The following is a 144,179-nucleotide window of genomic DNA, read 5'->3' as shown; positions in this document are numbered from 1 at the left end:
AGTGGACAGATTCTCTAAATCATGCCATTTCATCCCTCTCTCAGGTCTCCCTACCGCTCTCCAGTTTGCTGAGGCCCTGTTTCAGCAGGTCTTCCAGCACTATGGCCTTCCGGAGGATATCGCCTCCGACCGTGGCCCCCAATTCACATCACGTGTATAGAAGGCTTTCATGGAAAAGCTGGTGGTCACGGTCAGCCTCACTTCCGGGTATCAGCCCCAGTCTAAAGGGCAGGTAGAGATGATGAACCAGGAGCTGGGGAGGTTCCTGAGGAGCCACTGCCAGGACCGGCAGGGGGAGTGGGCCAGATTCCTCCCTTGGGCTGAATGCGACACTCCTCCACCGGGCTGACTCCCTTCCAGTGTGTTATGGGTTATCAGCCAGCCCTGGCTCCTTGGAGCGCGCCATCCTCCGTCAGAAAGAGCAGGCGGATCGCCACCGCAGTGAGGCTCCTGGTGATCACGTCTGGCTCTCCACCAGGAACCTCCCCCTACAGAGGAAGATTGGGATTTTCTAAGCTAAACTGACCAAGACACCTCCAACAACACATAAAACCTCACATAATTCTGCCCAAAACCTATGATACTTTCTCTCACCCAGTGGCATATGGGCTATTCAGGTGAGCACAGATGTCACCTGTGATAAGCAGTGGCCACTTTGTCAAAAGCAAGGGTGCAAAATATATTGCTTGTCCATGCCGGGCACGCCTCTACAGGGTACTGTTAGAGAGTTGAATTTGCTGCCGCAATCCACCAACATTCCGCCCCAAAATAATCTAACATAGCCTATGGTAGAATGAGAATATGGCCTTTTCTGTAGCCTACAGGCTGGAGTCCCTACCGCTGAAAAAAACGTAAATTCTTCAATTATTTTCGTACCCTTCTCCAGATCTGTGCCTCGACACAATCCTGGCTCAGAGCTCTACGGACAATTCCTTCGACCTCATGGCTTGGTTTTTGCTCTGACATGCACTGTCAACTGTGGGACCTTATAAAGACAGGTGAGTGCCATTCCAAATCGTGTCCAATCAATTGAATTTACCACAGGTGGACTCCAATCAAGTTGTAGAAACATCTCAAGGATGATCTTTGGAAACAGGATGCACCTGAGCTCAACTCGAGTCTCATGGCCAAATTCTGACTCTGTGAAGGAGTGTAGCAGAGACGAGCAGCAGGCATTCATGAAACTACAATTATGGACATACTGACAGCCTGAACAGGAAAGTCTGAGCTACATGAACTCAACTAATATTAACATGCATGTGTGTATGGGACACAGGAACTCAGTTAGAGTCAAAACATATTGTTCACAGTTAGAATAGTAAAATAAACTAGGTACAATGTCAAATCTGGTTGTGCGTCAGCAGTTTGACTCTTGCTATGTTAGTCACTGACAGTCACTCAATTATCCCATGACGGTTAATATGTTTTTAGATTGGTAAATTAGTCTGGAGGCCAGCTACATAAACTTGTATTAATCATGGTTGAACCGACTGGGGGGCCTCCACTGATTTTGTTAGTCACTGTCACCCAGATATTATATTAAAAACTGCAGACATTCCTTTCCACCCTATGGCAAAATGTGTAGAATTGCAGAAAATTTGCTGTAATATTGAAAAATCTTCTCTGCCACTGCGGCCCCTCATGATGAGTTCAGATTTTTTTGTGGCTGACATCCCCATCAAAGTTGCCCATCCACCATCCCTGCTATAGGGTATCACCATTAAGCTGATCCATGACATACAGTACTTACTGTTATAGTCAACAGCTATTAACTTCACATACATGGTCATACAGCAGACCTTAAAACACCACTTTCACGAATCTCACAACTATTCCAGCGAGAACAAGATCAAACTCTTGCTTGTATACACAGGAGATACAAGCACTATCCATATTCTCCCTGCTAGTTTACCCTATTATCATTAGTCTGTCAGACGAATGCTGTAAATGATACACAATTGTAAATTCAGCTAGAGCAGGTATGTCCATATTAATTCAATTTTCTTTAGATCTAATGGGGTGGGAAACTGGAAAACACTTAAATAAATACTTAAATTCTTAAAAATGTATAAGTTTTTCTCTCCATATCCCCGGATTCCTACCGCAAACTCTGAACATGTTCATCTGGATCTTCGCAACTAGCTAACCGCAATCCCGGGTGACTCTTCCTGGCTAGCGTTTCCATCCCGGAGCAAGCACCAATTAGCCTGAAGCTAGCCTGGCTAGTGCTCCTGTGCTACCACCGAAGCCCACTCCTGGGCTACAATATCCGGACCCCTTCTACTGCCGGTACGGGGCACGGAACCCCGCCGATCCTCTACGACTGGAATAGCGACATAATCTGCCCGAAGATTCCAACAGGCTCCTGAGGCACGACGTCCGCTGAAGGTCCATTCTGCTGATCGCGGCCTGCTAGCTACCTAGAGCTACTTGGAACCCTACTAATCCTTGACTGGTCTATCGACGTCACCGCACGAAGAGGCAAAAACAGACTTACCTCCATCGCGACGTCCCGCAAAGGCCCTTCCGCTAACTTTCTAGCACCGGTCTGCTAACTGCTAGCTTGCTAGCCCCGGTCTGCTAACTGCTAGCTTGTTTATCCCCGGCCTACTAACTGCTAGCTTGTTAGCACCGGCCTGCTAACTGTCTGAATCGCCGTGTCCCCAGCCAGGCCAACCACTCACTGGACCCATATGTTCACTTGGCTATGCATGCCTCTCTCTAATATTAATATGCCTCGTACATTACTGTCCTGGTTAGTGATTACTGTCTTATTTCACTGTAGAGCCTCTAGCCCTGCTCAATATGCCTCAACCAACCATGTTGTTCCACCTCCTACATATGCGATGACATCACCTGGTTTAAACGTCTCTAGAGACTATATCTCTCTCATCATTACTCAATGCCTAGGTTTACCTCCAATGTACTCTCATCCTACCTTACCTTTGTCTGTACACTATGCCTTGAATCTATGCTATCGTGCCCAGAAACCTGCTCCTTTAACTCTCTGTTCCGAACGTGCTAGACGGCCAGTTCGTATAGCCTTTAGCCGTACCCTTATCCTACTTCTCCTCTGTTCTTCTGGTGATGTAGAGGTTAATCCAGGTCCTGCAGTGCCTAGCTCCACTCCCACTCCCCAGGTGCTCTCATTTGTTGACTTCTGTAACCGTAAAAGCCTTGGTTTCATGCATGTTAACATTAGAAGCCTACTCCCTTAAGTTTGTTTTACTCACTGCTTTAGCACACTCTGCCAACCCGGATGTCTTAGCTGTGTCTGAATCCTGGCTTAGGAAAACCACCAAAAACCCTGAAATCTCCATCCCTAACTATATAACATTTTCCGCCAAGATAGAACTGCCAAAGGGGGCGGTGTTGCAATCTACTGCAAAGATAGCCTGTAGAGTTCTGTATTACTATCCAAGTCTGTATCCAAACAATTCGAGCTTCTACTTCTAAAAATTCACCTTTCCGGAAACAAGTCTCTCACTGTTGCCGCTTGCTATAGACCACCCTCTGCCCCCAGCTGTGCCCTCAACACCATATGTGAATTGATTGCCCCCCATCTATCTTCTGAGCTAGTGCTACTAGGTGACCTAAACTGGGACATGCTTAACACCCCGGCCATCCTACAATCTAAATTTGATGCCCTCAATCTCACACAAATTATCAATGAACCTACCAGGTACAACCCCAAATCCGAAAACATGGGCACCCTCATAGATATCATCCTAACTAACTCGCCCTCCAAATACACCTCTGCTGTTTTCAATCAAGATCTCAGCGATCACTGCCTCATTGCCTGCATCCGTAATGGGTCTGCGACCAAACGACCACCCCTACCCCTCATCACTGTCAAACGCTCCCTAAAACCCTTCTGCGAGCAGGCCTTTCTAATCGACCTGGTTGGGGTATCGTGGAATGACATTGACCTCATCCCGTCAGTAGATGATGTCTGGTTATTCTTTAAAAGTGCCTTCCTGAGGGCCTCCCGGGTGGCGCATCGCAGCGCTAGCTGTGCCACCAGAGACTCTGGGTTCGCGCCCAGGCTCTGTCGCAGCCGGCCGCGACCGGGAGGTCCGTGGGGCGTCGCACAATTGGCCTAGCGTCGTCCGGGTTAGGGAGGGTTTGGCCGGTAGGGATATCCTTGTCTCATCGCGCACCAGCGACTCCTGTGGCGGGCCGGGCGCAGTGCACGCTAACCAAGGTAGCCAGGTGCACGGTGTTTCCTCCGACACATTGGTGCGGCTGGCTTCCGGGTTGGAGGCCCGTACGGGAGTTGTAGCGATGAGACAAGATAGTGATTACTAACAATTGGATACCACGAAATTGGGGAGAAAAGGGTGTAAAAAAATAAAAAATAAATAAAAATGCCTTCCTCACCATCTTAAATAAGCATGCCCCGTTCAAAGAATTTAGAACTAGGAATAGATATAGTGCTTGGTTCACTCCAGACCTGTCTGCCCTTGACCAGCACAAAAACATCCTGTGGCGTTCTGCATTGGCATCGAATAGCCCCCGTGATATGCAACTTTTCAGGGAAGTTTGGAACAAATATACACAGGCAGTTAGGAAAGCTAAGGCTAGCTTTTTCAAACAGATATTTGCATCCTGTAGTACAAACTCAAAAAAGTTCTGGGACATTGTAAAGTCCATGGAGACTTAGCCCACTGCTCTGAGGCTAGGAAACACTGTTACCACCGATAAATCCACTATAATTGAGAATTTCAATAAGCATTTCTCTACGGCTGGCCATGCTTTCCACCTGGCTACCCCTACCCCTGTCAACTGCCCGGCACCCTCCACAGCAACCCGCCAAAGCCCCCACCATTTCTCCTTCACCCAAATCCAGATAGCTGATGTTCTGGAAGAGCTGCAAAATCTGGACCTCTACAAATCAGCCGGGCTAGACAATCTGGACCCTCTCTTTCTTAAAGTGTCTGCCGAAATTGTTGCAACCCCTATTACAAGCCTGTTCAACCTCTCTTTTGTATCGTCTGAGATTCCCAAAGATTGGAAAGCTGCCGTGGTCATCCCCTCTTCAAAGGGGGTGACACTCTAGACCCAAACTGCTACAGACCTATATCTATCCTACCCTGCCTTTCTAAGTTCTTCGAAAGCCAAGTTAACAAACAGATTACCGACCATTTCGAATCCCACCGTACCTTCTCCGCTATGCAATCTGGTTTCAGAGCTGGTCATGGGTGCACTTCAGCCACGCTCAAGGTCCTAAATGATATCATAACCGCCATTGATAAGAGACATTACTGTGCAGCCGTATTCATCGACCTGGCCAAGGCTTTCGACTCTGTCAATCATCACATTCTTATTGGCAGACTCGACAGCCTTGGTTTCCTCAAATGATTGCCTCGCCTGGTTTACCAACTACTTCTCTGATATTCAGTGTGTCAAATCGGAGGGCCTGTTGTCCGGACCTCTGGCAGTCTCTATGGGGGTGCCACAGGGTTCAATTCTAGGGCCGACTCTCTTGTCTGTATACATCAATGATGTCGCTCTTGCTGCTGGTGATTCTCTGATCCACCTCTACGCAGACGACACCATTCTGTATACTTCTGGCCCCTCTTTGGACACTGTGTTAACTAACCTCCAGACGAGCTTCAATGACATACAACTCTCCTTCCGTGGCCTCCAACTGCTCTTAAATGCAAGTAAAACTAAATGCATGCTATTCAACCGATCACTGCTCGCACCTGCCCGCCCGTCCAGTATCACTACTCTGAACGGATCTGATTTAGAATACGTGGACAACTAAAAATACCTAGGTGTCTGGTTAGACTGTAAACTCTCCTTCCAGACTCACATTAAGCATCTCCAATCCAAAATTAAATATAGCATCGGCTTCCTATATCGCAACAAAGCATCCTTCACTCATGCTGCCAAACATACCCTCGTAAAACTGACCATCCTACCGATCCTCGACTTCAGCGATGTCATCTATAAAATAGCCTCCAACACTCTACTCAACAAATTGGATCACAGTGCTATCCGTTTTGTCACCAAAGTCCCATACACTACCCACCACTGCGACCTGTACGCTCTCGTTAGTTGGCCCTCGCTTCATACTCGTCGTCAAACCCACTGGCTACAGGTTATCTACAAGTCTCTGCTAGGTAAAGCCCCGCCTTATCTCAGCTCACTGGTCACCATAGCAGCACCCACTCGTAGCACGCGCTCCAGCAGGTATATCTCACTGGTCACACCCAAAGCCAATTCCTTCTTTGGTTGCCTTTCCTTCCAGTTCTCTGCTGCCAATGACTGGAACGAACTGCAAAAATCACTGAAGCTGGAGACTCATATCTCCCTCACTAGCTTTAAGCACCAGCTGTCAGAGCAGCTCACAGATCACTGCACCTGTACATAGCCCATCTGTAAACAGCCCATCTATCTACCTCATCCCTATACTGTATTTATTTATTTATCTTGCTCCTTTGCACCCCGGTATCTCTACTTGCACATTCATCTTCTGCACATCTACCATTCCAGTGTTTAATTGCTATATTGTAATTACTTCGCCACCATGGCCTATTTATTGCCTTAACTCCCTTATCTTACCTCATTTGCACTCACTGTATATAGACTTTTTGTTTTCTTTTTTCAACTGTATTATTGACTGTATGTTTTGTTTATTCCATGTGTAACTCTGTGTTGTATGTGTCGAATTGCTATGTTTTATCTTGGCCAGGTCGCAGTTGCAAATGAGAACTTGTTCTCAACTAGCTTACCTGGTTAAATAAAGGTGAAATAAAAAATAATAATAATTAAATGTAACTATGTAGCCCTCAGTAAACAACAAGCATAAGATTATATACATAATGTGCCTGAACCCAGCCATTATATATTTCATAAAGACCGATCACTCTTTTCCACATAACAAGGGAAAACCCCTGGCTGTGCTGGCAGGCTGGCACTCAGTAGCCTACTTAGTTTAACAGATTGTCTTCCATGTAATGCAGCATTAACGTTTGCATCCTGACTGACATCTCGTTTACTCTTAAACACCGCCACTCTCTTGTGAGAACCTGGACAAATGTAAAAAAAAATCTTACAGGTTGACAAATGCTTTTAGTAACCATGGAAACGGTGAGAGGAATGGTACATGTGTCCCATAAAAGACATGTAAACCAACGTTCCTAGAATCTAGGCCAAGTGGGTGTAATACCGTGATGAGAGTAGGCTACACGTAAATTATGTTCTAAGGAAACATACAGTATGTCGGAAGAACCATTAGGCCATGTAAGAGCACTTATCCGTGTGATTGGCTGATGGCTGTGGGTTTGTCAGTAGCTCTGTAGGTGGTTATGAATGTGCCAAGGACTAAAACCACACAGCCAGCCTGAAGACATGTTTATTTAACTATGCAAGTCAGTTAAGAACAAATTCTTATTTACAATGATGGCCTACCGGGGAACAGTGGACTAACTGGCTTGTTCAGGAGCAGAACAACAGATTTGTACCTCATCAGCTCAGGGATTCAATCCAGGAACCTTTCGGTTAATGTCCCAACACTCTAAACACTAGGCTACCTGCCGCCCCATAAACACATAAACACAGTAATGAGCTACAGTAGCAAACCTAATCACAACAAGGTCAGTGCAGTGGTCTCACATAGAAAGGAGACTACAAAAAACAAGAGCACTGGAGAAAACGATTCATGAAATAAATGAGATGCAGTCCAATGTTAGCCTGCTGACTCTCACTAAATTATTCTGCTGCTCTGTCATTCGCTACATACTTTAGTCTGAGACTGCCATCATTGAAGTTGTTTGTGGTGACAAAGGGCACCAAGGGCATTGTACAAAACAAACTCCTCAGCAATTGGATCGTCTCTTACCAATCAGAGAATCAAAGCCAAAGACTCATTTTCAAGGTGCTGCTTTACCCACGTGTGTTCTGGCTCTGGCCCAACCCCTCGGTTTCTGGACCAATTAGACGGCCCCTAATGTGTTCACATTCAGTAAAGTGTTGGGGAGGTACTCAGATCTAGACTCATTACGGAGAAGAAAACGAATGTCCGTGTGCGTGGCGTTTGGCCGGAGCAAGGAGTGTGGGTAGCCAGGCAAGTCCATTGTGCCCTGAGATGTAAAGAGCTAAAGCTAGAAAACCCCTAGTGGTGGAAGATGGATCCTGCCCAAAAGCAGTCTCTCAAGGCTTGGAGCAGACTACATACATTTACTAACAGCCAGGATAAGCTTCGCTCAGTTAATGATCACTGTAAATCAGTGAGCCATGAGGGCATAACAGAGAACACCTCCAAATGACCCTTAAAGCACCACAGACAGCACCCACATTGGACTATACACTCAATGGACAGTTTATTATGTGCACCACCCCGTTCACAAAAATGGATCACTTCTACAGACAGTGAGTCACATGGCCGTGGCTTTCTATATAAAGCAGGCAGAGAGGCATTTGAGGTATTGAGGCATTCAGTTACTGTTCGATTTAACTTTAGAATGGGCAAAACGAGTGACCTAAGTGACTTTGAGCGTGGTATGATCATCAGTGCAAGGCACGCCGGATCCAGTATCTCAGAAACAGCCGCCCCCCTGGGCTTTTCACGCATGACAGTGTTTAGGGTTTACTGATAATAGTGCGACAAACAAAAAACATCCAGTCAGCGGCAGCCCTGTGGGCGAAAAAACAGCTTGTTGATGAGGGAGGTCGAAGGAGAATAGCAACAACGTTGCAGTACAACAGTGGTGTGCAGAACGGCATCTTCGAATGCACAACTTGTTGATCCTTATCCCGGATCGGTTATTGCAGCAGACAACCGCAGCGGGTCCACTCCTATCAGCTAGAAAATAAGAAGTGTCTCCAATGGACACACGATCTCACCGGACAATTGAGGAGTGAAATAACATTGCCTGGAACATGACATAAAGTTCAGTATACTTGAGTGAACAGTGCAGTCCCCAGACCTCAACCCAATAGAGCATGTTTGGGATGAGAGAACCGGCTGTTCACAGCATGAATGTACCGCCATCCAATCTACAGCAACTGAGTGATGCCATTGCGTCAGCATGGACCAACATCCCTTTGGAACGTTTCCGACACTTTGTAGAATTCCCTGAAGAATTCAGGCTGTTCTGGTGGCAAAGGGGTGTTTGACCCAGTACTAGATGGTTGTACATCTCTCAGTATGGTACGTTCATATAACAACCTGTGGTATCTTTACTCATAGATCTTGGGCTGCAAGGAGAGAGAAAAATCAGTATTCATCGACAGACAGGCACACAGATTAATTAAGATGGTCAATGAACAAAAAGGTTGATTATGATGATGCAAGAGGGAGGTTTGACACCTTATTAACAAATGCTATATGAATGTCTCATCAGCAGGACAGAATACAGATTGTTACTGTGAGTAATGAGTAAAGAATAAAGCACTCCATAAAACAATCCCAAACATTGTTATCTAACGGAGTCACAGTACAACAAGAACATTGACCCATTGTGTCAATTGATCTACCTTTCTTTGTAAATATAGAGGGAAGAGAGCATAAAACACTGAAAATGTATAGATTTATTTTAATCTGGGACTGAAACTGGCATATACCTGGTAATACCACAGAGACTTTCTATCGATCCAAAAGTGCAGTCCAGGGAAGGATTCAGAGGCTCATGTGTATTTTGTGTTGAGCTAGATGATATTTCTTAACGTTGGGAGATGACAGGGGGGAACAGATTATTCCTTTATCTTGTCTGGAAAGATTCAGCAGATGGCCTGTTTCTGAAAGACAGAGATATATCATTGTTAAAGGTAATGAGATGGCATAACTGCCACTCCTAGCTCAAGTTTGGATGACTACCACAAACTACCCCAAAACACCCCCGAAATACCGTTAAACACCACAGAATACCACAAACTATCATAAATGCCCCTAACGACCACAAGCTACCTGAAAATCTCCCCCCAAAATACACCATGAATAAGTTTGAGTGATTGACAGTGTGTGAGTGACTGAAAAATACAAAGTGATGTCAGTGTCAAAGGCTGTCTGTGTCCTGATCAGGAACAGGAAACTAATTTTCCCTGAGACGAGTAAGCAACAGGAGAATGATGACATATCTCTTCCCCTGTGGTGTAATTGTTGAAGCTTTAGTGAGCTCTGTTGAGTTTGAAGAGCTGCCAGAGCTGCCAGACTGCAATGGCTACCATGGACAGTTATCACTGATAATTCCTCTGGGTCTGATTGCGCTGCTTCATTGTGTAACACCCACAGGTCTTACCATTACACTGCCTGATAATTAGGCTGTCATCACAACTGACAGATCCTATCACTGATCTGAGACTGACAACCATAACACCTGTATCTACACAAACACACACACACACACACACACACACAGACAAATATGCAAGCACACACACACACACACACACACACACACACACACACACACACACACACACACACACACACGCACACACTCTCCCTGGTCGTCTGTGTGTTTGTTGTGGTGCAGTTGACTGACGTGAAGGGAAGTCACATCCACTCTCACATGAATGGAGATTGATTTTCCTTTCCCATGACCCTTCTCCCCTCAGGTACCAGGTCTGACACACACACACACACACGCTTCCATCTTATCCTCTTCCTCCTCTTCCTCCACCAAAGAGATACTGTGGAAAACACCTCTGTCCTTAGATTAAACTGAGACTAAACTCTTACCCCCTGGCTGTCCATCTCGCTGACCTGCCACATGCCAGTCATCATCATCATCAAAAACCGAAATGTTCCTACCATAAGAAATGTTTAGACATCTGAAGCAAGTTCATTCTAGTTCTAGTTCTCGTTCTCATTACTTTTATCTACAGATATGCTATAACAGAATGCAGGAGCAAAGCAGTTTCAGTTTGAATATAAACCCAGGTAAATGCTAATTTAAGAGATGAGAGTCGGGCAGCTCACCCACACACCGCCCAGCATGATAGCGGCAATCAGGAGAAGGAGGAAAAGGACACTGAAGAGGCTGATCATTGTGTCTGACATGGCCTTTTACTGCTCGCCAACACTGACTGAGTCTGGCTACTTGGAAGGTACTGTAATGATAGTCTTCTGAAATAATGTGTGTGTGTGTCTGCGTGTGCACGAGATAGAGAGAGGGGAGTGTGTAGACTGTTAACACAATTCCCCACAGTTTCTTCATTGAGCAAATGCACATAACATCAATACACAAAAGTAACAAACCTACAATCTGTTCTCTCAATTAAATCAATGTGTGAAACTTAATGCTCCATTTTCACCTAAGACACTCTCATCTCTGTGACAGTGAGAGACAGAGAGATTGAGAGAGACAGGGAAGCTTGCACTTATTGTTCTATTTTAGAAAGGTGCTGCAGAGTTAAGGAAATATTCTCTTTGACTGCTGACAATGTGGATCATGGTGTACACAAGTTCTGACTTGCGTTTGGCAGCAGAGCAGATTAGAAACCTCTCTGGCGTCAGGAGCTGTCAATGGAGAAAATCAGAAGCACATGAGCACACTGCTAGCAGTCTAACTTAAGGGAAAGTTAAACATTTAATATGAATTAGACAGAAGTAGAGGTTTGTTTGGCATTTTATTCCTATCATTAGCGGAGTGCTGAAGACTTAAAGAAATTGCTTTTGGCTTGCCTGAGCAGCATCCAAGAACAACATGCTAGGGGAGATCATTTCTTGATTTTAGCCTGCTTATCATCAAAGGAAGTTATCAGTACATATACACATGCATAAACAGTGCATAAACTATTCATAGGGAATTCCTTTCCCAGTGGATGGGTGGTGAGCGGGTAGAAATGGGTTTGAGTCACATTCAATATGTCAGCAATCAATAAGGACCATGCGGATAGAAATACAGTACAGACAATCACGACTCAGAAAATGAAAATACACACAAAGAAAGATATTGTAACAGGCTTAAGGCAGAGTGAATGGATACATTGTGAACTGTACAGCTGAGGCTCAACCAACCCAAGATCAGTGGTCGACAGACAACAGTAGGATGAGGGACAATGGGAAGATTTCTTGGAGAGGAGTACTTTTTACGTTCAGCATTTCAAATTCAGTTTTTTTGGTCCTCCAGGGAAATTTTCTCTTCACTTTACTCTATGATGTGCTTCCATCACCAAAAAACCTACATCAATGGTATGGCGAGGACCCGACCTGCCCCCTCTGCCCAGCTCCAGCGACTCTCAGGCATATAATGACAGGTTGCAAGACCAGCCTCTCACAAGGCCGCTACACCTGGAGGCACAATCAGGTCCTCAAGAGCCTGGCTGCAGCACTTGAGACCAAGAGGAGTGCAACCAATTCATTACCTCCAAAAACAAGCAATCCCGTCAAAACAACAACATTCATCCGGGAGGGACAGAAAAGGCCCAAGCATCCTCCTACAAAGCCAGAAACTGGACACCTAGGCATGGCCCGGGACTGGAAGATGCTTGTCGATATTGGCCAGCAACTCATTTTTCCACCTGAGATTGCTTCTACCAACCTTAGGCCAGACATGGTACTCTGGTCCCCTTCACGAAAGGCTGTGTACATCATAGAGCTCACAGTCCCGTGGGAAAACTCTGTTGAAGAGGCCTACGAGCGTAAGAAACTGCGTTACACAGAGTTGGCAGCAGACGCAACTCAGCGTGGCTGGAATGCAAAAGTCTGGCCAGTTGAAGTGGGATGCAGAGGATTCGTGGCTTCTTCCACCATCAGGTTGCTGAAAGAACTTGGAATCCATGGACAGGCTCTGCGGCAGACCGTCAAAGCAGTTTCTCAAGCAGCTGAAAGAGGCAGCCAGTGGATCTGGATCAAACGGAAGGACCCTTGCTGGGCTATAATTTCATGACCCCCCACCCCCACCTGAGAACCCAATTCAGATCCCTCCAACTTGAGGAGGGCATATGAGGTATGCGGTCAGCTGTAGGGCTGGCTCAGGGAAGAGGACGCCCCTGCCTTGCATAGTCCCGTGGGAAATCTTAATTGGGCATGGGACACAAGCTAAGGCTTGATCACCCTTTAGCTGGCCACCTTTGATGAGGGTGTTTAGTGATTAAAGGCCGAAACACCCACTGATTCGAAGGCACACTACTGAGGATGTGTCCCAAAATTGACATCTTAACCCAGTCTAAGAAATAAACCTCCCATGCCACTCTGTCAACATCACGGCAAATCTCATGTGAGTGCATACCATCTATTGGCACAATGGACAGTTTTAACATCTCGTCCCGTGTTTTATGATTCTTCTCAAAGTTGCCCAAGTCACTTGAAATTTCTCCTCTGCTCAGGATATGGAAATGAGGGGGTGTTTGAATATTTTATAGACTCACTAGTAATCCTAAAGAGTTTTACAGGTCTGTGGAAATGATAATGCATTTCAAACACTGGTAATATTTGAGGTCTAGGCCTACATCTCTACAGTATTTGTCTTTTTCTAACTGCATAAGTCATTATTATCAGGCATGCTGTGAATGATATCAAAAGCCCATGAGATGACACAAAAATAGTATTATATCGTTACTTTACTCTACTGGAAATGTCTTACGATGTGCTGCCCCAGTGGCTGGTCATTTTATTGAGGGACAAAGCTCTGTGGCGATCTCTGTCGAACACACTTGCACGCACGTACGCACACACACATACAGTACACACACAGACACCCACACAAACTGAAAATTCATGTGGATATATAGTACTTGATGATCACCACAAAGGGTAGGCTGTAGATACCTAAACAAATAACAGATAAAGTTTGCTGAAGGGGACATTTTTTTCATAAGGAAGCTCCTCTATTTGGGTTGGATAGAGTGTTTGAATGAAATACAAATCTTTTGGTTTTGAAAATAGGCTGGGTCCTTTCATCTTTAGAAGCTCAGAGGAGGTTAGAACTCTAGATTACTAGTATATGGGGTGGCAGATAGCCTAGTGGTTAGAGCATTGGGCCAGTAACCTAAAGGTTGTTGGATCAAATCCCCAAGCTGACTGTTATGCCCCTGAACAAGGTAGTTAACCTGCTGGTCATTGTAAAATAAGAATTTGTTCTTAACTGGCTTGCCTAGTTAAAAAAAATATTTGCTCCGTTTACACTTTAAATGGCACTCTTCAGATACAAAGCTTTTACAAACAGGTGGGAAGTGATGATTCATCTGAACAAAGGACAAACTACAAACAATACACCTGGCACTCTAGATTTGTTAATGTTTTATTTACCCAGGTAAGATCCAATGAGGTTAAAAACCTTTTTGAGAGGGCGACCTGGCAAGAAGGCAAAACAGGGAAATAGCAGCGTGTACATAAAATATTGTAAAAAAATACAAAATACACACAAAAGACAAAGTGTCACAAGTTACACATACTGAGAGGTTTCTCCAGAGGTTCCACTAGATGTTCCACCTATCCCTTTCACTAAAGAGAGTCCATTTTTCTAGTAGTGTACTGTACTTAAGGTAAGGCTAGTCTTATCTATGATATACTTCATGACCAAAAGTACTCGTCCAACATCTCATTCCAAAATCATGGGCATTATTCTGCGTTTTATTCTTTTGGCCAAGCGCCTTTTGATTTGGCGCCATCCAGTGGCTGTTTTGTGTAGCTGCAGCTAACATGTACTATGCCAAGGGGGGCAAAGTACGGCCCGCTGAGTACTTCAATCCGGCCCACGAGACATCATTTCATGGTATCCAACTGGTAGTTACAGTCTTGTCCCATCGCTGCAACTCCCGTACAGACGAAGGTCGAGAGCCGCGCGTCCCCTGAAACATCCAAGCAGCCCTGCTTCTTGACACAATGCCTGCTTAAACCAAAGTGTCGGAGGAAACACTGTACACCTGGCGACCGCATCAGCGTGCATACGCCCGGCCCGCCACAGGAGTCGCTAGAGCGTGATGGGACAAAGATATTTCAGCCTGCCAAATCCTCTCCTAACTTGGACGATGCTGGGCCAATTGTGCACCGCCTCATGGGTCTCCCAGTCACGGCCAGCTGTGACACAGCCTGGGATCGAACCCGGGTCTGTAATGACACCTCAAGCACTGTGATACAGTGCCTTAGACTGCTGCGCCACTCGGGAGGCCACCGCAAATTGATTTTAACAAACAATTGCACCCCCAAAAATGCGTCCCTCTGTTGAATTTCAAAATCCCGATGTGGCCCTCGAGCCAAAACGTTTGCCCACCCCTGTCACTATGCTGTGCTACTTCTTTGTTGGTGGTAAAACAGGAAATAGGAAATTATGCAGTTCAAACTCATTGTTAGAAAAGAGTGATGTACAGTGCTTTCGGAAAGTATTCAGACCCTTGACTTCTTCCACATTTTTGTTAGGTTACTGCCTTATTCTAAAATTGATTAAATGTTGTTGTTTTTTCATCAATTTACACACAATACTCAATAATGACAAAGCAAAAAATGGCTTTTGGAAATGTTTGCTAATTTATTAAATATAAAAAACTGAAATATTACATTCACATAAGTATTCAGACCCTTTACTCAGTACTTTGTTGAAGCACCTTTGGCAGTGATTGTAACCTCAAGTCTTGGGTATGATGCTACAAGCTTGGCACACCTGTATTTGTGGAGTTTCTCCCATTCTTCTCTGCAGATCCTCTCAAGCTCTGTCAGGTTGGATGGGGAGCGTTGTTGCATAGCTATTTTCACATCTCTCCAGAGATGTTCTATCAGGTTTAAGTCCGGGTTCTGGCTGGGCCACTGAAGGACATTCAGAGACCTGTCCCGAAGCCACTCCTGCGTTGTCTTGGCTGTGTGCTTAGGGTCGTTGTCCTGTTGGACGGTGAACCTTCGCCCCAGTCTGAGGTCCTGAGAGCTCTGGAGCAGGTTTTCATCAAGGATCTCTCTGTACTTTGCTCCATTATCTTTGTCTCAATCCTGACTAGTCTCCCAGTCCCTGCAGCTGAAAAACATCCCCACAGCATGATTTTGCTACCACCATGCTTCACCGTAGGGATGGTGCCAGGTTTCCTCCAGATGTGACGCTTGGCATTCAGGTCTGAGAGTTTAATCTTGGTTTCTTCAGACCAGAGAATCTTGTTTCCCATGGTCTGAGAGTCTTTAGGTGCCTTTTGGCAAACTCCAAGCGGGTTGTCATGTGTTTCTTACTGAGGAGTGGCTTCCGTCTGGACACTACCATAAAGACCTGATTAGTGGAGTGCTGCAGAGATGTTTGTCCTTCTGGAAGGTTCTCCCATCTCCACAGAGGAACTCTGGAGCTCTGTCAGAGTTACGATCAGGTTCTTGGTCATCTCTCTGACCGAGGCCCTTCTCCCCCGATTGCTCAGTTTGGCCGGACGGCCAGCTCTAGGAAGAGTCTTCGTGGTTCCAAGCATACGTTTTTTTGTACCCTTCCCCAGATCTGTGCTTTGACATGACCCTGTCTCGGCGCTCTATGGACAATTCCTTCGACCTCATGGCTTGGTTTTTGCTCTGACATGCACTATCAACTGGGACCTTATATAGACAGCCGTGTGCCTTTCCAAATCATGTCCAATCAAATGAATTTACTACACCCCTAAGCAAAACACAGCTATAGGAGACCAGACTCAAGCTCCGAACATGATAAATATCTAGCACGTCGTGAGTTGGTAAACACAGGATTCACACAGTTTGACGACCAGCTACCAAGGGCCTGGACCTCACCGCTAGTGAGGAGCTGGATCTGCTAACAAAATGGCTGGGTAAGGAGTCGTCACAACATGTAAAGAGGGTCCGCTCAGTGCACGTCAACGTGCAGCCCTGAAAAAGGCCTGGGACAGACTGAAGCAGTGTTACGGCTCATCAGTAGTCATAGAAACTGAACTCTTTAAGAAGTTAGACAGCTTCCCCAGAATCTCTAGCAAAGACTATTCCAAGCTAATAGAACTTAGAACTTCCATCAGGTGATATCCGTCTGCAAAAGAAGATGGAGCTGCGCTAACTGACCTGGACACCGCCCGTGGTATCAGCCCCATAGTGGAACAACTGCCACACAGCCTTCAGGAAAGATGGATTTCCCATGGTTCAAAGTACAAAAACGAAAACAACCAGTGCTTTCCTCCATTCTCCTTCTTTTCAAAGTTCATATGCAATGAAGCAAGAACTAGAAACGACCTGAGCCTTGCCCTTTCTAATAGTGGCGGCAGTGGACCTGCGAGAAGCGAGTACCCAGCCATGAGGAACACGAGAACACCTATATCTGTAAACAAAACGGACGTTGCCACCGCTGCTGACCCCAACACAGTAACCACAGAAAATAAAGAAGATTGCTCCATCCACAATAAACCACATCTGCTCAGAAAATGTAGATGATTCATCGATGAGTGCAAGGCCTTTCTCAAAGAGAAGGAAATATGCTTCAATTGCTGTACTTCATCCTCCCACCTGGCAAAAGACTGCACCATAGCATTGAAATGCAAAGAGTGTGAAAGCGAATGGCACAGCACAGCAATGCATCCAGGCCCTGCCCCCTGGACCAGTCTGAGAACGGCAGGGAGGGGGAAGGAAACCCAACCAATGCACCGGCAATCAGCTCCCAATGTACTGAGGTATGTGGTAAGGGTCCGTTCATGGTCAAATATTTGCCTAGTGAGAGTATAACCCAAGGGGCAGCGTGAAAGCACTTTCAAGCTGTACTTTATACTAGATGACCAGAGCAACTCCTCATTGGAAAGATCAGACAATTTTATACACCAGTCAGCAAATGTGTGTGACTGAAATAGCTGAATTGACTAATTTGAAGGGGTGTCCACATACTTTTGTATATATAGTGTATATTTTGTGTTTCGAAAAATACACCATGCATTTGTCTACACTATAAATGCACTGAAATTGGGTACCTTGCCTAACCTCAAAATAATGTGCAACTGACCTCTCTTGAGACATAACCCAGATTGACATACACAGAAAAACTTTCAACAACACTTCTAGACATACGCATCATGGACCCCTTTTCAACTGACAGCAAACAATCTTTTTCAACCTTGGCTTGTGAAGTTCTTAGCTCGGAGGTCACAAATCTTTTTTTGAGCGACTGAAAAATAGATGAGTAGAAGAGGTGAGATCCTCTATCCTCATCAACGTAAATGTCATAGCGCTGACATTTTTATTCATGTTCATCTGTCTCCCTTGGCGATGTCTTGAAAATGCATGTATCACTGTCAGCCACCAGTTCTCTCTGTTACATGAACCTAACACAGTCTCACGGAGCTCTTCATCATAGATTCAACAGGAAAGACACCTTAACAGACAGTGCATCTCCCCAAACAAATAGTAGGAGATCAGCTAAATTCTCAAAGGTGTGGATAAATAGGAAATAAAGTAAATGAAGATCTTCCAAATCAAATCACTAATATTTTCTGGTCCATACGACACAGTGCAGCGCATAGCGACCCATTGGCAAACATCTCTAGTGATTCAAGGGTCAATGAGAGTTATCTACAGAGAGAGAAAGCATTATCAAGTGGATGTTGAGCTAAACCATAATGGGTGTGTGGTTGTCCGGGGTCAGCTGGCCTGATGCAGTCATGTTAGCTGTTTTGCTGAAAGTGTGTGTGTTTAGGGACGTCCATCACTTTGACAAGCAGAGAGAGTAGAGGAGGGCCCAGGGGTGTTGTAGTGGTGCTGGAGGGGTGGGCAGCTGTGGTCAGATCAGGGTTCAGTGTGAGAGATTAAAATCTACTGGAGTGAGACCTTAACACACATACAGTTGAAGTCTGAAGTTTACATACACAATAGCCAAATACATTAAAACTCAGTTTTTCACAATTCCTGACATTTAATCCTAGTAAAAATTCCCTGTCTTAGGTCAGTTAGGATCACCACTTTATTTTAAGAATATGAAATGTTAGAATAATAGTAGAGATAATGACTTATTTCAGGTTTTATTTCTTTCATCATATTCCCGGTGGGTCGGAAGTTTACATACACTCAATTAGTATTTGGTAGCATTGCCTTAAATTTGTTTAACTTGGGTGTAATTGAGTCAGGTTTGTAGGCCTCCTTGCTCGCACATGCTTTTTCAGTTCTGCCCACAAATTTTCTATAGGATTGAGGTCAGGGCTTTGTGATGGCCACTCCAATACCTTGACTTTGTTGTCCTGAAGCCATTTTGCCACAACTTTGGAAGTTTGCTTGGGGTCATTGTCCATTTGGAAAACCCATTTGCGACCAAGCGTTAACTTCCTGACTGATGTCTTGAGATGTTGCTTCAATATATCCACATCACTTTCCTACCTCATGATGCCATCTATTTTGTGAAGTGCACCAGTCCCTCCTGCAGCAAAGCACCCCCACAACATGATGCTTCCACCCCCGTGCTTCACGGTTGGGATGGTGTTCTTCGGCTTGCAAGCCTCCCCCTTTTCCCTCCAAACATAACGATGGTTATTATGGCCAAACAGTTCTATTTTTGTTTCATCAGACCAGAGGACATTTCTACGATCTTTGTCCCCATGTGCAGTTGCAAACCGTAGTCTTGCTTTTTTTAATGGCAGTTTTGGAGCAACAGCTTCTTCCTTGCTGAGCGGCCTTTCAGGTTATGTCAGTATAGGACTTGTTTTACTGTAGATATAGATAATTTTGTACCTGTTTCCTCCAGCATCTTCACAAGGTCCTTTGCGATTGTTCTGGGATTGATTTGCACTTTTCGCACCAAAGTACGTTCATCTCTAGCAGACAGAACGCGTTTCCTTCCTGAGTGGTATGATGGCTGCGTGGTCCCATGGTGTTTATACTTGCGTACCATTGTTTATACAGATGAACATGGTACCTTCAGGCGTTTGTAAATTGCTCCCAAGGATTAACCAGACTTGTGGAGGTCTACAATTTGTTTTGTGAGGTCTTGGCTGATTTCTTTTGATTTTCCCATGATGTCAAGCAAAGAGGCACTGAGTTTGAAGGTAGGCGTTTAAAAACATCCACAGGTACACCTCCAATTGACTCAAATGATGTCAATTAGCCTATCAGAAGCTTCTAAAGCCATGACATATTTTCTGAAATTTTCAAAGCTGTTTAAAGGCACAGTCAACTTAGTGTATGTAAACTTCTGACCTACTGGAATTGTGATACAGTGAATTATAAATGAAATAATCTGTCTGTAACAATTTTTGGTAAAATTACTTGTGTCATGCAGAAAGTAGATGTCCTAACCGATTTGCCAAAACTATAGTTTGTTAACAAGAAATTTGTGGATTGGTTGAAAAACGAGTTTTAATGACTCCAACCTAAGTGTATGTAAACTTCCGACTTCAACTGTACATACGGTTGGGTTCTACTTTTCAGAGTAAATTACTTATGGACACTAGAGAAGCTTGAACAAGTTTAATTCTTCCCAAAGGGTCGATACAGCTGGATTCAGACAAAATACATTTCACACAAGCACTGATATTTAACCCTTTCTCCTAGGCTGAGTCTCCTCCTACCCATCTGTACAAACATTGTTCTTTACTGCAGGACACTAGTGATACAGGCCATAAACTTCTATTTCTCCATTAAAGTGACCTGACCTGACCTCAACCCCCCTCCATCAGTAATCCATGGCTCTCTCCCCTTATCAATGCCTGCCACATGTAATCACTTCCCTGCACTCAACACATTCCAAGCTAAGTTGCACAGTTTATATACCTTCCTCCTATAACCCTTAACTTCTGGTGTAGACCCTCTAAACCTTAGCACTCCATCAATGACATGAATAAGTATATTTTCATATTCTCAGAACCCAACAATACGAGCTAATGTGCACCTGACCACATTCTTGCACATACAAGTCCAAAAAGATGCACAAACACACACACACACACCGTATCAAATTTCCTCAAATCATACAATCCTCAAAATCCCTCTCATAAACAACCATTCCAACAGTCACCTGTCCCCTCAGATGGCTGCCTGAGAGCCCCAGGGTGTGAGAGAGGACCCTCTCATGGTCGCAGTGACAGGCAATATCAGAGGCAGCTATCTCTCAGGCCAGTCCTTCCCAGCAGCAAATTCATCAGGAGTTGACAGGTCTTGAGGTGCCCCTGCTCCGCTTGGCTATATCACTGGAACCTGTGGCTCCAGATCAGAACATTGTTTAATGCAGGTATTAATGATCCATGTGATGACCTTGACTGAGCTGATACAGACAGTGCCAGGGAGACTAGTACTTCTCTGCACAGATATGACTGCTTTACCATAGATCCACTATGGATCAACTTCTAACCAGCAGTAGTTTGGAGAGCAGCATGATATACAAAGACATGACTAATTTTCATCTGTTTTGTATTTGAAATATATATTTAAAAAGAATACAAAGAAATTATACAGGTCCCTTACAATACCATTTGTCAAATACTTGTTTTTACCAATACGGATGGTCCCTATGATTCAGGATGTACTGAAAGAGAAAACACCTATTTCCAGTGAAATAGTGTTTCTAACACATATCCTTTCCCTGCAATTTCCTCCTTGAGATTTACACAGTCCTGCTGTGTTGTCTCTGAACTGTCTCTGTTCTCTAGGTCCAACCCACCTGGACAATTACAATAGACCCCTCATCTATTATTGGGAACCTTTCCTATAAATACACAGCCAATATAAATGATCACCAAGCAGGGTTGGTTGGGATAATTTATTTGAACTTACTCACTTTGAAAAAAATACAAATTAAATGAATGAGACGAGATGGTATTGACAACAACTCTGTCTTGTGAAAAACAAAGTCTGTGATGTCACAGATATGCGGACATACCATCATATAATTTAATATCTGGGGGCCTGGATATGACTAAGTTAAGCATAAACGAGATTGGCATAACATGACTCATGTCAGACTAGTTTGTTCAGAACATTGTTAGCCCGTCTAGAAAGAGATACACTAAGCACACGGCTGAGCGTGGTTGCTCTAATGGCCATGAGATTCTCATCAAAAGCCCTCCAAATAGATCAACAAGTGAGAAAAACATGTTTTGATTCCGACCAGTGTCCCCAAGAAGCTCCAAGACACTCCAAACACCACTTATCAGACTTTGGTCAGACTGCAGACACTATCAGCTATGCTACTGCTACAATCATCATATTCCTCGCATCGATAAAAATGCAAATTGTACGGCCTGGGGGCTGTGGATTATGGGTTATAGATTGTGTGTGACACTGTAAAAGGTTGTTGACTCATTAAAAGTAAAGGCAATTGGCAGGACTAACAAGACTGGAATAGGTCAGAAAACTTTCAGAAACATTGCTGGGAGTCTCGCAAAGCTTGCAGAACTCTGCTTGCAAACTACATACAGAGAAATCTTATAACTTTTCTGAGGCAAAGAAAGATACTTCCCACTGGGCACAAACTGGTTAAATCAATGTAGTTTCAATGTAATTTGTCAATGTATTGTGACATGCAAAATATATTGGATTTGATAAAAGTCTTCAACGTAAACTGTTGTTTTGATGGTGAAATTTCAACCACAGGATTATGTCACCATGGTAAGCAATTTTCAACATTGTTGAACCTTGTATAAAATATGTTGAATTTGTACTTTTGAAACAAAACGTCAGATCTTCAATGTAATATCCACTATAAGAAAAAAACAACAGGCAGGGCAGCACCTCCGACTGGAGAGTTGAACTTTCTACAAGCCCAGTCCTGCTTAGCTTTAGATATTTGTCAGCAACTGCTACCAATGTGGCGCAGTGGTCTAAGGCACTGCAGCTCAGTGCTAGAGGCGTCACTACAGACCTTGGTTCGATCCCGGATGGTAACACAACCGGCCGTGGTTGGGAGTCCCTTAGGGCGGCGTACAATTGCTCAGCATAGTCCGGGTTATGGGAGGGTTTGGCCGGAGTAAGCCGTCATTGTAAATAAGAATTTGTTCTTAACTGACTTGGCTAGTTAATTAAAGGTTAAATAAAATAAAAAATGTGCTATCGTGAGAATGAGTGTTGAGTAATCTACACTTAATAGATTCACTGTTGCTATAGATGTCATTCCAAAGGGTAGGTTTAACAGAGCACATGAAATGTGACCACTTTATCACTCATATATCATCAATGATGCTATTTAAGCCTGTATAGCATGTGGGAAGTCATCAACAGCTATTGTTAAAATTCATCCCAGGGTTCAACAAAAATAGACAATACATATAGGCCTAGGGTTTCAAGCTTTGGTTGATTTCAAATGGAATCTACAAGTTGGTAAATAAATATGTTGGGCTCACATCTCCATCTCAACCAAAAATCGAAGTGAAAGAATATGACTCAATCAAATCAAACTGTATTTAAAGTGCATTTAAGTTTGATTTGATTTAGTCCTATTAATTAACTATGACGTGAATCCAACATATCAATTATTAACTTGTAGACAAACTGGAAATAAAGCCAGCCTTAGTGGCACAGACGGAATTATCCAAGCACACATCTTCTTCAAATGTTGATATTTGGTTGCGTTGACAACCAAACTCAATATCACTTCTGCAATACAGTAAATAGACATTAACGTGTCATTAATTTAACAAATTATATGTTGGATTCAGCTCTCCAACTCAACCGAAAATAAAAGTTAAAGAATAGGATTAAGCCAGTGGCTCAGATGAAACTATACAAGCAGTAGATACATCTCCTTTAAATGTTGATCTTTGGTTTCATTGTCAACCAAACAGAATTCAATATTACTTTTTTAATACAGTAAATAGCCTAAAGTTACAGCTATCTGACAAACTAATGTAACAGTATTTACTCAACTTTCAAATGAATAACACATCCCTGGCCACATTGAGGTTACTGTAACAATAAATGTCTTCTTATGTAATCATTGAAAGCGTGCATTTTCAACGTAGCGTGCAAATGTCGCAGGTCTGTGGAGATCTTCACAAATGCTATAATAATCTTTGCAGAATCTCAAACGGCATTGACCACTTGTACCTAAATTATCTCAATTGCAATCCAGGTAATTTGGTTGTGCTATTAGATGAACCACAGTGATAACACATTAAATTGTATAAATAAACTAAATATCTTACATTGTATTCAGATTTGGACTTTGTTGTGTTTTTAAATTGTTGAAAGCGCAGTGATATCACATTTAGGTGACAACTAAACCAAAAATCAGACATAGATTTTTCATTGGAATTTGTTTTTGCTTTTTAGATAGTTGAAAGCATAGTGATAACACATTGGGAATTCATCTAACTTTTGAATGTATTTTTGAGTGTGTGAAAATAGGTTGTAATCTCATTCAACGTACCAACCAAATATTATCCAATTCTCCATGTTGAAATGAAGTGGTGTGCCCAGTGGGTTTGTTCTCTGGGGTTGAGGACGTACATGTAGTGAACATTTCTCAGCTCTGTAATCTCAGCTCACTACAGAATCGTGACAGTGGGGCACCTAGTGATAATAGCTCATTTACTCACTAGAGGAACAATTAATGATAGTAATGAATATGATACACTGAGTGTACAAAACATTAGGAACACCTGCTCTTTCCACGACATAGACTGACCAGGTGAATCCAGGTTAAAGCCATGATCCCTTATTGATGTCACTTGTTAAATCCACTTCAATCAGGGTAAATAAATGGGAGGAGACAGGTTAAAGAAGGATTTGTAAGCCTTGAGACAATTGAGACATGAATTGTGTATGCGGTGCCATTCAGAGGGTGAATGGGTAAGACAAAAGATTTTAAGTGCCTTTGAACGGGGTATGGTAGTAGGTGCCATGCGCACCGGTTTGTGTCAAGAACTGCAACACCGCTGGGTTTTCATGCTCAACAGTTTCCTGTGTGTATCAAGAATGGTCAACTAACAAAAGGACATCCAGCCAACTTGACACAACTGTGGGAAGCATTAGAGTCAAAATGGGCCAGCATCCCTGTGGAACTCTTGACACCTTGTAGAGGCCATGCCCCGACGAATTGAGGCTCTTCTGATGGCAAAAGAGGGTGGTGCAACTCAATATTAGGAAGGTGTTCCTAATGTTTTGTATAGTCAGTTTACATACTCTTTTTTTATTTTTTATCTAGACACACACACAACAAACACACACCACTCCCTCCCAACTGAATCTTAATCAAACAGCGGTCTAACTGAATTGAAGTTCCTATCAAAGGGCCCAGTTTCAATTGGCTGCTCCTCTCCGCTCAGTAGATAATTATCCCTATTATTCTGTTGAAGCAGGGGCCACAGGAAAGCCCTTTAATATTTTATAGCCTAGCCCCCACCCACCACCACCATAACTGGTTCTGTCGATGGAAATGTAACACATTTTAAATAAGTGTTGGTCAGTTCACCAGCGCATTTATAGCACTGTAGCCCTACAGTGCTATAATCCCCCTGGGCCCCTCACTCCTTCCAATGAAAACACACATACACTCTCTTTCTCTCTCTAAATTACTCATCAGAGAGGATTAGTAATGCTTCATGAAAATGTATCAAGATTTAAATGTATTTATAAAGCCCTTTTTACATCAGCAGATGACACAAAGTGTAATACAGAAACCCAGCCTAAAACCTCAAACAGCAAGCAATGCAGATGTAGAAGCACGGTGGCTAGGAAAAACTCCCTAGAAAGGTAGGAACCTCGGAAGAAACCTAGAGAGGAACCAGGCTCTGAGGGGTGGCCAGTCCTCTGCTGGCTGTGCCGGGAGGAGATTATAACAGTACATAGCCAAGATGACCAGCAGGGTCAAATAATAATAATCACAGTGGTTGTAGGGTGCAACAGGTCAGCACCTCAGGAGTAGTCAGTTGGCTTTTCATAGCCAAGCATTCAGGTTTCGAGAAAGCAGTTGTGGTAGAGAATGTGAGTAGAAATCAGCACGCCTGGGTCAAGGTAGCACGTCCGGTGAACAGGTCAGGGTTCCATAGCCGCAGGCAGAACAGTTGAAACTGGAACAGTAGCACGACCAGGTGGACTGGGGACAGCAAGGAGTCATCAGGCCAGGTAGTCCTGAGGCGTGGTCCTAGGGCTCAGGTCCTCCAGGAGAGGGAGAGAGAATTAGAGGGAGCATACTTAAATTCACACAGGACACCAGATAAGACAGGAGAATTACACCAGATATAACAGACTGGCCCTAGCCCCCCGACACACTATTGCAGCATAGATACTGGAGGCTGAGACAGAAGGGGTCGGGAGACACTGTGGCCCCGTCCGATGACACCCTCGGACAGGGCCAACCAGGCAGGATATAACCCCACCCACTTTGCCAAAGCACATCCCCCACAACACTAGAGGGATATGCACAAACCACCAACCTACTACCCTGAGACAAGGTTGAGTGTAGTCAACAAAGATCTTCTCCACCACATGAGCCCGATTCCAATATGAACTGAACTGTGATTTCAGTTTATGGAGAAAAGAGTGCAAAATTACAGAACATCACACACAGGCTGCAGTAATACACACACAGGCTGTGGCTGACTGCTCATTAGATTGTTGTTGACTCATAGCCACACATTGCCCCCTGCTGGATAGATCCGATAATAGATGGATCAGATGCCACATCCTTTCAGATCAAGGTGTAGCTTACATGTATGCCTGTGTGTGAGGTGGGCCAATGGGTGAAACAATAGCCTCTCACCATACTACTCACAAAACTGATTTAACATGATTTATTGAGCTCATATTAAGTATCCTTGGCTCGGTCTATACCTGTATCACAATTAGGCCTACAATTTGCACATATTGCAGATTGTTGATTTGATCATTGATTAAATATAGTCCAACACAAGACAAGCTATAAAAATATGTTTGTAATTTTAATGAATTTTTTATCAGGACTATATGCCAAACGTTAAGGATAAAACGTAATTTCAAAGGTGACATTATATCCATTAAATGCATACATTTTGAAAAACTAAGTACAAATAAAATGTAGCCTAACCAGCTATTGAATTAATTGTTGTTTTTTTCCCCAATCAGCGCTGCTCAATTAGCATATACCATAGTGTTGTTGCAATTACGTTCTAATTAAAGCGAGTTCAAACATCTTTTGAAGATATTTTGAAAGCACACAAAATTGCAAGCCCGGCCAAATATCGTGCAACGTCATCATAAACCTTTTGATTACATTTCTTACACACCTTTTTTCATAAAATAGTTCGCATACTTTGTTGTGTCGTTCTTCAGATTAATCTAAGAAATAAGTAGGCTAGATAGGGTCTATGAAGATTTCTGTACAGTCAATGTAGAATCCCTATAGCCTAGTTGCCTAGCTACCCAGACTCCTTGCTCCGGCCTAACGAATCCCCAAACAAGTGGTAAAGCTAGTAGTACCTCTTCAGAGAGAATCAATCATATAGCCAAATCACATCTAGGCCTATAAAGATAAGCGCCAAGAGATACCTAACACAATGAGACTAAATAGACCTAGCCTACTAAAATAAATAGGCCAATTACATTTTGTCACTCGCATTTCATTGTAACGTGCAAGAACAACTGAAAGCTACAGTAAATGTGAGATTATAATGTTGATAACACTGATCAGTTTTATTGTCATGCGAGGACCATACCATTTTATCTGTGATGGGATAAAATAGGTTATAAATACTGTGGTTATAATTAGCCTATCATATTGTACGCCCAGTGTAGGCCATAACTCTGCGCCCTGACATTTTATTTTCGTAAAGAAAAGTTGGGTAAATTGTTGTCAGTTTTCTCCATTTCCTAACTAGGTGAAAAAGAGATGACTTTCTTTTATGGCGCGTCATCTAATAAAAGTGGCATGGAGTGATTAACTCGCGTGTTGTTTAGTCCCCATTAATCAAAGTGCAACGTTCAACTACTAATCTGTTTAACTAATTGTCGCGGTTCCTTATCAAAGAGATCTCTAATTTACAACACGCAACGCAGAAGTATTACAGTTTTCACGTTTCCCACTCCAAAGAGCAGTTGGTTCTGATACACAACCACATGGACAGATTTAACCCTTTGAGCTCTCTGTTCTCCCGCTGATCACACCGTCACTTCAAAAACCCGTGGCATGACAGAATTTGCAAAGAAAGACACAGGGTTGTGATAAGAGTTCTTACTCCAGCAGACAGCATATCTCACCTGAGGTGTTCTCAACTGGACAAGCTGGGAGAATGAGCTCTATCCTACCTGTCTGTCTCTCAGCACAAGAGTTTTACTGATTTGGATTTACAGGAAAATACTACCTTGGATTAACTAATTTCGAATTATGGAAGGACTCACCCTGTCTATCTTTTCTGTGCTTCTGGTGGATTTGTGCTCTGTGGTTGGAGCGGAAAATATCCCTGGGAACCGTGAGGCTTTCTTCCACAGAAGTAGTGGAGGTCACAGGGACCATGTTCATCACTCCAGCAGGTTCCCACTCTACATGATGCAGCTCTACCGGACTCTGCTGGAGGGAGACACATCCAGGGCGCCGCCATCTGTCAGCGCCGCCCCGGCCAAGAGTGAGGACATCTCCCGTCTTCACGATTCTGACTCTGTACTCAGTCTGGTAGCCAAAAGTGAGTATCTTTATTTTGCAACACTTTTTAAGCACCAATTCAATTGGGCACATTATTTAAACGCAATGTAAGGATTTAATTATTAGTTAATTATAATAACAAGCGAATTCCCTCTCAGTTACATTTATTCAATAAGCAGTGATTTGAGTTTAGGCTACTAGAGCGCGTTTTGATTACTTTGCGCCTATGTGCTTCGCAATTATTTTAGCATGGGAACCTTATACAATGCGTATTGTGAAGAGCCTCTAGGCTATGGCACTTTAGCGCGTACTAGACCCAGGCTGTCTGTTAGAAGTGTGTCAGGAAGGGAGCAATACACAATGCGACAGTAACAACATTCTACTTTATTAACTGCTCATTGCATGTCAAAAGATGGCGTGTGAAAGCTGTCTGTGGGCAACAATAAAATAATTGACACTATCTGTGATTGATTTAATGAATGGGACAGTCTGATAGTCACAGAGGTGAGAGACATGCTTGCACACTTTCATAATCCGTGTCTGCTGTCTGCTTTGCGCAAATATTTTCTGTTATGTTTGTTCCTTATATAATGACAAACCGGGGCGTAGGTTTAACTACTTTTAATGAACATATACTTCAGCTAGAAAACTCCATGTTTAGCCATGCAAGGCATTCTTTAACCATCTCCCGCGCCCGCATAGCCTGCTGGGTAACGTAGTCAAAATGTTATTAACACATAACAACACATCTTCTTTCCTTTAAAAGAAAACTACTTTTCTATGTAACTACACATGTCACATCACATTTGTTTACTCAACCTGCAAAACATGCAATTTTCAATAACACACATTTCTTTCCCCCAATTTTTTCCCCTTAAAAATAAAATAGTTTTTCAACTAAATATAGTCTGCCCAACAATACTCTATTGTGGCTCTATTTCTATTCACATTAACAAAACATTCAGTCCAGGTGCCCCTTTTTTGTATTTTTTTGATTTTTTCTTAGCAATTCTTAATAATCCTTTCAGGGGCTTTGACAGTCCTTTTTGGTCATTCTGCTGAAGTGCTTCCTGAAACAGTTGGACGGCGTTCATTGTCAGTCAGGGTGTTCTGACTGAATTGTCCATTTCTAAAGGCATTTGACGCTTCAGCAGTATCCTCCCGATGATCCTCAGTCCCTTGAGTGAATGGCTGAAGCCTTAGATTCACTCTGTTTCGTCTCAGTTGTGATCCATGCTCTGTTTGGATCTCATAGGATCGCGGTGCAACTTCTCTCTGCACACACCCTTGCTGCATCCAGTTCCTGTAGTGATGTCTCGGAGTCGTACATGATCTCCAGGTTTCAGTTCAAGTAAGTGTCTTGCACTTTTGTCGTGTCGCTGTTTTTGTTTGTCTTTCTGTTTTTCCTTTGCGAGTTTGACTTTGTGAGCACCTCTGGGTGTTAGCAAGTCCTCATGGATGGGTAGGTTGGTTCTGATGCGACGTCCCATCAACATTTGTGCAGGTGAAAGTCCGTTCTGCAGCGGTGCGGTGCGGTAGATCATCAGATTTTTTCGGAAATCCTCCTTTCCATCATGTGCCTTTTTCATCAGACCTTTGACAATTTTGACTGAACTCTCTGCTAAGCCGTTGGATCTTGGGTAGTTGGGGCTGGAGGTGTTGTGTCGGAATCCCCAGTCGTCAGCGAACGATCGGAATTCAGAACTTGAAAACTGCGGGCCATTGTCCGAGTACAGTTCAGACGCAACCCCATGTCTTGCAAAGACTGATATCAGGTAGGTGATTACAGCTTTGCTGGAGGTAGTTGGCAGTGTTGCTACTTCAGGGTAGTTTGAGTAGTAGTCGGTAACAACAATGTGACTTTTGCCATTGCAGTCAAAAAGGTCAACTCCAACTTTGTAGTAGGGTCTGTTGGGTACTGGATGAGGCATTAGCGGCTCTGCTTGCTGCTTTGGCCTGTAGGTCAAACACAGTTCACATGAAGCAGTGGTCTGGCTGATTTCCTGGTTCATTCTTGGCCGGTACATTACTTCTCGTGCTCGTCGTTTGCATTTTTCCTCACCCAAGTGGCCCTCGTGTATTTTCTGTAGCATTTCTTTGCGTAGTGTCATGGGAATGACAATCTTGTTGCCTTTGAACACTATGCCATCCACAACGGTGAGCTCTGCTCTGCACATCCAGTAGTCCTGTATTCTCCTTGGACAGTTGTTTTTCTGTGCAGGCCATCCTATCAGTGTTGTTTCTTTCAACTCTGTCATTGTTTAGTCAACTGCGGTCTCTCTTTTGATCTGCTCCATTCTCTCAGAAGACACAGGAAGTGATGCTACGATCATGTCGACGTAGGCCTGAATCTCAGTGTTTTTCTGTGTGTCGAAGCTCTCCTTCTTGTCGACTGCTCGGGAAAGAGTGTCAGCGGCGAACATGAACTTTCCCGGGGTATAGATCATCTTGTCACGATCGTCATAATAAGCGGACCAAGGCGCAGCGGGATATGAGGACATCTTCTTTTATTTGAGATGACGAAACACGAAACGAACACTTTTACAAAACAAAACAACAAACGACCGTGAAGCTACAAACGTTAGTGCATACACAAGCTACAAACGTTCAACATAGACAATTACCCACAAACACCTAAAGCCTATGGCTGCCTTAAATATGGCTCCCAATCAGAGACAACAATAAACAGCTGTCTCTGATTGAGAACCAAATCAGGCAACCATAGACTTTCCTAAACACCTACACTGAACACAAACCCATACATACTACAAAACCCCCTAAACAATATACACACCCTAAACTAGACAAAACACACAAACATCCCCCATGTCACACCCTGACCTAACTAAACTAATAAAGAAAATCAATATAACAAAGGCCAGGGTGTGACACATCTTCACATCATACTTTTGCAGTCTGATCAACATTCTCTGGATACTCATTGGACAATCATTCAGTGGCTTAGACATGATTGACACCAATTGTTTGTGGTCGGTTTCTACTTCGACGTCTCGTCCGTAGACGTATTGGTGAAACCTTTCGCAAGCGTATGTGCTTGCCAGTAGTTCTTTCTCTATTTGTGCATACCTTGTCTCTGCGCCTGTCAAGGCTCTGGACGTATAAGCGACGGGTTGCCATGTGTCGTCATGCTGTTGCAGAAGAGCTGCTCTCAGGCCAAACTGTGACGCGTTTGCAGAAATCCTTGTGCTTTTCTCTGGATCATAGAACCTGAGCACTGGCTCTTCTGTGATTGTCTTCTTTAGGTTTTTGAAGCAGTTTTCCTGTTCATGGGACCATTCCCATTCATTTTTCTGTTCCAGAAGACATCTGAGTGGAGCGGACTGTGCTGACAGTTGAGGTATGAACTTTGCAAGGTAGGTGATCATGCCCATGAAGCGTCTCACATCGTCCTTGTTCTTCGGGCGCTCCATGTTGTTGATGGCTGATGTTTTCCTCGGGTCTGGTTTGACTCCGTCCTCTGAAAGTACATCTTCCACGAAGGTAAGTGTTTTCACACCAAACTCGTATTTGTCCTTGTTTAGTTTTAGGTTGACTTTCCGTGTCAGGTCCAGCACTTGTCTCACTCTCGCATCGTGTTCTTCTTTTGTGGACCCCCAGATGATGATGTCATCCATAATAGTCTCCACTCCTGGAATGTGCTCGAAGATCATGTGGATTGTCTTGTGGTAGACCTCTGGCGCTGAGAGAATCCCATATAGTAGACGAAGAAATCTGTACCTGCCCTCAGGTGTGTTGAATGTGCATAGCCTTGAGCTTGCATGATCTAGCTTCATTTGCCAGAATCCTGATGAGGCATCAAGCTTACTGAACCACTTTGCTCCAGCAAACTGCCACATTATCTCTTCTCTGGTTGGCAACTTGAAATGCTCTATCTTGATTGCTTTGTTGACATCTCTCGGGTCTAGACATATCCTGAGATCGCCGTTCTTTTTCACCACAATAACCAGTGAGCTTACCCAGTCTGTAGGTTCATCCATTTTTGTGATGACATCCATCTTTTCCATGCGTCCGAGTTCCTCTTTGAGCTTTTTCCTCAGCGAAAATGGAACTTTTCTGCATGCATGCACAACTGGAGTAATTTTGTCATCAGTACATATTTTGTGTTCTCCTGGTAAACATCCAAGACCCTCAAACACATCCTCATACTCAGCCAATAGTGATTCTTGGTCATTTTCAGTCTGTGATGTCACTACATACACTCTTTTCAACAAATTGAGCTTTTCACATGCATTGATTCCTAGAATAGGCTGTACACTCTTTTCCACAATCAGCAGCTGTGCTCTGAACTGTTTTCCTTTATGTTGTAAAGTTACTATGCAGCTACCTTTGACTGGCATGTTCTCCCCAGTATAACCAGTAACCTTAATTTTCACCGGGTGTATTTTGCTCTTCACCTTCAGTGTGTTGTAGTCATCCAGCGACAACAGGTTTACCTGTGCTCCAGTATCAAGCTTGAATGGTATTATAGTTTCATTCACAGTCAATGGCACAATCCATTCAGCATTTACTGCATTGCATATTTCCACAGAATCAACAAAGAATTCTTCCATATCCTCGACTGTGTGAACCTTTTTCTTTGTAGCCTCAGCTTTGCAGCATTTTGAGAAATTATTATTTTTCCCCACAGTTGTTACATGATTTGCCATATGCAGGGCATTTTTTTTGGCTTGTGGATAAATCCACATTTTCCACATGTAGTGTTTTGATTTCTCTCTTTTGCTTGTTTTTGTTTTGTAAGGCGTTGTGTGTATTGCTCCTCTCTTTTTATTGCATACACTGACGTCTCATCCCTGCACAGCTCTTTAGCTTGTGCTCTGGTGGTTTCAGCTGCTCGACACATATTCACTGCTTTATCCAAAGTTAAATCTTGCTCATGCAGCAATCTCTCCTTGAGTCCATTATCAAGTATGCCACAGACTATCCTGTCCTTCACTAGTGAGTCTTTCAGATGTTCAAATTCACACGTTTTGCTCAGTGTGTTTAGCTCAGCCAAATACTGGTCAAAACTGACTCCCTGTTTCTGATCATGAGAGAAAAACTTGTATCTCTCAAACGTGACGTACTGGCTTGGTACAAAGTACTCCTCAAATTTAGCCATTAGCACAGTCAATGTCAAGTTTGCCTCGTCTTGCCGAAAGCTATTGTAAATGTCCAATGCATCCTCTCCAATAACATGCAGAAAAATGGAAGCTTTCAATTTGTCATCATCTCCCCCTGCACCACTGGCTGCTAGGTAGATTTTAAATCTCTGCTTGAAACGTTTCCAATTGTCAGCTAGATTCCCTGTTAACTGCATAGGAGTAGGAGGACTAAGCCTATCCATGACGGAGATCAGGAACAGTGTCAATTTCTCTTACTTCAGTATGTTGCTCATCAACTTGCTCGTCAACAGAGTCCAATGCAGCCTCGCTCTCGCTGCTGTCACTCTCGCTGCTGCGGCTCGTAGTCCTCGCTCTTGCAAGCTAGCATCTTCGACTACTCACGTCACTTGACTTGTGGTAGAATGTTCAATTTTCGTCGCGGAAATTTGCAGAGTTACTCCTTTCTTTTCTCTGTCTCTTCATAGCAACTACCAATCTGACACCATGTTATGTTTGTTCCTTATATAATGACAAACCGGGGCGTAGGTTTAACTACTTTTAATGAACATATACTTCAGCTAGAAAACTCCATGTTTAGCCATGCAAGGCATTCTTTATCCATCTCCCGCGCCCGCATAGCCTGCTGGGTAACGTAGTCTAAATGTTATTAACACATAACAACACATTTTCTATGTTTTCTCTCCAGGTTGTCACCAGAGCGGTGGGAGGTGGTCTGTCACCTTTGATGCGTCCTCCATCTCTGCAAGTGACAACATCAAGCGCTCTGAGCTGCGGATCCGCCTGCCTACCTTCTCTGCCTCTGAGCATGTTACTGTGGACTTGTACCACTCCCAGAGTGGCCGCTGCTCCAGCCCGCCATGCCCAGAGAGCCTCTTCCTGGGATGCCTGAGGGCAGAACCCAGCTCCCTGACCGCCACATCCAACTGGAGGGTGTTCAACGTCACCACCCTGTTCCGCTACTACTGGCTGCACCAGGGAGGCTCCGCACCTGGCCATGAAGAGGGAAGGGCAGAGAGAGAGAAGGGTCTGGAGAGCGTCCTGCACCCCACAGCCGACCGGGTCATGATGGTGGTCTTCTCCAAGCACCAGACAAAGAAGAGGGCCCCCACCCTCATCCGCACCGCTGAACATTCCAAGTACGTCACTCTGGACCGGGAGCGAGCTGGAGCTGGCCCTGCTGTCAGCGTAGAGGGAGGAAAGGGAGCCCGGCGCAGGAAGAGGCACGGGCTTCACCAGAGAGCAGGAGTGGCTGGGGTGGCCCCTGGCGTGCCCCACACCGAGGAGAGGAAGGGCCCGCTGTGCAAGAAGGTAGACATGTGGGTGGACTTTGACCAGATAGGCTGGAGTGAGTGGATTCTTTACCCCAAGCGCTATAACGCCTACCGCTGTGAGGGCAGCTGCCCTACCCCAGTGGACGAGACCTTCACCCCCACCAACCATGCTTACATGCAGGTAAGACTACCAACATTACATTATCACTGCTGAAAATGTACATGTTTGAAATAGATTTAAAATAGAGCCATTGATTTGTTTCCTATTACAATATTGTATGATTTCCTGTTTGTTTGTGAGTTCACTTGTACTAACATGTCTTTTTCTTCTCTTTCCAGAGTCTACTGAAGCTTCACCGCTCAGACCGGGTCCCGTGCCCATCCTGTGTGCCCACCCACCTGGCCCCTCTGTCCATGTTGTATTACGAAAACAGCGAGGTGCTGATGCAGCACTTTGAGGGCATGGTGGTGGACGAGTGTGGCTGCCACTGATCAGCATGTCTGCCAACATGAACACCCCATAGGCACTTTCCTTCCCAGAGAACATCACTCTGTACCAGTTTCTGCTCGACCTGCAGACCTCACAAAGACAGTTGAGGTGCAAATGTGTGGGCTCACTGTGAGTGTAGCCTCAAAGTTCAGGGTTATTCTAGTAGGGCAGCTGCTGCCTTCAGCCATGCTAAACTATATGGATGTACTGGACACTGAAGCAGACTCTGAACACAAGCACTGAAAAGGATCAAGAGAATCACTCGAAAGGATTTTAAACTGAGATCTCCTGACTGCATACATGTATTATGCATAAGGACTCATGATTGAGACAATAGCAGATACAAGGACACATTTAAGTTGCCATTGTCAATGCTGACCCCTAAAGCACTTTAATTCCACTGTGTGACCTGGTAATCATATGGTTTAAAAAAAGAGTACATATTCATGCGAGAAGTATTATTTCATAAAGGACGAAATATCTGTAAAATGTCACATGAACCTTTTGTTTAATAAATCCTCAATTTATTTCCGTCTCCATCTATGGTTTTCACAGGACTTGTATTTTTTAACAACATGGGATATTTTAGAAAGTTGCATACTCTTATCTTATTTAATAGTAACACAAAAGGATAGTAGAAAGTATGTTTGTCTTTTATTAGTTCTTCTGTAGAAAAATTATTCTGCAAAATGTAGCCCTAGTTTTACAATCAACAACTTATTACCCGAATACAAATTAACAAAGAACAAGCCTGAGAATGGTATGCTTACAAAATGCTACTGGAGAAGACTCAAACATATCATTCAAATGCTTCATCTTTAAGACAGGATAATGACTAACAATTAGTAAATAATATTAAATCAATAGAGAGATTGTATGTACATGTTTTCTCTTCCTGAGCGATTAGAATTATGACTGCACATAATAATGCATCACTTCAATAATGAAGTCTTCATTCATTTCAGTATGCTGTGCTGTTTCCAAAAAGACCGTTTAAACATGAGTCACTCTTTCATTGTCATCCTCAAGGCTGCAGATCCAGCAGATCCATCAAATGGCTAAATGTCCATTTCAAATTGAGCATCCTCCCCTGCAAAGACAAGTTGAAAGCAAAAACATGATGAAAATACTCATCACAAATGACACAATATGTCATACACCTGTGAGCACACACACACTCACACCTACCCTTAGACTCTTATCTGCACTCTTGTCTACTGGGGGATTGTGGTTGTTGGGGGTCTGTTTGGGGTGGGCTGTGTCAGTCGTAGTGTTGTTTGAGAGGGGGTTGGTTACCCCTGGAATATCAGGAAGACAGGGAGGGGTGCATGTCAGAGGGGAGGTTTGACACTCCAGGAGGAACTTCTGGTCGTAGATGTAAATGGAACTGGGTGGGTTTGGTGGAGGTCGATCGACAGTGAGAGAGATCACAAACAGGGTTCTGTGTTTCACGTCATGGCAGCAGTGTACCTGTGAATGTGTTACTGACCCACATTGGATTTCTGTCAGGCTACAACAACCAGTCACCATTTATCTGTTCAGCTTGTGGCCAGATGAGTTAAGTGCCAACATTCCCACAACCTGCTAATGAAATGGGATTGGTTAGAGACCATGCTCTGAGCTATATTCTTTATATATGTTGTCTTTCACCTTGAAATAGTACCTTAAACAGGATATAGACACTTGTAATGGTTCACAGAGAAAGGTTTTAGCACTTTGAGTGTTTGTTTGGTAGCCAAGTGCTTGACAGTAAGCCAACATATTTCCATAGTGTGTCAATGGCAGTGGAAGGAAATATATAAATAGGATAGAAGTTTAGAGTGATAAACAAGGTGCTAATTTAGCATACATAACATTGCATTACATTTTTTAAAGAAAATGTCTGAAAGGATACATGTTGACACAGATTATAGGCCTACATTATCATTGGCATATGCCTACTCATGAGGATGGTGATGAAGAAGATCCTAACATACTGTTAAATTAGGCCTATTAATATAATAATGATTATTCTTATAATAACAATAGTGTATTTACTTTTATTATGATTGAGTTTCACATACCTCAGATCAAATCAAATTGTGTTTGTCACATGCGCCGAATACAACAGGTGACCTTACCGTGAAATGCTTACTTACAAGCACTTAACTAACACTGCAGTTTTGAGAAAATAGAGTTAAGAAAATATTTCATCAAGTAAAAAGAACTTAAAAAATAAGTAACACAATAAAAGAACAATAATGACACTACAGGGGGTACCGGTAAAGTAACCATGCATAGATAATAAACAGCGAGTAGCAGCAGTGTAAAAACAAATTGGGGGAGGGGGTGTCAATGCAAATAATCCGGGTGGCCATTTGATGAATTCTTTAGCAGTATTATGACTTGGGGGGAAAAGGCGTTGTCGTGCCCTCTTCATGACTTTCGTGGTGTGTTTGGACCATGATAGTTTGTTGGTGGTGGACACCAAGGAAATTGAAACTCTCGACCTGCTCCACTACAGCCCCGTTGATGTGAATGTGTTCGGCCCTCTTTTTCCTGTAGTCCACGATCATCTCCTTTGTCTTGCTCACGTTGAGGGAGAGGTTGTTGTCCTGGCACCACACTGCCAGGTCTCTGACCTCCTCCCTATAGGCTGTCTCATCGTTGTCGGTGATCAAGCCTACCACCGCTGTGTTGTCAGCAAACTTATTGATGGTGTTGGAGTCATGCTTGGCCCTGCAGTTGTGGGTGACCAGGGAATACAATAGAGGACTAAGCACGCACCCCTGAGGGGCCCCCGTGTTGAGGATTAGCGTGGCAGATGTGTTGTTGCTTACCCTTACCATGTCCAGGATCGAGTTGCAGAGGAAGGTGTTTAGTCCCAGGGTTCTTAGCTTAGTGATGAGCTTTGTGGGCACTATGGTGTTGAACGCTGAACTGTAGTCAATGAACAGCAATCTCACATAGGTGTTCCTTTTGTCCACGTGGAAAAGGGCAGTGTGGAGTACGATTGCTTCATATGTGGATCTGTTGGGTCAGTATGCAAATTGGAGTGGGTCTAGGGGTCATACTAAAGAGTGTTCCTCCTGGTGTTGTAGAATACTCTTGATGTATTATTGATGGTGACACTGTGGGTGATAGGGATTCCCCAACTAGTAGTCTGACTCCCAGTACCTGAAGACATCCTTCGAACTATGAAGACAAACTACTAAACAGCTATAAACCATGCACTTCGTAAACAAGATCAAGCGTAGGCCTATAGCTGCTGACAGACGGCGAGAAAAATGTGCATCTAAATGTCACCGTTTTTCTTGACATTCAATCGTTTATGATCTGTCGTAACTGCTTGCCCTCCACGTGCCTCCAATACACAAACAGCAAGTGGCACTCCTCAAAAAAACACTGCCAGGAGTGCCAGCTTTGATTGGCTGAAATACTGGAGACGTCATTCATGTGTCAACCAAAGAAGGGAGAGGTTACATACAGCAAGTTGTAGTTTTATTGAATCCTCTAACTGTCACACCCTGATCTGTTTTACCTGTCCTTGTTATTGTCTCCACCCCCTCCTGGTGTCACTTGTTTTCCCCAGTGTATTTATTCCTGTGTTTCCTGTCTCTCTGTGCCAGTTCGTCCAAGTCAACCAGCGTTTTTTCCCATTCTCCTGCCTTTGCTATTCTCCTTTTTCTAGTCCTCCCAGGTTTGACCTTGCCTGTTTCTGGACTCTGTACCCGCCTGCCTGACCATTCTGCCTGCCTTGACCTCGAGCCTGTCTGCCACTCTGTACCTCTTGGACTCTGAACTGGTTTTGACCTTTTGCCTGTCCATGACCATTCTCTTGCCTACTCCTTTTTTGGATTATTAAACATCTTAGACTCCAACCATCTGTCTCCTGTATTTGCATCTGGGTCTTGTCATGTGTCATGATACTAACACCCATGTAGAGGAATACACCCATGTAGAGGAATATAAAATAGCCTAAATAACTATGTAAACTGGAAAAATGAAGATATCAATATCCCTGTGAGAGTATATGTATAGCCTATGTAGGGCTATACATACCGTAATTTCTGGACTATTAAGCGCACCTGAATATAAGCCGCACCCACTGAATTTAAAAAATATATGTATTTTGTACATAAATAAGCTGCACATGTCTATAAGCCGCAGGTGCCTACCGGTACATTGAAACAAATTAACTTTACACAGCCTTTAAACGAAACACGGCTTGTAACAAAAATAAATAGGCTTTTAAACGAAACACGGCTTGTAACAAAAATAAATAGGCTTTAACGAAACACGGCTTGTAACAAAAATTTAAAAAATAGCAGTAAACAGTAGCCTACCAAGAAAGTCATTGGTCACTATCTTCCTCCTGTGCACTGAAACCACTGAAGTCATCTCCTTCGGTGTCGGAGTTGAATAGCCTCAGAATTGCTTCATCCGATGTTGGGTCGTTTTCATTGTCGCTCTCGTCACTTTCATCCGGAGGCAAATTCCCCGCTGAGCTCATGCTGCCCTCTTCAACACGCAGCAGTCCAGCCTTTCGAAACCCGTTGATGATAGTGGATTTTTTGACAATGCTCCACGCTGTCAGGACCCACTGGCAGACTTGACCATAAGTTGCTCTTCGCATGCGGCCCGTTTTAGTGAAGGATTTCTCCCCACTTGTCATCCAAGCCTCCCACTGAACACGGAGCGCCACCTTAAATGCACGATTTACACTGATGTCGAGTGGCTGCAAATACTTTGTTGTGCTCCCAGGAATCACAGCTGGAATTGAGTTTGTCCTCTTGATGGCTTCTTTCACAGAATCTGTTATGTGGGCCCTCATGCTGTCCAACACGAGCAATGCCTTGTTCTTGTGAAAGAATCCTCCCGGTCGCTTGCCGTAACACTCCGTATGCCATTCATGCATTAGGCCTTCCGTCATCCATCCTTTCTTGTTGACTTTCACAACAATTCCTCTCGGGAATTTTTCTTTTGGCATCGTCATGCGTTTGAAAATCAACATCGGTGGAAGCTTTTCTCCCGATGCCGTGCAGCTCAGAACACAGGTGAAGTGCGTTTTTTCATGCCCAGTTGTTTTCAGCGTGACGGATGATTCGCCTTTCCTGTTGACAGTCCGAGTGAGAGGCAGGTCAAACGTCAGAGGAACCTCATCCATATTTATGATGTCGTGCGGGCCGATGGAATGCTCCGCTATCTTTGCATCAGTGAATTTGCGGAAGTTTTACATTTTTTCCTCGTAGTCGGGAGGGAGCTGCTGACACAGACTCATCCGTACCCTGATGGACAGGCCTTTACGTCTCATAAATCTAAATGGAATAAGATCCACTCTCTGCCTGATAAATGTTTTGCACCAATGTAATTACCTTTATACCAGTGGAGGCCATCCTTCTCAGTGAATTTCATTTTTTTTTATTTTTTATTGTACAACATTTAAAAAGTTAGCCTTTTTAGATAAAACTATCCTAAATATAATCATTTCACCCAATAATTGATTTAGACACACTGTTTTGCAATGAAGGTCTACAGTAGCCTCAACAGCACTCTGTAAGGTAGCACCTGGTGTAGCCGGAGGACAGCTAGCTTCCGTCCTCCTCTGGGAACATTGACTTCAATACAAAACCTAGGAGGCTCATGGTTCTCACCCACTTCCGTAGACTTAATTAACACAGTAATTATGACAACTTCCGGAGGACATCTCCAACCTATTAGAGCTCTTGCAGCACGAACTGACATGTTGTCCACCCAATCAATGGATCAGAGAATGAATCTAGTACTGAAAGCATAAGCTACCGCTAGCTAGCACTGCAGTGCATAACATCTGGTGAGTAGTTAACTGAAAGAGAGAGAAAGACAATAGTTAAGCAGTTCTGGACAATTGAATTTCTTCCATAATGAAGGAGAAGAAAGAGAGAGATGAGAGAGATTCCATCATGTTTTTCACTTACTTAGCTAGCAAATGCGGCTAGCTAGTTTAGCCTACTCAAACACCCTGCTCAAATAGAGGGATACTATGTTAGCTAGCTGGCTATGACTATCCAACACGACAATGGAACTCTTCTAAGTCAAGGTAAGCTTTTGGTTTGACCAATTTATTGCCACCGGGGCCCGCCGGTGTAAGTGCTAAACTGCTTACTGACTGTACACTGTAAAGTTACTGCATGATTGTAGCGGATTTACTAACTCGTTAGTTCTATTAGCTATGTTGACTATGACTTTACTTTAGCTAATATGGTGACAACAATGTAGGCTGTGTGTACCGGTTATAATATGGTTTGGCTTGGAAAGTTTGTTTTCGCCTGGTCACATACAGCTGATGTGTTGTGCATTGAAGTCCACAAGCGAAAGGAAAAGGTGAGAGGAGGAGAGCGCATAGATGTGAGAAGAAATACAACGTGCCTGCTATGAAAGTGTACTGTGTTTACACAGGATCAGGGGTGTATTCATTCCGCCGATTCTGATGATAAACGTTTCTTAAACGGAAGTAAATGGAACAAAACGTGGATAAACATACCTGAAATTGTCTAATAAAAACTCTTGTTTGCAACTGTTGGACTAATGATTACACCCTATATCAGCTAGATGCAGGCAAGAGTGTGCAAGGCGGTATTGAATGTGTCACTGTCTGTGCATGTGTCACTGCTTGTCACCTCAAATCTTTCTCTCGACCGGTGTGTACCTACGTTGTAAACTTTCATTCATAGGCTAGGTTGTAGCAACCTCATGATGGGTATAAAGAAAATTAGAGTATCATGTAGTAGCCTAAACCTATTGTTGTTACATTGAACTGGGTGAATGGAATATGAATGACAGTCATCCAGTATGCAGTAATAGAAATAAGGCCATGCTCATGAAAAAAAAAATGGTCCTCCCTCATCTTAAACGGCACTGACTGCCACTGCTTTATACTGTACACATGCCCATAGAGTTACATTTCCAAACGTACATCAATTTACATTTGATTCTCAAACACATCAAAGTGTGTAAGACAACACATCAGTTATGTTCACATCTTTCTTTATTAATTTCTGTAAATGGTTGGAGCTGGTGTACATGGTAGATGATCTACACCAGGGATCATCAACTAGGATTCAGCCGCGGGTCAATTTTTTCTTGAGCGGATGGTCAAGGGGCCAGAACATATTAAAAAATAATTTGTAGACTGCAAATTGACCGCAAGAAGCCCAAACAGCTATAACATTTGATTAAAACATAATAATTTCAAACCTTGCTTACATTTGTATATGATCACATATACAGTACCAGTACAACGTTTGGACACAGCTACTCATTCCAGGGTTTTTCTTTATTTTTACTATTATTCTACAATGTAGAAAATAGTACAAATAAAGAAAAACCCTTGAATGAGTAGCTGTGTCCAAACGTTGTACTGGTACTGTCTCTATTATGTGTGGGAATACTTTGGAACATATTTGCAAAATGAAAATCACTTGGAGCTGATTTGCTGGTGTTTTCACACTTTTATGTCCAACAAAAAAATGAAACGTGTTCGGGCTCAGAAAACTGTGTGTGTGTGTGTGTGGGGGGGCAAATAAAATCACCCGCAGGCCACAAGTTGGGGAACCCTGATCTATACATATCTTCGTGTCAGAATGAATCTGATTGAAACAAAGGTTTGTATACATATTCATGTTTGTTTTTCCCTCTCTCCATGACAATAAAAAAGAAAAGTAAACAAGTTGAAATACCCACAAAGCCTCTACAGTCCCCATGATGTGGGCGTTTGCCTATAGTCTAGTTAATATGCTTAAAGAACATCTATAACAACTCTATAAGGGTGCATAGCATTCTAATTCAATATATTTTGTCATATATTTCCATAAAAACATTTTCTGTGCATGTGCACAGTTGCATTCCTTAGTAGAGAGTAATATGATATTGCGTTAATATTGTCATGTATCCATTCTAAAGGAGTATAGGTGATCTCTATTCTTTGCAACAGTTAACAGTTAACCCTCCCATCAACCTCTTGAACACAGCAAGCACACGCAGACACACACACACACACGCACACACACAGGTGGAGTCTACAGTTCTCACAGTGCAAAGGGTTGTGGACCGGCTCAGTTTGATCTCGGAAATTAAAAAATCTAAAACCTCTAAGCCAACACACAGTTACCCTTAATCTGAGACTCATCAAACATGCTGAACATCAATTTTAAATACATTTCAGACTGTGGTCTCTATATTTCATCCATATCCGATCTCAGTGTCTTGTTGTTGTGGAAAATCTGATTGATACATTGATTGACTTATCCATTGCTGATTGAGAGTTTCATCATCAGCCTATTCAGACCCAAAGCAGCAACATAAGTCAATCATCTCCACTGCTGTTTAAATAGAAAAATGACCTGGAGAGTGGAGGCTCACCTGTAACCCATTACATCTCTCTCACACACACACACACACACACACACACACACACACACACACACACACACACACACACACACACACACACACACACACACACACACACACACACACACACACACACACACACACACACACACACACACACACACACACACACACACACCTGGGATTCTGCTAGAACTGAAACCTGAGTTGAATAAGAGTGAACGATAAGTTATATGTGATAAATGTGGCATAACAGATGAGGTTTTAATGTGCACTGATTGGCAGGTAATATGTGTCTGTGATGTGTTACTAATCTATTCACTCAGTCATTCATGTGACAAAAAAAAGAACTGTACTATGAAGCAAAGATCAATTATATAAATAATGATAGAAAAATGCTTTGGAGCACCTTAAATGAAATTTTGGGCAAAATTGCGAACTCGACAACATAATTCATTGAGTCAGATGGCTCATGCATCACAAAAGCCACTGATATCGCCAACTACTTTAATGATTTTTTCATTGGCAAGATTAGCAAACTTAAGCCTGACATGCCAACAACAAATTCTGAACCTACACATCCATGCATAACTGACCAAATTATGAAAGACAAGCGTTGTAATTTTGAATTCCGTAAAGTGAATGTGGAAGAGGTGAAAACATTATTGTTGTCTATCAACAATGACAAGCCACCTGGGTCTGACAAAATTGGATGGACAATTACTGAGGATGATAGTGGACAACATTGCTACTCCTATTTGCCATCTCTTCAATCTAAGCCAACAAGAAAGTGAAGAAAAAGTAATCCGCTACCCAAGAATAGCAAAGCACCCTTTAATGGCTCAAATAGCCGACCAATCAGCCTGTTACCAACCCTTAGTAAACTTTTGAAAAAAATAGTGTTTGACCAGATACAATGCTATTTCACAGTAACAACAGATTTTCAGCATGCTTATAGAGAAGGGCATAAGGGCATTGAACATGTACGACACTTACACAAATGTCGCTATCAACAAGGCAGGTCCTACAGGCTCCAGTTTTGTCGCACCTGGACCACTGTTCAGTCGTGTGGTCAGGTGTCACAAAGAGGGACATGCCACCAGAGGCAGAACAGACTATGGGAGGTGCACAGTACTACATAGAGTCAGTCCTACATGGAACTCTATTCTACAAGTAACTCGTGCATGCAGTAAAATCTGATTAAAAAACTGAAAACTGGAACAGCAGGGACTGTGAAGAGACACACACACACACACAGGCACACGCACACACATAACATATGCACTATACACACATGTACACATTGATTTTGTGTTGTAGATATGTGGTAGTACAGTAGTGGCCTGAGGGCACACACTTAATGTGTTGAGAAATATGTTGTGAAATGTAATGTAATAATTTTAATTGTATATAACTGCCTTCATTTTGCTGGACCCCAGGAAGAGTAGCTGCTACCTTGGCAGCAGCTAATGGGGATCCATAATAAATACAAATACCAAATTCAGTGTATTTTTTTACTCCAGCTACAGTGGTTATGATACATATTCTATTTTTCTCAGTAAATGAGTGCTACAACGAGAGATTCATTCCCAAGATGCAATGGATGAAGTTAGCATATCCTGGATAATATCTGCTACGTTAAGTGCTGGACCAAACCATTTTCTGATTCAGAGGGGTTGGGTTAAATGCGGAAGACACATTTCTGTTGAATGCATTCAGTTGTACAACTGACTTGGTATCCCCCTTTCACTTTTCCTGAAGTATCCCCCTTTCCCCCCATACAACCGTTATGTAGTCTGTGATACCTCTTTACGACACCAGGTGGGAGTGCCACCACACTAATACATCAATGCAACTAAGGAGATGCCGTTGTTGAATGACATTGGTGAATACATTGAAAGGATCACATTTGCATACAGCCTTGGATTGTACCCTTTGTATACATGCAAGAGAGAGAAATGCTTTTAATGCTACCATAATGTGCAGATACAGAACACCCACCCAACCACCATACACATACTGTATATACAGTACCAGTCAAAAATTTGGACACACCTACTCATTCAATGGTTTTTCTTTATTTTTAAATTTCTCTTTATTGTAGAATAATAGTGAAGACATCAAAACTATGAAATAACACATATGGAATCATGTAGTAACCCAAAAATAAAAGTAGCCACCCTTTGACTCCAAGAAGGAGAGGGATGGAGTGCTGCATCAGATTACCTGGCCTCCACAATCAGCTGAACTCAACCCAATTGAGATGGTTTGGGTTGAGTTGGACTGCAGTATGTAGGAAAACCAGTCAACAAGTGCTCAGCATATGTGGGAACTCCTTCAAGACTGTTGGAAAAGCATTCCAGGTGAAGCAGGTTGAGAGAATGCCAAGAGTGTGCAAAGCTTTCATCAAGGCAAAGGGTGGCTACTTTGAAGAATGTAAAATCAAAAATATATTTTTATTTGTTGAACACTTTTGGTTTGTACATGATTCCATATGTGTTATTTCATAGTTTTGATGTCTTCATTATTATTCTACAATGTAAAAACTAGTACAAATAAAGAAAAACCCTTGAATGAGTAGGTGTGTTCAAAATTGTGACTGGTACACACACACACACACACACACACACACACACACACACACACACACACACACACACACACACACACACACACACACACACACACACACACACACACACAGTATACTGTGTGAAGTTGGAAGTTTACAAACACCTTAACCAAATACAATTAAACTCAGTTTTTCACAATTCCTGACATTTAATCCTATCAAAATACCCTGTCTTAGATCAGTTAGGATCACCACTTTATTTTAAGAATGTGAAATGTCAGAATATTAGTAGAGAGAATGATTTATTTCAGCTTTTATTTCTATCATGACATTCCCAGTGGGTCAGAAGTTTACATACACGCAATTAGTATTTGGTAGCATTGCCTTTACAATTTTTTACTTGGGTCAAACGTTTCGGGTAGCCTTCCACAAGCTTCCCACAATAAGTTGGGTGAATTTTGGACCATTCCTCCTGACAGAGCGGGTGTAACTGAGTCAGGTGTGTAGGCCTCCTTGCTCGCACATGCTTTTTTAGTTCTGCCCACAAATGTTCTATAAGATTGAGGTCAGGGCTTTGTGATGGCCACTCCAATACCTTGACTTTGTTGTCCTTAAGCCCTTTTGCCACAACTTTGGAAGTATGCTTGGGGTCAATGTCGATTTGGAAGACCCATTTGCGGCCAAGCTTTAACTTCCTGACTGATGTCTTGAGATGTTGCTTCAATGTATCCACATTTTTTTCCTCCCTCCTGATGCCATCTATTTTGTGAAGTGCAACAGTCCCTCCTGCAGCAAAGCACCCCCACAACACGATGCTGCCACCCCCGTGCTTCACGGTTGGGATGGTGTTCTTCGGCTTGCAAGCCTCCCCATTTTTCCTCCAAACATAACGATGGTCTGTTCTATTTTTGTCTCATCAGACCAGAGAACATTTCTCCAAAAAGTACGATCTTTGTCCCCATGTGCAGTTGCAAACCGTAGTCTGGCTTTTTAATGGCGGTTTTGGAGCAGTGGCTTCTTCCTTGCTGAGCGGACTTTCAGGTTATGTTGATATAGGACTCGTTTTACTGTGGATATAGATACTTTTGTACCTGTTTCCTCCAGCATCTTCACAAGGTCCTTTGCTGTTGTTCTGGGATTGATTTGCACTTTTTGCACCAAAGGACGTTCATCTCTAGGAGACAGAACGCGTCTCCTTCCTGAGCGGTATGACGGCTGCGTGGTTCCATGGTGTTTATACTTGCGTATTATTGTTTGTACAAATGAACATGGTACCTTCAGATGTTTGGAAATTGCTCCCAAGGATGAACCAGACTTGTGGAGGTCTACAATTATTTTCTGAGGTTTTGGCTGATTTCTTTTGATTTTCCCATGATGTCAAGCAAAGAGGCACTGAGTTTGAAGGTAGGCCTTGAAATACATCCACAGGTACACCTCCAATCGACTCAAATTATGTCAATTAGCCTATCAGAAGCTTCTAAAGCCATGACATATTTTCTGAAATTTTCAAAGCTGTTTAAAGGCACAGTCAACTTAATGTATGTAAACTTCTGGCCCACTGGAATTGTGATACAGTGAATTATAAGTGAAATAATCTACAATAAATTTGTGGAGTAGTTGAAAAACAAGTTTTAATGACTCCAACCTAAGTGTATGTAAACTTCCGACTTCAACTCTATATATCCCTCTGTGTTTTCCTTGTTGGATATTATTGCTGTGGCAGACACCAAAGTACATAATCTGAGCCTGACCTGGCTTCTCATAACAACTAGGGCACAATAGATCAATTACTGTATGTGCATGTGTGTATTAGTGATATGTGCGAGTGTGTATAATGGTTATGTGTGTGTTTGTATGTATGCATGTATGAGGTGTGTGTATGTGTAAGTTCACAGTACAAGGTACATGGGCTCAGGGGTCAGTGTTAAGTTGGGCGGTCACAGTGCTATCTGTCAGTATGTCCTTACTTGATTAGCTACGCTAGTCTCTAAAATCTAAACTTCCACATATACCTCCATCTCGTTCCCATAAATATGATTATCCACACTGTTTATTATGCCCCTATCTTCTTCACCCCCTAAAACCGAAAGCACAATCTAATGTGAACCATAAAAGAACGAAGCCATGAGGTGCTACAGCCAAAGCAAACAGAGAGGAGAGAAAAAGAGAGAGAGAGAGAGAGCAAAGGGGGAAGCTGATAGGCTAGAGACATAAGTTGGAGCTACAGGAGTTGATGGAGAGGAGTATGGTGTCAACATATCGGAGGGGAGGGTGGTATGAGGGAAAGGGCACATCATGCTACTGTAAATCAGGGATGTGTTGGGTAAGAATCTTAGAGTCCACTGGCTGCCACACAATGCTATCAAACCTTTGTCTGAGTAAAACAGGGGGAGAAAGTGATTCCCTATCAAAGTTAGACAAAATGGAACTGGGGTTGACAACGCTAAAGAAACACAAGAAACACAAGAAGCGCATTCACAAAGGAAAGACGGCACACGCAGACAGACGCTCACGAGCAGGGGAGAACAGTGGCTTTCTCATTCCCACACTGAGCACGCCGTGACATCACAGGAGCACCGACCAACCAGGACAAGGCTCAGTGCCAAGCCTGAAGCGAGAGAACACGTGCAGTAAAGGTACACACACAGACACAAAGCATAGAGAATATATCACATAGAATAACAGGGAAATAGGGTCCAAGTGAATGAAGCATTGGTAGGCTCAGCATTGGCTTCGCTGTATCGTACCAATCAGTTGTGGGGAAAAAATACTTGCTTTTTTGGCTTTAGTGTTGCCAGAATCAACTTGCTTACACAAACCACTCCCTTTTGGGGGAAAAAGTATCCTTAAACTCACCCCTGACCCAGTCCTGGGTCGGCCGTGTACCTTGTACCCCTTCAGTTTGTAGATAATGACAGTTCAAAGGTCATGCACCATCAGTCAATCATGCGGTTACAGTTGACAGGAAGCACTTTTTTGTTGCATTTTTTGGGGGTTGGATTTTCTCATGTTTTTCATAGAAAAAAAATCATGCTCTACTCTAGTTTAGTATCTTTTTCTTTAAAAAAATGTTACAAAACTACAAGTAGATCTCTGTCTCTTTTCCTCTTGCTGTGGAACTCCAGGGTCGTTCTGCAGATGATTTTGTGTTTGTATTTGTTGTTTGCAGATCTTAGTCTTTCTATCAGTCTTCGTTCCCTCTTCTCTCCTCTCAATCTTTTCCTAATTTCCCTCTGTCACCTGGCTTTGTGTTTGTGGAGGATAGTTTGGCAGTGGATGTCCGGTCCTAGGGGACAGAAAAAAAACAGAATTCAGTAAAAAGGGAATTGTTTTTAACTACTACAATCTCGTCACATATAAAGAGATGGACAGAGGTATCCAGACAAGACGATGAAGTAACAAGTAACTGATGAAAAAAAAAGAACAACACCTAAAGATAACAAGTGATGTATTCTCATTCAGAAGTGGTGGAATATTATGTACACATACATGCTCTAATGAGAGCTGTCGGACAAAGATTCTTTAATCTTTCACTTTGTAACATTATTTCAAAAGAGTAGTGTGCAGGGGTTGTCATTTACATTAGCCAGTCTAACTTCAACCTACTCTGGTTGACCAGGGTCTGATAGACACTTCTAAAAGCATCTATCCAAGCACTGGAATATATACACGAGAGCTTATGTGTTCCGTACCTTGAGGACTGGGTATGTGTGTTTCAGTGTTATACTCTACGCAGACTGGTGCGCTTCACTGACTGAGCACCCTTCCTCATATCCACCCCCACCTACAGTACAGCAGGGAGGGAGGTTGCAGGGTAGGAGAAAATACACAGAGGAGTTAACACTGATCTATGTGATGTGTATTTGCAAGCATGTGTGTTTCTGTATGTATGTTTGTATGTGTCTATTTGTGAGTGTGTGAGTCTACTTGTTGGAAATAGTTGTGCAGAAGAAGACAAACCAACATTTCTAGTGACGACTTTTCCATGTTCGTCCACAAACTGCTCCTCAGCCAGAAACTCAACAGCATAGTCCTCTTTATCAACATTAATCTGTGTCAAAACATCAGGATATAACACATTAAATTACCATATGACATTAGGACACAGGTTTACAAACCACGCAACACAACTTTATCCTATTAACCCAATTTCAGGTCATGATGTAGCATAACATCATAAAAATGTTGATGGTTGGAATTTTGATGATTGAAACCAAATTAAAAGATTGTCCTATCTATCGCAGGCATGGACAGGAAGTCCCTCCTCCAGGCACAGGAAGCAGCAGGTGGTCAGTCGGCGTGACAACCTGACCTGGCCCCGCCTCCGCTCCTGCTCCCAGGCCCCGCCTCCTGATGAAAGAAGCCCAGCCCCTTGTCAAAGGGCTGCGTGCCAAACAGTTGCCTGCACAGCATGCCCCATGTCACACACCGGCGTCAAGATAGCCTCCTGGGCTTCGCGTGACCCTGGTAACATCATCAGCGTCTCCACACTCTGCCGGGGCAGCCTGGGTGTCTGCAACCCCGCCCAGCCATGCAGGGAGTCCTTGTCGGGTAGGTATGGCTGGAATGCACTGCCTCCCAACACCCTGAGAGAGAGGGGGAGACAGGGACAGAGAGACGGAGTGGACAGAGGAGTAGAAAGTCAGAGTGACAGAGACAGAGGTGCGAGTAGGAAAGAGAACAAGACAGACAGACAAAATACACGAAAAAAGAATGCCATAATGTATTCATGGAATTGAGTATTGAGTATGGACTCAGTACACACATAGAGCATAAGGTTGAGAGCAGGACTGTCTGACTAGACCAGTCTGAACCCCTGACTGAGTCTCACCTGTTGTCTCCGTTGTGCTCCATGGTTCGGCTCAGTCCTGACATCTCACACAGCTGGGCATAGACCTGCTGTCCTGAAACAACAGAAAGCCCTTCCTCTGAACTCTGCCCTACTCCTCCTCCTCCTCCTCCGGTCACACTGCTGCCCGCCACTGATGCTGCTACCTCCACCCTCCTGCCCTCCGACCTCTGACCTCCCAGCTGGCCATTCAGGTTGACCTTTGGCACCGCACCGCTGGCCCTCACCCTGTCCCTGTCTGCCGGCTCCTGCCGCACCTCCTTTACCTCCCCTTCCTCTTCCTCCTCCAGCCCCATGATGGAGCCACTGGCCCCGCTTGCCCCACTGCTGGGGCGCCCCAGGCTGAAGGGAAGGGACAGGGTGGCCCCCTCTGAGTCGTCAGCCCGGCTGCTGCCATCCAGGGATGAGTCCTCCACTGTGACCAGAGAGGGGCTGACCCCCGAGGGCCACACCTGCACTTCAGACATTTCCATCAGGATGTCTTCTTCGGTGGTGGCGATTGGGGCACACTCCAGACTGGACACCTCCTGCCAGTAGGGCTCAGCACCCAGTGGAGAGGGCAGGCTGTACTGCAAGGAGGCCGGGGAGAGCAGCTCCTCCTGCACCAGCCCGTAACCTGGGAGGGAGGCGAGATAAAGAGAGAGGGAGACTAACACCACGCAGGCACAGGGATGGGGGAGTTAGAGGAGGGGAGGGGAGAGGAGGATTAGACAGGGATGTGGGAGTAGTGGGTCTGTTTCTTTGCCCTATAGGAAACAGTGGGGCTCAGTCCTGTGTCACAATATGCTGGGTAAGAGAAAGTGACTAGATTTGTTTTCACTACTTCCAGTTCTAAGAAAGCACACACACTCACTGGCACCTTCTTGGAGTCAGTAGTAGTGAAAAAAGTGTCTCACGTTCCATGAAAAACAGTGATTTTGCAGACCACTGATCTGGTGATATGTCAGTGGTTCAAATGGAGGCTGCATGGAAGGAAGCAGTTTTACAGTATTGTGACATGTGACAGGATTTTCACCCTGAGAGCAGCAGGTGTTATATAGGGAATACAGGCTTAGACATGGAGTCTTATTTATTGTCTGTCCATTGTCTGTGGGAAAGGGGTGAAGTGGTAGGTTTTCTTAATAAGTAAGAATGTGGAGTGGCAGTTGACACTGTCATCCAAGATATTAAGAGAGAGCAGGTGAGTGGGGTGTTTGGGGTAAGTTGGGTTGGCACGATAATCAATACTACCAAATTATCACGATACGCATGTTCAATGATACCTGTGATATTGAATTGAATTGTGTCCATGTTTATCGCAATATCATTTTCATTGTTCTCAATTAGTTATTGGCAACAACATTTAGATTGAAACTGATAGGCTCCAATGTCTATTATCGTGATAAAAACATTTTATTGTGATACTATAATCATTGAGATACAAATTCCATTATCGTTCCAAACCTAATCACAAGTGAGAGGGTCAGGAAGCTGCTGGGAAAATGACAAGTTACTTGCACTTGCACTCACCCTCACACACACATATGCACAAGTGCACACACACACAGGCACACATACAAATATATCTGTCTTTCTGTCTGTCTCCTATCATCATGGTTGTCTTTCTCTGTTCTGTCCATCTTAAAAGGCTTTCAGTGTGACTTCTTTGTATATTTACATCTTGACAGTCTGTGTTCTAGGTGGTAATGAGTATGATGTAATGTGATAGTAAGGTGGAGAAGGAACTGAAGTGTTCATGGACACTGGACTAATGAATGAAGTCTGGCTTTATTTCTTTCAGAGTGGTGATGCCTATGGAGAATAGTTTAACTGTAAAAGTGTGTTAGTGTATGTGAGCGTGCATGTTTGTTTTTGGGATGCTATGGTGAAGATGCAGTACAGAGACAGTAGAGGTGAGGATGAAGAGGGGTAGAGATGTTCTGAATTAAACGGATGTTGAAGAAATGAGTTGGAATAACGATGGTTTATCTGGATTAATCCTTACTGTACCTCCCAATTTAAAGACAAAAGTGTAAAAATAACATTACAACACATAGTGAAGCACAACAACTCCACATAGATTGTCAATCTACAAACACACAAATACAATGCACAGCACTGTCCACCTATGAACAGCACACACAAACATACAGAGACACATGAAAACACACACACACACAGTTCACAGGTCACTGTACTCAGGAACACACACACCCACACACTCCTCCACACCATCGAACACATTAGCTGGCACATAACATTCTAACAATGTATCTGTAACATTACGACAACATTGTCTTAATGACAAAGCTGTCATGTCACAGCTACATTATTTTTAGAACATTATGTGCTGTTCGGTCAACTTTGTGTTACAGCCTAGCATTAAACCAACACCATAGAATTCACAGAAACCCCACTGAGATTTAAGGAGTTAATACAGCATTTAAAACAAGTTCGACAAAAAGCAGAGAAACAAGAAAAAGTAAAATACACATAAGGAAATAGTCATACAGAAAGCATGCCATGCAAATACACAGTTCTTATTCCAAAACAGCAAATGTTTATTTTGATAGCAAGACCTGTATTTTGACACCCCTCCACCCCACAACACATCAACACTGACCCTCCCAGACCTATAGAAACACACCTTTCCCTGATGCGAGACACAGAGAGAGGTACAGTGAGTCAGGCAGCATGCACATGTATAGACACAGAGCTACACCGAGAGAGGAGGTTAGCTGATTTGAGGTTAGCTTGACTGAACACGTGAGCACGAGAAAATAAGATGACAGGAGAGAGGAGAGGCCCAGAGGTCAATATGAGGTCAGAGGTCGGAGAGGAAGAGCTTTGAGGAGGAGGAAGAGGAGGGCGGCAGATATGACATGTCACAGACACATAGAGAACGAGGGACAGACTTAGGAGAGACAGAGGGGAGTAACAAAGGAACAAGGTATGGAGGCCCAGAGCACACAAACTGTGTGCAAACTGTGTACTAGTGCCACTTAGTGTTCACCCCCCCACACACACACACGCACGCATATCCGACTCATCCATATACTTGACTAAAACATAAACACACAGTGGTAAAATGTATATTTTAGTCTTTCCTAATTACTAACTCAATGTGTAGAACTGTCATTTCAAATGTCATATGTCTTCAAGTTGTGTTTATTTGAGGTTTTATCCTCACATCTCCTATGATGTCATGTGAGAACCATCATGTTCAGGCCTAAAGCATGAGGTGTCAGAACAGTGAAACTGGAATGACGGCTGTCACCAAAATGCAATAAGGAAATGCTCACATTACATGCTCACATATCACTGGGTTATGGTGGAAATCGCACCCTTCCTCAGACGTGACTCAAAATCCTTTGAGAATCATCAGAAGAAATCAACCATGCACCCCACTTACCCCTTCTGAAAAATGGGTGCCTAATAACTCGTGGCTTGAAGACTACAGGTGGCCGACCTGTGTCCGTGATCTCTTGTGGAGCAACAGAGATAAGGTTCAATCTGTGTTACCCATACAGTTGGGAAGAGTATTGGGCTTCTCATTGATCTTGTTTTCACCATTGACATTACTAGGGGCAAGTATGGTCTATTCATACTACTGATCACATTGGTGGAATGTGTGTGTGTGTGAGCGCAACTGTATGTATGTGTGTGTGTGTGTGTGTGTGTGTGTGTGTGTGTGTGTGTGTGTGTGTGTGTGTGTGTGTGTGTGTGTGTGTGTGTGTGTGTGTGTGTGCACATCTCTGTGCATGTGTCTCTTACCATTGATAACACTGGGGGAGAGCAGGGTGGAGTCGCGGTCGGCCAGTCTGCAGGCACCCTCCTCTGAGGCCCCGGCCTCTGCCTGTGGCTGGCCCTCCACTGAACTCACAATGTCTGAACGGTCAATGTTTTTGAGAGCCCCATACACACTCTCCACTGACAGAGGGAAAGAGAAAGTAAAGGAGAGAGAGAGGGCAGAAAATAGGGAAAGGAATGAAGAGAGTTGTGTTGGGGGACTGTAGTAAGACACAGACTGAGAGACAGACAGCCAGACAGACAGATAGAGACTCACTCTTGGCCCTCTTGCCCTCCCGGCCGGCCCACAGATTGAGCAGGGCTGAACTCTGGTCCAGGAGGGAGTTAGGATTCTCCACCCTGATTCTGTTAATGTCATCTACACCAAAATGCAGCTCCCGCGCCAACTCTGAGAGGGAGAATAAATAATTAGGTCAATCAAATACGTATGTAAGTTTATCTTACCACATATAGTAGACTGTATACAGTATCACCCATGTAGAGGAGCACTGACCTGCCCAGCTCAAGCCCAGCTGTTCAGATATGAGAGAGATCTTGAGCTCGGTCCTCTCCATGGCATTCACTGGAAAAAAAGACAACTTCAGAAACAGAACAGTCTCAGAGCTAAATATACTTTACAAGCACAACTGTGTCTGACTCAGAACATCTACTGCAAATGAATTACTCAATCCCGACTTTACAACTGAACACTGTAAACTGTATAAACAGTATAGAACAACAACTGTAACATTTTTACACCATTTTCCATGTTACTCATTAAAGGAGACCAAACTAACCACCAAAATACCCAACAAATCAAACCCATTAAAATCAGTTGCTTTTAAAAAAGATAATAGCAAACTTACCTTGACACATTACCCACAGAGTATAGTGTTTTTGCCCATACAATCCATGTGTGTTAGCAGACTATAGGCAGGGTAGGTTAGAGGTAGGTAGAGTATTGGAGGCAATCATTCAGACACCAGTCCATTCTGTTAGCGTAACATAACCATGAGGAACTGAGGTGCAAGGTACCAGTGCTGTGCTTCACCATGTAACCAATTAGCACTCCTTCCTTTCTCTGCTCATCTACCATGGGCCAAACAGAGGGCTCCTCTGTCTGGCTCCACTGTGAGGACCCGCCCATTCCCAGCGCTAAGCTAAATGCTAAATATCCGCCATGCTAACAGGACTCGCAGTGGAGCAACCAGCACCAGCGGCATGCAAACCATAACAGGTCATTCAGTACTAATGTTACCAGAACTCTGGAAGGGTTCTAGTTTTCAATGGAGCTGTTTGGATGTGTAGGTATTAGCTAATCTTTGGCACATAATCAATATAGCGCCATCATCACACTGCTGTGTATTATGGGGCGTAGTAGTGCAGTGCATCCAAGGCTCATGCATGCATAAAATAGAGAGAGTAGTAGACTGGGAAGCAGGGAAGAAGGGGTGCAACATTCAGGCCCTGTCTCCTCCTGTATAGTGGGGAGAGGGCTTCTGGACAGGCATGGTATGACTTACCGAGACCGGGCTCGTTCAGCATGCTGTAGCGCTCCCTCAGGGCCAGTGGGGTCAGAGTTCGCCTGCGCTCCTCACTCCCCACAACCTGGATCACACACAAGGGACACAGTCACAAAGCACACACACATCAGTGACTAGATATGGCTGCTTCCTCTGAAATACCAGCTACTTCTCCCAAGGTTGTCTAATGATATGTTTGAATGTGGTTTATTGTATCTATGCTGCTTTTGTGACTATTACTTTGTACTGTACTATCTTAGTGTAAATAAAACTGATTTTGAGATTTTTAAAAATGCTTAAAATAGCACTGGGATGATAGCAGGACATCTAAATATTTGGTGAATCTTTGCTTTTAAAACCACCAATCAACAGACTGACTAGTCTCTTTAGATACGGTATCTCTTAAAGTCTGTATTTCAGGTCTTTTTTAAGCCTTCAAAGCTCAACTGATCATTCATCAGCCGAGGAAGGTGCAGACAGAGCTCCCTAAGAGAGATCTTTTGTTACGACTGAGAACCAATCAATCAACAGCAACATTAAAGAACCAATCAATCAACAGCAACAATAAAGCAAAAAAACACCCCATTCAAAATGTCAATTCAATTAATGACTGTAATGATATCTGCTAATGTAGAACGGAAATAATATATTTTTGTATTGGCAAGGTTAAGAGGGGTTGTGAGTGTGTAATGTTGGTCGTGGAGTGTGGTTTAGAAGGGTTAAAAGGGTTTGCATGTGAGTAGTTTAGTGGGTGTATGAGAGACTGTGTGTACCTTGACACAGGGTGGCATGGTGATGTTGAGGTTACACAGCACATGCTGGGAGTCCTCATACTTGGTAGACTTTCGTAGGAAAGAAAGGAACCCAGAGGCCTCCTTATTGCTGTCTCTAACCTGATAGATACACAGAGAGAGAGAGAGAGAGAGAGAGAGAGAGAGAGAGAGAGAGAGAGAGAGAGAGAGAGAGAGAGAGAGAGAGAGAGAGAGAGAGAGAGAGAGAGAGAGAGAGAGAGAGAGACACACAGACAGAGAGACAGAGAGAGAGAGAGAGAAGCAGGAAAACCAGAAGAGGTAGATTCGAGGAGGAGAGACAAGAGAGAGTGACAGAGGTAAGAGGAGCAGATATGAAGGATAAAGAAGAGGATGGACAAGAGGATAGGGTGAAAAAGAATGAAAAAAAAGAGAGGGGGAAGAAGAACAGAGCAAAGGTGGGAATTAGACAACCTGCAGTGTAGTGGGTCTGTCGAGCAGAAACACAGCAGGGAAGGGATGGAAGCAGTCCATAGGCAGGCGAGAGAGAGAGAGATTTACCTGCACATTTACCTGGGCGTCTGTCAGATCAGACAGTAACAGAGACCGTGAGAGAGAGAAAGAGAGACAGTGAGACAGACATACAGACAGGCAGGCCACAAGATTGGCAGGCAGGCAAGAAGGTGAAAGAGCTAAAGGATGTGCACACAGTTACAGCTAGGGAGAGAGTCGGTAGGTACACCACAGTGGAGAATACATCACAACACACTCGTCTGAGACTGGCTGAGACGGAAGCGCACTTCACACTCAAAGCCACACAGAAAGACATACAGATGACACAGACAGATTTATTGGTAGACAAAGATATGGCCGCACACGCAGACACATACCATAGACACACAAACAGAGAGGAACACAGACAGCCACACAGATAGAGGGACAGGGTGTATGTGATAGAAAAGTGTTGGTTGGAACTCAACACAGTTAAACAAGGAGAGAAAGATAGAATTGAAACAGTTGGAGAGATGGAGTGATAGAGATGGGAGAAGGTACACAATGATTGTAAAAATATAAAGAGATAGATGGATGGGACAGATGTACACACAGACATGTAGATTGGATAAAAAGACCGACTGACTGTCGACCAACCAACTGTTGATTCAACACAAAACCTGTCTGACTAACATGTTAAATGCATAAACAGACAGTTTGACAGACTGACATGTCCTGGAAGGAATAAAACAGACTGACTGACAGAAGGACATTTCAATTAAATTGACTGGATCACAATACCTATGGGAAAACATAGAGAATGAGTGGGAGACGGACCTTGACCGAGACAGGCAGTCTGTTGTCTCTGAAGGCTTGGAAGCTGAAGCTACGTGGCTGCTGAGTGGCCTTCCTCACAGGCACCAGGTTCCCAGAACACTCCAGGTGCAGCGGCATGCCCTCCATCACCTTAGGGGGCGACAGAGAGTCAGGGGAGAAAAATCCTCCATTGCCTTCAATGGATTATTTACACAAATGTCTGAGTTATGTGAACATATTTAAATATAGTAGAACCTACTGACACACACTAAAACCCTTTCCCCTGACCCTTGCCCCTTGCTGACCTCTATATCCCTGCTCCGTGCCACCTCGCTGAAGTTCTCGTGCAGCTCCAGGGTTTTGTCCATCTTGTCGTCGGTCATGCAGTAGCAGCGTAGGCGGCCCTCGCGCGCCTCATTCATTTTTGCGAATATCACAAACTTGGCCATGTAGGGCACTGCCATCAGCTCCCGGTACAGCAGGTTGGCGAAGGTCACCGCCTCGGCCGTGCGAGGGCAGTCTGCCAGCCAGAACCTGGGCAGAGGATGAGAGGAGAGATGACGCACAGAGAAGGGTGATGGATAGTCGTTAGAGAGAGTGGGTGTTGTGTTAAAGAGTAAAAGTAATGGAAAGTCAGGTGTTCCATATCGTCAGGGGGTGGAACTCAATGTGGTTTGGCACAGGATGAGGTTACATCTGGCTATATGCATTGGGTAAATAGTATCAGGGTGTTCTGCTTCATACATTTTGTATAACCTCTAAAGGAGAGTGCATGGCTGACTGTTGTGAGTGTGAATTAGGACACACCTTGCGGAGACGTTGGTGGTGAAGTTGGCGCAGTTGTTGGCGTACATCAGCTTGGTGGTGCCAGTGATATCCTCCCATTGGGCAGGTGCTGTTCCACCTGGGAGACAAAGGACTGTTTCATCTCTCTTTTTATACACCTCCACTTCCTCTTTCCCTCTCTTTCCCCTCAGAGACCTGCTATTGTCCCTGTACCGCTTTCATAAAACAGACTGGCTTGGGTCGTGATGCTTTTTGTTGGTCAGCACTAGTTCTCTCGCCTTCACCCCTGTCCTAACACTTTTGTTGGCAATGAACGCTATTGGCCATGAATCAGTTGTTAAGGGTATAATTAAACTCCACGCCGGACCGTACCAATGACACTGCAGAGGAGGCGCAGGCTGGTGGTGTCCCCATCCCCAGCGTCACGTGGACTCTCCCTCCAAGAAGGGGGCAGTGGGATTCGTAATCCGATTGGCCGGTGGAACTTGCGTCGTCGTGGCTCTACCGTGACCACTGGACTGAAGGTCGCTTGGTTACCAAGCTGTCGAGTCAGCAGCTCGTCTGGGATTGGCTGAGCCTGAAGAGGGAGAGGAAAGAAGGGAGAGGAGAAAGAGTGAGAGAAAAGAGAAAGGGATAAAGGAGAAAGGACAGGTGATGCATTAAAATGGGAGACAAAAATAGGAATAAATATAACATAATTAGTTTCTAACTTTCTGTCTCACATTACTCGCCCTCCGGAGCACAGTCAACAAACTATTATTAAGACAAACTCACACATATTCAGACAACATAATACATAGTCCTACCTGAACATACTGTACATCTAACCAATGGACAAAAAGTGCACACAATCATACTCACACATAAAACCAAGTAACATGCACATTTGAATATCAGTTCATCATCTTTGTCAGCGTAGCAGGATTTAGCTCAGGGAACTGAAGTGTGAAGAAAAAAAGAAAAAGACAACATTCATACATGCAAAAATGCTATATGACAACTACAGTGTACAAAAAATTAAGCAATATGGGACACAGATTCAGCAAGAAATAAAACAACAAACTGTGGTCATGGAAAAATAAAACGAATCCAGCTTCAGTATTTGGAGGTAGTCAGCATTCCTGAGTGCCAGTTTCTATGTGTATATTCCATAGTCAGTTTGATGCATTAGCCAGCTCCATTGTTGCTGTGGTGCCAACCTTGCTTGTTTGGCAGGGCAGACAGCACTGATTGAGTAAGCTAAACAGAGCAGCTACCTGCCAAGATGTCCCATTCAATCAAACTTGATTGAATACAGTCCTGGGACAGCTCTTTGTAAGAGCAGTGCAGAAAGCATTATTCACTCCTGCATGAAAACCTGCATTTCCATAAAGTCCTCTTTAAAAAGACAGAATCCAGAGGAGGGATGTTCGGTGTCTGAAACTGCTGAACATATCTCTGCTGCTCTCTCCCCTCCTCTTTATCTTCCTCATCCTCTTCCTCACCTGCAGCCCCAGCCGAACTCTCTTGGTGACCGCTGTCTCAGGGAAGATGGCCTGGACATGAGGGACCAGGTTACTGGTCAGCTGACCTCCCTCTGGGCCAATCAGGTCGCTCTCCTGCTGGACGCGGGACACCACAGCGAAGTAGAGGGGGAAGTCAGTGGAGATAATTCGGCGGATTCTCTTCTTCTCCAACTCCTCGTGACTCTCCAGGTCTGAGGGAGGGGCGGCAGAGAGAAAGGCATATGGATTAGGTTTGTGTATAAGTATGTTTTTGTGTGTATAACATTGTTGTTCAAATGATATACTGTAGACTACTTAAATGTGTGGTACATGTGAATAGTCTGTCCTTAGATAGACAGGATAGTGCATGAAGATGCAGCTGGCTCTGCTTTAGGGGGATGACATTTATCATTGTTACACTGACCTTCATCCATGCCATTCAAAATGGTCTCCAGCACCTCGTCGCCATAGCGATTGCGATGCTCCTTCCAGACAGAGCCGTTCTCACTGCGCAGAACCACCAGCTCCCGGTCCCCTCGACCCAGAGCAGCAAAGTGGGGAATCTCCACTATCACTGGCCTATAGAGACATTACCACTCTACATTAACATACTATTATTATACTATTCAGGGCTTGATATTAACTTTTTTAGCCACTTGTAGGACTGATTTTGTACTTGTCCAAAAGCTCAAGCCACTTGGTCTGTAACACCATTTTTACATCATTGTATGATGCAAGGAACCACTTTACAAAATAAAATACATTACTACCTTTTTTACCATAGAGAATCAGACAAAAATGTAGGCTGCCTATTGGCTTCTTTGCATATTCAAGCCTGTCTCAAAATACAACACTGCCCCTTTAAGGCTCCCCTGGAGGATGGTTGGCCACCCTTGATAGCCTATAAAATTACAATTACAATCAAATGCGACCCGTTTCAGGAAGCTAGTCATATGTCGCACGTCACTACTTCACAGGAAAGGCATTTGAACGTTTTTTGTCAGAAATCCCTTCTGGAACATGTGAATGTTCATGTGCCTTAATAACAAACGTGTATGTCATCTGTAAATACAAATAAAATGGTTAAATTACGAGTTTTAGCCACGGATTGGCTGAGAAAATGGATGGGCTGGACATGCCGAGAAATGAGATCGGATTGGTCTGTCATGTAACATGCTTCTGTCTATAACATGAGCTGCTTAGTATGTGTAAATAATCCTTGCTACCACGGCTTTTCTGAAAGATAAACGTTAGCCATGGAGAACTGCAAAAGTGTTGCCACTGCTCTCAACAACATTGCTGCCCTGAATTTAGCAGGCGCTACCGACATCAGTGGGAAAAAGTTGTGATGGACTACTTTCTGCAAACAATCACTTTGAACCAGAGTGACTTGACACAACTCGGACCAAACAAGCTGTACAAACAAAACTGAGTTAAAGGGGTTACAGTCTGCCGTGAAGCGTTCATCCATGTACACGTGTAAGAGTCTAGCTACATTTTCAGATATTATACGTTTCTAATTTTGTCAGAAAGTGTCACGCCCTGGCCTTAGTTATCTTTGTTTTCTTTATTATTTTAGTTAGGTCAGGGTGTGACATGGGGGATGTATGTGTTTTGTATTGTCTAGGGGTTTTGTATGTTTATGGGGCAGTGTCTAGTCTAGGTGTATGTATGTCTATGGTTGCCTAGATTGGTTCTCAATTAGAGACAGCTGTCTATCGTTGTCTCTGATTGGGAACCATATTTAGGCAGCCATATTCATTAGGTAGTTCGTGGGTGATTGTCTATGTCTATGTGTAAGTTGCCTGTGTCTGCACTTGTTTAAATTATAGCTTCACGTTCGTTTGTTGTTTTGTAAGTGTGTTAAGTATTCTTCGTTACGTTATAATAAATTAGAAGAATGTATTTATATCACGCTGCGCCTTGGTCCTCTCTTCAATGTTACGACGAACGTGACAGAAAGTAGTTTTCATTATAGGTTAAAATGTACTAACTTGCAGGCTTGCTAGCTAACGTTACATGTATGATATGTGCTACATGTCTAAACGAAAGACTCCAGATGATTATATGACCCATCAAGTTAGCCAGGTGTATCTGGGGGTGATTATGGCCATCTATTTAAATTCATGGACTTGTGTATATGTCTAGACTATAGTGACACATCCACTTAGCTAGATATGGCTGGAGGGTGGTTATAGACTTTCTATTACATGACCTATCAATTTAGACAAGTGTGCCTGGGTAAGCATCATCTAATAATGATAAAATATTCTTATCTGGACACTTTCTATTTTTTATATTGCTACTATGCAAGTAACCATTTCACTGTACCATTTACACCTTCTGTATACTGTGCATATGACAATTACACTTAGATTTTATTTGATATAGTGTGTGTTTACCAGAGACTATCATGTGAAGAACAACATGACCTGCACCAAAGTCAGATTAGGATATAGGCCAAGGACCAGATCAAGTGTATTTTTACCTGGAGTTTTTCCATATTGTTAGCTACTACTTTCACCAATTTTAGTCTTGACATCTTTGGTTGTTTGCTGCACTACCTTACCCACTCTGTTTACCACATGGCCTCACATGTGGATACTTAAAGAGATGGGTGGGGCTAAGGCTTAACAGGGTTTGAACGATGCTGAATAGGTGTAGACAAAGAAGAGGTCTCCAGTAGGTGTACCAGAACATTCAAGAGCCATTTTCTCAAAAGTGGGGTTCAAAGCTTATCAACTTTCAAAGCAGAATTACTTTCCCATTGTTCCTCAACTGCATTATATGATATACCATTTTGTAGGTCCGAGTCTGTACTTTTATTCACTGGAAAAAAACACAATATCAAATTTTGCAACATATGACCGAATTCAGGTCGGTCACAAATACTTGTAATGTCTTTATAAAATAAATCCCTCCAGGGCTCGAAATTAAGGGCATCCCGTCATCCCTGGGATGATAAAAAAATATGTATACAGTTCAAAACAGTCTTCTGGGACAGCTCTGGGATGACAGATCCAAAAATCATAAAACCACTGCAAATTAAAACATTTAGAAAAGCAATGAGGCTGATGCAACAAATCAGACCGTTTAGCTTAACATTTTGACACAGTTGTATTTGTTCATATTATAAGCTCAACAACGCACACATGGCTGTAGGCTATGCGCAAACGTTCCAAAATGCAATTACCACACGCGCGAGCGGTTTCATGTGACAGATGAAAATATCCTTTTCGAAATGAATAAAGAGGGGAGATCTAAAGATGCATCAACTAGCATGGGTTACTAGGATTATGAAAGTAAAGGAAAGTTGATTTGAAAACCAATAGAACATTGGAAAATGCTGGTTTCAAAGGCATATTAAGTGTTTAAAGTAACTCCCTCAACATTTCTATAGTCGCATTTTGTCAAGGCTACTTTGAAACAAGGTAAGACATGCTTCCAAAAATGACAGTTTTTAGTTTTAAACAATTAAGTTTATAGTTTTAAATTGTTTCAACATGATGATCGCCTCTGCCGTTCCTAGGAGGGGTGAGTCACTTGAGTGGGTTGAGTCACTGACGTGATCTTCCTGTCCGGGTTGGCGCACCCCCCTTGGGTTGTGCCGTGGCGGAGATCTTTGTGGGCTATACTCTTTGTGGATCTTTGTGGGCTTTGTCTCAGGATGGTAAGTTGGTGGTTGAAGATATCCCTCAAGTGGTGTGGGGGCTGTGCTTTCGCAAAGTGGGTGGGTTTATATCCTGCCTGTTTGGCCCTCAGTCGGATGGGGCCTCAGTGTCTCCCGACCCCTCCTGTCTCAGCCTCCAGTATTTATGCTGCAGTAGTTTATGTGTCGGGCACTAGGGTCAGTCTGTTATATCTGGAGGATTTCTCCTGTATTATCCGGTGTCATGTGTGAATTTAAGTGTGCTTTCTCTAATTCTCTCTCACTTTCTCTCTCACTTTCTCTCTCACTTTCTCTTTTCTTTCTTTCTTTCTTTCCCTCTCTCGGAGGACCTGAGCACGAGGACCATGCCTCAGGACTACCTGGCCTGATGACACCTTGCTGTCCCCAGTCCACCTGGCCGTGCTTCTGCTTCAATTTCAACTGTTCTGCCTGTGGCTATGGAACCCTGACCTGTTCACCGGACGTGCTACCTGTCCCAGACCTGCTGTTTTCAACTCTCTAGAGACAGCAGGAGCGGTAGAGATACTATGATCGGCTATGAAAAGCCAACTGACATTTACTCCTGAGGTGCTGACCTGTTGCACCCTTGACAACCACTGTGATTATTATTATTTGACCCTGCTGGTCATCTATGAACATTTGAACATCTTGGCCATGTTCTGTTATAATCTCCACCCGGCACATCCAGAAGAGGACTGGCCACACCTCATAGCCTGGTTCCTCTCTCGGTTTTTTCCTAGGTTCTGGCCTTTCAAGGGAGTTTTTCCTAGCCACCGTGCTTCTACATTGCTTGCTGTTTGGGGTTTTAGGCTGGATTTCTGTACAGCACTTTGTGACATTAGCTGATGTAAGAAGGGCTTTATAAATAAATGTGATTGATTGATTGCTCAGATTCCAGGTGGGTGATGTGCAGTGCACAACAGGCACTATCAAGCCTTTAGACGTTAATTATCCTTCATTATATTTTTCAAACATGACACTAGCCTATATATATGTAATTAAAAGTCTCATTAAAGTTTGGCAAAATTTTCTGGCGCCTCATGTCAGCATCGGTTTTGACATGAGGCTGTGGTCAATATGCATATCACCTACACTTTGACATGTAGGCTTTTTTATTTATGTATATGAAACATTTATTTGAAAATTATTCCAATGTATGCCTCTCTGATCCAATTATGAACAGAGTAATTGTTTGACATTGTGATTTTTGTGTGATTAATGTATTTGAATCTATTGTGATTAATGCTCCTAAAAAAAAAATTCCCCCCTATAAAACAATCGTCACTATCACTCTCCACTGAACATTGAAATGCAAGTTTCCACTGTCCCATCAAATACAGGGTGATTGACTGACATATATACATATGCACACATTTGCACACACACTTACTCTAAGAACTGCATACTGGAGGGCCCCAGGGAGATGATACGGCTGGCCAGGCCCTCTCCCTCCACTAGCGGGGGAGGGGTGGTGAGTTTCTGGGGTTTGACCAGACGACAGGTGATACGGGTAGGGGCTGCACAGGTCCGAGGGGGGATGATGACACGCAGCCCATGGTGTCTGCTGCCACGCATGGAGCCCCCCCGGGCATCCACCATGAAACTGACCAGGAACCTGAACAGCAACCAATGAGAACCACCATTATTGAGAGAATAACTATCCAACCGTGCTTCATTCAACATCATCATCCATTCAACACTAAATCACAAAACAATCATAATGACCCCGTAAAAGGGATGCAATCACACTGAATGGAAGAAATATGAAGAAAGCTGCAGATTCGTTATACTTGTAATGTGTTAGTATTGTGTGTAATAGGGTGTACAGGTTTTGTAGTGCATAAGCACTGTAGAGGGAGTAAACTGACCCTGTGTGTATAGGGCTGGCCACTGGGCTGACGTTGTCGGAGGTCTCTGTAGCAGGACTGCTGGGGATCAGAGAGTCCTCATCATAGTCCTTAGGCAGGGGGACAGGGGTGTGCTGTGGAGACCGAGGGAGGGAGAGAGAGAGAGCACTTTCTAATCATCAGCATTAGCAACTGCGTTTGATGAGATAAATCTACCACCTGTTTCCAATCAAATTAATAACTCTTTTAAACATTACCCCCTCCAGCAGGACGGTCTCTGGGGACACGCATGGGATTCTAGGAATAGCAGGAGAGTATGGCCTACACCAAAAAAAGAAAGAGATAAAAGAAGTGAGTGGGCCAAAGAGGAATATGGTGGAAAATCCTTTCCCTCACATTTCAGGACATTTCCTCAGATGACTGGACTCTGATGCACAACGTGTTCAGACCGACCCTGGCGCTGTCACTTACGTGGTACCCAGTCCACCCTCAAAGTCTCTCAGGGTCTTCTTAGGGGACAGGAAATCATCATCCTGGTCCCTGAGGTCGTCAAGCTTCAGGTAGCGAGCACCATCCATCCCCAGCAACTCATCCCCTACAGAGCACAGGCAGACAGACAGACAGACAGACAGACAGACAGACAGACAGACAGACAGACAGACAGACAGACAGACAGACAGACAGACAGACAGACAGACAGACAGACAGACAAGTCAATAGAGAGTCTACACTGTCATATTAGCCACTATACCACTACCCACTGCCGCCCACCGACCATCCATTTCCACATATAGTAACATCACCAAGCAGTTTCAGATCGATCAAAGCAATGGAGTCAAACTGACAACAACCAGAGCCCATGGAGACCAATGGAAAAACAAGACGATTGACAACACAGAATAGAACACACACTGCATGGTCCCCAGCATGGCACCTGGTTGGTTACAGCTTTAGTGAGCATGCCCATTAGAGATTGGATTTCTGTATGGGAGGGAAAGCCTTGGTTACTGGAAAATGTTCATATAACTACAAACCGTTACAGAGAGGTATACACACAGTCAACGTGTTTTTGCTGTTCCTTGAGTGCTTCTCAGCTGGAGTTGTATCTGTGTAATTAGTCTGTTGATCAATTAAGCACTGCCGGACTGGACCCGTCAGTGGCAGAGCGGTAAAGGAAAATGTCATGACCACATCACATGCCAATAAAACACTGACATTGTTGTTACATTGAGCATAGAGGAAGAGAGAGAGAAAAGAGAGGGGAAAGAGAGAGAGCGAGAAAGAGAAGAGGATAGCAGGAAGAATGTAAGAGAAATTGAGAGAGTTATAAAGAGAGATTGATAGAGAATGAGAAAGTGCTTGCAATGAAGGCACAATTGCACGAGCCAACAGATGACCGGACAAAACAAAGAGACGGACACAGTCCTACCTAATGTTAGCGCTGCAATGCCTACAAAACAAATGGAAAAAGGCATTGTTTAGGCTAGTCATCTAACCACTAGGCAGGTAGCCTAGTGGTTAGTGTTGGACTAGTAACGAAAGGTTGTAAGATCAAATCCCTGCGCTGACAAGCTAAAAATCTGTCGTTCTGCCCCTGAACAAGGCAGTTAATCCACTGTTCCTATGCCGTCATTGAAAATAAGAATTTGTTCTTAACTGACTTGCCTAGTTAAATAAATAAAAGTTTCAGTCTCATGGCAGTGCTTGACCTTTTTCTCTAGTCTTCGGTCCTCTGCCATGACACTGAACTGGGGCTGACAATCACAAGACACACAGAAGTACTATTTCTGACAGAAAGCCTTACGAGCTAAGAATAAACGTGTCTCGGGAGTGCACCAACCTACCCTCATCCTCTGAAACGTCCAATATCTCATCCACTGTCTCAGGGAAACTCATCCGATGTTTCTCTGTGGTGATCTGGGAAAAGTGAAGAGAAGGAGAGAGAAATGAGTGCTATCATCTGACATGCTCAAATACATCATTCCAGTTAAAATGTTATTGTACTGTAGGTCAGAGATTCACAGAATACACAAACCCACTAGTAACCACGTGAAGTGCTGCTCACCACGGAAACGGCCTCCTCTGTGACCAACTTCAGCACATCAATGACAGAGATGTAACCCAGACGCTTGGCGATGCCCAGAGGAGAAGTCCCATTCTACCACAGAGAACAGAGACAGACAGGAGGCACACAGATCAGACACCAGAAGAAGCCTGTAGATGGAAGCATGATGGAAGGAGAGTAGAGGAAAGCAATGAGGGGATAATGTGAAGAAGTGAAGAAGAGAATATATAGTAAAGGAAAAGCAGATCTAGAGGAGAAGGGTGGAATGGAGGGATGAGGAAAAGGAAGAAGGGTGTGTTTACAGTGGTGATGTCGTTGGGCTGGGCTCCGTGTTTGAGCAGCAGGGTAACGATGTCAGTATGACCCTGCTGGGCGGCCTGGTGCAGGGGAGTGTAGCCCACCTAGAGGAGGGGTGGAGAGGGGGAGCATAGAGAGAGAGAGAGAGTTTGAGTGCTACGGTAAATGCAAGATTGCTGACATTGACAAGACGTTATTCAATATAAATTCCATGTCCAATCTAATGTAATTGGAGTGAAGGCGGAAGTGACGTGAGGCAGGGCAGAGCCACACTAACAGGTGCCATGTGTAAGGAGGAGTGTAGCAGCAGCGTCTCACTCTGGTCTTGCTGTTCACATGAGCCTGCTGCTGCAGGAGGAACTTCACCATCTTGATGTTGCCATAGTGACAGGCCACGTGAAGCGCTGTGTAGCCCATCTGAAAGAGAGATGGAGAGCGAGAGAGGGAGGGAGGGAGAGAGAGACAGAGAGAAAATAGTGAGAGTTGGCAGTGTTTCAATGGCCTCATTACTGCCTCATTATAAACAGCTTGGTGGCTTTGTTGTACCAGTCCTAGCAGTAAAACATATTTGAGAGTGTGGATGCTGTATGAAAGTATTGGATATGACATGCCATCATAGTGTGTGGTACATTATACTGCTTATAATGAACCCCACTCTACTGAATGTAACAAAAGGACTACATTACACTACATTACAAAACTGTTCTGGTTTTATACTCTATTATGAGGTGTGTGGTTAATATCATATGTATGCCTTACCCGTGAGGCTGCATAGACTGATGCCCCCTGTTTGACCAGGGTATCTGCTATCCCTACGTGACCTTCCTGGGCCACCAGGTGCAGAGGGGTCAGTCCATTCTGATAGACACAGGGGGAACAGGAGGCTGTTGGTCAGTCTGTTCACTAACCAGCTCTGAGTCAGTCTGAGTCACAGTGGACCGTCAAATATGTACCACAGCATGCATGCTATACTAGTAGGTAATTACAGTAACCGGTTTGACACAGTGATGAAAACATCATGCCCTGTAGGCCCTCAACACTTTATCTTACCATATGTCTATCAAACCCTGTGTAACTTAGCTAGCTATCCCTGAAAGCTTGCCTCAAACCCTGCTAAGGTCAGAGATGAATTGTTCCTCTCTCTGGTCCAGTACCTTGTTCCCCAGGTTGACGTTAGCCTGTTTGGAGATGAGCAGGGCCACCATGTCCGGCCGGCCCTCCTGGGAGGCCAGGTGGAGGGGCGTGACCCCCTGGAGAGACTCAGCGTTGGCAGAGGCTCCGTACTGCAGCAGGCAGCCGGCCACCTCCACCTGGTTCTGCTTGGCTGCAATATGCAGGGGAGTGTAGCCATTCTGTAGACAGACACAGGAGTCAGCAGGGGAAATGCAATGGATCATCAATGGGTGTGTCATATTGTACAATGATCCTGAAAAGGGGGGGGGGGGGGGGGTATACAGTATAGTAATGCGTGTGGTGTGTGTGTTACATTGTTCCTCTTACCCGGGCAGTGCTGTGTGCGTTGCCTCCCTTGCTAACCAGCAGCTTGGCCACGTCCAGATTGTTGTGATGGACGGCCACATGTAGAGGAGTCAGGCCATTCTGCTTGGACACACATACACACATCTACTGTCACTAGCTATTGAAATAACAGAATATCAGCCTGCCTTTGTGGGCGCATAACGCTTCTAAAATGGTGGGACACAGTGATTCCTTTTGGGCTGTGATTAAAGACGGTCAGTGCTAAGAATAGAAGGTTTATTTGTTACTTGGGTCACAGGAAAGTTCCATAAGCTTTATGGGGGGTCACAGCATTGATAAGTATGCCTAACACTGATAAAAAGCACAAGACAGTCCATGCTGTGTTGCAGTGTGTTCTTCATACCTTTCCAGCCGCGTTGGGATTGGCTCCTCTCTCCAGCAGCAGCTCAACCACATCCACCTTGCCGTACTTACAGGCCACATGGAGAGGAGTGAAGCCTTTCTGCTTGGACACACAAACACACATTCAGCATGAGCAGGAGAACTACAAGAGGTCAGGTGTGAAGGGATTAGGATTGAGATTGAATGAGTTTGAGAGAGAAATGGGGTTAGAGAGAACGAGAAAGAGAGAAAGAGAGAGAGAGTGAGAGAGACATAGATAGAGAGAGACATAAAGAGAGAAAGAGAGAGAGAGAGAGACATAAAGAGAGAAAGAGAGAGAGAGAGAGAGAGAGATATACAGAGACAGAGACAGAGACAGAGAGAGAAAAAGTCAGTAAATTAAAGGAGAACCTTTGTCATCTTGGTTTGTTGGGCCGCCCCATCCAGGAGGATGCGGGTGGTGTGGGTGTGTCCCTCGCGGGCGGCGATGTGTAAGGGGGTGTGGCCAGCTGTGGTAGCCGAGTCGGGATTGGCCTTGTGCTCCAGGAGCAGCTTGACCAGCTCCTTATGTCCCATACGGGCCGCACAGTGGAGAGGGGTCTGGTCATCCTAGAGAGACAGGGATGGAGAAAAAGAGTGAGAGTGAGGAGAAACAGAGGTTGGAATGATAACTGTATCTAGCAAGCAGTGAGGTATTTGTGCAGTGTATGGTGTTGTAGACTGTAGTTGAAGAAAATGTGTATTCCAGCCAGGACAAAGATTGTTGTAAAACATTAGGACGTACATACAGTAGATGTGTGCAGTATGTATGGTTGCATGACAGTGTGTGCAGTACCTTAGCCTTTGCATCCACCTGTGCTGTGTTCTGCAACAGGAACAGAGCCACCTCACAGTGGCCTGCCCTGGATGCCATGTGGAGGGGTGTCTCCACTTTCTGTTACACAAACCCAGTTCAGAGGTCACATAGCCTGTCACAATCACTCTGCCATTAAACACATGACTATGCTATGTAATATCAATAACACACATAAAATATCACTTTATACACACAGAGACCAGGCCTTAGTCATCAAATTATTATTAATGCATGGACCAGATACCAATCCATCTACCATAACCTTTGCTGGTGTTCATTTCAACATTTCAACAAGTTACTACTAGTCAATCAGAGTGTGATGGAAATGTCCCCCCCGTGTCAGGAATAAAAGTTATGAAGGGGGTTCTCTCACCACATTGGAGGCGTTGGGTGAAGCTCCTCTATGGAGCAGGTTCTTCACAATGTTCAGGTGCCCCATGAAGGCTGCTACATGAAGAGGGGTCAGACCAGACTAATGGGAGAGAGAAACAGGGGGCATATGAAGAGAGAGGAGAGTTAAGGGTTAAGGGGAATAACAATTCATTACCATTACGCTTACATTTACACCTCCAGATATTTTGTAATGACAGAATTGACACCCAACAATTTCAACAATAACAAAAAGTACAGCTTGTCCTGAGAACCCCAACAAGTCCCATTGCTCTTCAAAAGAGTGTTATCTCACCTCTGTGACGGCCTCCAGGGAGGCAGAGTGTTTCAGCAGAAGGTCCATGGAGCGCATGTGGTTCTTCTTACAGGCAATGTGGAGGGGAGTGAACCCATTCTGAACACAATATAAAAACACAGACCGAAAATGTAGCAAATTCAGCATAGGGTTGCGTTTAGTATGCACAAAATGGGAGAACACATTCAGAAATGGTACTGCCTGTACTTGTCCAATAATGCTTATTCGTATCTCATAATGTTTTCTACTCTTTGTGCCTGCTGTACGCAACCCAGTTATAAAGGTTCAGTAAGCCTGACCAATGGACATCTCCAGTACACCTCACACACTAAGCACCAGTATACAGAAATAGAAGGACACTTAGAAGAGCTGCTGACCAGTGCACGTGCGTTGGCCTTGGCCCCCTTGTCCAGCAGCACTTTGGCCATGCGGTGGTGACCACAGTGGGCCGCCACGTGTAGAGGGGTCAGGTGGTCCAGCGTGATGTCATCGATCTCAGCGTTGTACTGGAGGAGCTGCCTCACACAGTCCATGTGGTCTCCCTGGGCCGCCATGTGGATGGGGGACAGGCCATTCTGGAGGGGAGAGAGGGAGGACCGGGAAAGATATAAAAGGAATGAAAGGGAAACAAAGAGAAGGGCAGTGTAAGACCTTTGAGAGAAGAAAGCATCTATAAATTCATAATACTGAAATAAGTGACGCATCAGCGTAGTTGGCAGAGGATCATTTGGCATTGGTTACTGCTAAAATTGCAAGTGAGTGTGATATCGTGCCAAAGTGGCCATAAAGTATGGCCCTTTATTTTCCCTAGAGTGGGCCACGAGAGGCCTCTGGCTGACCTTGGTCTTGGCCTGGATAGGAGCCCCCAGGTCCAGCAGGAGATCGATGATCCTGACATGACCGTTCCTGGCCGCACAGTGCAGAGGGGTCAGCTCATCCTAAATAGATGGAAGGAGCCAGGTAGGGTTCAAAAGTTTTCAAGTCAAATGGCAGAAAGAAGAGGAGGAGGAGGAAGAAGAGGAGGAGCAAGTGTAGGGTTACAGTACCTTGGTCATGGCGTCTATCTGGGCCCCTCTGTCCAGCAAAAGTCGAACCATGATCGCATTACCCCTCCTGGAGGCTATGTGTAGGGGGGTGATACCATTCTGAGAAAGGGGAAAGAACTATTTCTAAATCAATTTAATCAAAGACTCTCCTGTTAGGAAATGGGGTCTTTGAGGGACTATGTTATCAATGTCATGGTAAAGGCAGTAGCGGTGAGGGTTAATGGACTGACCTTGGGAGTAAAGTTGACATTGGCGCCTCTGTTTATTAGCAGTTGGGCCACACTCAGGTTCTCATAGTGAGCCGCAATGTGGAGAGGAGTGAAGCCAGTCTACAGACAGACAAAGGGAGAGAGAGAAACAGAGAGACAGAGTGAGAAACAGAGAAAGAAAGAGAGAGAGATAAAAGAGATAGAGACAGAAAGAGAGAGAGAGACAGAGAGAGAGAAATGAAGAGACAGAAAAAGAGACAGAGAGAGACACAGATAGAGACAGAGAGAGAGAAAGATATTTTTTTATCTTATTTTCATAATCCATGTTTGCAGGCAGCTTTTGATGGCAGCTTTTTTGTTTATTCATGTAATCACTTTTGTTGCTATTGTTTTTCTCCAAGTCAACACAACAGTGTTATGACTGATTACTTCAGCTAACGACATCAGCATATTAAGGCTTAATGAGTCATCCCAGTCGCACGCACGCACGCACGCACGCACGCACGCACGCACGCACACGCACACGCACACGCACACGCACACGCACACGCACACACACACACACACACACACACACACACACACACACACACACAGTGAATAGTACCTTGCTGAGGACGTCAGGGTTAGGGTCGTTCTGCAGCAGCACTGCGGCAGTGCGTGTGTCGTCGTTGCGTGCAGCGATGTGCAGGGCAGGCAGACGGACCTTGCCCTTGGTGCCGTAGTTGATGAGCAGGGCCACCACGTTCTCATGACCCTGCTGAAGAGCCACCGCCAGCGGCGTGAACCCATCCTGGCAGACAGGGTGAGAGAGGGGAGGGAGCAGAAGGGATAGAAGGAGGGGTGGTCGGGGTAAAAAGGGAGGAAGGGGGAGAGGGGAGGACAGAGGGAGAGGTAGCGTAATAGAAAGATGAGAGAAAGTTAATGTAGCATTGTCTTTTGGACTGAATCCAATACACATCTGAGAAACAACTAAATGTCTGTTTGCTCTGTGGGCTTTCACTCACCTCTGTTGGAAGGCTCTGATTGGCTCCGTTCTCTAGCAGAAACTTTACTACATCTAAGTGGTTCTCTTGTGCAGCCATGTATAGGGGACTGAAGCCTTTCTGTAAGGAAGAGGAACATGGCGCATGGTTACCAGCAACACACACAAATATACATGCACATAACCCCCCCCCCAGGTAACGGTAATGTGCAGTATAATGTCCCAGATGACTCACCTGTGACTGGGAATTGACGTTGGCTCCATAGTTGACGAGCTCAGCCACCACTCTCTCCTGGCCTGCCAACGCAGCGATATGGAGGGCAGTGTTCCCTTTCTGGAGGTGACAGACACACATACACAAACATTGTTTCATTAAGGTTGTGAATGACTGGCATTAGTGCCACATTAAACACGGCTGGAGTAGCATGACACAGGAACACAGGGAGCTATGTTGTGACATGGTTATGTATTCGTGCGCACGCACGCACGCACGCACGCACGCACGCACGCACGCACACACACACACACACACACACACACACACACACACACAGAGGGAGCAGAGAGCAGCCTAATGACCAAAATCTCTATTTAAAAAGCTTCATTAACGAAACACAGCTCAGAAATAATGAGTTATGATTAGATAGATATGTGTTAGATTAAACTAGATATATGTTTACAGGCCAATCAAATGAGCGGAATAAGTCATAAGCATGTGTATAAGCTTATAATACATGTGGTGGATCCTGTCTGTAAACAGCCTGTTATATAGCTAGCTGGTGAATATCTCAATCAGAAGTCAGAGGCAGGTGCTATGCATCTGTGGTACAGTATGTGAGTGGAGTCATGGTAAGCAGTGAGCAGTGTGTGAGTAGTACCTTAGTTGTGGTCTCCAGGACAATGCCAGCGTGTAGTAGCCCCAGGACCATCTTGACGTGGCCTTCTTTAGATGCCAGATGCAAACCGTTGAGCCCATTCTGCAGTGACAGCAGTGGAAATCAGCAGTGATCACACAGAACCATCAGAACAAATCGTCAGCCTACAGAGCGAGCATCTATAACATGGATTTCTGAGCAGTAGATATACAGTACTAAGAATAACAAGCAGAGAAACTCAAAACCCACAGTGGTTAGAAGCAGCACGAAAATATTTCAGAAGATAAACAACCTTAAGATTGTTTCAGTCGGGTCTCAAAGGAAGCAGAGAGCATGGATTTATTTCAGGCTTGTCTGGGTGTACAGCTGCAGAATCAGACAGTCTAACAGTACAGTCTGTGCCTGTCTCTTCTCTGACAGCCTGCAGTACCGTGACTGGCCACAGTTTGCAAAGCACACTGGTCCCTCTACTGCCCTCAAACTGCAGTGTCACTCAATTCACGTGGATAACACACGCACGGGGGAGACAAACACACATGCACGCAAGCGCAAACGCACACACAAATCACCGGTGTGTTTCTGTGAGCTGGCTGGAGTCTGCTGGATTGTAGATAGGGCAGGGGCAGGTTGGCAGGCTGACATGTAAAACCCTGAATCCTAGGATTTTCTAGAACAGCAGCAGTAGCACCAACTTTTAGCATAGCTATATGCTCTACTTCAACTCCAATCCTAATTTTAACACATATACAAAACATAGAAAATGTGTATGTTGACATACACACATCACATACCCACGTACAGTGCATTCGGAAAGTATTCAGACCCCTTGACTTTTTCCACATTTTGTTATGTTACAGCCTTATTCTAAAATTGATAGTTTTTCCCCCCTCATCAATCTACACACAAAACCCCATAATGACAAAGCAAAAACGGGTTTTTAGAAATTTTTGCAAATGTATTAAAAATAAAAAAACGAAATATCACATTTACATAAGTATTCAGACCCTTTACTCAGTACTTTGTCGAAGCACCTTTGGCAGTGATTACAGCTTTGAGTCTTCTTGGGTATGACACTACAAGCTTGGCACACCTGTATTTGGGGAATTCTCCCATTCTTCTCTGCAGATCCTCTCAAGCTCTGTCAGGTTGGATGGGGAGCATCGCTGCACAGCTATTTTCAGGTCTCTCCAGAGATGTTATTGTAGATCGGGTTCATGTCCGGGCTCTGGCTGAGCCACTCAATGACATACAGAGACTTGTCCTGAAGCCACTCCAGCGTTGTCTTGGCTGTGTGCTTACGGTCGTTGTCCTGTTGGAAAGTAAACCTTCGCCCTAGTCTGAGGTAGGCTTTCATCAAGGATCTCTCTGTATTTTGATCCGTTCATCTGTCCCTCGATCCTGACTAGTCTCCCAGTCCCTGCCGCTGAAAAACATCCCCACAGCATGATGCTACTACCACCATGCTTCACCGTCGGGATGGTGCCAAGTTTCTTCCAGACGTGACGCTTGGCATTCAGGCCAAAGAGTTCAATCTTGGTCTCATGAGACCAGACAAGCTTGTTTCTCATGGTCTGAGAGTCCTTTAGGTGCCTTTTGGCAAACTCCAAGCAGGCCGTCACGTGCTTTTTACTGAGGAGTCTCTTCCTTTTGGCCACTCTACCATAAAGGCCTGATTGTTGGGGTGCTGCGGAGATGGTTGTCCTTCTGGAAGGTTCTCCCATCTCCACAGAGGAAGTCTGGAGCTCGGTCAGAGTGACTATCGGGTTCTTGGTCACCTCCCTGACCAAGGCCCTTCTCCGCCAATTGCTCTAGAAAGAGTCTTGGTGGTTCCAAACTTCTTCCATTTAAGAATGATGGAGGCTACGGTGTTCTTGGGGACCTTCAATGCTGCAGAAATGTTTTGGTACATTTCCCCAGACCTGTGCCTCGACACAATCCTGTCTTGGAGCTCAATGGACAATTCCTTCGACCTCATGGCTTGGTTTTTGCTCGGACATGCACTGTCAACTGGGACCTTATATAGACAGGTGTGTGCCTTTCCAAATCATGTCCAATCAATTGAATTTACCACAGGTGGACTCCAATGAAGTTGTAGAAACATCAAGGATGATGAATGCACCTGAGCTCAATTTTGATTCTCATAGCAAAGGGTCTGAATACTTATGTAAATCAGGTATCTGATTTTTATCTTTAATAAATTTGCATGTAGATTGTGTGTAGATTGATGAGGGGAATTTAAAAAAAATATTTTAGAATAAATAAAGCTGTAACATAACAGAATGTGGAAAAAGGGAAGGGGTCTGAATACTTTCTGAAGGCAGTGTAGACACACATGCTGCAAAGAATGCACACTAAAGCACACATCCTCATTTGTATGATAGCTCTACCTCTGATCCTAGCCTTAGCCAGTAGTGGTATTATTATAGTGGCAATATTATCTGGTGTAGAGATTGTGGTATTCGTTTTATTGACGGCTTGGTGCCATGGTTGTTTCTGTGAATGGTGCTGAGGGGTTGCAGTAGCAGGCTGCAGGCTGTAGGCTTATAGAGTGGGTGTGCATTCCCCAAGCTGCCCTAAGTGGTTATGTGTACAAACTGAACTCCCTTCCATTCACCAAAGTACTGATGAAAAATACATAACAGATTCACTTCCACTTGAGCTAGCGTTCACTCACAAATGTATGTTCAAAACAGAAACTAAAACTACATGCTTAGCTATTCTTTACATGTGATGTTATTTAAACATTGTGCTTCTCTCATGATGCAACAAGGTGCTATGGGACAGATTGAGGAGAGAAGCGGGGAGGAGAAGAGAGAGGGTCTGGATATATGGCTAATTATATATATTTTTTCATTAAGGTTGTGAATGACGGGCATTAGTGCCACAGTAAACACGGCTGGAGTAGCATGACACAGGAACACAGGGGGCAATGTGGTGACATGGTTATACATGCGTGCACACGCACACACACACACACACACACACACACACACACACACACACACACACACACACACACACACACACACACACACACACACACACACACACACACACACACACACACACACACACACACACACACACACACACACACACACACACACACACACACACACACACACACACGAGACAATGAACTACACGTTTATCTAGGCTAGACTTGACTGTTAATGACTGTGTTTGGCCGAAAACAAATAATGTCATCTATAAAAACCACATCTATAATTTCATCTTCATAAAGTCTGATGAAATAAATGTTTTACGAGACAACACATGAACTCTCTTGCCTAGAGCCCCTGTGTACCAGACAGTGACCTTGGGCAGCATGAGGGATCTCTGATGTACCTGATTGGATGTGTTGATGTCTATTCCATTCTTGATGTGGTCCAGAGCCTTGTCCAGGTTCCCTGAACGGGCCGCACGGAGGAAACTGGTGGCAGCATCCGCCTGGAGAGGAAGAGAACACAATCAGAGATAGACAATGACAAAGATAAAGAGAGAGAGAGAAGAAGTGAGAGACAGACAATTAGTCTGGTTGTACATTCCAGGGCTAACACGAGACAAAAAAGTTCACATTAACCAATTCCATTTTCTGAAAAAATGAAAAACATAGGCATAACAGTATAACAGCTGCTTGGTCATCCATGATCTACAATAGTAGGTCAGAGACATTCTTCAATATCATTATATTCTTCGAAACTACTCAGTATTCTGCTGTCTTAGAGTCTAAAAATGGCTGACAATCCAAAGTGGTGAGGCTGCCCTTCACTAGGAGTTTGGCAGCTATCCATAGCAGAGAACATGCTGTCTGACTTCTAAAGCCTCTGTGAAAGTGATGTGTTTCACCTCTGCCACCATGATCAGCCAGACAGGGAGATTCTAACATGGCTGCCTAATACTGTAGTCCAGAATTCAGTCTCCGTCTTGAGGCCAGGTATTATATAGATTCTATAAAGTGTGCCTACTCACCTCCAGCCACACAGCTACAGAGGGTTTTACATGGAACCAAAAAGGTTTCTACCTGGAACCAAAAAAGTTTCTCCTATGGGAACCCTTTTGGAACCCTTTTTTCTAAGAGTATAGAAGACATTTTCCTCTGCTCTTTGCTTCTCTTTCCCACACATTTCTCTCTACCACTTCCCTCTATCTCCTTCCTGTTTCTCCCTGTGACCCATCTCTCTGCATCCCTTTATCCACCTTATCTCTCCTTTTCCTTGTGGCCTTAACATTCTCTCTCTCTCTCTCTCTCTCTCTCTCTCTCTCTCTCTCTCTCTCTCTCTCTCTCTCTCTCTCTCTCTCTCTCTCTCTCTCTCTCTCTCTCTCTCTCTCTCTCTCTCTCTCTCTCTCTCTCTCTCTCTCTCTCTCTCTCTCTCTCTCTCTCTCTCTCTCTCTCTCTCTCTCTCTCTCTCTATCTATCTATCTATCTATCTATCTATCTATCTATCTATCTATCTACTGTGTTCAATCCCCAGAAATATAAACTCACCGGACAGTTTATTAGGTAAATCACCCCGCTCATGAAAATGGATTGCTCCTACAGACAGTGAGTCACGTGGCCATGGCTTGCTATATAAAGCAGGCAGACAGCCATCGAAGCATTCAGTTACTGTGTGATTTAACATTAGAATGGGAAAAACGAGTGAAAAAAGAGACTTGGAGCGTGGTATGATCGTTGGTGCCAAGTGCACCTAATCCAGTATCTCAGAAACGGCCTCCCTCCTGAGCTTTTTATGCACGACAACGTCTAGGGTTTATCAAGAATGGTGCGACAAACAAAAAAACATCCAGTCAGTGGCAGTCCTGTGGGCGAAAAGAGAGAGAGTTCGAAGGAGAATGGCAAGAATCGTGCAAGTGAAAAGGCGGGACACAAACAGACAAATAAACGGTGCAGTACAACAGTGGTGTGCAGAACGGCATCTCTGAACGCACAACTCGTTGATCCTTGTCATGGATGGGCTATTGCAGAAGACGATCACAACAGGTTCCACTCCTATCAGCTAAAAACAAGAAGAAGCATCTCCAGTGGGCATGCGATCACCAACACTGGACAATTGAGGAGTGGAAAAACATCGCCTGGAACGGGCTGTTCACAGCATGAAAGTACCGCCGTCCAATGTGCATCAACTGCGTGATGCCATCGTGTCAGCATGGACCAACATCCCTGAGAAACATTTGCGACACCTTTTAGAATGCCCCAAATAATTCAGAATGTTCTGGAAGCAACGAGCGGGTCCGACCTGTTACTAAATAGGTGTACCTAATAAACTGGCCGATGAGCGTATATTGGATTCACATCTGATATGCATGATCAGTTCCACCATTTTAAGGCTTTTTCTGTTATCTCATTCTGACCTACAGTAGCTAAGGGGTAGCCTGAGATTTAATATGATCTACAGTTGAAGTCGGAAGTTTACATACACCTTAGTCAAATACATTTAAACACAGTTTTTCACAGTTCCTGACATTAAATCCTAGTAAAAATTCCCTGTCTTAGGTCAGTTAGGATCACCACTTTATTTTAAGAATGTGAAATGTCAGAATAATAGTAGAGAGAATGATTTATTTCAGCTTTTATTTCTTTCATCACATTCTCAGTGGGTCAGAAGTTTACATACACTCAATTAGTATTTGGTAGCATTGACTTAACTTTTTTTTTTTAAACTTGGGTCAAACGTTTTGGGTAGCCTTCCACAAGCTTCCCACAATAAGTTGGGTGCATTTTGGCCCCCAATACCTGGACTTTGTTGTCCTTAATCCATTTTGCCACAACTTTGGAAGTATGCTTGGGGTCATTGTCCATTTGAAGACCCATTTGCGACCAAGCTTTAACTTCCTGTCACGCCTGTCGTTTAAATAAGTGGACCAAGGCACAGCGTGAGTAGAGTTCCACATATTTATTATAGTGAACTTCCAAACAACAACAAAGATTAACGAACGCGCAAATACGTAGCGCACATAGGCATAAACTCTAAACAATATCCCACATCGCAGGTGGGAAAAGGAACACACTAAGTATGATCCCCAATTATAGGCAACGATATTCAGCTGCCTCTAATTGGGAACCATACTCACACACCAACATAGAACTAAAATAACTAGAAAACCCCCCTAGTCACGCTCTGACTTATTACACCATAGAGAACCCAGAGGGCTCTCTATGGTCAGGGCGTGACAGTACCCCCCCCCCCCCAAAGGTGCGTACTCCGACCGCAAAACCTGAACCTAGACGGGGAGGGTTGGGGTGGGCAACTAGCGTCGGTGGCGGCTCCGGTGCGGGACGTAGCACCCGCTCAGACCCCGTATCCGGCCATGAAGCCGGGTTGAACGCCGTGCCCGGATTGGGCACCGGAGCAGAGGAAGGCTCCGGCCATGGAGCAGGACTGGACGCAGTGCCTGGACTGGGCACCGGCGCAGAGGAAGGCTCCAGCCATGGCACCTGCGCAGGAAGCTCCGGCCCGTGGACCGTCACTGGAAGCTCTGGACTGTAGACCGTCGCTGGAGACTCAGGCCTGGTGACACACTCTTCAGGGCGAGTGCGGGAAGCCGGCACAGGATGTACCGGACTGGGGAGGCGCACTGGAGGCCTGGTGCGTGGAGCCGGCACATGTTTCACTGGACTGATGACACGCTCTTTGGGGCGAGTGCGGGGAGCCGGCACAGGACGTACCGGGCTGGGAAGGCGCACTGGAGGCCTGGTGTGTGGAGCCGGCACAGGTTTCACCGGACTGATGACACGCTCTTCAGGGCGAGTGCAGGGAGCCGGCACAGGACGTACCGAGCTGGGGAGGCGCACTGGAGGCCTGGTGCATGGAGCCGGCACAGGTTTCACCGGACTGATGACACGCTCTTCAGGGTGAGCGAGGGGAGCCGGCACAGGACGTACCGAGCTGGGGAGGCGCACTGGAGGCCTGGTGCATGGAGCCGGCACAGGTTTCACCGGACTGATGACACGCTCTTCAGGGTGAGCGTGGGGAGCCGGCACAGGACGTACCGGGCTGGGGAGGCGCACTGGAGGCCTGGTGTGTGGAGCCGGCACAGGTTTCACCGGACTGATGACACGCTCTTCAGGGCGAGTGCAGGGAGCCGGCACAGGACGTACCGAGCTGGGGAGGCGCACTGGAGGCCTGGTGCATGGAGCCGGCACAGGTTTCACCGGACTGATGACACGCTCTTCAGGGTGAGCGAGGGGAGCCGGTACAGGACGTACCGAGCTGGGGAGGCACACTGGAGGCCTGGTGCATGGAGCCGGCACAGGTTTCACCGGACTGATGACACGCTCGAGAGGTCTCTATGGTCAGGGCGTGACACTTCCTGACTGATGTCTTGAGATGTTGCTTCAATATATCCACATCATTTTCCTCCCTCATTATGCCATCTGTTTTGTGAAGTGCACCAGTCCCTCCTGCAGCAAAGCACCCCCACAACATGATGCTGCCACCCCCGTGCTTCACGGTTGGGATGATGTTCTTCGGCTTGCAAGCCTCCCCCTTTTTCCTCCAAACATAACGTTGGTCATTATGGCCAAACAGTTAAATTTTTGAGGACATTTCTCCAAAAAGTACGAGCTTTGTCCCCATGTGCAGTTGCAAACTGTAGTCTGGCTTTTTTTATGGCGGTTTTGGAGCAGTGGCTTCTTCCTTGCTGAGCGGCCTTTCAGGATATGTCGATATAGGACTAGTTTTACTGTGGCTATAGATACTTTTGTACCTGTTTCCTCCAGCATCTTCACAAGGTCCTTTGCGGTTGTTCTGGGATTGATTTGCACTTTTTGCACCAAAGTACGTTCATCTTTAAGAGACAGAATGCGTCTCCTTCCTGAGCGGAATGATGGCTGCATGGTCCCATGGTGTTTATACTTGCGTAATAGTGTTTGTACAGATGAACGTGGTACCTTCAGGCGTTTGGAAATTGCTCCCAAGGATGAACCAGGTCTACAATTTGTTGTTCTGAGGTCTTGACTGATTTCTTTTGATTTTCCCATGATGTCAAGCAAAGAGGCACTGAGTTTGAAGGTAGGCCTTGAAATACATCCACAGGTACACCTCCAATCGACTCAAATTATGTCAATTAGCCTATCAGAAGCTTCTAAAGCCATGACATAATTTTCTGGAATTTTCCAAGCTGTTTAAAGGCACAGTCAACTTAGTGTATGTAAACTTCTGACCCACTGGAATTGTGATACAGTGAATTATAAGTGAAATAATCTGTCTGTAAACAATTGTTGGAAAAATTACTTGTGTCATGCACAAAGTAGATGTCCTAACCGACTTGCCAAAACTATAGTTTGTTAACAAGACAATTGTGGATTCGTTGAAAAACGAGTTTTAATGACTCCAACCTAAGTGTATGTAAACTTCCGACTTCAACTGTATGTATTTAACACCTTGTCATCTTAGACCCCACCCTCTGTTCTGTGAGTTGACGGAGGACATTTAGAAGACTTAAGTCACTGAGTCAAGGTTCCCCTGTAACAAACCATTATTATACTACATGTAGGATGTTTTCACATGCGAAGCCTCATGCTGCAGCTCTGAGTGTTCATGCCAACTTGTCAGCAAATGTTCAGCATTTTTATGCTCCAATTTTCATTCTGCGGCCTTCGGCCATTTTTTTATGGGATTTCACAGCTGTTGATTGATACGATGGATGTTTCTGCTCCTTCTAAGTAGGCCATATGTGAGCAGAATACTGAGGATAACGTCTCCAGCCGACCGCCTCCCCCAGTCTCCATCAGTCTCTGAATGGATTGATAAGTGCATCTATGATCTTCAATGTGTGTTTCTTCACACGATTGTCTGAGGGAGGAGGGGGGTAAGGGTCAATAAACGCTCGTGTTTGCGCATTATTGTGCTTGAAAGTGTGTGTGTGTGTGTGTGTGTGTGTGTGTGTGTGTGTGTGTGTGTGTGTGTGTGTGTGTGTGTGTGTGTGTGTGTGTGTGTGTGTGTGTGTGTGTGTGTGTGTGTGTGTGTGTGTGTGTGTGCGTGTTTTCATATATTCCTAGAAATGGAAATGACTGCAGAACTGCTTTGCAATCACATTCTGTCAACTGGTGCTTGTGCTTACGCTGTGAGGCACAAATCGATTTTCCTTCTCATGTCCCTCTCTCCACCTTCCCCTCCATCCCTCTCTCCACCTTCCCCGCCATCCCTTTCTCCATCCTCATTTTCATCCCCCTCTCCCGCTGTCTGTGATATGCGGTCAGTTTAAATCAATGCATCCCAGCCCTGTCTATTCATTTGTAATTGTCATATGCAGTCGGTGCGTCAATTTTACTCAGTAATTAGATCCTCAAGCCAAACATGGTGATTTACACTCAGCACGCCGCCTTCCCATCGCTCACGTGCCCCCAGCCCTCTCTCTCTTTATCTCATTTTCCCTCTTGCACTCTCTCTTCTTCCCTGGCATGGCAGGCTCCCCGCCTCATTCTCTCACGCCCTCCATCTTTCTTCCCTCCCTCCTTCTCCCCCCACTTCCCTGCTTTTCCTCAGATCACTGTGTCCCTCTTGTGTCATATTGATGTGATGCTGTGTAATCATGGTATGCTGCAGTATGGCGTGACATATCACAAGCATTCCTACAGTGACGGCCAGTGGAAGAGAGGAGGGTTGAGAGATCAGAGAGAGGACATGTCCGTGTTAACGCAGATTCAATGAAAGCCTTTAATCTCATATCTGTGGAGGAATCTAATACTGTATCATATCTCTGTGTTTAGCTGTGTGCTTCTCTCCAGTGCTATCACAATGCTCTGTAGTGTACGGGTGAGGCTGTGTGTGCATGTGTAGTCTTTACCTGTGCAGTACACAAATCTGTCTGCCCTACCAAGGCCATTTATTTTCCTTCTAGAAGGAAAATCTGTTTCCAGAGGGTGTGTGCATATACAGGGCTCTAGTGGATTTGAATGGATTATGTCCATTTGGAAGAAAAAATGTATGTGATTCAAGGTGAGTGGATGTAAAGATGTGTACACTGCAGTGAGTGGGCTCTTAAAATAAATACAAATATCCTAAAGGGTCAAGTCAATGTCAGATGTTGAGAAATTCTTCACTTTAACTCAAACACACTCATAAAAGGAGTGGTCGACAGGACAGCACACCCAGCAAACAAAAATTGTTTCTGTGAAAGTTCCCAGAACATTTGTTAGTTCGCGGAAATGTCCTAATAAGACAAACACTGTCCAGTCGTGGTGATGGTTATAGAATGTTTGTAAAAAACATTTACGTGATGTTGCAAGAACGTCCCTAGAACACATTTAATCTGTTCTTTAAAGGTTCCCAGAATGTTTCATTAGGTTGTGGGAACAGTCTGGTGAGAACATTGTGAGGACATCAGAAAATACATGTTAATTTGATATACAGTGCCTTCGGAAAGTATTTAGACCCCATGACATTTTCCACATTTCGTTACGTTACAGCCTTATTCTAAAATGGATTAAATGAATAAAAATCCTCAGCAATCTACACTCAATACCTCATAATGACAAAGTGAAAACAGGTTTTAAGACAATGTTGCAAACGTATTAAAATAAAAAAACAAAAATACCTTTGCTATGAGACTTGAAATTGAGCTCAGGTGCATCGTGTTTCCATTGATCATCCTTGAGATTGTCCTTTTTGCTTTGTCATTATGGGGTATTGTATATAGATTGATTAAGAAAAAAAAACAATTGAATCAATTTTAGAATAAAGCTGTAACGTAACAAAATGTGGAAAAAGGCAAAGGGTCTGAATACTTTCCAAGGGGTCTGAAAACTTTCCAAGGGGTCTGCATACTTTCCAAGGGGTCTGCATACTTTCCAAGGGGTCTGCATACTTTCCAAAGGCACTGTATTTACATTTGACATGTTTTTTTATTTTTTTATTTAACTAGGTAAGTCAATTAAGAACAAATTATTATTTACAATGACAGCCTACCCCGGCCAAACCCTAACGACACTAGGCCAATTGTGCCACGGCTGGTTGGGATACAGTCTGGAATATAACTAGGGTATGTAGTGAAAGCTCTAGCTTTAGAGCACTGCGCCACCCTCAGGACCTCAAGCTGACATGTTGGGTTTGAACCTGCAATGTTTGGTTTCCAAGCCAGGGCTCACAACCTAATGAAACATTCTGGGAACCTTTAAAGAACAGATTAAATGTGTTCTAGGAACGTTCTTGCAACATCAGCTGAATGTTTTATACAAACATTATAATCATCAGCACAACTGGATAGTTTTTGGGTTATGAAAACATTTGCTGCGAACTAACAATTATTCTATGAACTTTTACAAAACCAATTTTGGTTTGCTGGGAAAGCATTTATTACTTGGAGAACTTTGGGGGAACTTTGGGGGAATGTTCTGTGGTGGTTGTTACAGATGTTGTGTACAACATTATAGTGAATGTTAGGAGAATAATCCAAGAATATTTAATTTAAAACATTTTTAGAAAAAAATTGTGGTTATCAAAAACATTCTCTGATAAAACCCTAACTAGAACTTAATAGGAATCTTAGCTAATTTCCTGGGAATGTTCCCGGTTTGCTTGGCACACTCATAAAGAGTTATAAAACAGACATACATAAAGAGTGTCCACGTACGGTGAAGAATGCACAAATGTGCACCAAATAAACACCACAAACTCTTGCACACCTACAGTGAAAAGAATTGTCCACCAAACACACATAAAGACAAACAAGTACTACATAAAAGGAGATAAAGAGAGGAAAGCGGTGAAAATAGATACATGGTATTGCAAAGAACCACCAAACCTAACTATACCGCCCAGCCACATCACAACAACAACACATACGTTGTACAGAGAGCTCAAGAAGCCACAAGAGATCACGAGAGGAAGATCCTAAAGAAGAAGCAACGACACAAACCACGACCACATAGAGCTGCCATAGAGATATATAGAGAGAAAGTGTTGAAGTATACAGCGTGTGTATCGGATGATATTTACTCTGTCATCATAGTACCATATTCCCCGGGCTCGATTGGCCGACCTCTCAGAGCTCACACTACTGTCCTGATGGACAAGCCAGCGCTGAACCACATGAGCCTAGAAGACACATCAACACAAAGACAAGGCCTGTTAATGTGACACACATACAGGTACACACATACATACAAACAGATACGGTACGCAGACTGAATGACATAGACTACATGTTAGTCTTGAAGACTCTTGATGAAGTCAAAGCCTTTTACTTTAATGTGATTCACTGACATGTAAAAACACACATAATAAGAACTAACACACTCAAACACAATAATAAAGTACACATGCACCATACCAGCTGACACAAGAATGAGTCTGAGGACACAGAGATGAAGCTTGCATGGAAATATAAATAAAGCACACATTCATCTTTGTACATAACACATCTAAATCTAAAGGAATCTCTAAGGGAGAAAATAATATATATATTTTTTATATTCAAATGATGTAAAAGGAATACACTTCCAAATACTGTGTACAGTACACACACACACACACACACACACACACACACACACACACACACACACACACACACACACACACACACACACACACACACACACACACACACACACACACACACACACACACACACACACACACACACACACACACACACACACACAATAGACATCCATAAGCCTGGAAGACTCCCTACAAGAGACACAAAGCATGCTAATGTAATCCATGCACCTTGGCAAAAGAATAACTAAATAACACAACCACAACCAAAAAACACACCAAGCAATCATGAAGACACAGTCACACGCTGTACAAGATGCAGCCAAATGTAGGGTGGCTTTAGAAAGAAATTGATGCAAACTCAAAGGCAAGTAGACTAAAATGAGCATGAAAATATAAATACAACCACGGGAACAGGGCCCAGTGAGAGTGCTGATCTAATATTATATGGACAGGTGGAGACCTGATCCTAGATCAGCACTCCTACTCTGAGATACTTTGTGGATATGGGCCCAGGAGTCTCCAGGACTCCACTGGCCCTTGATGCGGCCAATTTAATGAACCAAGACTACAACAGCAGACAGCAGGTATTCCCAAACACGGGTACCACAATGCCGTCGAGGGTCGCCAAATAAAAATGTGATTCACATTGAAAAAGAATATATATATATATTTTGTTGAAAAAATAAACTTCACATTTTCAAACTGTACATTTATATTTTCCAACAGGGTGAGATTTTTTTCTCACCTGAGTAGCCTCGTTTCACTGCCCAAAATAAAATGAAACCATCTACTGTTCAGCAAAATCACAACACAATGTCAAATATAGGTAGCCTAGTCAAATCAATCACATTAACTGTTACTCTCTTGCGGGAAACCTTCACTCTTGCGCAGACATTTAGAAACAAAACATGACAATTTGAAAAATAAGCCACGGGAGATTTTTTTGCGAGAATAAAGATGACTTTCGGGTAGTAAGACATGTATAAAAGCAACAGATACCATTAATAAGAAGGGACTAGAAGAGTCTTAAATGGTGAGCTACCGAGTGGCTAGGACAGGCAAGCCCCATACTATTGTGGAGGACGTAATTCTTCCTACTGCCGCGGATATGGCTGGGACAATGCTGCGGGAAAAGACCAAAAAAACTATACAGACAATGCCTTCATCAAACAACACTGTTTCACGATGCATCAGTGACATGGCAGGAGATGTTTTGAATCAATTACTGCTCACATACAAGCCAGTGAATTATGTGGATTACAGTTGGATGAGTCAACAGACGTGGCGGGCCTGGCACAGCTCCTGGTATACGTCCGTTACGTTTATGGGGGGTCAACTAAGGAAGACATCCTCTTCTGCAAACCACTGGAAACGTGAGAGGATATTTTTAAAGTACTGGACAGCTTTGTGACATCAAATGGACTTTGGTGGTCAAGATGTGTTGGTATCTGTACTGATGACACAAAAGGCATGACAGGGAGACATAGTGGAGTGATAACGTGCGTGCAAGCAGTTGCTCCCGACGCCACTTTATTTGTATTTATTTTTTATTTCACCTATATTTAACCAGGTAGGCCAGTTGAGAACAAGTTCTCAATTACAACTGCGACCTGGCCAAGATAAAGCAAAGCAGTGTGACAAAAACAACATCACAGAGTTACACATGGGATAAACAAACGTACAGTCAATAACATAATAGAAAATCTGTATACAGTGTGTGCAAATGAAGTAAGGAGGTAAGGCAAAAAATAGGCCATAGTGGCAAAATAATTACAATTTAACAATTAACACCGGAGTGATAGATGTGCAGATGAGGATGTGCAATTAGAAATACTGGTGTGCAAAAGAGCAGAAAAATAATAATAAAAATAAATAAATATGGGGATGAGGTAGGTAGTTGATTGGATGGGCTATTTACAGATGGGCTGTGTACAGCTGCAGCGATCGGTAAACTGCTCTGATAGCTGATGCTTGAAATTAGTGAGGGAGATATAAGTCTCCAACTTCAGTGATTTTTGCAATTCGTTCCAGTCATTGGCAGCAGAGAACGAAGGAAAGGTGGCCAAAGGAGGTGTTGGCTTTGGGGATGACCAGTGAAATATACCTGCTGGAGCGCGAGCTACGGGTTGGTGTTGCTATGGTGACCAGTGAGTTGAGATAAGGCAGAGTTTTACCTAGCAAAAACTTATAGACGACCTGGAGCCAGTGGGTTTGGCGACGAATATGTAGCGAGGACCAGCCAACGAGAGCATACAGGTCGCAATTGTGGGTAGTATATGGGGCTTAGGTGACAAAACGGATGGCACTGTGATAGACCGCATCCAATTTGCTGAGTAGTGTTGGAGGCTAATTTTTAAATGCCAAGGGAATGCCATCCACCGAGAGGCTCTTGCTGCCAAGGGAATGCCTGACAGCTTGAAAGACGTTTTGGACGCTACAGTGAAAATGGTTAACTTTGTTAAAGCAAGGCCCCTGAACTCTCGTGTATTTTCTGCATTATGCAATGATATGGGCAGCGACCATGTAACGCTTTTACAACATACAGAAGAAGTGTGCTGGTTATCAATGGGCAAAGTATTGACACGTTTTTTTTAATTGAGAGACGAGCTTAAAGTTTTCTTTACTGACCATAATTTACACTTGCCTGACCGCTTGCATGATGATGAGTTTCTCACACGATTGGCCTATCTGGGTGATGTTTTTTCTCACCTGAATGATCTGAATCTAGGATTACAGGGATTCTCCGCAACTATCTTCAATATGCGGGACAAAATTGAGGCTATGATTAAGAAGTTGGAGTTCTTTTCTGTCTGCATTAATTAACAAGGACAACACACAGGTCTTTCCATCATTGTATGATTTTTTTGTGTGCAAATTAACTCAAGCTTACGGACAATGTCAAATATGATATAGCGAAGCACCTGAGTAAGCTGGGTGCGCAATTATGCAGGTACTTTCCCGAAACGGACAACACAAACAACTGGATTCGTTATCCCTTTCATGCCCTGCCTCCAGTCCACTTACCAATATCTGAACAAGAAAGCCTCATCGAAATTGCAACAAGCGGTTCTGTGAAAATGTAATTTAATCAGAAGCCACTGCAATATTTATGGATTAGGCTACGCTCAGAGTTTTTTGCCTTGGCAAATGACGCTGTTAAGGCACTGATGCCCTTTGCAACCACATACCTATGTGAGAGTGGATTCTTGGCCCTCACTAGCATGAAAACTAAATACAGGCACAGATCGTGTGTGGAAAATGATTTAAGACTGAGACTCTCTCCAATACAACCCAACATTGCAGAGTTATGTGCATCCTTTCAAGCACACCCTTCTCATTAACCTGTGGTGAGTTATTCACAATTTCTTTATGAACAAATAAGGTTTTATATGTAAGATGGCTAAACAACGAGCAAAATTATTGATTATTATTATATTATTATTTGTGCCCTGGTCCTATAAGAGCTCTTTGTCACTTCCCACGAGTCGGCTTGTGACAATAATTCACACTCATTCTTATGTTTAACAAATATATCTTATAGTGTGTGTGTGGCAGTCTTACAATGATGGCAAAAAACAACATTTGAAAGTGCGCTGACCCTGGTGCTAGAGGGGGTACGCAGCTGGAGATTGAATGTTTGAAGGGGTACGGGACTATAAAAAGTTTGGGAACCACTGGCATGCAGGAATGACACACACCATCAAAACAGGACGGTTACTAATAATAAAAAAATGGCAGCAGCAGCTCCAACATGGAGGCCGGGTCTAACGTGACAAAGACAGGCAGCAGATATCACAGCCCATGAGGACTAGAGTTCTGCTCCACTAAGCTACAGCCAACCGAGTGACTACAGAGCCAAACACACAGGGTGACGGCACGCTAACACTCATTTCAACTAAAGACCTCACTACACAAACACAGACACATTTTAGCCAAAACACAAAAACATAGTGCTATATCCAAATAAAAGTTATGCCACAATAAATCTACAGAAATGCCGCTTGGCAAAAAAAGATGACTACAATTACACCCTTATTTAAACACATTGCATTCAAAGACTAAATATTCCACAATATGTGAAAATAGACATTATTAGGAACAAGCTCCATGACATACAAATCACAGCAGGGTAACTGAAGAAGAGGAGTTGGAAACTGATATGTTACAGAAACTGGAAAATGATTTTGTATACTGTAAATAAATTTGGTCATTGTAGCTGTTTCTAGAATGTTAGAGTCATTATTTATTTTTCTAAAGGTAAGAGGCATGTGTTTCCTTGGTCAGTCGCTGGAGCCATGCCAGTGTGGAACATCCCCCACTGCTATACAGTCTCCCATGGGGGAGTCAAAACTGTCCATTCAGCAAGTTTAACCTACTAATCATAAAATTCTAAATTATAGGAAAAGTGCAGCAATGTGGTTGCCAAAACAAATCTTTAAACACTGTCTCGGTCTGGGATGTCAAAACACAATGACAGAAGAGCGGTCAGAAGTCATTACTGTAGCGACAGCACCTGTCACTGGTGATTTAGATTCAGAAATGTGTCCTCACTTCACTTACAAAGACTTCCTCACCAAATTCAATTAAGAGTTCCACTTTATATTTAAACTTCAGGTACTATAGAGTTAGTTCAGAAAAGGTACAATTGAGATAAGTAGATTGACTTTCAACATCTGAGACAGACCGTTTACATGTATTCCTCTCACATCTAGCCTATTATCAGCAATACATCTTCAACAGGAACCTGAGAGCAGCCTGCTAGGATAAAATGGATTAGAGAAGAACACAGACAGCAGTGAACATGTCTTTGGAATTCAGTAACACAGAGGTAACTGGTTCTCAGGTCAAGAATTTGGATGCTTTAAAATAGATGGACATGCTCCAGCTTCTCTCAGCTCAGTTCCACTTAGGCAGCAGAGAGAGGGGGACATGCAGACAGACAAAACTCTTAAGGCAGACGCCACTCCACCTTAATCTCCACCGACGAGGCATAGTGGATAAGGCCATTCAATGGGAATCAGCCAAACCATAATGATTCCAGGATGAGGTTGGAGGTACTGTAGGTTGTTGACTGGGATTTGTTATATGATTGATGTAGTAGTACGTTGTCCCTGTTCCAACCCAGGTCTGGCACATTTTCTTAATCTGTGAAAGCTGTGAATGTTCTGCCATGTAGTAGCATGCATGCATAAATTCACACACAAATACTTCCCCTGAAGACACACACAACACATACCCATACCCACACCAAAAATAGCAGCACAGACCTCATGCAGTGTTAACGTAACCCTCCTGGGTTTACTCAAAGACCCACTTCCATGAGCAAGACACACACACACACACATTATGATGAGGCTCAGTTGTTAGCAGTAGACGGGGCGATGAGGTTTTGAATGGTGGCAGTCTCATCGGTCCCTGGACAGTCAGGCTTAGCTACAGCACAGAAGCCTATGGGAGCTCAGCAGTAGAAGAAGGAAACTGAGAAACACATCCTGTGAAAACAATTGTTGGATCTGGAAGGTCATTGTGTTCTGCTCAGCTATAAATATACTAGACTCTATAATTATCACCACTGTTCTTATCTGGTCTGGCTCCTCCTGTCATTCTTTACTCATTCCATTCACATTTCTATTTCCTTTCATCATGAGATGTCTAATTGAAAAACATCACCTACTAGTGTCCTCTCTGCATCTCTCTCTATTCCTATGCTGGTAAATGGCATGGAGATGGGTATTTTCTGCAAATGGTGTGCTGTGTACAAATAATTAACCTTGGATTTGTTACTTCTTACACTTTTGTTTTAGCAGATCATTTCCCAGAAAGCATTGCATCCCATCTGCATGACTGGCAAGATGGAGTCGTGGCCTAGAGAATGAGAAATCAATAACTAGCCCAGGAGGCGCTCAAGAGTGGGAGTTCATCAAATATTGATGGAGGATATGTGTGTTGGAATGAGGCACTCAAACACAAACACACAGACATGCAGGTATATATACATTACACAGTCATACACACTTACACGGACAGACACACTCACACACACAGATTCCCATATGTTAACCTAGGAGCAACATGCAGTAAAAGCACAGTTAAGACACATATAACCAACTATTTGAAGATGAAGAGGAGCATGCCAAAAAGCCACAAAATTCCTCCCTCCTCATGAATAAGTAATGAGACATCAAAATAAGGAGCTTCATGTTGTCTCCTCTCCCTCCTGTGCTAAAACGGAGGCCCTGAAATAATTATAGTCTTTGTCAGGCCATTGCCTCTGCGCTCCATTACAATCAAAGCATACTCTATCTTACGTTTATCTCTCTCCCCTTCTCTCTCTGTCTTAACACAGTCACATACATACTACGGCACACAATCCACTGTGCGTATACAACACAGATACAGACAAATAAGTCAATAGACGCACACAAATACACAGACACCTGATCGTGACTCAGCTCCAGTCTAAACCATCTTTCATAAGATGCATAATGGACAACAATGAAACACAGCAGGTACTGCATACCCATGTCTAGCTACCGTGCACTGTATACATCAGAACCATTGTACAGTATTCTCTCACTTCCCATAACCTCCAATTAGACTGCATCTGATTCTCCCTCTTTATTAACCATGCCATATTCACCTAACTGCTTCATGGAAGAAACCTGCAGATCACATTCCATCTCTCTCTTTATCTCTGTTTCTCTCCATCTCTCTACTCCTCTACTCTTCACTAGCACTTCTCAATCTCATCACATTGCAGCCCACTGCGTTCCCCTTCAACATTCCTTTATTTCCTCCCTCATTCTCTCCCTCTACCTAAATCTCTACAACTCCCTGTCTCTATTTCACTCTCTATATGGCGTTGTTCCGTCTCCCCATTTCCCCCCATCCTCTTCCCTATCGTTTCTCCCTTTCCCTGACGCTCTATGACCTCCCTATCTCCCTCTATGACCCTCCCTTATCTCCCTCTATGACCCTCCCTATCTCCCTCTATGACCCTCCCCTATCTCCCTCTATGACCCTCCCTTATCTCCCTCTATGACCCTCCCCTATCTCCCTCTATGACCCTCCCCTATCTCCCTCTATGACCCTCCCCTATCTCCCTCTATGACCCTCCTTATCTCCCTCTATGACCCTCCCTATCTCCTTCTATGACCCTCCCCTAACTCCCTCTATGACCCTCCCTATCTCCCTCTATGACCCTCCCTATCTCCCTCTATGACCCTCCCTATCTCCTTCTATGACCCTCCCCTATCTCCCTCTATGACCCTCCCTTATCTCCCTCTATGACCCTCCTTATCTCCCTCTATGACCCTCCCTATCTCCTTCTATGACCCTCCCCTAACTCCCTCTATGACCCTCCCTATCTCCCTCTATGACCCTCCCTATCTCCCTCTATGACCCTCCCTTATCTCCCTTTATGACCCTCCTTATCTCCCTCTATGACCCTCCCTATCTCCTTCTATGACCCTCCCCTAACTCCCTCTATGACCCTCCCTATCTCCCTCTATGACCCTCCCTAACTCCCTCTATGACCCTCCCCGATCTCCCTCTTTCTCTCCCTGACCCGCCGCAGTTCCCCACTCCCTCTCTATTCATGAGTACTGCAGGAGCTCCGGACCTTGAGCATGCTGGGTAGAGCTCCTGAGTCTCTTTATGACATCATCACTCTATGCTGACGCTTGGCTCCCTCACCTCTCTGGTGACTAGCGCAGGGCATGATCCAGCATTTCAGTACACAGCTTATGTTCACTGGGTTCTATCCTTTATATTGGCTACATGTGCAATTCTGGCAAATAAAAAAATATCTTAAGAATCCTTCTCTGTTTATATGCAAAAGGTAAATAAAACATATCAACAGAGGGTTTAACAACGAGGCCATCAAATATTTATATATTGTGTACAGCTTATATATAGACTCTTGACCACTTAAATATAGACTCTGGACCACTTATAAATATACTCTGGAATAATACAACACTAGATGTGTATGTAGTCTGTCTCTGTCAGCTCTAAAGTCAGGTTGGTTAAGCGGTGCTCCAGCAGGTGCTATGAGGAGAGGAAGTCTGTGTGTCTGAGAGTCATGTGGCAGCAGGTCCTATAAAGAGCACTCAGCACCACACGGTCAATGACTTCACCAGCTCCCACAGGCCCAATACACCATCACTGTGACAGGTAGAGGAGGAGAGAGGGAGTGAGAGAGGGAGGGGGGAGGGCGAGGAGAAGAGAGGCAGAAGGAAAGGACAGAAGGGGGATGGATAAGGTAGAGGGGAGGAGGACGGAAGAGCACAGAAAGGTAGTGGCAGGAGGAGGGGAGAGAGGGAGGTGTTAGCAGTTGATATTCTTCAATAACACAGACCCCAAATCAAATCAGGGGGAGGAAAATAGGTTTATTCAAAGAGGATAGGTCATAGATGTTATGCTGATAGGTAGATGGTCGTTGTTACGTCCGTCGTTAGAATGAGACCAAGGTGCAGCGTGGTAGGCGTACATTTTACTTTATTTTCAAATGACACCAAAAAACAACAAAAACACGAAACGAACGTAAAGCTCTGTAGCGCTAAACAGCAACTATACAAAGACAAGATCCCACAACTGAAGGTAGGAAAAAGGGCCGCCTAAGTATGATCTCCAATCAGAGGCAACGATAGGCAGCTGCCTCTGATTGGGAACCATACCCGGCCAACAAAGAAATAGACAAACTAGAATGCCCACCCAAATCACACCCTGACCTAACCAAATAGAGAAATAAAAAGGCTCTCTAAGGTCAGGGTGTGACAGTCGTTCCTTCTCTGTCCTCAGTGATTCTCTCCTGTGATTCTATCCACAGAACAAAGGGACAGGATGTAGTTTATAACCCAGCCCTAGCCTGTGGTTGACCAATTAGAATTCCTTGCAATAAAACGGGGCCAATGGCCAAATAACAAGTATCCTAATCCAGGCTCGACGCCTAGACAAATTCCTCCCATGTCTCCCATTGATCAATATTTCTCTATATCAGAAAGAACACTATTTCCATTGATCGTTAGTACTCTATTGACTTTCGTCCTCTGTCTTTAGTTCTGTATTGACCTCTCGTCCTCTGTCTTTGCCTCTTCTAAATATTCTTATAGAAGGAAGAAGCAGAGCTAGCAAGAGGGAGTGAGAGGGGAGGTAAATAGACAAGAGGGAGTGAGAGGGGAGGTAAATAGACAAGATATGGAGATGGGGAGCTAAACAGTTGGAATCTGGGATAAAGGGAGAGAGAGAGAGGGGTCAAGTGAAAGTGCTGATGTTTTGGAGAAGGAAACTAAAGGAGAGGAACATAAGAGAGAGAGGGGAAAGGAAAGAGATAGAGAGGGACAAAGAGAGGATATTTTGTTGTGTCAGAGGACACAAGGCAAGGGCAAGGTAAATCCTTAAATACATTACTATCATGGCTTGTCTCTCTGAAACAAACTAGAGGACAGCCAGGGCTAATTTTTTACATCCCTTACATCAATGAAATTGGGACAAGTTATAATAAGGTTTCTTTTCCATCGTTGGGAGTGGGAATAACTCCACTCACTTATTTCTGACAGTTTGAGCTAGTGAGGGGGGCGGTAACAGCCCTTTGCCTGACATGCCATCAATAATGAATTTGTCATGGTAACATATGAGCCCTCCTTTCTCTCTCCTGTCCTACCGAGTCTGTTCCCTTCATACACACTGACACACTCACACACACACACTCTCGTCTGCAGCTGTTCTGCGCCGTCTCCCCACAGACGATTCTGTCACACTCCTCTTTTGAGAGGTGTGAGGTCATCATCCCTCCATAATCCTCTCCTCTATGTGATTGTAGATTCATCATCTGTTCATGTGCAGGTGACCTCAGTCCGGGGCCAAGGCCAGGTACTGGCTCAACCTGATCACTGTCACAACACTGAATTATTCAGCTCTGACAAGGTTTTCCATTAGCCGGCATTTGCCTGTTGGCATTTGCGGCTGTTGGCCGCATTTTTTTTTAAGCTGATAAATAAAAATGTTGCTGGCCGAAATGACAGAAAGAAAAAAAATCCCATTGCGAAATAATGCTTTCTATTCATTGATAGAAATACCAGTCGATGTAAATACATTTGACCACCATGCTTATCGGTCTATAGGTACATTTTCATAATATAATGGAATTAAATTGGTGTGTGTGTATACTCATTAATCATCATGCATACAGAGCCGATTTGGAGCAGGATTTCACCTGCAGCTCCTCAGCGGATTGCTGCTGGACTAAAACATGCTTTCATAAGCCCATTCATTGAGCAACAATTTTTTATGCAAATTGTATGATAAAAACAGTTTAGTGCACGATAAAAAATAGCCATTACCTTTATTTCTGTCACGATCGTCATAATAACAGGACCAAAGCGCAGCGTGATCTGGGTTCCACATCTTTTATTTCTATGTGAAACTCAAAGCAAAACAAAACAATAAACGAATAAACGAAACGTGAAGAAAAATGCAGTGCTCACAGGCACTACACAAAATCAAGATCCCACAAAGCACAAAGGGGAAATGGCTGCCTAAATATGATCCCCAATCAGAGACAACGATAAACAGCTGCCTCTGATAGGGAACCATACCAGGCCAACATAGAAATATAATTACCTAGATGACCCACCCTAGTCACCCTAGACCTAACCAACATAGAGAATAAAAAGCTCTCTATGGTCAGGGCGTGACAATTTATCAACTGGTAATTAAAGCGCGTCACCACCGCTTCACAATGTGAGCTGGAGGCAGTCTCCATTTTGAATATATATACAGTGCATTCGGAAAGTATTCAGACCCCTCGACTTTTTCCACATTTTGTTCCATTACAGCCTTATTCTAAAATGTATTTAAAAAAAATCCTCATCAATCTACACACAATACCCCAAAATGCTCAGAGGGTGGTACGGTCTGCCCAACGCATTACCGGGGGCAAACTTCCCGCCCTAATGGACACCTAAAGCCCCCGATGCCATAGGAAGGCCAAAAAGATCATCAAGGACATCAACCACCCGAGCCACTGCCTGTTCACCCCGCTATCATCCAGTACAGGTGCATCAAAGCTGGGACCGAGAGACTGAAAAACAGCTTCTATCTCAAGGCCATCAGACTACTAAACAGCCATCACTAGCACATCAGAGGCGGCTTAGAAATGGATCACTAGCCACTTGAATAATGTTTCCGTATCTAGCGTTAGTCATCTCATATGTATAAACTGCATTCCACATAATTCTACGGTATCTTCGTCACTTTTAAATTGTGTTTACATATTGCATCACCCATCTCATATGTATATACTGTATTCTATACTATGCCACTATCCAATGCCGCTCTGACATATGTACAGTTGAAGTCGGAAGTTTACATACACTTAGGTTGGAGTCATAAAAACTTGTTTTCAACCACTCCACAAATGTCTTGTTAACAAACTATAGTTTTAGCAAGTCGGATAGGACATCTACTTTGTGCATGACACAAGTCATTTTTCCAACAATTGTTTTCAGACTTGTTTTCAGACTTATAATTCACTGTATCACAATTCTAGTGGGTCAGAAGTTAACATACACTAAGTTAACTATGCCTTTAAATAGTTTGGAAAATTCCATAAAATGATGTCATGGCTTTAGAAGCTTCTGATAGGCTAATTGACATAACTTGAGTCAATTGGAGGTGTACCTGTGGATGTAATTCAAGGCCTACCTTCAAACTCAGTGGCTCTTTGCTTGACATCATGGGAAAATCTAAAGAAATCAGCCAAGACCCCAGAACAACAAATTGTAGACCTCCACAAGTCTGGTTCATCTTTGGGAGCAATTTCCAAACGCCTGAAGGTACCACGTTCATCTGTACAAACAATAGTATGCAAGTATAAACACCATGGGACCACGCAGCCATCATTCCGCTCAGGAAGGAGATGCATTCTGTCTCCTAGAGATGAACGTACTTTGGTGCGAGAAGTGAAAATCAATCCCAGAACAACAGCAAAGGACCTTGTGAAGATGTTGGAGGAAACAGGTACAAAAGTATCTATATCCACAGTAAAACGAGTCCTATATCGACATAACCTGAAAGTCTGCTCAGCAAGGAAGAAGCCGCTGCTCCAAAACCACCATAAAAAAGCCAGACTACGGTTTGCAACTGCACATGGGGACAAAGATCATACTTTTTGGAGAAATGTCCTCTGGTCTGATGAAACAAAAATAGAACTGTTTGGCCATAATGACCATCGTTATGTTTGGAGGAAAAAGGGGGAGGCTTGCACGCCGAAGAACACCATCCCAACCGTGAAGCACGGGGGTGGCAGCATCATGTTGTGGGGGTGCTTTGCTGCAGGAGGGACTGGTGCACTTCACAAAATAGATGGCATAATGAGGTAGGAAAATGATGTGGATATATTGAAGCAACATCTCAAGACATCAGTCAAGAAGTTAAAGCCTGGTCGCAAATGGGTCTTTAAATGGACAATGACCCCAAGCATACTTCCAAAGTTGTGTTAAAATGGCTTAAGGACAACAAAGTCAAGGTATTGGAGAGCCATCACAAAGCCCTGACCTCAATCCAATAGAAAATGTGTGGGCAGAACTGAAAAAGCATGTGCGAGCAAGGAGGCCTACAATCCTGACTCAGTTACACCAGCTCTGTCTGGAGGAATGGGCAAAAAAATCTCCCAACTTATTGTGGGAAGCTTGTGGAAGGCTACCCAAAACACTTGACCCAAGTTAAACAATTTAAAGGCAACGCTACCAAATAGTAATTGAGTGTATGTAAACTTCTGACCCACTGGGAATGTGATGAAAGAAATAAAAGCTGAAATAAATCATTCCCGTGTAACGTTCGTCGTCTGAAGATGAGGAATCATCGGACCAAAGCGCAGCGTGGTAAGTGTTCATGTTAATTTATTAAAACAGAACACTGAACAAAATAACAAAGAGAATGAACGAAACAAAACAGTCCTGTCAGGTGCAGCAACACAAAACAGAAAACAACTACCCACAAAACACAGGTGGGAAAAGGATACCTAAGTATGGTTCTCAATCAGAGACAACGATAGACAGCTGTCTCTGATTGAGAACCACACCCGGCCAAACACACAGAAAAGAAAACGTAGAACACAAAACATAGAATGCCCACCCCAACTCACGCCCTGACCAAACCAAAATAGAGAAATAAAAAGGATCTCTAAGGTCAGGGCGTGACATCCCGCTACTATTATTCTGACATTTCACATTCTTAAAATAAAGTGGTGATCCTAACTGACCTAAGACAGGGAATTTTTACTAGGATTAAATGTCAGGAATTGTGAAAACTATGTTTAAATGTATTTGGTGAAGGTGTATGTAAACTTCCGAATTCAACTGTATATATTCTTAATCCATTCCTTACTTAGATTTACGTGTGTTTTTGGTATTTGTTGTGAAACTGTTAGATATTACTTGTTTGATATTACTGCACTGTCGGAGCAAGAAGCACAAGCATTTCGCTACAGCCGCAATAACATCTGCTAAACATGTGTATGTTAACCAATGAGAAAGTGAAAACAGGTTTATAGACATTTTTGCAAATGTATAAAAATAAAAAACAGAAATACCTTATTTACATAAGTATTCAGACCCCCTGCTATGAGACTCAAAATTGAGCTCAGGTGCATCCTGTTTCCATTGATCTTCCTTGAGATGTTTCTACAACGTGATTGGAGTCCACCTGTTGTAAATTCAATTGATTGGACATGATTTGGAAAGGCACACACCTGTCTACATAAGGTCCACAGTTGACAGTGCATGTCAGAGCAAAAACCAAGCCATGAGGTCGAAGGAATTGTCCGTAGATCTCCGAGACAAGATTGTGTCGAGGCACAGATATGGGGAAGGGTACCAAAACATTTCTGCAGCATTGAAGGTCCCCAAGAACACAGTGGCCTCCATAATTCTTAAATGGAAGAAGTTTGGAACCACCAAGACTCTTTGAAACCACCAAGACTTTTGCCACCTGGCCAAACTGAGCAATCTGGGGAGAAGGGCCTTGGTTAGGGAGGTGCAGCACTCTACCAATCAGGCCTTTATGATAGAATGGCCAGACGGAATCCACTCCTCAGTAAAAGGCACATGACAGCCCCCTTGAAGTTTGTCAAAAGGCACCTAAAGGAAAACTATGAACACTATGGTCCTCAGATCCTCAAGGCACTACAGAGGGTAGTGTGTACGGCACAGTACATCAAGCTTCCTGCCATCCAGAACCTCTATACCAGGCAGTGTCAGAGGAAGGCCCTAAAAACTACCAAAGACTCCAGCTACCCTAGTCATAGACTGTTCTCTCTGCTACCGCACAGCAAGCGGTACCGGAGCGCCAAGTCTAAGTACAAAAGGCTTCTTAACAGCTTCTACCCCCAAGCCATAAGACTCCTGAACAGCTAATCAAATGGCTACCCAGACTATTTGCATTGAACACCCACCCCCCCCCCCCCCCCCCCTCGCATTTTTACGCTGCTGTAACTCTCTGTTTATTAACTATGGAAAGTCAAAATACCTCTACCTACATATACATATTACCTCAATTACCTCGACTAACCTGTGCCCCCGCACATTGACTCTGTACCGGTACCCCCAGTATATAACCTCGTTACTGTTATTTTATTGTTGGTCTTTAATTATTATTATTTCATTGTTTTATGTAAATACTTTAACACTTATTTTTCTTAAAAATGCATTGTTAGTTAAGGGCTTGTAAGTAAGCATTTAACTGTAAGGTCTACACCTGTTGTAGTCGGTGCATGCGACAAATACAATTTGATTTGATTTTGATTTAAATATCACAATTGTATGTCAAAATGTATACATCATTTACACTTTCAGTAGTGTAGCAGCACATGCTCCCATCCAGAGCAGCCTCCTTTAGCAGCCGCAGTGCTTACTAGATTATTAACTACTACAACATGGTTGTTATCAAGCTACAACATGGCAGTGACCTACAACATGGTTGTTATCAAGCTACAACATGGCAGTGACCTACAACATGGTTGTTATCAAGCTACAACATGGCAGTGACCTAGAACATGGTTGTTATCAAGCTACAACATGGCAGTGACCTACAACATGGTTGTTATCAAGCTACAACATGGCAGTGACCTACAACATGGTTGTTATCAAGCTACAACATGGCAGTGACCTACAACATGGTTGTTATCAAGCTACAACATGGCAGTGACCTACAACATGGTTGTTATCAAGCTACAACATGGCAGTGACCTACAACATGGTTGTTATCAAGCTACAACATGGCAGTGACCTACAACATGGTTGTTATCAAGCTACAACATGGCAGTGACCTACAACATGGTTGTTATCAAGCTACAACATGGCAGTGACCTACAACATGGTTGTTATCAAGCTACAACATGGCAGTGACCTACAACATGGTTGTTATCAAGCTACAACATGGCAGTGACCTACAACATGGTTGTTATCAAGCTACAACATGGCAGTGACCTACAACATGGTTGTTATCAAGCTACAACATGGCAGTGACCTACAACATGGTTGTTATCAAGCTACAACATGGCAGTGACCTACAACATGGTTGTTATCAAGCTACAACATGGCAGTGACCTACAACATGGTTGTTATCAAGCTACAACATGGCAGTGACCTACAACATGGTTGTTATCAAGCTACAACATGGCAGTGACCTACAACATGGTTGTTATCAAGCTACAACATGGCAGTGACCTACAACATGGTTGTTATCAAGCTACAACATGGCAGTGACCTACAACATGGTTGTTATCAAGCTACAACATGGCAGTGACCTAGAACATGGTTGTTATCAAGCTACAACATGGCAGTGACCTAGAACATGGTTGTTATCAAGCTACAACATGGCAGTGACCTACAACATGGTTGTTATCAAGCTACAACATGGCAGTGACCTACAACATGGTTGTTATCAAGCTACAACATGGCAGTGACCTACAACATGGTTGTTATCAAGCTACAACATGGCAGTGACCTAGAACATGGTTGTTATCAAGCTACAACATGGCAGTGACCTAGAACATGGTTGTTATCAAGCTACAACATGGCAGTGACCTAGAACATGGTTGTTATCAAGCTACAACATGGCAGTGACCTAGAACATGGTTGTTATCAAGCTACAACATGGCAGTGACCTAGAACATGGTTGTTATCAAGCTACAACATGGCAGTGACCTAGAACATGGTTGTTATCAAGCTACAACATGGCAGTGACCTAGAACATGGTTGTTATCAAGCTACAACATGGCAGTGACCTACAACATGGTCATAGCGGTAAGTTGCCATACTGTTAGAGGCCAGAGGAGAAAGATAGTTAATCTCTATTACTGTATAGCAGCCAGCGTGTACCAGGGGAAGGTCAGTTGTAAGACATGAGGTTGCGGAGTCATCCTGGTCCTCTATAATGAAAACTCAGGACAGGAAGTCAACTTGGCAGAAACATGCTTCAGTACTCTATAGGGTTGGGTGATATTTGGGGACAGCTTTTCTACACCAAATATTGCGATATCCGATATAATTGTTTTGCGCCATTAATGACAAAATGTTTTTTTTTTGCTTATTTACAAAATTAGAGTCACATTCTCATTACATAATCTTTGTGTGCCGAAAAAATGTACCTTAGTTTATTCATTTAGACTTCATTTGACATATAGATACAGCTTAACTGATACAACTGCACAGTTTTGATTTGTAAAGTTCAAATAGAGTATAGTCTTGCACATCACAAAATATCTTCTTGCACATTACAATATACCGTCAATTCAAAAATTCACAATATTCTATTTATTCATCTATCGTCCCAACCCTAGTATTGGATGACTTTGGTAATGTCATTGTGGGATGTAACATGTCGCTGTGGCTTCTTGTAGAAAGAGATAGAAGTGGGGTACGCGCTCCTGTCCTGTTCTGTATTGACATTGATTGACTGACTACCAAATTATCCCTGTCACATCTCTGTCACCGCAGAGTGCTCTAAAGCTGACACAGACACACACATACCCACAAAATACCCACACAAGCACACACACATGCATCCACATACACATGCACACACACACACACACACATTATTCAAAGACGGACACAACAAACCGTTCTATGCGAGCAGGCACACATAAAGTATCATACAGTCAGCACACACTACACTACATCAACCTAGCCCTGCTGCCAACAGACACTCCCAGGACATGTGTTCTTCACTTCTAATCACACACATGCACACGCCATCCCACCACCCACATAACACATAGGCTACAATACACACACCATGCTACACATACAGTGCATTCGGAAAGCATTCAGACCCATTATTCTAAAATATATCACATTGTTTTGTCCTCATATATCTACACACAATACCCCATAATGACAAAGCAAAAACTGTTTTTTAGAATATCTTCCAAATGTAAAAAAAATAAAAACTGAAATATCACATTTACATAAGTATTCAGACCCTTTACTCAGTACTTTGTCGAAGCACCTTTGGAAGTGATTGCAGCCTCAAGCCTTCTTGGGTATGATGCTACAAGCTTGGCACAGCTGTATTTGGGGAGTTTCTCCCATTCTTCTCTGCAGATCCTCTCAAACTCTGTCAGGTTGGATGGGGAGCGTTGTTGCACAGCTATTTTCAGGTCTCCAGAGATGTTAGATCTGGTTCAAGTCCGGGCTCTGGCTGGGACACTCAAGGACATTCAGAAGCCACTCCTGCGTTGTTTTGGCTGTGTGCTTAGGGTTGTTGTCCTGTTGGAAGGTGAACCTTTGCCCCAGTTTGAGGTCCTGAAAGCTCTGGAGCAGGTTTTCATCAAGGATCTCTCTGTAGTTTGCTCTGTTCATCTTTCGCTAGATCTGACTAGACTCCCAGTCACTGTCGCTGAAAAACATCCTCACAGCATGATGCTGCCACCACCATGCTTCACCATAGGATGGTGCCAGGTTTCCTCCAGACGTGACGCTTGGCGTTCAGGCTAAAGAGTTCAATCTTGGTTTCAACAGACCAGAGAATCTTGTTTCTCATGGTCTGAGAGACTTTATTAAGGTGTGTAATAGAAAAATTAAGTATTTAGCTGATTTATTTGATATTAATGGTTAACAACAACTATTTAACTAATAGTAATATATTTATGTTCTGCTAATGCTGTGTCTTTATGGTCTCCATGGTCTCTTCCTGCAGTTAGTCTCGGCTTATGGTCAAGGAAATGGGTTTTGCTAGTGATAGCTTGAGCTGAAAAAAAACCTAATGCTGGCATTCTTTAGACAAGATTGTCACGCCCAGACCTTAGAGAACCTTTTTATGTCTCTATTTGGTTTGGTCAGGGTGTGATTTGGGGTGGGCATTCTATGTTGTGTTTTTCTATGTTTCTTTATTTCTATGTTTTGGCCGGGTATGGTTCTCAATCAGGGACAGCTGTCTATCGTTGTCTCTGATTGGGAACCATACTTAGGTAGCCCTTTTCCCTCCTTTCAGTGTGGGTAGTTGACTTTTGTTAGTGGCACTTATGCCCTGTAAGCTTCACGGTTGTTCTTTCGTTTCTTGTTATGTTGGCAACATTTAAATAAAAAGAGAAATGCACGCTCACCAAGCTGCACCTTGGTCTTCTTCCAGCAATGGCCCTGACAGAACTACCCACCACAAAAGGACCAAGCAGCGTGGTAAAAAGGAGGACTGGACATGGGATGACATCCTGGACAGCAAAGGATCCTGGACATGGGAGGAGATCCTGGCCGGAAGGGATCGCCTTCCATGGGAACAGGTGGAAGCAGCCAGGAAGGCGGAGGCAGCTGGTAAAGGGGCCCATCGTTACGAGGGAACACGGCTAGCAAGGAAGCCCAAGAGGCAGCCCCCCAAAACAATTTGGGTGGGGCACACGGGGAGATTGGCGGAGTCGGGTTATAGACCTGAGCCAACTCCCCATGCTTACCGTGGCGAGCGTCGTACTGGTCAGGCACCGTGTTATGCGGTGGAGCGCACGGTGTCTCCAGTGCGCGTTCACAGCCCGGTGCGCTACCTTCCAGCTCCCCGAATCGGCCGGGCTAGAGTGGGCATCCAGCCAGGTCGGAGGGTGCCGGCTCAGCGCATCTGGCCGCCAGTACGTCTCTACGGCCCAGGATATCCTGCGCCGGCTCTGCGCACTGTGTCTCCGGTGCGTCTGCAGAGCCCAGTGCGTCCTGTGCCTGCACCCCGCACGTGCCGGGCCAAAGTAACCATCCAGCCAGGACGGGTTGTGCAGGCTCTACGCTTGAGACCTCCAGTGCGCCTCCACGGCCCAGTGTATCCGGTGCCCGCTCCCAGAACCAGGCCTCCTGTATGTCTTCCCACCCTGGTGAGTCCTGTGCCTACTGCCAGAACGAGGGTGCCCAGTTCGGGGCCCAGTCCGGGGCCCGCAGCGAGGGTGCCCAGTCCGGGGCCCGCAACGAGGGTCCCCAGTCCGGGGTCGGCGACGAGGGTCCGCCGATTGCTCAGTTTGGCCGGACAGCCAGCTCTAGGAAGAGTCTTGGTGGTTCTAAACTTCTTCCATTTAAGAATGATGGAGGCCGCTGTGTTCTTGTGGACCTTCAATGCTGCAGAAATGTTTTGGTACCCTTCCCCATATCTGTGCCTCGACACAATCCTGTCTCAATTCCTTCGACCTCATGGCTTGGTTTTTGCTCTGACATGCAATGTCAACAGTGGGACCTTATATAGACAGGTGTGTCCCTTTCTAAATCATGTCCAATCAATTGAATTTACAACAGGTGGACTCCAATGAAGTTGTAGGAACATCTAAAGGATGATCAAAGGGTCTGAATACTTATATAAATATGTGCAAACTTTTTTTTTAATATGCCAAATTGTCATTATGGGGTAATGTGTGTAGATTGATGATCATTATTTTTTATTTAATCCATTTTAGAATAAGGCTGTAACGTAACAAAATGTGAAAAAAGGGAAGGGGTCTGAATACTTTCTGAATGCACCATATATCACACACAAGCATGAATAGGTCACACACGAAGTACACACTACCCATCGTCCCTTCCTCCACACACACACAGTCTGACTGGCCCCCTCCCACACCCCCATCTCCCAGCAGCCTGCCCTTGCAGCAGGTACCAGGATGAGGAATTGCCTTGTTAGCGCATTCACAAACGAGGTGGAAGAAGGGATCACAGTGAGGAGTGATGGATGGAGCACAAATAGGGGCAGGACATGAGGAGCGAGGGAGTGTAGAAGAGGAGAGGAAAAGGAGTGCAGGGCAATGATTTGGCCAACCTGCTGGGTATAGAGAGAAACACAGTGTGACATTAAAGAGAGGAGTAAGAGCCAGGGGGTGGAATGAGAAGAGAGGGAGAGAGGGAAAGAAGTAGTTACGGCTGTGTACGGCTGTGTACGGCCCTTTGTTACGGCTGTGTACGGGAGGCGAAGTCAGGTGCAGGAGAGCAGAGTAGATTTAACAGGCGCACTTTTATTCCGGTCAAGAAATAGGCACAAAATGACATCAAAGTGCCCAAAAGAAAACACGGAACATGAACAAAAGTATAGCGCGTGAACATCTCACATAACAATAAACAATTACACACAAAGACATGGAGGGGAACAGATGACTAAATACATGCAGTGTGATTAGATAATGAAAACCAGGTGTGTATGGAAACAAGACAAAACAAAGAGAAATATGAAAAATGGAGCGGCGATGGCTAGAAAGCCGGTGAGGTCGATCGCCGAACACCGCCCGAACAAGGAGAGGAGCCGACTTCGGATGACGTCGTGACACCCTGCAAAGTGAATCTTCACTCACTGAAACCAAGGCTCTGCAATCTTTGATCACATATGACAGCTAGAGACAGGAGCACTCCTGGGAACATCTCCTGATATACCTGACTAATGTTGAAAACTCAAACAGGTACATGTTGAAGATGTGTATGCTCATGCCCAGAATACTTTCACATGTCTGTTTTCAAAGGATGGAGATAAGAATATTAACAACTTCATAGTTAAGAACACTAGAACAACATGGAAATATCACTCCCTAAAACTACACCCCTATGGAACAATCCTTGTATAGCTTTTCAGAATTCACCGATACATTGGCTCACATGGAAAACTAAAGGCATAGAAACTGTAAATGACGTGGTAATAGGAAATACAATTTTTTCCATGACAGAATTAAAAAGAAATTTGGACTGCTCAATGTAGACATTTTCAAATATATGTAACTTAAAAGTTGTATATCACCAAATTTCCACCTGAAAGGTTTTGGACATCACAGCAATGTTGAGGGAATCCTATTTGAGTCAGAAACAGATACTCATATGATAAGTAAGATATACAAAACCTTGCAGAGAGGCTATCCAGCTAACAATCTCTTAAAAAATATATAAACTATTGGAACAAAGAATTTAAAAAAACGGATATTGGCTCAAGATGGAGGGAGTGTTGGAAGATATTGAACTAAATTATAGTAAACGAAAATGTACACTTAATCCAGTATAAAGTAATGTATACATGACACAAAATTTACAAATTCTACAGCACAACGGCAGAGTCATGTCTTAAGTGTAAATCTAACAAGGACTCAATAATTCATGCCTTCTGGGAGTGCTATAAAATCCAAAGGTTATGGGCAGAATTAAAACGATGGCTGTCAGAAGTTTTACAATGTAAATGTATTTTTAATCTGTCTATCTGCATATTTCAAGACATGGCATATGGAAGTGCGGTGAGATACCCAATGGGTTGGACAATATTATTTTTGTCAATTATATTGAAGAAGCTATTACTTACATACTGGAAGTCAAATGATACCCCAATGTAAAGAGAATGGAAGAATCAAAATGCTTAATGATTTAAATATTAAATATAAATAAAACTCTGGCTACAGACAGAAACAACATAACACCATTTAAAGTCATATGAGGTAGAGTCTTACAAGCATTGGAAACAACATTGGGTGTGGATATGGTGGTAACGTGGGTCTGAGCAAGTGGGATATTATTCATGTTTGTGGAAATGTATGTATGTAAATGCTAAGTTGTCTATTGTTTTTGTCTACTGTATGTATCTTTTTGTTTATTGTAAAAATAAAAATAAACATTTAAAAAAGGACAATATTTCAAAAAAGGAACATGCCTGTGGTTTGTGTGCATGTACTTGTGTGCGTGTGTAGCTGATCCCACTACGTCCGTTTGTGTTTGTGACAGCAGGTTATCACTAATCACTCAGTGGGTGTTGTCTTACGACTCAGGGCCATGCTGAGAGATGGGAGAGAGGGGGAGAGAGAGGGGAGGTGAGGGGAGTGGAGGGGGGACACGAGGAGGTTGCAAGGTGGGGCAGAGGACAAGATCAGTACATCAAGCCACCCCCACACGCATAGTCTGCAACCCCTCCCAAAGGAGACTACAATAGCATACAAACCAGTAAGTAAACTATACGTCACTTTACTTTCCTCATAGAATTATGTCATATCTACAGCCCAAATCCCTCTTGCTCTATGGGACTCCAGCAGACTTTTAATATGATTATGACCACTCCATGTGACCGTCGATAGCCGTTCTGAATCAGCATTATCCTCAGGTCCCATTCATCAGATAGATTGTTGGTGCCAGGGTCAACGATAAGCCTTAAGGTCCAAGGGGTTAACACATTCTGCGTTGCTTTCTAAACTGATGCCTAGGGCTGGGGCTATTTTCTAGAAACGTGATCTAGCAGCAGTGAGTCAGAGAGGCAGAGTGGAATACTAAATAAGGTTCTGATCTAAACTCATTAAACTAGTGTTTAAAGCAGCCAAACACCCCCAGGCCTAACCAGCTACTGAGACAATCACAGTGACACACACATAGACACCGTGAGATTACCATAATCAGGCCAAAACGTTTTATAGTGATCCACTCTCTCGCTGTTGTCTGTAGCATAGCTAACACATAATCACAGCCAAGACATTGGTAATATGTGTGCATGACAAAATCATACAGCCCATATAACAAACAAACAGTGGTGTGGCAACATTGTTGTGACATTTATCATATGATGGTGGTATGTTGAGAACTCAGCACCCCCATCCTCCATGACACATGCTGTTATACATTGGATACACAAGGAGTCCTAAGAACATAGCCCAGACAGACATGTTGACATATTATGCCCCCAAAATATAGCGTTCTCATTGAGCCCATCATAAATAATTTAATACATCCACATTAACCAGCTACTGATGCTGATATACAGCACAGATTTAAACTGATTTATAGGATTTCCAGACGCTTTACTTAAAAAGTGTAGAAATCATGATTTTCGTTCACTCTCACACACTGCTGGCCGGTGGGCTTTAGGACAGTCAGTCAGTGGTCAGGTGGTGTTTGTCCTTCCCTGTGTTTGTTCCTCTAACCTTGCTACCCCGACCCAAGGGCTGTTGTGTCGAGCCAGCACTGCACTGTCACCCTGTCACTGTCCCAAACCAGCTGAGTCAGACTCCATGATTCACTATTACAGTATGTGTCCATCTTCGAAAATAAAGAAGTGTGTGTCCAATGTGTGAATAACATGGAAATTGTGTGAATAACATGGACATTTTGTGAGAAAGAGAGGATCTGCCAGTTGTTCGTCATAATGAATTAACTCTAACGAGACCTAAGGTCCTTCTGGGGTTAAGCAACCGTGATGTTTACATAGAGAGATAGAGGATCTGGAGGCACTTAGCTGGTCTGTGATGCTGCCCTATGAGCTGTGTGGGCTGTGTGGTGACTCAGTGTGGTGACTGTTGGTCCTCTGTGGCCTGGAACAGGGTGGCTAACCCAGGTTTCATCAGTAAATAGCCAATTGAGGGAGATGAGAGCTGAGAGAGGGCTGGGGCAGCTGGGAAAGGGGGACTGATTGGGACAGGGAGTGTGGGCCCACTGTTAGTCACACTCAGTGACAGTCTGCCACACACATAAACAATGATTAATACACACAGAACAGAGACAGGGGGGGGGGAAGAAAGAGAGAGAGAGAGAGAGAGTTAAATAATCTTTATTGGGTCTGGGAACCCACAACACAATAAAAAAATCATACAAAACCATAGTTACACATCAATTAAAAACGCAACACCAAATCCTCCTCCACAGTAACTAAACACAACACCAAAACCTCCTCCACAGTAACTAAACACAACAGACTCTGAATAGCCCATATACTCATAAACAGATCAATATTGTTAACCAGTTTGTAATAGGCTGTCCCCGAATAACCTGTACTTTGGCCCAAATATAAACTGTTGAAAAGAGAAAACTTCCCCCAAAGCTGAGAACCAAGAAGTGATCAGGTCAATCATCCCGACCAACCTGGGACACTGTAAAAACAGATGTGCCAGAGTTTCAGACTCAGCAAAGAATGGACACCCTTCCCCAACTGTCGGATCCAGGTGTACCAGATGCATATTGGTGGCTATGGCTCCATGTATTATCCTCCATTGGAGGTCAGCTGTCCTCTTTTCAATAGGCAGTTTGTGAAAAAGAGGCTCTTCAAAAAGACACATCCCTGGTGGCGTGCCGGCCTTACAGGACTTGACATGAAATCTCCAAGCCTGCATAACAGACTCATAAAATGGAGTCAGGCCAGGCAAATCACCCCCCTCCAGCTTTAAGAGGAAAAGGTGCTTGTCTAAGCCCAAACAGCCCGCTCTCCTCATCAATGTGTAGGCTGTGTCGACCCAGCTAGAACCGTCACTGTACAACAGTCTCTGGGCTGCTTGAAGCCGGAAAGCCATGATCCTGGAAGAAATGTCTACCAGGCCTTGCCCACCCTCGTGCAGTGGCAGGTACAGGTGCAGCTTTAATCCAGTGTTGTCCAGACCGGAAGAAATTGACAAGGGTCCTCTGAATCTCTTGTATCAGACCCCCCGGTGGCTGTAAAATCATTAGTTTGTGCCACAGGGTAGAGGCAGCAAGATTATTAGCTACCAGTACCCTTCCCCTATAAGACAGCTGGGGCAGCACCCATTTCCACCTTGACAGTCTGGCACACACCTTCTCCACTACACCCTCCCAAAACATGACTAGAGGTCGACCGATTATGATTTTTCAACGCCGATACCGATACCGATTATTGCAGGACCAAAAAGCAGATTAATCGGCCTATTTTTATTTTTTTTTGTAATAATGACAATTACAACAATACTGAATGAACACTTATTTTAACTTAATATAATACATCAATAAAAATCAATTTAGCCTCAAATAAATAATGAAACATGTTCAATTTGGTTTAAATAATGCAAAAATAAAAGTGTTGGAGAAGAAAGTAAAAGTGCAATATGTGCCATGTAAAAAAGCTAACGTTTAAGTTCCTTGCTCAGAACATGAGAACATATGAAAGTTGGTGGTTCCTTTTAACATGAGACTCCAATATTCCAAGGTAAGAGGTTTTAGGTTGTAGTTAATATAGTATTTAAAGGACTATTTCTCTCTGTACGATTTGTATTTCATATACCTTTGACTATTGGATGTTCTTATAGGCACTTTAGTATTGCCAGTGTAACAGTATAGCTTCCGTCCCTCTCCTCGCCCCTACCTGGGCTCGAACCAGGAACACATCGACAACAGCCACCCTCGAAGCATCGTTACCATCGCTCCACAAAATCCGCGGCCCTCGCAGAGCAAGGGGAACAACTACTCCAAGTCTCAGAGCGAGTGACGTCACCGATTGAAATGCTATTAGCGCGCACCCCGCTAACTAGCTAGCCATTTCACATCGGTTACACCAGCCTAATCTCGGGAGTTGATAGGCTTGAAGTCATAAACAGCGCAATGCTTGAAGCACAGGGAAGAGCTGCTGGCAAAACGCACGAAAGTGCTGTTTGAATGAATGCTTACGAGCCTGCTGCTGCCTACCATCGCTCAGTCAGACTGCTCTATCAAATATCAAATCATAGACTTAATTATAACATAATAACACACAGAAATACGAGCCTTTGGTCATTAATATGGTCGAATCCGGAAACTATCATTTCGAAACCAAACGTTTATTATTTCAGTGAAATACGAAACTGTTCGGTATTTCATCTAACGGGTGGCATCCCTAAGTCTAAATATTCCTGTTACATTGTACAACCTTCAATGTTAAGTCATAATTACGTAAAATTCTGGCAAATTAGTTCGCAACGAGCCAGGCTGCCCAAACTGTTGCATATACCCTGACTCTGCGTACAATGAACGCAAGAGAAGTGACACAATTTCATCTGGTTAATATTGCCTGCTAACCTGGATTTATTTTACCTAAATATGCAGGTTTAAAAAATATACTTCTGAGTATTGATTTTAAGAAAGGCATGGGTGTTTATGGTTAGGTACAGTCGTGCAACGATTGTGCTTTTTTCGCAAATGCGCTTTGTTAAATCATCCCCCTGCGTTGCATTGATTATATGCAACGCAGGACACGCTAGATAAACTAGTAATATCATCAACCATGTGTAGTTAAACTAGTGATTCTGATTGATTGATTGTTTTTTATAAGATAAGTTTAATGCTAGCTAGCAAGTTACCTTGGCTTCTTACTGAATTCGCGTAACAGGCAGGATCCTCGTGGAGTGCAATGAGAGGCAGGTGGTTAAAGCTTTGGACTAGTTAACTGTAAGGTTGCAAGATTGAATCCCGGAGCTGACAAGGTAAAAATCTGTCGTTCTGCCCCTGAACAAGGCACCGTTCCTAGGCCGTCATTGAAAATAAGAATGTGTTCTTAACTGACTTGCCTATTTAACTTCTCTAGGATAGGGGGCAGCATTTTCACGTTTGGATGAAAAGCATACCCAAATTCAACTGCCAGCTACTCATCCACAGAAGATAAAATATGCATAGTGTTAGTAGATTTGGATAGAAAACACTCTGAAGTTTCTAAAACTGTTTGAATCATGTCTGTGAGTATAACAGAACTTATTTAGCAAGCGAAACCCAGAGGACAAACCATTCAGTTTTTTTCTTTTTTTTAGGTCACTCTCTTTTCAATGGATTTTTATTGGGAATACAGATTTCTAATATACCTTCTTGCAGTTCCTACCGCTTCCACTGGATGTCAACAGTCTTTAGAAATTAGTTGAGGGTTTTTCCTTTGTGTAATGAAGAAGTACGGCCATTTTGAATGAGGGTCACTTGAGGTGTACTGTTAGATAGAGGCGCGTGACCAGAAAGCATGCTACAGATTGTTTTAATCCTGTATTGAACACGAGTGGGAACCGGTGTTTTTCTGGATCAAACGTGCCATATAAATGGACATTTTGGATATATATCGACGGAATTAATCGAACAAAAGGACCATTTGTGATGTTTATGGGACATATTGGAGTGCCAACAACAGAAGTGCCAACAGCTTTCGCTGAAAAGCCTATTTGAATTCTGACATGTTGGCTGGATTCACAACCAGTGTAGCTTTAATTTGGTAGCTTTCATGTGTGATTTAATGAAAGTTTGATTTTTATAGTAATTTATTTGAATATGGCGCTCTGCATTTTCTCTGGCTTTTGGCCAAGTGAGACAGTAGCGTCCCGCCTAAACTCAGATTTTTGGATATAAATATGAACTTTACCGAACAAAACATACATGTATTGTGTAACATGAAGTCCTATGAGTGTCATCTGATGAAGATCATCAAAGGTTAGTGATTAATTTTATCTCTATTTCTGCTTTTTGTTACTCCTCTCTTTGGCTGGAAAAATGGCTGTGTTTTTCTGTGGCTATGTACTGACCTAACATAATCGTTTGGTGTGCTTTCGCCATAAATCCTTTTTGAAATCAGACATGTTGGCTGGATTCACAACAAGTGTAGCTTTAATATGGTGTCTTTCATGTGTGATTTCATGAAAGTTGGATTTTTATAGTAATTTATTTGAATTTGGCGCTCTGCATTTTTACTGGCTTTTGGCCAAGTGGGACATTAGCGTCCCACATATCCCAGAGAAGTTAAATAAAGGTGTAAAAAAATAAAATAATAATAAATAAAAATCGGCCAAATCGGTGTCCAAAAATACCGATTTCCGATTGTTATGAAAACTTGAAATCGGCCCTAATTAATCGGCCATTCCGATTAATCGGTCGACCTCTAAACATGACATCATGTAACAACTTAACATTAAAATACCAGTAAGGTGATGACCTTCATGGACAGGACAAGTGAATATCAACAGACACATTATGGTGATCAGAGAAACCCACAGGAGTAATATCACAACTTCCAACCCTACTACAGTATTGCTCAGATACATACAACCTGTCTAACCTTGCTGCACTGACACAACCTTCATTAACTTTTAGCCATGTGTACTGCTTAACTTTTGCATTCCTTACTCTCCACACATCAGAAAGCTCAAACTCAGTTAATAGACCAGACAGGCAAGTGGCTAACCGCAGATGAGGTTCTTCAGTGGTGCGATCAACAGTAAAATCTACTGTACAATTCCAGTCCCCCCCTAAAACCATACACCCCTCTTTGTCACACTGTCTTAAGGTTTCCTTTATTTTATCAAATACAGCAATACGCTCTGTACCCTCATTAGGAGCATAAACACTCAAAAAAACAAATAAAAAACCCATAACATCCACATTGACCAATAAAACCTGACCCTTAACAATCTCTGTTGTAGATACCACTATCACCCCTAAGCCTGAGGGAAACAAAATCCCCACCCCAGCACTGAAATTAGTACCATGACTGAGTATATGCTGCCCCTCCCACCACATACCCCAGTCAACCTCATTAGCCTCATCACTATGTGTCTCCTGTAGAAAAACTACATTAAGCCTTTTCTGTTTTATTACTTCTAATACCCAAGCCCTCTTACTCCTGTCCCTTCCCCCATTTATATTGAGAGAACCCACCCTTAGTACCTCCATATAGAAAAGAGAAAAGAAAAGCAGAAGAAACCACAGAGAAACCAAAGAGAAAAAAGACACCCTATGAAGCATGATCATCATCATTATTTAAATGTTCTCTTAACCTGACCACGTTTCCCACTACCTTTTGCTGCTGTGACAGCAGTAACAAATTTCCTCAAGCGAAAACGCTTCTTCTCACTCAACTGGTCTAACCCCACCGTCTTCTGTAACATCACAGCTGACCTCACAAACTTATCAACATCAAATAAATCTGCCAATTTGACAGATTTCCCAAAAGTCTGATCCAGGAACCCATTTACTTCCTCTAGATTGTAAATTGAGTCATCACCAACTGCTATCTTATCAATAGAGATATCCATATCCTTCTCCTGATCCTCCTCAACTGAGGCCACAGACCCGACTCCCTTTTACCACATCCCTCTCAACACTCCCCACTTGTACCCAATCACTCGTAACAGGCATCTCCTCCACTACCTGGGACACTAGCCCCACCTGAACCCCCTCCTGTACCCCATTACTCATAGTGGGCATCTCCTCCACTACCTGGGAGATTAGCTCCACATGAACCCCCTCCTGTACCCCAGCACTTGTACTGGGCACCTCCTCACCAGTCTGAGGAAATGGCTCTTCAGATCCATCCTTACCTTCTACAACAATATTTTTCTGCTGCATAACATTTCCCTCTGGTACAAGTTGCAACTCCGTGCCCTCAACACGGACAACTTGTTCCTCAGCAACAGGTGCTTGTGGCTGCTCTACCGCTGTCGGCCCAACTCTCCCTACATCAGTGGGCCCAGGCGTTACGATGACCACCTGCGCCTCTCCCTCTGCCTTCTCCCTTTTCGGGCAAGCATGTCGCTTATGGCCAACATCCCCACACTCAAAACACCATTGACTACCCGTACTAGCATAAGCCATATACAGTCTGTTGTCATACTTGACTTTAAATGATAACTCCTAAGTCTGCTCCGGTGAGTCCAAAAACATAAACACCTGTCGCCGAAACGACATAACCTGTTTCAAAGCCGGGTGTTTGCAACCCAACGGGACAAACTTAATTGAACTTGCGAACTTCCCAAACCGCAATAACTCGCGCTCCAATACCTCATTTGGAATAAACGGCGGTACATTCGAAATCGTTACCCTTGTTGACGGAGAAAAAAGCGGCGTAACTTGAATAAACATCCCTTTAAGAAGTACGCCTTGCTCAAACATTCCAACAAGACGCTCTTCTTTAAGGAAAACCACAACCGCTTTATTCATCCGTGATGCATAAGCAACATTCTCATATCCTACCTTCTCTCCTACGGCGACCAGAAACTCCTCCACAGTGACAGTAGCTTCAGTAACACATCTAAAGCCGTGCCGAAGTGACAGGGACGGCGTCCCCATGTGGGTCGCCATCCCCGCCAAAACCAGGGTAATTTCGACACGAAAAACAATATACTTAATTCTACCATAACATCTAAATAAAAATAATGATAACCTTAATCATCCGTAGGAAGAAAAAAAAAGATAGCAACAAGAAAAGGAAACGTAAAAGAAAAACCAAGATATCTAACTCTACACAACACTCGCACTCACTCACACGATTCCCAGCATGCACCAAACACTCCCAGCATGCAGAGAGAGAGAGAGAGGGAGCGAGGAAGAGAGAGGAGGGGAGAGCGAGAGGGAAATAAAGAGGAGGGAGATGGTGGGGAGCTGAGAAGGTTAAAATCACAGTCACAGAAAAGAGGAGACGTTGACCTTGGTGAGAAGGAGGGCACATCAATGCTCACAACTTGTGATATACAACTCCTCCATCTTCAACGGCTACCTCTGGAGATCCCTTCAATCTCCACTAAATTAGGTAAATCTGCTTGTGTTTTTTTACACCTTACTTGTAGAATAATCTCCCAAACTCTCTTAAACTGTATGGTTTGGTGCCTCTAGGATTCAGACGGCTGATTGATGACCTTTTGAATGTGTTTGTTTTCTATGATTGTTTTTTGTATCTGTTTTGCTTTTCATATTTTATTGATGTGTATATTTGTTTAAATTATAGGGCTCATCTGTAAAATATACCTTGCCCTCAGCATGACTCCCTGTCAAAATAAAGGTTAAATCAAATAAACACCCTGGTACCTTCCCCACTCCTTCACACTGTCTATTTCCTGAACCAACCTCTCCTACACCTCACACTACCAAGTTTAGATTTGTATTTCACCACCCCTCAATTCAACCCCCTCTAGCCGTCTGACTCCCTCATTTTCAATCTCCTCAGAGATCCAGACGCTTCTGTAGACGTGAGTCATAAAAGGATACATCTTATTCCTTATCAACCTTACCAAACAAAACCCATCGGTCTCCTTCGCTCTGCCTCTCCTACTTTCTCTCTCCTTCTCCAGACGCTGTATCTCTCTCAGATTACAGATATGCATGGGAGATACTGAGCAATGGGGATACACTCACAGTGTATGGGAAGGTCGCTTGACTCACTGGCTTCGAGTCCCTTTGGTTCAAATCAAATGTACATCATTCAAAATATGCTGTTCCTGAATATGCAGAATGAGCAGGAAATGGGGTAAACATTAAGCTTGGTTCAATGGATCACGGTCGATAATCATTATTAACTCCATCAGCAGAGGCAGGGAAGAGGCAGCGTACTTAGCCTTTCCACTGAGGAACATCCCCATGTCAGTTCATTAGGCAGAATGTGGACACCACACAGGAATCTTAACCAGTTGATAACAACACATTGCCTCAACCTCAGTCAGACTCACACACAATTCCAGTAGCCTACAAACAAACACAAACACACACACTGTAACGGAACTCTAATTCCTCCTCCTCCTCGGACGAGGAGAGGAGAGAGGGATCGGAAGACCAATGTGCAGCGAGGTATGATGACATAATCAATTTATTTACAAAAACGAAACTAAACACACGAAGAACACTTGAAAAATTACAAAACAACAAAACGACGTAGACTGACCTAAAACATGAGAACTACTAATACACGAAGAACGCACGAACAGGAACAGACTACATATACTAACGACAACGAAACAGTCCCGTGTGGTGCGAACATACACTGACACGGAAGACAACCACCCACAAACAAACAGTGAGAACAACCTACCTTAATATGACTCTCAATCAGAGGAAACGTCAAACACCTGCCTCTGATTGAGAGCCATACCAGGCAACCCAAAACCAACATAGAAACAGAAAACATAGACTGCCCACCCAAAACTCACGCCCTGACCAATAAACACATACAAAACAAGAGAAAACAGGTCAGGAACGTGACATAACCCCCCCCTTAAGGTGCGAACTCCGGGCGCACCAGCACAAAGTCTAGGGGAGGGTCTGGGTGGGCATCTGACCACGGTGGTGGCTCAGGCTCCGGACGCTGTCCCCACACCACCATAGTCACTCCCCGCTTCTGTATCCCCCTCCCAATGACCACCCTCCAACTAAACCCACCTAAATGAAGGGGCAGCATCGGGATAAGGGGCAGCACCGGGATAAGGGGCAGCACCGGGATAAGGGGCAGCACCGGGATAAGGGGCAGCACCGGGCTGAGGGACGGCAGCTCCGGGCTGAGGGACGGCAGCTCCGGGCTGAGGGACGGCAGCTCCGGGCTGAGGGACGGCAGCTCCGGGCTGAGGGACTCTGGCAGGTCCTGGCTGGACGGCTCTGGCAGGTCCTGGCTGGACGGCTCTGGCAGGTCCTGGCTGGACGGCTCTGGCAGGTCCTGGCTGGACGGCTCTGGCAGGTCCTGGCTGGACGGCTCTGGCTGGTCCTGGCTGGACGGCTCTGGCTGGTCCTGGCTGGACGGCTCTGGCTGGTCCTGGCTGGACGGCTCTGGCTGGTCCTGGCTGGACGGCTCTGGCTGGTCCTGGCTGGACGGCTCTGGCTGGTCCTGGCTGGACGGCTCTGGCTGGTCCTGGCTGGACGACGGCTCAGTCCAGACGAGCAGTTCATGCGGCGTTGGGCAGACGGGCAGTTCAGGCGCCGCTGGGCAGACTGGCAGACCTGTAGGGAGGAGACGGAGAGACAGCCTGGTGCGTGGTATAGGCACTGGCTGCGCTGGAGAGGAGGAAAGCTCTGACAGCGCTGGACAGGTGGGAGCAGCTGGAGAGAGAACCCGGAGAGACAGCCTGGTGCGGGGGGCTGCCACCGGTGGACTGGTACTTGGAGGTGGCACCGGGTATACCGGACCGTGAAGGAGGACACGTGCTCTTGAGCACCAAGCCTCCCCAACCTTACCAGGTTGAATGGTCCCCGTAGCCCTGCCAGTGCGGCGAGGTGGAATAACCCGCACTGGGCTATGCAGGCGAACCGGGGACACCACCTGTAAGGCTGGTGCCATGTACGCCGGCCCGAGGAGACGTACTGGAGGCCAGATACGTTGGGCCGGCTTCATGACATCCGGCTCGATGCCCAACCTAGCCCTCCCAGTGCGGCAAGGTGGAATAGCCCGCACTGGGCTAAGCACGCGTACTGGGGACACCGTGCGCTTTACCGCATAACACGGTGTCTGACCAGTACGACGCCCTCTCACTCCACGGTAAGCACGGGGAGTTGGCTCAGGTATCCTACCCGGCTTTGCCACACTCCTCGTGTGCCCCCCCCCAAGAAATTTTTGGGTCTGACTCTCGGGCTCCCAACCACGTCGCCGCGCTGCCTCCTCATACCAGCGCCTCTCTGCCTTCGCTGCCTCCAGCTCCGCCTTGGGACGGCGATATTCCCCTGGCTGAGCCCAGGGTCCTTTGCCGTCCAGGATCTCCTCCCATGTCCATGAATCCTGGGATCTCTGCGGTTGCTGTCGCTGCCCTTTTCCCCGCTGCTTGATCCTGGTAATTTGGTGGGTGGTTCTGTAACGGAACTCTAATTCCTCCTCCTCCTCGGACGAGGAGAGGAGAGAGGGATCGGAAGACCAATGTGCAGCGAGGTATGATGACATAATCAATTTATTTACAAAAACGAAACTAAACACACGAAGAACACTTGAAAAATTACAAAACAACAAAACGACGTAGACTGACCTAAAACATGAGAACTACTAATACACGAAGAACGCACGAACAGGAACAGACTACATATACTAACGACAACGAAACAGACCCGTGTGGTGCGAACATACACTGACACGGAAGACAACCACCCACAAACAAACAGTGAGAACAACCTACCTTAATATGACTCTCAATCAGAGGAAACGTCAAACACCTGCCTCTGATTGAGAGCCATACCAGGCAACCCAAAACCAACATAGAAACAGAAAACATAGACTGCCCACCCAAAACTCACGCCCTGACCAATAAACACATACAAAACAAGAGAAAACAGGTCAGGAACGTGACACACACACACACACACACACACACACACACACACACACGCACACACACAGCGACCCCTGGCAAACAAATTAACATAATATATAAATTGGTATCAATATCAACGTCCATGGTCAGACTGCCTTCCTAAACTTGCATTGGGAATCATTCAGAAATATTTGTTGAATGCCAAGCCAAGCAAATGGAGTAGACCCAGGTTCCTGCCAGAGGATTCCCAACTTCATTTACATATTGGTTCCACCAAGCGTGGCAGTTATTCTATATTCATCATCTCACTTCCCATTGAATGGCACGGGAGAATGTTCATCAGCATTCACCACAGGTATCTAAACAGGGAGGATTGAGGTACACGGCTGGGGCGACAAACCGCCTATCAGTCTGTCCATAGTTTCACTCCTTTCGCTCTCCCTTCCCCTCTTTCTCGCCCTGTGCCTGTAAGTGTTTCCAGTCTGTGTGTGCTATTACGCCTGTAGCAAATAAACAGAGAATAATCAAAAGAGCAACCAACTGTGCTACAACCCAGATATAATAGTCTCTCTCTTTTCTAAGTGTAGAGGACATTTTCCTCTGCTCTTTGCTTCTTTCCCACCCATCTCTCTCTACCTCTATACCACTCCCCTCTATCTCCTTCTTTCCCACCCATCTCTCTCTACCTCTATACCACTCCCCTCTATCTCCTTCTTTCCCACCCATCTCTCTCTACCTCTATACCACTCCCCTCTATCTCCTTCTTTCCCACCCATCTCTCTCTACCTCTATACCACTCCCCTCTATCTCCTTCTTTCCCACCCATCTCTCTCTACCTCTATACCACTCCCCTCTATCTCCTTCTTTCCCACCCATCTCTCTCTACCTCTATACCACTCCCCTCTATCTCCTTCCTGCAACCCATCTCTCTGCATCCTTTTATCTACCTTCTCTCTCCTTTTCCTTGTGCTCTTCTCCTCCCCCCCTAGTGGGAATGGGTGTAAGCTGCTCCTTTCTCCCACTCCCCCTCTCCTCTCTCTCTCTCTCTCTCTTCCTCAGTAATGTGCTCCATGCTACACCATTAGAGGCTAGCCAGAGAGCAGGGCTAGGGTCAGGGGGAGGAGAGAGGGATAGGGGAGAAGGGATTGAGGCAAAGGGGCTGGAGAGGGGAAGAGGTTGAGGGCGAAGGAGTGAGGGATGCGAGCTCGTTGGCAGAGGAGGGTAAGGGAAGAGGGTTGGAAAAATGAGGAGGAGAGGGAATGAAAGGAGCGAATGACCGATGGGAGACGAGGACAGACAGAGCTGTTTGTGTGTGTGTGCGTGTGTGTAAAACTCCCTGGGCCTTGTTCTGTCAGGGAGCCAGCTGATGGATCTACCCCTTCCTGATCAAACACATCAATCAATAACACAGCATCAACACTACAGAGGAGCACAGCGACACAGACATGATTACTTAAAGTGCACTGCACACATACCCTCTACTACCACTACAAGGGCATAACTGTATACACCTCTCTGCCCCAGCCTAGCCAACTATCCCTCAACTATTATCTCCATTTTAACATTGCTAGTGTATCAACCTTATACAAAATCTCCCATATACCTTTGCTACAGTATGTTTTTCCTCTCAACAATATTTCCTCTGCCCTTGCTAGATCATCCATCTCCTCTCAATGATCTTTCACGAGGTATCTGCCCTTTCTAGGGATACCAATTGAATTTCCCTTTGTTTACATCCCAAGGACAATTGTTCTCAACTGTCTCAGTGACCTCCACTTGTCCCCAGCAGCACATACTGTACATAGAGTCCAGTATGAGTGGTACATGGAGTGTCACTGATGGGATGTAGGGTGTTGCCAAGGCCACATGATCCACACAGACCTTGAGGAGCTCTTTCCATTACATAACCTGGCTCGCTGTCTCGGTCTGATAATGAGAGGGCTGTGTAGCAGAGGTCTAATGGCCAGCCCCTGCAGCGGATCTGGGGGAATGGTAATCGAGATCAGATGAAAACAGCGCCAATCTGTGAGGAGACGATTTCTCTTGTAGTAGCAGCATGTTAGTTATAATTAAGGTCAATTAAAAGACTATGGAATCCAGTTGCAGCTGCAGTGTGTTTCTGGGCTTACTCTCAGGACTCAATCCCTGTATGGTTGGTGTGCAGCGTCAATATGTCACACTGTAATCACCATGGCAAAAATCTGTCACTTCAGATGCCTGCCTCTTGACCCAAGGTCAAAATAAACTTTGCAGATGCGATTTACTGCCATTACCCATCCCCTGCACTAGAAGGGCTCTGATTGGCTAGTTCCTCTAGAGGCGATGTTCTGATTAACGGGCAGGCTGATAGATGAGCTGTTTGATTGGTGAGACAATATATCGATCTGAATGGCATTGGCAGACTGGCTCCCTCATTTCAAACAGGGAACACACAAGAGCTAGGTATCAGGTCCCAACAGTCTTAAATAGTCACTGGTGTTCTCCTCTCTATCCCGCCTCGAGGTGGATATCTTCCGTCCCAGAGCTCTCACTCCATTCAGTCCCTTTCAGACCAGTGGGCTGGAGAGAGATGGCCAGAGAGGGGTCAACTCTCCACCAAAAACAGGCTTGCCCATAGTCCCTAAAATACTACAGTGAGGTGGAAGTGATTGGGGAGAGGATAACTCAGGAACAAACAGATGCTGTGGAGGACGCCATACCCCTTCCCCGGCCTAACCCCCCCCCCCCCCCCCCCATTCTGTGCCTTAGGTTGGCAGGGTGTCTGTTGGCAACAGGACAGAGTTTGGGCTGAGGTATAAAATTAGCTCAGGCAAAGATTCAGAGGTTACACGCTTCTAATGAAGCTATTGATTTTTGATGAGCCAAAACAGAGCGCTTTTGTCTTTAGGAGCTGTCAGTGGATCTCTTTTCGTGACTTCACTGCATCATATTACCCAGCACTGAGACAAGCCAGAGACAAAACCTCAAACCAAAGCAGGATTGGTCCAAGACACATCGAGGAACCATTCCACACAATACATGCAGACACACCATGTCATGTCACCGTCAGCTAGCAAAGTAGACACACATCCTGTAGACATGTGATGAGATGTGCACACACACACACACACACACACACACACACACACACACACACACACACACACACACACACACACACACACACACACACACACACACACACACACACACACACACACACACACACACACACACACACACACACACATACAGAAAGAAACACTCACGCTATGCAGTGAGAACCCTGGGGTTGAGACAGCTGTGAGTCCAGCTGCAGATCAAAACATGTGGAAGAGGTCCCTAGGCTGGGCATCCACCCTTCTCACCTCTCATCTGCCCTCCACACCACTCCCCTTTTTCTCTCTCTATTCCTCCCTCTCCACAGCAACTTGCATTAATCAGTAGATTTGGTATTATTAACTATGCCACATACAGTATGAGACACTACAGAACAGATATAGCAGTCAAGTCAACCTACTTTTCATACTGAGTCACGGTGCCATAATCAGAAGTAGGCTATAGCTTAAGTTTTCTAGCTAATGTCTCAAAAGTACTATTCATAAAAGGCCCCCTCTCCATTACTTTATTACTAATTCAGTCGGTTAAGCTCTTAACATGGTGGTAACAGTCCTTCCCAGAGGCCTCTCTAAGAGCTTCTAATAATGGATCTCCAGTTGAAGTGCTGTGGTAAGTAGGAGATGTAATCCACCCAAAACTACCGGATGTGCCGGGAAAATATCTTATACTGGTACTTGACTTTACAGTGGCCAAAACACCTTTCCATAACCAATTTAGGTGAAGGCATTTTGTAACACTGAATTAAACAACCCAGTTAATTGTTTAATTTGACATTAAGTAGTTTATTAGCATGTTCTCAGATCTGTATGTGCGTGCCTTTAGCCAATTGTTTTTCCGCCCGTTGTCAAGTCGTACATAATGTTTGGCATGACAACAAACACAACAGGGGATTTGGCTAAATTGCTAATTGATCTGCTACTGGACTAGTAGTTTATATTCCATTCCATTCATTTACACACACGTGATGGTTTCAGATGCCAATGGCACTACAACCTGCACGTCAAAACCTCGCAGATCCAACCTCTGCTCCTACCTGTCCTTCACACCTTCAGTTGCCATGGGGAACCACATCCAAGGTCTGACAGCAGTGATGCTAGGCCAGCTACTGTTTGTGTGCAAGGACACACAACATGCATGTGTGTATGCACACACTCACGCAGTACGGACATACAGTACACACCAACACACGGCCCCATTCACAGTGACAAAACAGTGCAATCTGGTATTTTTCTTTAAGTCAGCTATGCTTCATTACTTATTCTAAGCACTTATAATGTCACTTTTCACAACGGCAATTAGAGCAAAATAATTCTGACTGCAGTTGGCAAATAACCCCCCGTCAGCAGAACAAGTCTCATTGATCTGTTGTGTTTGATACATTTGTCACCAGATCCCAGCAAACATCATCTTCCACAATCATGAGGGTTGCAGGTAAGTTTGATAGATGAGATGAACAAGGTCCTTAATCCACATTGACAACCATAGTCTATGTTCAGTGACATGTTAAAGACAAGGTGCCTTTTAATAGGATGGTACTTAAGATATGAATTGAATTTGAAGCAACATAACATGGCTGCCACTAAAGGAGATGGGCGTCTAGCGGATCGATATTTCTAGTCATTAAAGTCAGGTGATTTTGGATAATAAAGGCAAGCATGGCAGATGGGATGGCCATCTTGTGATGAGGTAATAGCCCTGCTGAAACCTGGCTAAACCCTACACTGAGGATAACCTCCACCTCTAACCTCTTACTGTAATATTTCATACAATCCTATAAACTGCAATTTCATCCCTATCTGTCTCTCTGTTACTGCTGCCTCTACTTGGCACCTGTTTTACACTGCAGGTACCTGTCATAAAGACAGCAGACTGTATGTTCCTGTTTCAGAATGTTCTTCCAGCATGGCGGTGGCTGGGATGAAGGGTGCTTACACATCAGCCCGACCTTGCCTCATCCTGCCTACTCCTCTGAGATGCATACAAACACACACAAACACACACACACACACACACACACACACACACACACACACACACACACACACACACACACACACACACACACACACACACACACACACACACACACACACACACACACACACACACACACACACACACATACACACATACACACAGGTCCCTCGGAATCTGGGACACTTCTGTTTGCGCCCCACACACACGTAAATATGCTCACGCACATACATTGCTGTTCTTTTCATATATCAGCTTAGCAGGAAGACTGAATGTAGGGCAGAATTCTTACTCACAATAAACACCATGGTCTGTGCAGTTCCGGCCGACTGGGCTAGGGTAGACCTTTACACTCATACCATATACGGGTTGAAAATGGCAGATTTGGACACTGAGAAGTGCCTAAATTAGAACGCAATGGCTGCACAGTAAGATGCTATACATGACGTCAGAGCTCAGGGTCTCCACCTCACAGATATGGATGGGTTTTGACTGAGATCCATTCTGAGAACCGCACGACAAGATCCCAGAAATGTTCCATACTCAGATAAATCTTATTTCTCAAACATTTTTTTTACCCCTTTTTCTCCACAATTTCGTGGTATCCAATTGGTTGTCACAGTCTTGTCCCATCGCTGCAACTCCCGTACGGACTCGGGAGAGGCGAAGGTCGAGAGCCATGCGTCCTCCGAAACACAACCCAGCCAAGCCACACTGCTTCTTGACACAATGCCCGCTTAACCCAGAAGCCAGCTGCACCAATGTATTGGAGGAAACATTGTACACCTGGTGACCATGTCAGCGTGCACTGCACCCGACCCGCCACAGGAGTCGCTAGTGCGCGACAACACAATGCCACAGATGTCTAAAGTTTTGAGGGAGTGTGCAATTGGCATGCTGACTGCAAGAATGTCCACCAGAGCTGTTGCCAGAGAATTCTATGTTCATTTCTCTACCATAAGCCGCCTCCAACGTTGTTTTAGAGAATTTGACAGTACGTCCAACCTGTCTCACAATCGCAGACCATGTGTAACAACGCCAGCCCAGGACCTCCACATCCAGCTTCTTCACCTGCGGGATCGTCTGAGACCAGCCACCCGGACAGCTGATGAAACTGTGGGTTTGCACAAACAAATAATTTTTGCACAAACTGTCAGAAACCGTCTCAGGGAAGCTCATCTGTGTGCTCGTCGTCCTCACCAGGTTCTTGACCCGACTGCAGTTCGGCGTCATAACAGACTTCAGTGGGCAAATGCTCACCGTCAATGGCCACTGTCACACTAGAGAAGTGTGCTCTTCACGGATGAATCCCGGTTTCAACTGTACCGGGCAGATGGCGGGTGGGTGGTATGCTGATGTCAATGTTGTGAACGGAGTGCCCCATGGTGCTGGTGGGGTTATGGTATGGGCAGGTATAAGCTACGGACAACGAACATAATTGCATTTTATTTGAATTTGAATGCACAGAGATAACTTGACGAGATCCTCAGGCCCATTGCCATGCCTTTCATCCGCCGTGCCATTCACTTCGCACATGTTTCAACATGATAATGCATGGCGCCATGTCGCAAGAATCTGTACACAATTCCTTGAAGCCAAAAATGTCCCAGTTCTTCCATGGCCTGCATACTCACCAGACAGGTCACCCATTAGGCATGTTTGGGATGCTCTGGATTGACGTATACGACAGCGTGTTCCAGTTCCCGCCAATATCCAGCAACTTCGCACAGCCATTGAATAGGAGTGGGACAACATTCCACAGGCCACAATCAACAGTCTGATCAACTCTACGCAAAGGAGATATGTCGCGCAGCACGAGGCAAATTGTCACGTTCCTGACCTATTTCTGTTAGTTTGTTGTATGTGTTAGTTGGTCAGGACGTGAGTTTGGGTGGGCATTCTATGTTGTCTGTTTCTATGTTGGTTTAGGGCTGCCTGGTATGGCTCTTAATTAGAGGCAGGTGTTTGGCGTTCCTCTAATTGAGAGTCATATTTAGGTAGGTTGTTTCACAGTGTTCATTGTGGGTGGTTGTCTCCTGTGTCAGTGTTTGTCGCACCATACGGGACTGTTCGGTTTGTTTTTGTACATCGTCATTTTGTGTAGTCTATTTTCCCTGTTCGTGCGTTCTTCGTGTTTAATGTAAGTTCGTCGTCCAGGTCTGTCTACTCCGTTTGTTGTTTTGTTAGTTATAGTGAAGTTCGTGTTTTTTCGTCTTGTCTTTAAATAAATTATGTGTTCACAACCCGCTGCGCCTTGGTTCCCTCACTACTCCTCCTTTTCGGTTGAAGAGGAGGAGGACCACCGTTACACAAATGGTGGTCACACCAGATACTAACTGGTTTTCAGATCCATGCCCCTACTTTTTAAGGTATCTGTGACCAACAGATGCATATCTGTATTCCCAGTGATGTGAAATCCATTCATTAGGGCCTAATGAATTTATTTAAATTGACACATTTCCTTACATGAACTGTAGCTATTAGATGTTGCGTTTATATTTTTTTGCTTTGACGCTTTGATGTCATACAAGCAAGCAAACACCCGTGAGTCTAAATGTGCACTTCACATTTCCATATCATAAAACTCATGTAATATATGTCAACATTTACACTGAGTGTACAAAACATCAGGAATACCTCCTCTTTCCATGACATAGACTGGCCAGGTGAAAGCTATGATCCCTTATTGATGTCACCCTTAGATGTAATGGCAAAATGTAGATTTCCGCCTAAATAGACAAACCCAAAAGTAACTGCTATTCATGTGTAATAACACAATTCTGAAATTCCAAAACGTGGTATATTTGGAAAAAATACACCTGGGAGATTATGACGAAATGATCAGAAGATAGGAGTTAGTTCAGAATACACAAGATCAAGCACACACAAAATAACTGTTTTTTAGCTTTTTATTTTGAAAATCATCTTTCATTGACAAAATATAAGTGAATTATTGGAAACACATCAGATGGCTTCCACAACATGGGAAAAATATCAGAAAAAAATTGATAGACCTAACAGCTAGAAATTGGCAGATGTTTAGTAAGTGGTGTCAGGTGTGGTCTCGGGATGTTTCTATGTGTCCCTAAACCTCTCCAAAGTGGCATATGTCTGCAAATGAGATAGTTCCAGTGCTATTACATATTTGCAATCCCTAAAAGCTATTTGTTAAGTATTAAATCACAATTTCTACCAACCTCTCTCAAACACGGTTGTGGTGTCGGGGGATTTCCAAGTGTTTTCATCATATTTTTCACGTGCAAAGATAGTCACTCGGTAGACATCCGATGTTGCCATTAAGTCATACATCATCAGATAACATTGGCAATAGGCTAGATATGTTCATAACATCCTAAGGATGAATTTCATACCCCCCATGTAGCTATAGCTCAAACACAGACCGCATCGAAGCGTGTGGGTATAATTTGTGTAACGTTCCAACAGGAATCCGTTCCAAAAAACGTCATAAATAACAAGGATGCCAACAAACAACGCATACAAAGTTGAATAGCGGCTAAATAAGATAACGGGTAGGGAGTGGGTTATTTCATGAATTTTTCACTCACCACGTTTATTCCGAAAAATGTCTGTCCTCACTAGCCTATGGACAAACATTATGAATAAGCTACATGGTGAGTTGACGCCTATTCGGCAGCTAGTTAGATAGGTGAATTGATCATGCTACTTTGTATGCGTTGTTTGTTGGCAACCTTGTACTTTACGAAGTTTTTGGAACAGACTCCTGTTGGAACGTTCCACAAATTATACCCACCCAATCGAAGCTTACCTTGTGAGATGTTTGCTGTGTAAAATAACCTTTGTGAGACGAACCTTGTCAGATGTTTGCTGTGTAAAATAACCTTTGTGAGACGAACCTTGTGAGATGTTTGCTGTGTAAAATAACCTTTGTGAGACGAACCTTGTGAGATGAAAACGTGTATAATAAATATTTTGACTCTCGGGGCTGGTGATAAGTAATGGTAGGTCACAGGCAGACACATAAGATATTCTCATAATCTATGGAGTCCCGGCTTTTGGTGTGAATCAACATATTCCGTGTTTATTTTGTTTGTGCTTCACAATGTTAACCGGAACGTAAGTAGCAGCCATCTTCTTGAAATGAGGTCATCGGCTCGGCCTGCACTTATACATGTGTATGCCCATATATGGTAGTAGGTCACACCAAAGATTTTAAGGCACAGATCAATAGCCAAGATACTCAGCTTTCCGCAGACACCCTACTTTTGCAGATAGGTGTCACGCCCTGACCATAGAGAGCCTGTTATTCTCTATGTTGGTTAGGTCGGGGTGTGACTAGGGTGGGTCATCTAGGTAATTATATATCTATGTTGGCTTGGTATGATTCCCAATCAGAGGCAGCTGTTTATCGTTGTCTCTGATTGGGGATCATATTTAGGCAGCCATTTCCCCTTTGTGCTTTGTGGGATCTTGTCTATGTATAGTTGCTTGTGAGCTTATTTATAGCGTTTTGTTTGTTTGTTTTGTTGTTTTTGTTCTTTGAAATGTTCTATTCCAAAATAAAGGATGGAAACATACCACGCTGCATCTTGGTCTACTCTTTAAGACGAACGTGACAATAGGTGCTACCGTTCTCATACAAGACTGAATTGAATAAAAAAATGTAATAGGGTCCCCAAATATGGGAACTTTACATTAAGAGGATTTATCCACTTCAAATCAGTGTAGATGAATGGGAGGAGACAGGTTATTGAAGGATTTTTAGCAATTGAGACACAGATTGTGTATCCAGCCAACTTGACACAACTGTGGGAAGCATTGGAATCAAAATGGGTCAGCATCTCTGTGGAACGCTTTCAAAACTTTGAGGCCGTTCTGAGGGCAAAAGGGGGTGCAACTCAATATTAGGAAGGTGTTCCTAATGTTTTGTACACTCAGTGTATGATCACTCTGTTTGATGTACAGTTAAAATAAGACATGGCATTATAACCTGGGTTGTCCTGAACAGAATTAGCCCATGTTTTTTGTATTGTGAAGAAAATTTGTAGCAGACCATACATTTGAATTCACTCATGACATATGCGCACCAAAATAACGATCTGCTTCTCTGAATTGCCTACTGAAAGCCTAACACTGTAAGATCCTATTTTATAATTTAGCTAGTCATGTTGGCAATAGAACAAGCTTTCAAATTATGCCCACCTGACCCAGATTGTGATTTATAATGGAACGTTTTTGGATTGCATAAACAACAACAGTAATTGTGTAATGGTGGGATGCAGGGTTGTGTTCCAAAGAAAACAACTACAAGTGTGCTTGCTCTAGTTCCTCAACGGCACAGCTAGGAGAGATAAAAAAACACCTTATATTTGAAGACTCTTCTTTGAGTTAAAAGTGTATTTAAATTAATCAGGAACTGTGGAGGTGTGTGACCACTTGGAAAAAACAGTTCGATCTCTCACTCAAATCCTTTTAATTGTTTTTCTTATGTTGCACCTACCCCAAATATTCCAAGAATTTTCTCATCGTGTTACTGAATGTATCCAGAGTATTTTCAGATTTGGTTATCAACAAATGCAGCGAAAAGTACAGTAAATGTAAAATGCACATGAAATCAACAGTGTAATGTTTGGATTCAGTCTTGTCAGGTAAACTGTTGTCTCTTCACCTTTAGTCTAATCATTTCCCCATAATCTCCAAACTGTTCCCTTTTAATTGTTACCATGGTTATGCATATGCTTTCTGTATTTCTTCTATAAGAAACATTTCAATTTAGCTCTATCCATACAGGCCAATTCCCACGAGTATAAATTAATTAAATATCCCAATGCATGGTTATTAGTGAGTGAGCTTTCTGGATTACATCTACCAGCTCTGTGGTGTGAGTGATAGACTTCTGTAATCAGCGCTCCACACTATAGCCCAAAAGTTAATTGACCCTTTGCTAAGCCCCGCCCCCCTTGGTTACTGTTGCAACCTCGGTCAACATTTTCCCAGAATGCCCAATTCCCCTGTAAAACCACTGAAGACTCATCACAATGATCTCAAACTGTGTTTATAATTCCCAATGAGACTAAACACACACTACCCCTTGCTGATCAGGAGACTTTAGGGTGTGTTGTGGTGAACTGTCATTACAATTGCTTCCTGGGAACCTGGACCACTTTTGGAGCGAACAAGTGCTCTCAAATCGTGTGCTGATGTTGAACACATATGACAATTATATTCCTAATAAAGCCAATTTAGCTAGCTAACATACATCTGGAGAATACAAGTTATATTCACTATGGCTAGCTAGCGTTAGCAACATTTTCAATGAGAGCTAAATAACCAGCTAGCTAGCAAACAATGAAAACAGTATAATTTCGTAATTCGAAAAACACTTCAACAGGCTCTGTTTCATGTTTCATAGTTGCAAGTACCCCTAGCGCACTGTTCAATTATTTAGTCATTTAAACTAGGGATACACCGATATGGTATTTCTGGCCGATACCGATATCCAATATTTTCCTTGCCAAAAGAAATGATACCGATAACCGATATAAAAAGACATGTGCGACCTTTAAAGCATTCTAGTACAGTTAAATAGTTGAAACACACACACACACACACACACACACACACACACACACACACACTGACCAAAAAGTTGTTTTGTTGGCATTTACGTATGTCCCCATTACCAGTAAAACATAATCAAAACCTATTTCTTTCACTTACTTGCTGTGATGTTTCGTTGTTCATTTGTTCAGTCTCAACCAGGATTTCATCATACATGTCAAGCAGTGAAGTTTCAGCTCTGTCTGTCCGTGGCCTCTCTCCCTCGGTGCGCTTACTCTTCCTCGGTGTTCTTACTCTTTCAAATGACTGCTCAACTTGAACTTGTTTAGTTGTTGGAAGTTGGCGCTTAGTATTTTTCTTCTTTTGTTCTGTGTAGCGCTGCATTTTCCGTGGCGTCATTACGTCATCTACCTACATTATATAGGTATGCACGTCAGCTTCGACATCGGTTTTGCACATCGGCGTTAAACTAGACATCGGCCGATGCCGATGTTGGCATTTTTAGATAATATCGTCCGATACCGATATGCCTACCGATGTATCTTGCATCCCTAATTTAAAATATTTATTATTTGATAAAAGCTCTCAGTTTTTGCCATAGCCCTTCTTGGCTTCCAAAGGTTTGAAACGTGAGCAAGCCTGTCTGAGGTGTCAGACTTGACGACAGTTGCAATCCATCGGAGCGCTGTGATTGGTTGAGGTGGAGCTTAGCGAAGGGTCAATTGGCACACACAGATATAGCACAATCATTATGCAAGCAGTACATAGCAGTTTCAACAAGGCTTCTAAAAATGTTAATGCAAAATGTTAACAGCTTGGAATTCCACTAACAGAAGGTCTAAGACAGTGCACATCTCTGGTCATTGAAACATTTATTTTGTCATTTTTAGTCATCTCTGTGCCTCCACCTATGAAGGAAGAGATCATCCTCAAGGCCAAAGCAATACTAGAGAGAGTGAATGCCTCTGAGCTCACACTGTAATGGTTTTATCATAAGAGGACTGCATCCAGGAGGTTATATAAAAGAGGAATGAGGTACCCTAAAGCCATATCATCTCACACACACATGCGCGATTGCACATACAAATGGACACGCGCTCACACACACAACAAATTAGCAGGTCTTGAGTCTAGTATTGTATTAAGTCCACACCCTGTGGAAATAGGAAAATGTACTACAGCCCAATGCATTGCAATGAACACACAAAACATTCTACAGCATCCCTATACTTGATAATACTTTCTCCACTTTTCTCAGCCAACCTAAAACCCTAACTGATCTATAAATTGTGATGATTGAGAAGATACGGTACATTTGGAAAGTATTCAGACCCCTTGACTTTTTCCACATTTTGCTACGTTACAGCCTTATTTTAAAATGGATTAAGTATTTTTTCCCCTCATCAATCTACGCACAATACCCCACAATGACAAAGCGTAAACTGGTTTTTAGAAATGTTTGCAAATGTATTAAAAAAACAAACAGAAATACATTATTTACACAAATATTCAGACCTTTTGCTACGAGACTCGAAGTTGATGGTAGAGTGGTAGAGTGGTCAGACGGAAGCTAATCCTCAGTAAAAGGCACAAGACATCCCGCTTGGAGTTTTCCAAAAGGCACCTAAAGGACTCTCAGACCATGGGAAAAAAGATTCTCTGGTCTGATGAAACCAAGATTGAACTCTTTGACCTGAGTACCAAGCGTCACGTCTGGAGGAAACCTGGCACCATCCCTACGGTGAAGCAATGTGGTGGCAGAATCATGCTGTCGGGATGTTTTTTCAGGGGCAGGGACTGGGAGACTAGTTAGGATCGAGGGAAAGATGAACGGAGCAAAGTACAGAGAGATCCTTGATGAAAACCTGCTCCAGAGCACTCAGGACCTCAGACTGGGGTGAAGGTTCACCTTCCAACAGGACAACGACCCTAAGCACACAGCCAAGACAACGCCGGAGTGGCTTCGGGACAAGTCTCTGAATGTCCTTGAGTGGCCCAGCCAGAGCCTGGACATGAACCCGATCGAACATCTCTGGAGAGACCTGAAAATAGCTGTTCAGCGACGCTCCCCATCCAACCTGACAGAGCTTGAGAAGATCTGCAAAGACTAATGAGAGAAACTCCCCAAATACAGGTGTGCCAAGCTTGTAGCGACATACCCAAGACGACTTGAGGCTGTAATCGCTGCCAAAGGTGCTTCAACAAAGTACTGAGTAAAGGGTCTTAATACTTCTGTAAATATGTTATTTCATTTATTTATTTGTATAAATTTGCACAAACAACGTGTTTTTGCTTTGTCATTATGGGGTATTGTGTGTAAACTGATGAGGATTTTTTTTTAAATCCATTTTAGAATAAGGCTGTAACGTAATAAAATTTGGAAAAAGTCAAGGGGTCTGAATACTTTCTGAATGCATTGTATGCATGAAGATATTGTAGTGTAGACACCTTTCCTTTTACACATACCGACTACAGACAGGGTAGATCATCACATTATGGAAGGGTTATCAATAATTCATAATGCCGCTGTCTCAACCTTATTCCAATGCCAACCTTGGCATACAGCAAGCAATATGATGTTTTCAAATGTGTGTGTTGTATTGAAATGATTGCAGCCAACAATTGCTATTAATTGGTATTGCAGAGGTATCCTCTCCTTCTCTCCTCCCTCTCTTTCGCCGTCTCTCATTTGGATGGTGTCAGAGATAAAGGTCAGAGATAAAAGCTGGCCTGTGACAGATGTTCTGAACAGGATATCCTCCCTGTAAGATGCCTCTGACATTGCTGAGACTGTTTGCCATGGTATGAACAACCGTCACGTGGAGCTACGGGCTCCCTCCTCTGCCTCTGCTCTCCTTATTCTCTCTCTCTCTCTCTCTCTCTGCTATTCCATCTATATATCTCTGTTCTCTCCTTTTCTCCCACCATCCTCAGACTTCTCCAAGATCCCACCACTCTACACACTGACCTCACGTTGTCTTACAGTGATGATAATACACACACAAGACATCAACAATGAGGTGTCATGTCACCATCAATACCCAGGTAATGAGCAAATGAGCCATGATAATTGAAGGAGCAGGTGGAGATATCACTGTAGCCTACAGCAAAGAACACTGACTCGAGAGTTGGAGGCAGCTGCAGTGCACCCTATTGGAGAACATCCCTTTAACCCTTAATCTCACAGGTAGAGCTGGGAGGTTTACATTAAAACAGGCTGTTCTTTATAGGAGGAATATTAAGCTTAGCAAATAGGGGAAGGAGAGAAGAGATCACTCTTTCCCTCTCAGCCGAGGATGGATGAACAGTCTCTCTCACACACTCATCTAGGAAAGTGACTATAAAAGCCAGCCTATCAGAGATATGTGGCACATACTACAGCAGGTCCACAGGAGGGGAAAACAATAGAACCTGAAAGGCACATTAAACCCAGCAAGCAGGACATAACGACTCCGCTAGGAGATTAGGAGAGGGGAAGAGTGGAGGAAGACAGATAGGATCCCTGCCTGTCTCCCCACACCGCCCCCGACCCTCTGTGACTCCACCCTCCAAGAGAAATGACATATGGGGAAAACACCAGAGTAAAGAGCATGACACCCTCCGGGGAGAAGCGGGCAGGGCATGTCTGACTGAACAAACACAACCTGTGCATGAGCATCTGTGCATAAAAGGTTAACACATGGCGGATGTGTGCGCGTGACTGTGTGTGTAATTATATTGTTAAGTATTCCTAACCCGTCCTGTACAATGGAGGGAGGGAGACAGGGAGAGAGAGAGAGCGAGAGAGAGAACAAAGACAGAGAAATTGACACCATCCTCAGTCAGCCATACCTTGCGTCTCCGGTCCCTCGATCGATTCCTCTTCTTGTTCTTCTCCTCCTCCTTATCCTTCAGCTCCTGAGCTGCGAGCTCCGCTAGGTCCTTGTTCTTGCGTAGCTGCTTGGCGGCTTGCGCCATGGTGCCGCAGCTGCTATCGCCGTAGCTCCAGTCGTCACAGTAGCGGTCCCCGTCCCTGCCCCAGCCCAGGCTCTAACGACGGCTGAGGCTGCCACTGTGTGTGTGTGACGGTGGCGCTGGGAGCGCCTGTGTGTGTGTGAGCGGGAGCGCGGTGCTCTAGCGACCGAGCCCCCAGCAGCCACAAATGAGATGCTGCTAGTGTTACTGCTGCTGCTGCTGCTACTCATCCAGTAAGGCTGTGTTGCACTGATATGCCTCCCCTCCCCCTCACCCAGCACAGACCAGTCACGCAGTCCTGGCCTCAGCACGGTGGGGATCCTGCTGCAGAGCTCCCTCTCTCTTTCTCCCTCTGTTATGTCCTCCTCTGCTTCTCTCTATCCTCCACTTCACTGACCAAGCTGCTGAGAACTGTGTGTGTAAAATACTATTGTAAGGGCACACGAACTGCAGATTCCTTCAAATAATTTTTGTCACCCCTTGCTTCTTCTTGCCTCTTCCACGGTTCCACAATTCCCTCAAAGGAAAAGGACGCCAATCCTGCAGTATAGCAGAAACGTTGTTATTCTTCAATCAAATGTATAAACTGGGTGGTTCGAGCCCTGAATGCTGATTGGCTGACAGCCGTGGTATATAAGGTCATATACCACGGGTATGACAAACCATTTATTTCTACTGCTCTAATTACGTTGATTAGTAGTTTATAATTGCAATAAGGCACCTCGGGGGTTTGTGGTATATGGCCAATATACCACAGCTAAGGGCTGTGTACAGGCACTCCGAGCCCTTAGCAGTGGCATATTGGCTATATACCACACCCCCTTGGGCATTATTGCTTAAATATACAGGCTTTTCTTGCTCTGCTCTAAAGTCTATTCTATATATCTTTGGGTTTTCAAAGATGTATAGACAATTGTTGGTATGTATTTCTCTGTGTGATTTATTGACATGGAGCAGTACACAAGCAGTAAGATGGGGCTGTGTTCACCCTAGCTAATCAGGTTCTGTTATGTTTTACAGTCAGCAACAGACAAGGAATAAACATCAAAAACATGTGTGTTTCATAAAAATTGCATGCACGTTGCCGCCCTGTCTTCTCCCTCTCCTTTTCACTGTAGAACAAATAATGAATCATTCCAGAACCAATAAGGACCTCACACAATCATTGATCGAGGGAAAAGAGAGCAAGGGCAAACATGGAAATGGAAGTAAAAGGCATATTCTAGTCGCTCCATTTATTTATATTCCAGTCACACTAAATGTAATCTCAGCGCTATATGTGGAATCCTTCTCAACGCCGGAGACATAGAAACAAAGGAATTACACTGACATCATGGTGGGGGTATCACGCTCTCTGCATAGTCTTAAGACAGCAGCCACCTGACCAGAAACACATTAGTCATATTTATTTATGGTTGCCATGAGCCAATATATCAGCACACTTGCATTCAACTGCCTGGCTTGAGAATGCAACTGAAATGATTTGCTCATTCCAGTTAGCCTACCCGCAAAATGAAGCATTAAATCAATACTGTGCATAGGGAACACATATTCAAATATATGAAACTGTGCATTCCTCAGCCAAGCATTTTTGTTTAAACAAGTAATTAAATAATTAAAAATGTTTCCCATTAAGGACTCATAGATGAATAGGGGATGTCTCCCTGGTGACCAAGCAATTTATTTATTGAGTGTGTGTGTGTGTGTGTGTGTGTGTGTGTGTGTGTGTGTGTGTGTGTGTGTGTGTGTGTGTGTGTGTGTGTGTGTGTGTGTGTGTGTGTGTGTGTGTGTGTGTCTGTGTGTCTGTGTGTGTGTGTGTCTGTGTGTCTGTGTGTGTGTGTACAGTATGTCAATAAAACCTGCATTGATTTGGGGTCTTTCCATTCATCACTTCTTCATGTGTCATTCAATAGGGTACAAACTCCAACTACCACTACTGACACCAAGCAGGGAGGGAAATTCCGTTGGTGTGATTGACAGCTTTGGACTTTATTTTGACTGATGGTAATGGTCCCCAATCAACTGGAGGCAATAAACACTCCAAAATATGGTTCAATAGCCCCAGGAATAGAATGGGGGTTTATTCTGTGTTCAGCACAAATGTCAAATGGGAAATGACATACTAGGCACATCAATGTAGGCTAGGCAGTATTCCACTCTAACTGATGGGGCAGGTTCCAATTAAGTTTTTTCCCATGTGTCAAAAATGTCAATACCACTATGAGAATAGATGTTATACTTGCAAATAGTCTGGAATACAAAAATATGTATAATACTGCCACCTACTGAAATGTTGGTGAATGATATCCTATAAATATATTTTTTAATAATGACATAATGCATTTTAATCTACAACAATAAGACTACTGAACCTGTACTCATACCTCAATAGTGCAGACTAATGTTGTCAGATCACCGGAAATCAACATCCGAAATTCCAATATTTAGATAGGCCAATACTGTAAGCTATAAGTTCTCATCTAACCAACAACGCTACAGCCCAAACATTTGGACCTGCTCTATTGATTTCAGCATGATATTGATGGAAGTGGTAAAAAAAAGTGTTGCATTAAACCTACCGCGTTGGCGACCCACTTGAATCAAAATGCAACACTTCAAAATGTAGCTAGCTGTCTTCTACAAATTGTAGGCAACACATTATTACCAGATTCCGTGTAGTTTTTGATCTGTGTTAGTTTTAACAGAACACCAGGGTTTTGGTGCGTGTGCAGTTTATAAGGTGCTCGTTTAAAAAAAAATACTATTGTTGCACATGTGTAGATAGTAGATTTTAGGTTTAGGTTATAAATATATAACGAACTGTTTCTGCATATTGCTTATTGATTTGGACACCTACAGCACCAGGTCTCGCAGGAAGGCCAAGACGATCCTCAGGGACCCCAGCCACCCGAGCCATGGACTGTTCTCCCCGTTTCTATCACACAGACGCAGGCAGAATAGGAGCATCATGGTAAAAACTGTAAGACTGGCCAATAGCTTCTACCCCCAGACCATCAGGCTACTACCCCCCACCTCAAAGGACATTTTTACCCAGATCTCACCCCAATAGACATGTATTATGCTGAATAGTCGCGACTAGTCACCTACTCCCCCTGCTGCTCCTCCTTTGGACATTTCCCTTCCCCTCTAATGGACGCTAACCCCCGTCACGCCCTGACCTTAGTATTCGTTGTTTTCTTTATTATTTTGGTTAGGTCAAGGTGTGACGAGGGTGGTATGTGTGTTTTTGTCTTGTCTAGGGTTTTTTGTATGTCTAGGTGTGTGTGTCTAGCCTAGTCTAGACATATGTAGGTCTATGGTGGCCTAGATTGGTTCCCAATCAGAGGCAGCTGTTTATCGTTGTCTCTGATTGGGGATCCTATTTAGGTTGCCATTTTCCAGTTTGGTTTGTGGGTTATTGTCTATGTGAAGTTGCATGTCTGCACTCATTGTTTATAGCGTTCACGTTCATTTTGTTAGTTTGTTTAGTGTTCTTCGTGTTCAGTCGTCTTCTATTAAAAATATGTATTCACATCACGCTGCGCTTTGGTCTCCTCACTACAACGAACGTGACCTCCCCCCATGGACCCCAATTATCATTGTATTTTTATCTATTTGTATTTTATTTCACTTTGTCCTGCATTGTTGGAGCTCGTGCCCTGTAATTACATCTGCAACCACGTGCATGATGTGACTATTAAACTCTCTAATGTCTAATCTAATCTCTAGACTGTGTTTTGACATTGGGCTATTTATCAAAATGGCTTGTCAATAGGAAGCAGCGACAATACATTTTCAATTTAAATTTTAGGAACATAAATGTAAATTTCAACCTTAATTTCCAATGGTATTGTACGATTGACTTATTTTGATGATAGCCTATTCCAATAACAGAAATGTCCTAAAAGGGTTTTCCCTGCCTACAAGGAGCTCTTAAAATTGTTGCAAAACAGGATTCAACATTGCCACCTAGTGGTATAAACGTGTCTCGTATTGCTACGGTGGGGTAGTAGTAGAGTAGTTTGTCACCACCACACCGTGAGATAACGGTTAGAAAACTTGCCAATTTACCAACGGACCGTGCACATTTGGAGTAGACTTAACCCTCGTTGAATTTATAAAAGCAGATGACTTAACATATGATTTCAATTTAATTGAGAAATGAGAGAGTAGCTTAAGAAGTAATTATTACTTTAAGTAAATGGCTTACATTTAGAAGCATTCAGCAGGTAAGCAAAGATGAGTGCCTGGTCAGCGAAAAGTAGCGTTTTACTGTTTCCCGCGACTGGGACTGACAGGTGCACACGAGACAAACAGAAATTATGGTGGAATACAAAATCTTTATTGTTCTCTTAAAGTGACAAATTGGATGATCAAAACTACAATGCAAATAGATTGAAATGGGGGTGTTGAAGTCAAACAATCTATCCATGTGGAAGTCCTTTCATGTCCATTCAGGTCGGCACATGCTGGTCAGTATATGACCACTGTGGCATAGTCATGGCCTTGCTCAAACATGACTGAGTAGGATGGAGGAGCACCAGCATGGGACACGGGGGCATAGCACAAATCATCTTCACCTTCCTGTGATTGCAACAAAGGGATGAGGACAAATCACTATTTGAAAGAAAACATCAAATCATCAAATCCTTTCAATAAACCACAATTCCAACTGTTATTCATTTATAACATGCTTATATGTTGTGTGCCAGCCCACTGTACTGTTTATGCACAGAAAACCAAAAAAGCACTATGGTGGCAAAGTAGAGGAAGAGCATGAGGCAGCTACATAAAAACATAATTATGTCATGGTATTGCCTTCTTTTCCTGTGGAGATTCTGCAGGATTTGTTGTGTCACTTGCTGTGTAAACAGAATCACATAAATGTGCTGTTAATACGGGACTGTGGTAAATATCTCCATAATAATAGGCCTACACACGTACACTTCGCTGTGGCATCATCATACATACTTGTTAGGGTAGGGTCTCCTTGCAATGTCTGGACACTGGACGATCTGAAAGACATGGATAGGTGAGAAAGGCATTCACATTTGAACGGTATGTTCTGTATGCTGTCATAATCATACTGTTCAACACACAACCAACAATATTCACCTTGTTATGACGAGGCGTCCGTTCCCTATGACAGTAAAACAATGGAATACATGAGTGATTCTGTCTGATCGGTTTTGCTAATACGTTTAAAAGGCTGTTAGATCCCAGGTTCACATACTCTTTGCTTTCAGTGAGAGGAGACAGGTGATGCAGAATATGAATACTGCAAGTAGAATTATGAATCCTATCAGGGCCATACATCGGATGATGTACTTAGTCAGCATGTCTGTAACAGAGAAAATTGTATTTTTGACCAAATGGATGAATGACCTAAATCAGGAATCTATGCATTACATTTCTCATGTAATCTTTCTTACTTGTGTTCCACACCACCACTGTGACATTTTTGCTGGGAGGTGAGTGGACGCCCTCCTCCTCTTCGTAATGACACTGGACGGTGACCTTTGACCACAGCCCTCTGGGCTTCCACCCAAGCAGCTCTGACCCCATTACTGAGAGGGAGCATTGGTTGTGGCTGGCATTTGAGCGACCAAGCTCCTTGAGTTTAGAATCCACATAGAACAAACACTGCTGACCCTCTACAAGGGCAGAGGACTCGCAGCTCAGCTCAACCACTTCAGTCAGGGTCACAAACTTCCGGCTTACTGCGATCTGGTGCTTCTTCTGGGTAATCCAAGTGTTTGTCTGATTCTTTGTCCCCTTGATTCCTTGTCCCCTTGACGGATGAGGAATGAGAGAGATAGTTGAGGAAAGAGAGAGATAGTTGAGGAAAGAGAGAGATAGTTGAGGAAAGAGAGAGATAGTTGAGGAATGAGAGAGATAGTTGAGGAAAGAGAGAGATAGTTGAGGAATGAGAGAGATAGTTGAGGAAAGAGAGAGATAGTTGAGGAAAGAGAGAGATAGTTGAGGAAAGAGAGAGACAGTTGAGGAAAGAGAGAGATAGTTGAGGAAAGAGAGAGATAGTTGAGGAGAGATAGGTATGATAACATCATAGTGAAAAAACTACAGTTTGTGTCCGTTCTAAAACTAATTCAAAATGCAAGATTATTCCCTTCTTTAGAGCTCAACATTTATTTCCCAGCCATTGATAACCATGCAAATCACAAAAGTGCATCCCTAATGTTGAATGACTAAACAAGCAAGAGAAGGGGAGAAACGTACCTGCATCTGTTAACTGTAGGTCAAGAGAGACTACAAGAAATGTAGTTCATTGTCATTCCAACAAAAGTACAATTAGGGATATTGTTATGAAAGTAAATTATTTAACATTTTATTATACAGTACAATAATGATATTATTAATAATACATAACTAACACATAAGGCACCAGCAGCACATTCATTGGATCATGGTTGAGAGTTCTTTGAACGTCCCAAACCTGCCACCTGTTATTATTATAATGCAGAGAGAGAAGTGAAACAGGATGTATGGAAATGAGATTTGCTTACGGGGTCGACTATTTTCCCATGTCCTCAAAAATGTTTTTACAAATATACACAGAAGCTGTTGGCTGTAGATAATGACTCAGGCAATGCCACAGTAGTGAGTGTGAGAGTGACACACTGTATTTTGTGTCTCTCCTCTCTACTTTTATGGTGAAACAAAAGCTCCCTTTTGTGATGGTGCATCATTTTCATATACACTAACATACCTATAGCTGTCATAGGTTTTTTAATGTGCTCCAATTGTAGGTGTAGATAAGACAGATCTGGGTGGGCCCATTCTGTCCTAAGATCCGAAAACAAACATGTTACCTGTGTCGGGAGCACAGGGGTTATGAGAGTTAAGTTCATGCAAGATTTTGTTCTGGGTTTTCGAGATTAGGTTGGGC

General features: G+C 43.9%; 2 protein-coding genes and 1 long non-coding RNA gene across 3 annotated transcripts; 1 reads left to right on the top strand and 2 right to left on the bottom strand.

Moving 5' to 3' along the window:
- The first annotated feature begins 28,124 nt into the window (after positions 1–28,124).
- On the top strand, positions 28,125–35,265 carry LOC120025523 (nodal homolog). The gene is made up of 3 exons (XM_038970091.1): positions 28,125–28,419; positions 34,188–34,954; positions 35,113–35,265. The coding sequence occupies exons 1-3, from the start codon at positions 28,125–28,127 to the stop codon at positions 35,263–35,265; spliced, it is 1,215 nt and encodes a 404-aa protein (XP_038826019.1).
- A 12,584-nt stretch (positions 35,266–47,849) lies between these two features.
- LOC120026016 lies at positions 47,850–50,301 on the bottom strand. Its single transcript, XR_005473051.1, has 3 exons — positions 50,170–50,301; positions 49,898–49,989; positions 47,850–49,491 (listed from the first exon to the last, which is right to left on the bottom strand). It is a non-coding gene; the product is annotated as an uncharacterized LOC120026016 (long non-coding RNA).
- Positions 50,302–50,580: 279 nt separating this feature from the next.
- On the bottom strand, positions 50,581–137,275 carry LOC120025522 (ankyrin-1-like). The gene is made up of 40 exons (XM_038970089.1): positions 137,150–137,275; positions 78,416–78,517; positions 75,071–75,169; positions 74,428–74,526; positions 74,215–74,313; positions 73,815–74,000; positions 73,229–73,327; positions 72,999–73,097; positions 72,792–72,890; positions 72,330–72,527; positions 71,953–72,051; positions 71,641–71,739; positions 71,247–71,345; positions 70,823–71,020; positions 70,434–70,532; positions 70,052–70,150; positions 69,706–69,903; positions 69,311–69,409; positions 68,870–68,968; positions 68,557–68,655; positions 68,255–68,347; positions 68,034–68,106; positions 67,619–67,639; positions 66,661–66,784; positions 66,432–66,510; positions 66,211–66,323; positions 65,733–65,957; positions 61,097–61,251; positions 60,673–60,884; positions 59,561–59,765; positions 59,210–59,306; positions 58,708–58,936; positions 58,424–58,552; positions 57,119–57,238; positions 56,328–56,430; positions 55,337–55,405; positions 55,100–55,231; positions 54,808–54,963; positions 51,037–51,670; positions 50,581–50,791 (listed from the first exon to the last, which is right to left on the bottom strand). Exons 1-40 carry the CDS (start codon positions 137,273–137,275, stop codon positions 50,581–50,583), a joined length of 5,574 nt encoding a protein of 1,857 aa, XP_038826017.1.
- Between the last annotated feature and the right edge of the window lie 6,904 nt (positions 137,276–144,179).

Source organism: Salvelinus namaycush, chromosome 31 (assembly GCF_016432855.1).
Source record: "Salvelinus namaycush isolate Seneca chromosome 31, SaNama_1.0, whole genome shotgun sequence".
In the NCBI taxonomy this organism is placed as follows: domain Eukaryota; kingdom Metazoa; phylum Chordata; class Actinopteri; order Salmoniformes; family Salmonidae; genus Salvelinus; species Salvelinus namaycush.
The sequence above is the reverse complement of the archived record's forward strand: the minus strand, read 5'-3'. Positions and strand labels throughout refer to the sequence as shown.

Excerpts from the sequence above, each read along its gene's own strand:
- LOC120025523 (XM_038970091.1), top strand. The coding sequence starts at position 28,125 with ATGGAAGGACTCACCCTGTCTATCTTTTCTGTGCTTCTGGTGGATTTG. Across the intron at positions 28,420-34,187 it reads ACTCAGTCTGGTAGCCAAAA|GTTGTCACCAGAGCGGTGGG; the intron begins GTGAGTATCTTT and ends TTTTCTCTCCAG. Across the intron at positions 34,955-35,112 it reads CCAACCATGCTTACATGCAG|AGTCTACTGAAGCTTCACCG; the intron begins GTAAGACTACCA and ends TTCTCTTTCCAG.
- LOC120025522 (XM_038970089.1), bottom strand. The coding sequence starts at position 137,275 with ATGGCGCAAGCCGCCAAGCAGCTACGCAAGAACAAGGACCTAGCGGAG. Across the intron at positions 71,021-71,246 it reads AGGTGGATGCAAAGGCTAAG|GATGACCAGACCCCTCTCCA; the intron begins GTACTGCACACA and ends CTGTCTCTCTAG. Across the intron at positions 58,553-58,707 it reads CACGGAGCAGGGATATAGAG|GTGATGGAGGGCATGCCGCT; the intron begins GTCAGCAAGGGG and ends TCGCCCCCTAAG.